Here is a 144179-nt window from a genome sequence, read left to right as displayed (position 1 = left end):
GCTAGTGAATATAGCAGACAAAAAGGGTTAATAAATGATTGCATCTCTTCTCTGCTTCTAGAACAAAAAGAACTAAGTTAGTCACATGACTGAGATGAAAGGTGTACCTCTTTTGAACTGAAGCATTTAATTCATAATATAGAATATTCCAGCCCTCTTTTCTTATGCTATGAAAATGCTAGCATTGTATATATCTATAGTTGAGACACAGAGCAATATACACATAAAGTATATACATGTATATATATATATATATATATATACTGTATATATCTACATAAACTGTACAATAAAAATATTTAACATGCAACAAATATTTTAATTTTTTTACATACACACACATCTGATATGTGCATCTATATGTCCTATGTTAAATTGAAATTTCCTGAGAAAGGTAGCATGAAGGTATTCTAAATCAAAGCTTTAAATCTTTAGACATTTTAGATTCTGTCAGTATTACACAGGTGGTACATAATGAGACTTAAGACTTGCTGCTCCAGCTTCTTCCAAGGGTGTCCAGATACCTTTCATGTCAGACTCGTGTGGATTCAAGCAGTGGACCTGATATAAGAATCACCATTATTCTAAAGGATACAAGTGTGGACAAATAAAGTTACAGCTCAAGCATCTTTTTGTGCTATTTTGCTTGCCTGTTTGTATGTTTGGTTCGTTGAAAGTCCCGTTGTAGAGAAAATGGAGCATCATTCAGGACTCCAGCCTGTCAGGTGATGCAGTGGGCGTGGCCCACAGGTCTCCGAGATCCAGAACCTTAAAGGGGGCTAGAAAACGAAGAGTAACTGGAAGACACATTTGGAACACAACAGAAGTTGTTTTTTTTTTTTTTTTTTTTTTTTTTTTTTTTTTTTAAAGAAATCTAAGAAATAAAGAGATTAGTAATTCTTTTTGTGAGACAATGAAGGGAATTGACTTTGATGGACAAACAGATTACTGAGATAAGAACAGTAAGCATCAGCAATGGAGGTTTGAGGTTCTGAAACTGGAAAAAAATTACGGAAATGACAAAAAGTGGTAAGAATCACTAATCTTCGAGATGATTCTTTAAAAATGATTTCAGGTATAGAAGCAGCAGAAAAATAGGGACAGTCAAGGAAGACTATATTAGTTTTAACAAGAAACACAACACAAGATAAGAATGCAAAGTTGAAAGCTAAGGAGCTGATTTCCAATGTAATTCCTGTTGAAGTGAGGCTTGCTGTAACAGCAGGCAGCTCAGGAGTTAAAGAAGGGCATAGAACCAAAAGCTCTCTGATGTTGAATATTCTAAAATAGGAATAGAGGCTGCAGTAAACCTAGGGTGTTTAAAGAATCTGTTAAACTGAGCTTAGCAACAGTTCTTTTCTGTTTTTTTGCATTTTTATTGGATATTTTATGTATTTACATTTGAAATGTTATCCCCTTTCTTGGTTCCCCCTCTCACATCCCCCTGCTTCTATGAGGATGCGCCCCTTCTCATCCACCTACCCTTACCTCATCACCCTGGCATTCCCCTACACTGGGAAAGCTACTCAGCTATTAAAAACAATGACTATTTGAAATTCTTAGGGAAATGGTTATAACTGGAAAATATTATCCTGAATGAGGTAACCCATTCATAAAAGAACACACATGGTATTTACTGAAAGAAACATTTCTTTTTTAAAATTTTTATTTAATCCTTTTTTTAAAGTCCAGATATTATCCTCCTCCTGGTTCACCCTCTGACTTTTCCATATTCCCTACCTCCCCTCTTTCCACTCCCCCCATACATCTTCAGGAGGATGTTCCCAGCCTCTTATCCCCCTTCCCCACCAAACCTTCTTACTCCCTGGGGCTTTCAGTCTCTTCAGGGTTAGGTGCATCTTCTCTGACTGACTCAGACCCTGCAGTTCTCTGCTGTATATGTGTTGGGGGCCTCATATCAGCTTGTGTATGCTGGCTTGTTTGTGACCCAGTGTCTGAGGTGGTCTAGGTTAGGTGAGACTGCAGGTCTTCCTGTAAGGTCATCTTCATCCTCAGCTTCTTCCAGCTTTTCCCTAATTCAACCACAGGGGTCTGAAGCTTCTGTCCATTGGTTGGGTGTAAATATTTGCAACTGACTCTTTCAGCTGCTTGTTGTGTCATTTTGAAGGTATGAAAGTCATTCCATAGCCTTGGTCATAGGGTCTAGAAAATTGTGCATTTATCCAGATTTTCCAGTTTCATTGACTATAGGCTGTTGTAGTAGTATCTAGTGATTTTCTGAATTTTCTTGGTTTCCATTTTCATATCCTCCTTTTCATTTCTAATTTTGTTAATTTGTATACTGTCTCTGTTCCCTCTGGCTAGTCTGCATTAATGGTTTATCTATGATTTTGATTGTTTCAAAGAGCTAGCTTCTGGTTTTGTTGATTTTTTGTACACTTCTTTTTGTTTCAACTTGATTGATTTCAGAGCTGAGTTTGATTATTTTCTGTTATCTACTCCTTTTGGGTATATTTGCTTCATTTTGTTCTAGAGATTTTTCTGTACCTTAAGTACCAACTATTACTTGCTGTTATTATTATTTTCTACCCAGATCACTCAATTTCTAATTTCTTTGGGAGCTTCAATTCAATTATAATGACTATTTCTACTCTTTAACCGTTTATATCAGCTTTTAGTGTTAGGATCAAGACTATAGTTTTATACCGGTACATTAAAATGACATTCCCAGTGAGAGCCACATTCTAAGATCGTCATTTATTGCTCAGATCCTGGCACTAACTATTACTTTGCACCTATTGCGTTAACTTTTTCGGTCACTGAGAAAGAAAATCATTGAACTTTTCACAATATTGCTCAATTAAAAATATCAAATAATTTTCATCACGTAAAATAAGGCTTTGAAACCATGTATGCAAGTAAGGTGAAAATGTATTTGAAATAGATAATGAAAAAAATATGGCTTTCAAAAAACTACTGGCTGCCTTGGAAGAAACATTGCATAAATAAAATGGAATTGCTAAAACACTATTTACTATTTCACATGTCAGTGTGTTAAATATGGCACAGACAACTGTACCCAGCAAAACTATCCATCACTATTGACAGACACAGAAAAGTACTAACTAGTAAAAAATAAATTTAACCAAATTTTATTTATAAAATTCCTCCGTAATTAGGGTACAAAAAAAAAATTCAGTCCGAAGAGCAGGTTAATTATACCTAAGCAGCCACAGAGACTAATCATCTCAAAATAGTAATCAAAAGAGCAAGAAGGTAAAAAGCACAACATCAAAACAAAATAATAAGAACTATAACATTGATTATTAATAACTCTGAAAATTAATGGTCTTAAAAGCACACAAAAAGTTATTATAAAGACTAGTAGACTGGATTAGAAAACAGAATTTATATTTCCGCTACATCCCAGAAATACATATGGCTATCAAGGACAGAGAGTTCCTTAGGATAAAAAAAAAATTGAAAAGGTGATTTCAAATGAATGGTATCAAGGGACAAGCAAATTTCAATATTTCAATAATAGAAAAAAATATTTCAAAAGAGAATCTAATCAGAGAAGATAAGGAAGAACAACATACTAATTAAAAGAAAATTATACCAAAATGGTATTGAAGTTCTAAACATTTGTGCATCAAACAAAAGGGCACTAAAATTAATAAAAAATGCAACTATAGCTCAAATTACATATTAACACTTACCCAGTCACAGTGGGTATTCCATTTTTGCCAATAAAGTGTTCATTTAAAGACTAAACTATTTAACTCAAATTATATAGTGCCATAGTCAAATAAACATAGTAGACATCAATAAAATATTGTAGACATTATAATTTCATCTAAAAAATATACAAGATGTACTGTGTGGCTCAGAGCAGCCAACCAGTGAATGGTCTAACCTGACACCCACAACACAAAAGGGAGCCCATGACCAGTACTGACTAGATGGCTAGGATCCTGAAGTTTGATGGTTCACAGACAGATGGTAGAACCAAACAAAAATGACAAAAAGAAAAAAAAAAGTAAATGAATTGATTCCAAACAATATTTTGCTCTACTCATAGGATAGATGTAGAGCCTGATTGTCATATAGGTTTACTCAAGTAGCTGGTGGGGGAAGACACAGAGTCCCATAACCAAACATTTGGCAGAGCTAGGAAAGTGCCGAGGAGGATGTAGGATTATAGAAGCCAGAGGGGTCAAGAATACCAGGAAAACATGATCCACAGAACTAACCCAACTGGCTATAAGGGCTCAAAAAGGTGAAAGTAGAGACTGCAAAGACTATATAGTCTGCTCTAGGCCCTCTGCACACATGCTGTAGTATTTTTGCTTGAGTTTTTTTGTTGAACTACAAACAACCAGAGTCAGAGTATCTGACTCCATTGCTTGTTCTTGGTACCGTTTTCATCATATTGGATTGCTTCATTCAGGCTCGATATGAGGGTTTATGCAAAGTCGTATTGTATCTTGTTATGCCAAGTTCAGTTGATATCCCTGGGAGCCATGCTCTTTTATGAAAGGAAACTGAGGAGGAATACATCTGGGGGAGAAAGAAGAAGAGGGAGACACTGAGAGTAGGGAAGGAAGGGGAGGGAGGGAAGACTGTGTTTGGGATGTATTTTATGAATAAAAAAAATAAGAAAACAAGACCAGAGAAATCTCACATTAATAACTTAGTTGCACACTTGAAATCTTTAGAAAAACAGGAAAAAGAAATACCTCCAACAGACACAGGAAGCAGTCGAACATCTGGCAGGAGCCAATAAAATAGAAGCAAAAAAACAAAACAAAAGTCAGTTCAAAGAATCAAGCAAATAAAGAGATGATTCTTTAAGAGAATCAGTGTGATGGATAAAACATTAGAAACAATAAATTGTCAACATCCATAGACATCAGGAATATGCAATATAGACTACTTGGAGCTTTCATTTTATCCCAGTCAGAATGTCCACGATCACCCAAACAAATGATAGTACATGCTAGATCACTGCATGGGAAGGGAAAGACTTATTCATTGCTTGTAGGGGTATAGACTCGTAAAAACTCTGTGTAACTCAGTGTGATTGTTACTTAAAAAGTCGAAACTTCTTTACATTAAAACACAGCTATAAAACTTTGGGGCCATATATCTAAAGGACTCTCTGTTTTATGATAGGGGTTGCTCCTCTATGTTCAATGCCACTTGATTTGTATTGGCCAGAAATTAAAAATGGCTTTCATGTCTACATGGATAGATAATGCAAATGTGGTAGATTTACACAATGCAATTTAATTAGCTGTTAAGAGACTGAAATCACCATGTCTGTAGGTAAATGGATAGCTCGAGAAATAACTATTGTGTGGGAGGTATCTTAGACACCAACAGACAAATATTGCATGGTTTGTCTTGTGTGTGTCTGTGTGTGTGTGTGTGTGTGTGTGTGTGTGTGTGTGTGTGTGTGTGTGTTTCACCCAGAAAACTACAACAGCTACAAACAAAAGAAACACTTTAGGTAGCTAATAAGTAACCATGGGGTTAGGGTATTTCAAGTAAGGAGGACATTTTTCATCTTCTAAGGAAGGGGAAACTAAAAGTAGCATTTTAAAGAATGGAAACCAGAATAGGATAGTTGTAAGAAGGAAGAGGTATGGAAGGGGAAGATGAGGAAGGGAAACAAACTCTAAAGCCACTAGAAGAGACGTATGAAAATACACTACCATAGACATTTCCTAAAATATAAACATATGGGATGATAATTTAAACTGAGCCACCGTATAATGGCCCAAATAGACATTTTATGTCATCAAATAAAACTTCCAGTGGTAGGAATAAGATACGTCATGATGAAACATTAGCCATGGTACTCCCACAAACCTCAAAAATCACAGGCTATTGACTAGTACTATTGATTGTCTGCCAAAACCTATTACTGAAGACACTACTTACTTATGCTGTTAAGCAGGGAAAAATGGAACTGGTTCCCAACCAGAAGCTTTGCCCCTGCTGATTAGTATACATGGTGCTGGAAGGTACTCTACATGCTAGTGGGAGAAAAATTTAATCATCAATATGACCCAACTACAAAACCTGTGACACACAAGAGCAACTCTCAGGCATAGATATCGTACTGAAATTGTGGCAATGAAATTTTTGGAATAACCAGTCACCTTCTCTGATTGGATTTAAAGCGTGCTTCATCAGATGGAACCTATACCCGACATTGCTAGAATGGCCAAGAAATTGAGACTAGGTAGGTCATAGTCCTAGGAAAAACCTTCTTAGTAGTTTCCTTGTGTTCAAAAACAAACAATAAAATGACTTGATTATATTGAGATGTTCATACACCAGTGTATCTATCAACCCTCATTAGAGACACACATTGTTTAGCAATAGATGGGAATTAAAACAGAGATCTGCAACTCGACAGTTTGCAGAGAGTAAGAGACATGGAACAGGCAGACCTAGATGAGAAGTCTTGATTAAATCCCTCCCTTCACTGCACAAGGAAGAGGAACAGGAAAAACTGTAAGAAGCCGAGATGGTCAATGACTTAAAAGGAAAACATCTTCCAAACACGAGAGGACTGATGTGCATATAAACCCATAGATACCTTGACAGCATGCACAAGAGCTGCACAAAATCCTAGCATGGAAATGGAGAAATGAAAGTGAATTGCTGCTCCCTATCTGAGAGTATGTGTGCAATTGATATGTGTTGGTAAGGAAAAATCAGTTTTCTTCAAGGGGTTGTCTCTGTGTATTTCAATCACACTCCAGGGCAGTCCCCAAGCACAAAATAAATTGAGCCTTTCTCTTCGCTTCTTTTTTTGTTTGTTTGTTTGTTTTGTTTGGATATTTTGTATCTTATTGTTTTGTGTTTGCTTTGAACATTTTTATGGTTTGGAAGAGCCAAACTGCTGCAGAGAGAAGATGAGATATGAAATTGGATGGTTGGGAGGATCTGGGAGGATGTGGAGGAGAGGAAATATATGACACAATTATATTGAATGTAACTTTTTTTTTTCCAAATAAAAAATACACTACCATGTCTCAGGAGGGTTTTCGGTAAAGAACAAAGTCATGCATTTTTCTTTTTTCTTGCTCAAGAAGGAATTCTTATCAATCATCTACATAGGAATGCTGTTTTCTTTAAAGTCATCTATTTCATAGACATTAGTTAATATTTTAATATTACAGTGGCTACCAAAAATGTTAGCTAGCACAGTGGTACCTTTGGAAACTATCCACTTTCATCCTTAAGAGAGGTACCACCACCCCATCTCAACTTTGAGAGTGTCCACAGCATCCTGTACCAAATTCTGCTTCTTTGTGCTCTGCATGTCTCATCTGAATCATTTGTCAGAGCTCACAAGACCATGGAGTCTTTACCAGAGTAGCTAAAATGAAACCTTAGCAACACTCATAGTGTTTTATTTATAGATGTGTAATTGTCACCCTTATTATTGGATATAAAGATCTCTTATATGCTAGACATCATCTCCAGCACATGTATCACCCATCAGCATCACCTATTTCTGACAGTTTGATTGGATTGTGGTTCAAGGGTTGAGATTATTATTGCTATCTTGTTTTCAAGTGAATATACTGAGCTGCTGAGGTGTCAGATTTCTTGTCACGATGTAACACAATGTACATGTAACAGGGAGCAGTAATTATTAAAACCTAGTGACACTGGCACCAGTGTTGATATATTTGATTATGTTTTGTTAACAACAGTAAACAAAGATTGGGGCAATTAGGATTATTATTTGAAACAGATAAATCAGGAGCAGCTCTATGTGCATCTGAGATATCTTGAAAAGCTCTAGCCCAGTAAATATTTCCTCTGACCTGTATATTACTACAGAAGTAAAATAGTTTGCTTTTAAGTGCCATAAGATATCTTGTAAATTCACTTTTAGTTTTGGCTTACTTTGGAGCAGTGTGATCCTGACTAGTCTGCACAACAGGCTCTGTAGACCAAACTGGCATTGAAATCACAGACACCTACTTTTCTCCGCAAGAGATCCACTTCTCCCCATCGCTGGGGTTAAGGGTGTACACTACTGTAGCAGGCTGGAATGTGACATAAACAAATAATTCATGAACGAAATATAAATGGATACTTTCTCAATGAACATATTCTTATATTCTGAGAGAATGATACATTTGAAAGATTATGGTCTTGCTAAAACAAAACAAAAGAGAACAACAACCAACCTACTAGTATAAGGACCATGAGTAGAGGCTAGAGTGCTGAGTGCTGTGGGGTGGTCCAGTGTGCTACAAGGATTTCCCATTCCACCCTGTATGCTATTCAATATCTTCTGTATTTGGTGTGAGCAAAACATCCCATACAAACATACGATGTAATCTTTAAATGGTAAGGGAGGAGGTAAATATATGGCACCCTACTATTCTAATATTTAGGGAGAGTTATTTTGAAATTCAGTATTTGTTCCAGTCAGTATTAATTCAGAGCCACAGGTATGCCACACACAGAATTTTGTGTTCTCTGTGGGAGAAATGTTGTAATGTGTAGCTTGATTTCTCCAGCCTCCATGGAAATTCTAATATCCTGTCCATGAAATCACATTAAAATATTATTGGATATCATACCTCAGGGTTACTTTCTTCAAGAGATTATTTTTCACAGTCACCTAACTTGTGGTCCCCAGGGACTGTCAAACAAGCTGCTGTATTTCCATAATGAGACATGAGCAACAACTTTGAATTCTCCCTAAAGGATGGGCAGGGGCTGATGTTCGGGTCAGTAGGCCACTGGGACAGTAGCTGGTGAGGAAAATGCCTGTCGCATTCATTATGGAAAGAGAGGAGGTCTGTCAAGTATAAACAGCATGTTTTTCAATCTTGCCTAGGGCTAGCCCTGGAGAAGATGAAGAACAAATCTTCAGGATTTAAAGCTATGCTGTAGCTAATGCACAATTTGAAGGCATTATTAGAAACATTGACCAAGGCATAGCTTATCATCTGTATCTAAAAGGATTTAGACATTTTCAACCAGCTCAGGACTTTTGGTAAGCCTTCTGGGTGAGATTGAATCAGAGTTGTCTTCTGAAGCTGCCTGATTTTCAGCACCAGGTATCTAAATCCAATTCCAATTCCAAACAAAGTAGGTCGGGGGAGGCCACATATGTGGCATAACATAGGAGGTCAAAAGGAAGGCTGAGCTCCAAATTTTTGCTCTGATAATACGCAATCAAAGATTGTTTTTAATTAAATTTATTTATTTATTTATTTATTCATTTATTTATTTGCTTTTTAACCTAATATCAACACTTTCTCTCCTCCCAGTACACCCTCACGTAAGTCCTTAGAAGGACCTTCCACCCCCACCACCATCCTCTAACCCCCATATTGAAAATAGATTTTTCTCTTATAAAATACACCCTGACCACATTCCCGTTCCTCCTCTCCTCCCAGACTCCCAGATTCCCTACCTCATCTCTTCCCCATATCCACTCCCCTTCAATTTCATCTTCAGAAAACAGCAGACCCTCAGGAGACAGCAACAAACCTATACATAATAAGATACAGCAACACAAGGCAAAATCCCTTGTCACGAGACTGGACAAGGAAACCCAAGAGGAGAAAACGTGTACCAGGACCTGGTACAAATCTTATAGGCTCCAGTACTTGCTGCTTCTCTCTGTGAGCCTGTTAGAGCCCTGCTTAGTTGATTCAGTGTTTCATGTTCTCCTGGTGTTCTTCATCTCCTCTGACTTCCAGAATATTTCCTTCCCCTCTTTCTTGGGGTTCCTCAGCTCCAAGGAAAAGGAGTTGATGGAGACCTCCAACTTAGGCTCTCTCTCTGCATGAAGTCTGGCTGTGGGTCTCCGCACCTGCTCCTGTCTGCAGCAGGGGGGAGTCTCTGACAAAGATTAGACAAGGCATTGGTCTATGAGTATAGCAGAATATCATTTGAAATTATTTCACTACTTATATACTGTTTATGTATGCCTGTGTGTATGTGTATGTGTCTGTGGTACCCACCAAAGAGGGTGTTGGATCCTTTGGAACTGGAGTTACAAGGGGTTGTGAGATGTCTTGACTTGGGAACTGAACTTGGTTTGTCTGAAAGAGCCTCATGGGCTGTTAACTACTAAACTGTCTTTTCAGCCCCTGTTTTTTCAATGAGAAGGAAAGATATGACGCCACCCGTTATGCTAGTATTTGAAGACAGCTGTTTGAAAGTCAGCATTTCTTCCAGTCAGTGCTAATTTATAGCTGCAGATATACCACAGACAGCATTTTGTGTCCCTTGCTATTAAATAACCTCCCCAAAGACACACATAGAGCAGAATCTGTTATCTTTTTGCAAGCAAGCACAAATGCCAGCTCCCTACCTGAAAAATGCCCCAGAGTTCCCCACCCAGGGTCTAAACACCTCTTCTCTGTGTTTTGTTGGAGAAAGAATGGGATGTTTCATGAGGCCTTGCCATGTAATATTAGTAAACCCTGGCTAAAAATAATTTGCAAATTAATAATAGTAAGCTCTGGCTTAAATTAAATATATTTATGTGAGATTTTTTTTTCAAGTGAATTTTAAGTGGAAACAGCCTTTAAATTCAGTAGCATCCAGGAGACATAACCAAATTGGTTAGATTACTACAGGAGGTATGGTATTATTTTCTCAATAAATGGACTTCATGATATGTCTAAAATGAATGTACAATTTAGTTTTTTAAACTGAGTCTCATGTATTGAATGAATCATATCGATATTATATTGGCTTCCCTTGGAGCACCAAGTTGACTTCAATATTTAACACGTTAGAGCATTTCCAGACTCGAAGGCTAAACACATCTGATATGAGTCTTTGTGTATAAATCCAGCTTTCTCTGTAGCATAATTGTTTTTATTCAACATAAAACTAAAATCAACATTGAAAAAAAATTAAAAATCACACATTATTTTCAAGAAGCTCGGCTCTGTGCCTGATATATTCACATCTAAACTTAACTTGCTATCTTTTCGGTGCATGGATTTCCAGCTTTAATGTATTTTGTTTCTTTGGACCAACAAGGGATGTCTAAGAATGAAGGACAGGGCCAGTGCTTCTATTTGATGTAACAGGCTTTTGACAGGGAGGTGTGTGCACCTGCCAAATCCACAGCCTATATACTGGCTGATGAAAGAACTCCCAGTAATGTATTCTCTCTGGGGACTCACTCTCGGTTTTCAGTAATAGATGTCTTTAAAAACTACATTGACATGCTTGAATGAATGATGCCAGGACTGCTATTCCATTCCCTAGACAGGCACATGTTAATTTACAGCCTAGATATCCTGGGAACTAAATAAACAAGGCTATGCGGGCCTCAGAGGAGAGCATTTTGAATGGTTTCATATAAAATAATCTGCACAGAACATGTTCCTCATTAAATGTGCAGTTTCTTTAATAAACTGGTATAGATCATGGGACTCCAATTATCAATTTTTGATCAGCTTCTTCATCCCTTTCCAAAAGAATTGCTTCAAATGAAATACCAGCATTAAAATACCAGCATGCTCTGAGTGGAACATATAAGGAAACATTATATTCCTTTCGGTGACACCTGTGTCCCACTGGATAAGATGACCCACCGTCAGTGAGTACTCATAAATAATAGCAATGGGAGGATTTGATTGGCTCTACCTGATAAAAACTCTCAGTTGATAAGGAAAAGTAAGCATTAAGATCACACCAAATTCAAAGTAAGGGAATATTCATCTTCTATTGCTGCCTGCTGTTGTCATGGAAGCACTGAACCAAGTAAGATTTCCTATGAGGAAGGGAAGGGTGTTGGTGTGCTAGCAATTACATTATAGCAAGGTCATTTCAACGTATGAGTATTTTTCTTGGAAAATATCTTTGAGGAGGTGGTCAATGTACGCTTTGAAAGAAAGTACGACTTGAAAGAAAGTACGACACCTGTGATTTTGACTAACAATGAAAACTAGCCATATTGTGAATCATTGAAAGGAAATCTTTTTCATAAGAGCCTTGCCAAGATATGATTAACTGCAAGGTGAACTCCTCTTCTGTAAGGAGAAGGGGAGGGGGGATGGGAGGGAGGCATTTTTAGGATAGGACTGGGAAGAGAAGGGGGAGGGAAGCTGTGATAAGTGTGTAACACGAATTAAAGAAGAAAAAGAAAAGAAACACATAATAAAGAAATACCTGAAAAAATATTCAAAGTGATTTTGAAGTAAATCAACATAAAGGCCTAAGGAAGAGGGGACCAATTTGCTCTTTATAGCTGATGTGAGCCCCTCATAGAAGTCATTATATGTTGGCTGGCGGTTCTAAGATCTTGACATTGTTCCAAGTTTTCTGCATTTTATTGTAATTTCTAGATCTATTTTCAGGAAGATGGTTTACAACCTATATTACTATGAATATTTTATTTCCTTTTATCTGGTTTTCTTTTCTTTTTTCTTTTCTTTTCTTTTCTTTTTTTCTTTTTTTTATTATTGGATATTTTATGTATTTACTTTTCAAATGTTATCCCCTTTCCTGGATTCCCCTCCGGAACTCCCCTCTCCCTCCCCCTACTTTTACGAGGGTGCTCCCCCTCCCATCTCTCCACCCTGGAAGTTTACTACAGTGGAGGAATTGAGCCTTCACAGGACCATGGGCTTCTTCTATTGATGCCAGACAATGCCATCTTTTGCTACATATGCAGCTAGAGACAAGGGTCCTTCCATGTGTACTCTTTGGTTGGTGGTTTAGTCCCTGGTAGCTCTGGGAGTCAGGTTGGTTAATGTTGTTGTTCTTATGGGGTTTGCATACCCCTTCAGCTCCTTCAGTCCTTTCTCTAACTCCTCCATAGGGGTTTCTTATGGTTGGTAGTGAGCCTCCAGTTCTGTATTTTTCAGGCTCTGGCAGAACCTCTCCAGAGACAAGAGCTATAGCAGGCTACTGTCTGCAAGTACTTCTTGGCATTTGCAATAGTGTCAGGGTTTGGTGTTTGTATTTGGGATGAATCCTTAGGTGGGACAGTCTCTGGGTGGCCTTTTCTTTAGTCTCTGCTCCACACTTTGTCCCTGTATTTCCTTTAGACAGGAACTTTTCTGTGTTAAGAATTTACAGATGAATGGGTAGTCTCATCCCCCAACCAGTGGCCTAGCCTAACCTCTGGATAGAGTCTCTACAGTTTTTCCCCTCCCCCTTGTTGGGAATTTCAGCTAATATCATCTCTGTTAGGTCTTGGGAGCCTCTTGCTTTCCTGGCATCTGGGACTTGCTGGATACACCCAGTTCCCCTTCCCCCATTGCTACCATACCTCTGTTCAAATTCCTGACCCTCTGTGTATCATTCCTATCTTCTCCCATACCTGATCCTGCCCCTTCTTTTCCTCCTACCCCTCCTCTTTTCCTCCCAATTCCCTCCAACCCTATACCTCCCATGAGTATTTTGTTCCCCCTTCTAAGAAGAACTGAAGCATCCACATTTGGTCTTCCTTCTTCATGAGCTTCATGTGGTTTGTGAATTGTATCTTGGTTATTCTGAGCTTAGGGAACCCACTTATCACTGAGTGAAAACCATGCTTGTTCTTTTCTATCTTGTTAAACTTTGCATATTTCAGCTTACATGAATTTCCAGAAAGTGTTGCTCAAAGTTTGTATACAAAGTTTTTCTTAAATTTGAGCTTCTCCTGGTCTATATGCATACAGATTTCAGCCCCAATGAGGAGAAATCTGCCTGTGTAAACTGTTGTTCCTTCTCCCATATAAAGGGAAGGAGAAAGAACTAGTTAGGAAAGGACCTTCCATTGAGATCATTCAATATTCATGTACATCACATCTCCTTAAAATAAGAAAGCAAGAAACATTTTTTCCAAATGCATCAAAGTTGATTTTATTAAATATATGATTTCTTTCATTCTCAATAGCTAATAGGCTCTGCACAAAACCCAACCCCTTTCATGACATGCCTATATCATTAGTCCAGGGAGGAAAATAGACATGCTAGGCATCACAGGAGCTTCCCTTCAATCTCCTCTTGCATACTAATTGTCAGGAACCCAGAGAATCTCCAGTATGGTGCCCTTGTTGCCTAGACAAACAGACTCTCATACTTGGGCATTTTTTCATTGCTCATCTAAAACCATATAAAGAAGATAATTTCTCTCTTAATGAATGCATACTAGTTTGGAACTGGGAGTCAGAATTCACATATAGGAAGGTGAAGTTCAATGAGTCTAGTGGAAGTTATCCTGGGTAATGGAGCCCCATGGTCAATTTCAGAGGGTGAGCCTAGCAGCAATCTGGGTTGTTTAGGGACCACCACAGCCAACCAATCAACCTAAGGTAATCCAGTTCTTCTACGGGAAGACTTGCCTGGCTACGAAAGATGCCCAGTCAGTCACTATCCTGCATTACTAGGAGTCCTCACTAGGCTCGCCCTCAGAATCCAGAAAGTTGGCATAGAGGCTGAGCAACTGGTGGGTGGGATACCTGGGCTGCAGGGGAGCAGAGAGATCTCTTCGGAGTGCACACGGAAAGTGAACACCCTACCTTGCCCAGCCCTGCCTTGCCCGATCCAGCGATTGGGAACAGAAAATTAGAACTTCTGTTTCCACCCGGAGGCGACTTCAGGACGCAGAGCGGAGCCTGGCCCATCTGCCACCCGGAACGGCGACTCATAGAGGCTGAGCAGCTGGTGGGTGGGAGACCTGGGCTGCAGGGGAGCAGAGAGATCTCTGCGGAGTGCACACGGAAAGTGCACCCCCTGCCTTGCCCTGCCCTGCCGTGCCTGATCCAGCAAACAGAAACAAAACGTTGGAACTTCTGCTCACACCCGACAACTCTGAGGCATAAAACAGGGCTTGGCCCATCTGACACCTTGACCAGTGGAGAACCAGGAACACAGACCAGATACAAGGGAAAGGCAAGACATATCACTGACAACAAAATGGCAAGAGGAAAGAGAAAGAGTATATCCCAAGGAAACCAAGACAATCTAGCAACACCAGAACCCAACTCTCCCATAACAGCAAACATGGGAATTCCAAACACTCCAGAAAAAGAAGACACAGACCTGAAATCATATCTCAAGACGCTGATAGAGATACTTAAATACTGGAATTCCTGGCTGGAGCAATTAGACAGCAAAAGGAGATCAAGGGGATACAAATCGGAAAGGAAGAGATAAAAATATCACTCTTTGCCGATGACATGAGAGTGTACTTGAGTGACCCCAAAAATTCCACCAGAGAACTCCTACAGCTGATAAACAAGTTCAGCAAAGTGGCTGGATACAAAATTAACTCAAACAAATCAGTAGCCTTCCTATACTGAAAGGACAAACATGTGGAGAAAGAAATTAGGGAAAAGGTACCCTTCACAATCGTTACAAAAACTATGAAATACCTTGGTGTGACTCTAACTAAGGAAGTGAAGGACCTGTATGACAAGAACTTCAAACCTCTAAAGAAAGAAATTGAGGAGGATCTCAGAAAATGGAAAGATCTCCCATGCTCATGGATTGGAAAGATCAACATCTTAAAAATGGCCATCCTACCAAAAGCAATCTACAGATTCAATGTAATCCCCATCAAAATTCCAACCCAGTTCTTCATGGAATTGGAAAGATCAATGTGCAATTTCATATGGAATAACAAAAGACCTAGAATAGCGAAATCCATCCTCAACAACAAGAAAACATCTGCGGGAATCACTATCCCTGACCTCAGGCTATATTACAAGGCAATTGTGCTGAAAACTGCATGGTACTGGTACAGAAATAGGCATGTCGATCAATGGAATAGAATAGAAGATCCAGAAGTGAGCCCTCATGTATATGGTCACCTGATTTTTGACAAAGGAGCAGTAAACATTCAATGGAAAAAGGACAGCCTATTCAACAAATGGTGCTGGTCCAACTGGCACTCAGCATGCAAAAGAATGAAAATAGACTCTTTCTTATCTCCTTGTACAAAGCTCAAGTGTAAGTGGATCAAAGATCTCCACATTAAACCAGATACACTGAAACTATTAGATGAGAAAGTAGGGAAAACCTTAGATCACATAGGCACAGGAGAAAATTTCCTGAACAAAACACCAATGGCTCAAGCTCTAAGGTCAAAGATTAACAAATGGGACTTAATGAGATTGCAAAGTTTCTGTAAGGCTAAGGACATTGTCAAGAAAACAAAACGGCAACCAACAGAATGGGAAAAGATCTTTACCAACACCACATCAGATAGAGGCCTAATATCCAAGGTGTACAAGGAACTCAAAAAGCTAGACACCAGAGAATCAAATAACCCTATTAAAAAATGGGGTACAGAGCTAAACAAAACGTTTTCAGTTGAGGAACACCGAATGGCCGAGAAACATCTGAGGAAGTTCTGGACATCCTTAGCCATCAGGGAAATGCAAATCAAAACAACCCTGAGATTCCACCTCACACCTGTCAGATTGGCCAAGATCCAAAACTCAGATGACAGCAGATGCTGGCGAGGCTGTGGAGAAAGGGGAACACTTCTCCACTGTTGGTGGGGTTGCAAGCTCATACAACCACTCTGGAAATCTGTCTGGCGATACCTCAGAAAATAGGACATAGTACTTTCTGAAGACCCAGCTATTCCACTTCTGAGCATATACCCCAGAGACACTTTAATACACAACAAAGTTATATGCACCACAATGTTCATAGAGGCTCTATTTATAATAGCCAGAAACTGGAAGGAACCCAGATGTCCCTCAGAAGATGAATGGATACAAAAATTGTGTTACATATACACAATGTAATACTACTCAGCCACCAGAAACAATGACTTAACCAAATTCTTAAGAAAATGGCTGCATCTAGAGAATATCATCCTGAGTGAGATAACCCAGTCACAAAAGAACAGACATAATATGCAGTCACTGATATTGGGATGCTAACCCCATATGCTTGCATTCTCCCAGAAACAACTCACAGACTGTATGAAGTCCAAGAAATAAAGAAAACAAAACAAAACAAAAAAATATTTACAAAACAAGAAAACTTTAACTATTTCCATGTTACATTTTGTTTTACATGTACTTTAGCTTATTGTAACTATTAAGTTTTCAAGGCATACAATCAAACCTTGAAAAAAATCAAGTACTGACTAAAAATATATTCATATAGTTTTATGTAAAAATTATGTTAAAAACCTGAAAAAAAAGTACTAACTAAATGTATAATTTTAAGCAAAAAATGTTTAAAATCTTTACATTTATCCTTGTTTCGTAAAATAAAGTTGTTTTATAAAAAAAAAAGAATCCAGAAAGTTTTCATAGACTCTCAAATGCCTCCAGTTCTGGCTATCTCTCTCTCCAAACCCCTTCTTGATTCATAAAGTTTTTTTCTGACTTCCATATGCAGACTGTGGCTTGAATTTCCATGCATAACCATATTAAATACATACATATATATATATATACATTCATAAATGACTTTAACAAGAAAAAGAATTTAGGTTGAAGAGAGGAGAGTAAAACCATTCTAATAGAGGGGAAAATTTCTTACCCAGTGTAAAGTTATCTGTAGTAAGAATACTCAAGTAAACTTATGAGTCTAAAAAATGAATATTAAGATAATATTACAAAATGCTTTATAATACCACTTTATCCCCTTTTATTTTTGAAGTTTCAAAGTTTTATTAGTTTTTATATTTGTACAGTTTCATTTAAAATTGTTACTTCTTTATCTTTATAAATAGATTTTTTATGTTTTCCTCAAACCCAAGGCTTCAAAACTCCATACTAAAATAGAAGATTAAATCTCTTTTCAATGTTTTGATGTTTTCTTACAATCTGGAGACATTTTTGTTCTCTTTCCAATTTATTGGTATAATTTTTTCTTTTCTTTAAATAGAATATGTATTGTTCCAACTAATACATGCCTTTCAGTTTAGTAAAGTGGTTTACAACCTTCCCAATGCTGCAATCCATTACTATAGTTCCTCATGTTGTGGTGACCTTTAGCTACAAAATTATTTCAGTTGCTACCTCATAACTGTAGTTTTGCTACTGTTATAATTTTTAATCTAAATATGTTTTTTTTTTGATACAAGTCTTAGGTGATTTCTGTGTAAATGTCATTCCACTATCAAAAGTGTCATGACCCACAGGTTGAGGAGAATTCATCTAATGTGTAATGAATTCAGTTGCATGGCAAGATTTTTTAGGAAAAAAAAAAAGAAATAGTAGCTATCCAAGTATTATATGAAAATATCCAAGTATTATATTGTGCTTATCATATTTAATGATTGCTCACTACACTGATATTTTCCTTAGCTACTCAAGCTAATCTATTAGGCTTTTGCTTTTACCTTTGCTCTTACATCCGGCACTGTAGAAAATGGACAGTCAGAAAGCCTTGGGATGTGGGAAGGTACGTTTCTAGCTGGGAACTCATTCTACCTTTTTGTGAGAAACAAAATGTCTACCAGAAGCCGGGAAATGGGACGAGCAAGGCAGAGAGGAAACACCTGTTCTGGGAGGGATCCCTGTGCTTCTCTGTAAGATGCTCTTGCATCAGGAAACCATGTTGTTTGCAAACACAGGGAAGGAGGTTTTTAACTTGGGAAAGGCAATGAGTGTTCTTTTCGAGTGATGCTCCTTAGATGATCTTTCCATGTATCAGAAAACAGAATCTTAATCCCTAACAGTGTTCTGGATATGGCTGTAAGCAAATATGTAGGCATCCTGACTAAAGTTAAGTCACCCTAGAAACCACATATATCCTTCTCTTGGTCTGTTTATTGCTAAAGGGTAATCTCGAGTTCATTTTCCTTAGCATAGGCATGAGCCTTCTCAGTGTTTATTATAAGAAAATTTATTAATGCAATATGTACAGATTTCTTGAAAAATACATTCATCTTGCCATTTGTATTTGTTTCTGCTTATCTCTCAGAATAGTGTATTCACACTTACTTAGAAAGACGTTTAAGTGTGGAACTTAGTTGAGGGTTTTATTGCTGTGAAGAGACACCATGACCATGACAGATCTTATAAAGGAAAACCTTTCATTGAGTCTGACTTATAGGCTCAGAGGTTTCGTCCATTTTCTTCATGATGTGAAGCATAACATCGTGCAGACAGATGTAGTGCTGGAGAAGGAGCCAAATCTGCAAATAGGAGACAATGGGCCTAATTTGAGCCTTTGAAAACTCAAAGCCCAACCCTATGGACATACTTCCTTCAAGAAGGGCACTCCTACTCTGACAAGGCCACATCTCCTAATGGTGCTACTCTCTTGGAGACTTTAGGGCCATTTTTATTCAAAGCACCACAGTATGTAATTGAAAAAAAAAATCCACACACACAGCTTTTGTTGATGTTGTTAAAAACTAGTTTTTTTTTAATACAATTTTTTCCTGATTATGGTTTCCCCTCCCCCAGCTTCTTCCAGACTCCTAACCCCACCCCTATTTTACACTCTTCTCTAACTTTAGTGGTAAAAAGGTAAACAAAATGGCAAATGGTTCTTACTATGTAGTCCTGGCCAGCCTGGATCAGGCTATACAGATGAGGCAGGCAGCAAACACAGAGTTCTACCTGTTTCTGTCTCCCACGTTTGGAATTTGTGGCCTGTGCCACCACACCTAGCAATTATTTAAGAAACAGATATATTTTTGCGTTCTACTACAGTTTATAAGTCAGGTAACTGTACTAACTTTTCACCAATCCCGCCTCAACGTCTTTGTTTTAGGTAGATGAGAAGGTTTCCTTGTGGTAGTGAACCAGTCAAACTGTGGCAGATTTCCATGTTCTTTAATACATTAAAGATTATTCTGTACTGGTATGGATTGGACTGAGCAGTGTACTGAGATTTCTACTCAAGACCTCAGTTCATAAATACAACTGAAACGACTCTACATTGGACGAGTTGAATGAGCTGTTAAATGTTGAAGTTAGTTGGCTGTATTTGAGCAGAGGAATTAACTCCATTCAATGGCGATTTCTTAGACTATTTGACTTCTAATGTAATAGATATTTTTTTCAATCACTTCTCTTCTGATATGTGAAATGAGTCTTTAGGACTATTGTAAATTCTGGAAAATAATTATACAAACTTATAATTAGAGGTGAATTAGGTTAGAGAGTCATATAATTATTAAATCTACTATAGATCTTAAAAATGAATTAGGTGCTTGAGCAATAGCTCAGTGGTTAAGAACTTGCTGCTTGCATGGGGACCCTAATGGAGGAGCTAGATAAAGGACTGAAGGAGCTAAAAGGGTTTGCAACCTCATTGGAAGAACAACTATTTCAATTAACCAACCCCAGAGCTCCCAGGGACTAAAACACCAAGCAATGAGTACATATGGAGAGACACATGGCTCCAGCTACACATGTAGTAGAGGATGGCATTGTCTGGCATCAATGGGAATTGAGGTCTTTAGTCCAGTGAAACAAGGGGAGGGGGAGGAGGGAAAAAGGATAACATTTGAAATATAAATAAAGAGAATATATCCAATAAATATGATTTAAAAAAACATGCTGCTTTTCGAGATGATCTACATTCAGTTCACAGCAGCCATATGGCAGCTCATAACTGTATATAACTTCAGTTCTAGAGAGTCTGACCCTCTTTTGTCCCACTCAGGCATTGAATGAATATGCTACACACATACATACAGAAAAACACTCAGACACAAACACTTAACAAAACAATAAAATATCCAACAAAGGAAGCAAACTGACCCTGAAATTTTCCTTTGGTCTCCACATTGCTCACACTTGTGTACATACACAAAAAAAATACATATTTTAAAAAACTCCTAAAAGCAGAATATTGATTTGGAAAGAACTTTTTGCTGTAGTCTGGAACACTGTCATGGCCGATGGAAATGACGGTAGTACTCTATATCTACTCTATCAAGTAAAACTGAGCAGGGCTGCATTTAATTGATGCATTAAGTAACAGCAATAAAACTGTATTACAATCAAAAGCAGTAATATAAAATATATTTATTTAAATATAAATACTATCAAACCTCTAAAAGAATCAGGTACTGACAAAAATATAGTCCTATAGTTTTATGCCAAAATGCTTTGAAAAATCTGTACACGTATCTCTCTTTGTTAAATAAAGTAGTAAAAAATTTTGATTAAAAATAAAAATAAAAAAATAAAAAATAAATATAAGTATGTAAACATGGAAATATATAGATAAAGATATACAAATGAATGTGTTGATTTAGTGAAAGTAAATTTCTTGATATAATTTTTAAATGTATGTCACAATTTGAAAAATATTTGGATTTCATTACTATATCAGACACCAATAAATTTCCCATGACATGAATTATGATTACTTCATTCTTTTATTGGCTACATTTTTGTTTGAATAACTATCTTCCTGAGACATATGTGTATGGGCTAGGTTTACTTCTGACACTAGGTCCTATACTTTAACTCCTTTAAGTTTTCTATTACAATGGTTCTGTCAAACTGAGCGATGGAATTCATGTGAGGATTTTGTCAAATTCTATTAGTTATTTAAACCTATCCAAGTTGTTTTATTTGATTATCTGAATTGTGTGGGTTTTAGACAACTAAAGTGATATTTATTCAGCAAAATTGCTGTCATGGCATATACATGTTCTTACATTTTAAAGGAGAAAATAGCAGAGGTAACAAATACTGAACCACTGTAGTGTGCAAGACATCTTCCTATCAAGCTCTCTGTGGTTCCTCCTGGATCTCCTCACAGTGATCATTCAGTCCTGTATCCGAATTATTTCAAAGCCAGTTTTGCCAGCCTGGGTGATCATGCTCAGTCTTTCTTGGCATCCCTGTGTTGGAAAGTAGGTATAATTATCATATATATATCCTTGTCCTAAAATTCTTTATAGAAAACTTTTGTCTTTGGAATGTTAATAATAAGTAGTTAAAAAGGCACAGATTTTTAAGAGATGGATGCACTGTATATTGTGTCACTACTTAATTGCAAGGGAATAACAATTATCCACTTAAAACTTTTATGAAGTCACTGCCATCCATGTGGTCTTGGGTTGCAGTTCTATTGTTACATTAACCCAGCTGTTTCAGGGAAGTGCTCCAAGCCTGCAGGATTAGGTTTAAGTGATTTGCTAAGGTTTTCACTAACAGGAAAAAAATGTCTATGTCGCTTGCAACATTTAAACATTTAATCTAATACAGCTCATAAATCATTGTTACAACCTTCAAATTTCAATCAATAGGGTGTTTTATAGCCTATTGCAAGATCGACTAAGAGAAGTTCGAGAAATGCAGGAAGTGTGTAGCTGGGACCTGGCCAAAACTAGATTCTGCATTCTGTCATCTTGAAGAGATTAAGGCAACTGCAACTGATGCTTAACAATAAGAGATCTTTCCAGAGCAGCTGTATGCAGGCCAGGGCAGATCTGTGCTAATGAAGCATGCTGGGAAGACAGGATCAATAACACAAAAGCAAAAATTGTTCCTGTTCTTGCATTCAAGTTTAGAGTAAATTATAAAGATTCACTGGGGAATGAATCTAGTAACTGTAACTGTCTCCATTCTGTTACATAAAATCAGTCCTCAATGACAATGTATCTTAAAAATCTCATCCTCATCTAATATTTTACATTAATATGTTGACATTTTCTGGACACAATGTGCTATTATTTTCAACTCACAATGTCACAAAATTTTTACTAATGTAGAATTACATTTTATAAAATAACAGAAAACTTAATTCATGTTCATCACCACGTGAAAACTAATAGATTATAATTTTCTTAAATTATATGAGCAGTTGATATCCTGCCAATTGATTTAAAGTAGTTTAATAAGAGAAATGAGAATTATTTCATTTAGATATTCTAAATGTTCTATACTTTTAGCTACAGGTCATGCAAATTTTGTAGCAAGTTTTGATTATAAATAAGAAAACCATGAACTAAGGAAAGATTATTATAGACTTACTGTCTTAGTTAGGGTTTCTATTCCTGCACAAACATCATGATCAAGAAGCAAGTAGGGGAGGAAAGTGTTTATTCAGCTTACACTTCCATATCACTGTTCATCACCAGAGGAAGTCAGGACTGGCTCAAGCAGGTCAGGAAGCAGGAGCTGATGCAGAGGCCATGGTGTGATGTCACTTACTGGCTTGCTTCCCATGGCTTGCTCAGTTTTCTTTCTTATAGAACCGAAGTCTACCAGCCCAGGGTTGGCACCATCCACAATGGGCTGGACCATTCCCCATTGATCACTAGTTGAGAAAATGCCTTAGAGCTGGATCTCATGGAGGCATTTCCTCAACTGAAGCTCCTTTCTCTGTGATAACTCCAGCTTGTGTCTAATTGACACAAAATCAGGCAGTACACTTACTTAGGTGATCCTTGTTTGAGAAATTAAACCATAGGGCAATAGAGAATAGGATGGAGCTTTTTATATACAGTATTACTGTGAAACAATAAAGATTGCATTATAGCCATGAGGGGTAATTGAATATAATGCCAAAGATCACATTTTGGCAATGTGAGTGTGGCAATTATAGTGCCTAACAGTTGCCACAAGTTGATTTTTTTTCATAAATTTATTTTATAGGTTTACTTAGTCTTGGAGGCCATTTTGAGTCAGATGAAATTGCAAAGTGCTAATAGTATGCCACAGAATATCATACAGGAAAGACAAAGAATGTAGAAAGATGTAAAGCTTAATAGCAATGTACAAAATCCAAGGGGCATGAACTTATGTGTCATTTACATATGCACTATATGTTTATAAGTAAATGCAAACATGTGACTAATGACATAAAAATGGAACTATATTAAAATAAAATGTAAGGGAGAACCAGGGAGCCATATTTATAAACATTGATATTGTGTAACTAGAATGTATAAAGGCACTGAAAAGAACAGTGAGATGTTACAAATAAAAATAAGGAAAATATTTTCATAAAGGAAATACAGAGTTGGATAATTAATACCTGGAAAGATGCCAGAGTCGTTTCTGGTTAGAGATACATGTATTAGAATGAGTCATGTTATTAAAAAAGCAATGCACGGCACTAAATATACAGGTCTGGGAAAACTCAAAAGATCGTGTGATGGCTAGTGTTAACTGTCAACTTTACAAAATGGAAAGGCAGGAGAAGGGCCTATCAACATGCTTGTGGGAGACCCATCCTGATTGGTGGACCATTTCTTGAACCTATATAGCATCCTGAACTGTATAATTGGCATAAAAGGAGCAAGTCCTTTTCCTTTTTGTACTGTGCACATTGTGCGATCAGCTGCTTTTAGCTTATGCTGTTTGGACTTCTCCACCATCATGAACTGTGCCTTTACCTTTGGCTTATAATAAATATTTTCTCTTAAGTTCCTTTAGCCAGAGCGTTTTATCATAGAAAAAAGAAAAGTAAGTAGCAAACATTGGTTATTGCATTGTCAAATGGTTCAGTAATTTTAGACACAGTTGGATAGATTCTCAATAATTTAATCTCAGTTTACCTTAAAACGTTAAAGTTTCTAGTTATTCATGTCTACCAATATTAAATAAAACCATGTGTTTATTCTCTCTGACATGTTTTTGCTTTGAGGTTGGAGAAAGTCTGCAAAGTTAATGGATTTCAAAAGATTTCTATATATTATTCAAAAGATGATAGTTCTGACAAAGAAGTGCCAAAGAATGGGTTTTCTAGAGGGCTGAAATTAGTCCACGATACAATAATTAATTTTGGATTGGAAACATCCTAATCTACTTACAAGAGAGTCATTCTCATTAGCTAGTCTCTGCGGACATAAACTCTTTTATTAAAAATTATTATTATTACTACTATTACTTGTTTACTTTCAATTTTCTATCAAAAACTAATAAACAAGCAATCTATAAATTGACATGTACTTCGTTCCTGGGATATACTAATAATATATGTGCAAGTTACTCATATTGATGCTTTTGGTTAATATTGTCTTTGAATCAATTTATGCAATAAAAACCATTTCATAACCATCTCAACTAATGATCTTCAGTAAACAAGTCTCAGGTTAAAAAAGAAATAGTGTTTTCTCCTATCCTACTCCCAACAGAGTATCTTCTCTCAGCTCAAATAAGGGAAAAAGATTGAAGAAGAAAAGGGAGGAAAAGGATATATATATATATATCCAATATAGATATGTCTAACATTTATGTCAAGGACAAAGTATTTTACAGCATTGTCTTTGGAGTCATGTTTAACTGATCATTTCTTCAGACACTATGATGGAAAAATTATTTATTCACTGTTTTGTCCATAGAAGGAGATGGATTTTCCATATTTCTGGCCTGTACTTTCAAGGCCATGGAAAACGTTCATCCTTGGCTTACTGTTTTAGGGGTGTGGAGGGGAAGGTAGGTAAGAGGTTGTTTTGGTTTGCACATGGTTGGCTCAGGGAGTTGCACTATTAGAAGGTGTGGCCTTGTTGAAAAAAGTGTGTTATTCTCGGGCTAGGCTTGGAGACACTTTTCCTAGCTGGCTGAGGATGCTCAGTCTTTTCCTGGTTCCTTTGGATGAAGATGTAGAAGTCTCAGCTCCTCCTGCACCATGACTGCCCGAATGCTCCTGCCTTGATGATAATGGACTGAACCTCTGAACCTGTAAGCCAACCCCAATTATATGTCTTCATTTGTAAGACTTGCATTGGTCATGGTGTCAGTTCACAGTAATAAAATTCTAACTAAGACAGAAGTATAGCCAATAGCCCTAGGGAAATAGTTGTACATTTTGTCAGGAAAACTTGCTCGTGCTGACAGAAACTGTGACTCGACCCAGGAAACATTACCATGAGTACAACATGAGAGATCTTAAAGATGACCAAATGTGTCTAATGTTTTCACTTGGCAACATGGTGTTATCAGTAAAGTTTATGCTCAAGAGCCCTGCAATTTAGAATGAAGTTTCAAAAAATTGGTTCAAAATTTACACTACAGCTCCATATAAATTTTACACAAGTCTATGATATTGTGTTAAACAGTGTTCATTAATACCTTGGTCACATAAAGCACCATGAAGCAGTGGACTGCAGGTTAGACATGCCTTGCAGAGAAGTTTATCAGGGAACAAAATATATCCCACTGACTTATTGGGCTTTTCATTCTAGTTTCTATGGTAAATGGAGAAAGACAGTGGAGAAAAGTATAATGCATAATTAATCTCTGTTAATTTTTCTTTATTTTTTGGACTTCATACAGTCTGTGAGTTGTTTCTGGGGCAGTCCGAGCCTCTGGGGTTAGAATTATAGTCTTTGAATCTGGTGAATTTAAGCATGTGATGCATTTTACTGATTAAGAATATAATAGTATTTCTTTCTTTAAGATCATATTCTCTAATAACAGCCACTTTGTTTCTGATGAGTAATTTGTGATTGAGTTTTTAGACTTTGTAAAGGAGTTTAAAGTTTTATGCTAGATATGCATAAAAATAAAATATTAGGGAAAATTTTATTATATTTTTTTAACTTTATTTTAAAAAGCAAAGATAAAAGAAAAATATTAAAATTTTTGCATAAATGTATACAAATACAATTGTGTCAGAGCTTGGCTTTTTTTTTTCTTTTTTTTTAAGTATTGATACTCTGCATTAAGGTCTTACTAGTTACAATGAGCAAAAAGTACATGTAAAACAAGGTGTAACCCAGAATTAGTCAACGTTTTATTGATGTGTATGGATTAAGCATGACTTTTTTTTGTTGTTGTTTTGTTTTATTTTCTTTTTTTCTTGAACTTCACACAGTCTGTGAGTTGTTTCTGGGGCAGTCCCAGCCTCTGGGGTTAGCATCCCACTATCAGTGACTGAATATTATGTCTGTTCTTTTGTGACTGGATTGTCTCACTCAGAATGATATTCTCTAGAGAAAACCACTTTCTTAAGAATTTGGTTAAGTCATTGTTTCTGATGGCTGAGTAGTACCCCATTGTTTAAATGTACCACAATTTTTGTATCCATTCATCTACTGAAGGACATCTGGGTTCTTTCCAGCTTCTGGCTATTATAAATAGGGCTGCTATGAACATTGTGGTACATGTATCTTTGTTGTGTATTGGAGTGTCTCTGGGGTATATGCCCAGAAGTGGAATAGCTGGGTATTCAGGTAGTATTATGTCCAATTTTCTGAGGAATCACTAGACTGATTTCAAGAGTGGTTGTACCAGTTTACCACCCCACCAACAGTGGAGAAGTGTTCCTCTTTCTCAGCAACCTCGCCAGCATCTGCTGTCATCTGAGTTTTAGATCTTGGCCAATCTGACTGGTGTGAGGTGGAATCTCAGGGTTGTTTTGATTTGCATTTCCCTGATGGCTAAGGATGTCAAGCACTTCCTTAGACGTTTCTCAGCCATTCAATATTCCTCAATTGAGAATGATTTGTTTAGCTCTGTACACAATTTTTAAATAGGGTTGTTTGATTCTCTGGTGTCTAGCTTTTTGAGTTCTTTGTAAAACCTTTGATATTAGGCCTCTATCTGATGTGGAGTTGGTAAGTATCTTTTCCCATTCTGTTGGCCGCCCTTTTGTTTTCTTGACAATGTCCTTAGCCTTACAGAAACTTTGCAATCTCATTAAGTCCCATTTGTTAATCTTTGACCTTAGAGCTTGAGCCATTGGTGTTTTGTTCAGAAAATTTTCTCCTGTGCCTATGTGTTCTAAGGTTTTCCCTACTTTCTCATCCAATAGTTTCAGTGTATCTGGTTTAATGTACAGATCTTTGATCCACTTACACTTGAGCTTTGTACAAGGTAATAAGAAAGGGTCTATTTTCATTCTTTCGCATGCTGAGTGACAGTTGGACCAGCACCATTTGTTGAATAGGCTGTCCTTTTTCCATTGGATGTTTATGGCTCTGTTGACAAAAATCAGGTGACCATATACATGAGTGCTCATGTCTGGATCTTCTATTCTATTCCATTGATCCACATGCCTTTTTCTGTACCAGTACCATGTAGTTTTCAGCACAATTGCCCTGAAATATAGTTTGAAGTCACGGATAGTGATTCCCGCAGATGTTTTCTTGTTGTTGAGGATGGATTTTGCTATTCTAGGTCTGTTGTTATTCCAGATGAAAATGCATATCGATCTTTCCAACTCAATGAAGAACTGGGTTGGAATTTTGATGGGGATTGCATTGAATCTGTAGATTGCTTTTGGTAAGATGGCCATTTTTAAAATGTTGATCTTTCCAATCCATGAGCATGGGAGATCTTTCCATTTTCTGAGATCTTCCTCAATTTCCTTCTTTAGAGGTTTGAAGTTCTTGTCAAACAGGTCATTCTCTTGCTTAGTTAGAGTCACACCAAGGTTTTTCGTAGTTTTTTTGACTATTGTGAAGGGTATCTTTTTCCTAATTTCTTTCTACACATGTTTGTCCATTGAATATAGAAAGTTCTCTGGTGGAATTTTTGGGGTCACTTAAGTACAGTATCATGTCATCTGCAAAGAGTGAAGTTTTTATTTCTTCCTTTCTGATTTTTATCCCCTTGATCTCCTTTTGATGTCTAATTGTTCCAGCCAGGACTTCCAGTACTATGTTGAATAGGTAGGGGGAGAGAGAGCAGACTTGTTGAGTCCCAGATTTTATTGGGATTGCTTCAAGTTTCCCACCGTTAAGTTTGTTGTTGGCTGTTGGTTTGCTGTATATTGCTTTTATTATGTTTAAGTATGGACCTTTGATTCCTGTTCTTTCCAGGACTTTAACATGAAGGGATGCTGAATTTTGTCAAATGCTTTCTCAGCATCTAGTGAGATGACCATGTGATTTTGTTCTTTGAGTTTGTTTATATGGTGGATTACATTGATGGATTTCCTTATATTAATGTGTCCCTGCATCCCAGGGATGAAGCCTAGTTGGTCATGGTGAATGAACATTTTGATGTCTTCTTGGATTTGGTTTTAAAGGATTTTGTTGAGTATTTTTGCATCAATGATTATAAGTGAGATTGGTCTGAAGTTCTCTTTCCTTGTAGGGTCTTTGTGTGGTTTAGGTACTAGGGTTATTGTAGCCTCAAAAATGAGTTAGGTAGTATTCCATCTGATTCTATCTTGTGGAATAATTTGGATAGTATTCATGTTATGTCCACAATAAATGTCTAATAATATTCTGCACTGAACCAGTCTGGACCTGGGCTTTTTTTGGTTGAGAGGCTTTTGATGACTTCTTCTATTTCTTTAGGTGTTATGGGATTATTTAGATGGTTTTCCTGGTCCTGGTTTAACTTTTGGATCTTGTATCTGCCTAGGAATTCATCCATTTCCTCCAGATTTTCCAACTTTGTGGAGTATAGGCTTTTGTAGTAGTATCTGATGATTTTTTGAACTTCCTCAGTTTCAGTTGTTATGTCTCCACTTTCCTTTCTGATTTTGTTAATTTGGATACTCTCTCTTCACACTCTAGTTAGTCTGACTAGGGGTTTATCCACCTTGTTGATTTTCTCAGAGAACCAGCTCTTGGTTTTTTTTGATTATTTTGATGGTTCTTTTTGTTTATATTTGGTATATTTCTACCCTAATTTTGATTATTTCTTGCCCTCTACTCCTCTTGGGTGTATCTACTTCCTTTTGTTCTAGAGCTTTTAGCTGTGCTGTCAAGTTTCAGATGTATGCTCTCTTCAGTTTCTTTTTTGGAAGCGCTCAGGGCTTTGAGTTTTCCTCTTTGTACTGCTTTCATTGCACCCAATAGGTTTGTGTATGTTTTGTTTTCATTTTCATTGAATTCTAGAAAATCCTTAATTTCTTTCATTATTTCTTCTTTGATCCTGCTATCTTTTAACAGAGCATTATTTAGTTTTCATGTGTATGTGAGCTTTTTGTTGTCTTTGTTGTTGTTAAATGCCTACTTTAGACCATGGTGATCTGAGAGGATGCATGTGAGTTTTTCAATCTTCATATATTGATTGAGGCTCATTCTATGTCCAATTATGTGGTCAATTTTCGAGAAGGTGGCATGGGGTGGTGAGAAGAATGTGTATACTTTTACTTTAGGATGATATGTTCTGTAGATATCTATTAATTCCAGTTGGTTCATAGTCTCTGGTAGTTTTGCAGTATCCTTGTTCAGTTTCTGTTACCATGATCTGTCCATTTGTGAGAGTGGAGTAATATAGTCTCCCACTATTATTGTGTGGGGTGAAATGTATTTTTTTAGCTTTTTTAGGGTTTCTTTTATGAATGTGGGTGCTTTTTTATTTGGAGCATATATGTTAAGGATTGAGAGTTCCTCCTGACAGATTTCCCCGGTAATGAGTAAAAAGTGTCCTTCCTTATTTTTTTTTGATAACTTTTGGTTGGAAATTTACTTTATTTGATATTAGAATAGCCACTCCAGCTTGCTTTTTGGGGCTGTTTGCTTGGAAGTTTTTTCCCCAACCTTTTACTCTGAGGTAATATCTGTCTTTGTCTCTGAGATGAGTTTCCTGTATGCAGCAAAAGGCTGGATTTTGTTTATGTATCCAGTCTAATAGCCTATGTCTCTTTATTGGGGAGTTGAATCCATTTATCTTAATAGATATCAAGGAATAGTGGTTGCTGTTTTCTGCTATTATTGCTTTTGTAGGTTGAGCTGTGTCTCTGTCTCTTTCTTCTTTTGGTTTTCTTGCTTAGGAGTTTTCTTGTTTTTACTAGGATGTAGTTCCCCTCATTGTATTGGATTTTCCACATATAATTTGTTGTAGTGCTGGGTTTGTGGTCAGATATTCTGTAAATTTAGATTTGTTTTGAAATATCTTCATCTCTCCATTAATGGTGATTGATAGTTTTGCTGGGTATAGCAGTTTGGGCTGGCACTTGTGCTCTCTTAGCGTCTGCATGATGTCTGTCCAGGATCTTCTAGCTTTCATAGACTCTGGTGAGAAATTGGGTGTGATTCTGATTGGTCTGTCTTTATATGTTACCTATCCTTTTTCCCTTATTGCTTTTAGTATTCCTTCTTTGCTTTGGGCAATTAGTGTCTTGACTATTATGTGTCGGGATGAATTTCTTTTCTGGTCCATCCCATTTGGAGTTCTGTAGGCTTCTTTTATGCTCATAGTCATCTCATTCTTATGGATAGGGAAGTTTTCTTCTACAATTTTGTTGAAGATATTTACTGTGCCTCTTAATTGATATTCTTTTCCTTCTTCTATTCCTATTATCCTTAGGTTTGGTATTCTCATTGTGTCCTTGATCTCCTGGTCATTTTGGGTTAGGAGCTTTTTGGTTTTTGCATCTTCTCTGGCTGTTTTGTCTATGTTTACAATGTTGTCTTCAACCCCTGAGATTCTCTTTTCCATCTCTTGTAGTTTATTGGAAATGCTTGCTTCTGTGATTACTGATTTCTTTTTTAGTTGTTCTACCAATAGGGTTATCTCCTTTAGTGTTTTCTTCATTGTGTCAATTTCTGTTTTAAATTCCTTCTTCCATTCCTTCATCTCTTTGGTTCTGTTTTCCTCTAGTTCTTTGAGTTCTTGAGTGTTTTTCTTGTTTCTTGTTTAAAAGCTTCTGATTTTTTTTCTTTTCCTCCCATTCTTTTTTAAAGATCTCTATTAGCGTCTTGAGGTATGATTTTAGGTCTGTGTGTTCTTTTTCTAGAGTGTTTGGCATTCCAATATTTGCTATGATTTGAGATCTGGGTACTGGTGTTGCCAGGTTGTCTTGGTTTCCTTGGGATATGTTCTTTTGCTTTCCTCTTACCATCTTTTTGTCAGTGATATGTTCTTGCATTTCCCTTGTACCTGGTTTGTGTCCCTGGATCTCCACTGGTCCAGGTGGCAGATGGTCTGAGCCTTGTTTTGTGCCCCAAAGCTGCCTGGTGGGAGAAGATGTCCCAATGCTGGGTTCCTGGTCCCTGGATCAGGCAGCGCAGGGGTGTGCTTTCCATGCGCACTCGGCAGAGATCTCCCTGCTGGCTGGCTGCTCAGATCCCTTTCTCACCAGTCTTTAAACCTTTGGGAACTCAGGGATAATTTTAAAGTGATTAAAAATATGAACCTGAGATTTTGATATAGATCAATTTATAAGAGGGCTAGCCTACAATGCACAGGAGCTTCGGTTTGACCTTGCCTTAACAATAAAATAATGCTATCTTATTTTATTATTTTATATTATTTAGTATAATATTTATTACTCTGATGAAGATGAGATAAAAAGAAAATCTTTATAATTTGGTAAAATGAAAAATATTATATCAATTTGTTAACCCATTTATATCTATCTCTATTCCTAGTTATATTTATATCTATACCTATATCTAATCTATATCTATATCTGTTTCTATATCTATATCTATATCTATTCCTATATTTATATATAATACTATATCTAACATTATGTAATGTTATTAATATCCATGTTATTGATGACACCATGATGGCAAATATATAGTTATAGTAGGTGACATCTCATAATTTATGGGTAATTTTTTCCTTTGACAGAAAAACTATGATGTGCTTTTTGTCCATCCTCAGTGAGATTACACATGAATAGAAATTACTGAAAAGTTCTAAATATCCACATATATCTTTAATTTTTCTTCATTCTCCTTTGTTGTGTTTTAGTTTAGTTTCTCTTTCTCTGTTTTTCTTCTTTAGTTCACCTGGCTTTGAAATCATGCTAATCCTCCTACCATTTGATTTTAAAGCATTCATCAAATATAAGACAATCTCATGGCCTCCATTGTTCACTGTTTTGTTCAGCAATTTTCACTTTGACACATCCTGTTTCTCATTTCCATTCTCTAGTCTTGTTCTAAAATGTATTGTAACGTTAATCAGCATTAACGAGATTGTGTTTTCAATTATCCTTATAATTAGCTCCCCCTTTGAAATGTCATTAATCCCCTGTGTTATTTATTTTTGTATGAATATGCATGACATATTTTTATAGGAAGTCCATCTAATTTAGTTTGCTGATTATACTGCTAATCACCTAACTTCTGTTTTGTTATACTGATCAAATAATGTTTATTGAGGTTTATGTTCATGAAATACTATGATGACAGGTGCTATAAGAGGTTTCTGTGTTTTCTCTGCAATAAGGCTGTTGAATTTTTCAAACCCCAACATGTCTCTTAGCTATAATTTGATTCTCACATAATAGTCAAAACACAAAATGCACAAAACAAAGAAAGAATATAAGGAATTTAAGCAGTAAGGAAAAAGGTCAAGTAATATATAAGGGCAGACCTATCAGAATTACATCAGACTTCTCAACAGGTACCATGAAAGCTATAAAATCCTGCAGTAATGTCATTCTGACCCTAAGAGAATGCAAATGTCAGCCCAGGCTATTATATCCTGCAAAATTCTCAATTATCATAGATGAAGAAACCAATATATTCCCTGACAAAAATAAATTTACACGATTTTCTTAATACTTTAGAAGCAAGAGACTAGTCTTCACAGGTCAGAGGCTTCACTTAATAATTATTTTTCTGTTAATCTATGTTTTATCAATCCAGAAGCTTTTCTTCTTCTAGCCTATGTGTCCCATGATGCTGGATGTTTGCTTTTTGACCTGTCTATTGTATGTTCTTTGACAATTATACACACAAGGTTGTTGTTTGTCTGGTTAAGACTGCATGCAAGGATCATGACCTCTACACTGAATATCTCCTTCAATCTCAGATTGAGATCCCAGATCCTGTCTCACAGGTACATTATAGCCCAACAAAATGACTTGAAGACAGAGGGAATTCCTTTTTTTTTTTTTTCTTAATCTGTTTCTCTGTTAGATACTCTGTATTTACATTTGAGATGTTATCCCTTTATCCCACCCTGCTTCGCCAGTTGCATTCACAAATGTGCACTCCCTTCTGGTCCGCAAAGGCAATCCTTAATAGCTGCTCTCCATTCTGATTGCCTGATGAATGTTATTCAGAGATCAAGACTTTCTTTCAGGTCCTTCTCTTTTCTTTTTTGACACATCATCTCACAGATCATTCCACACATGGGACCTTCTGCACATGGTACAGAGACACAAGACTTTCTAGATGCCCATAAAGTTCAGTAGAGACTAATATCTCCTCCAATTTCTTTCCTTAGTTTTGATTCTCACAAATTCTCAGGCTAATATTTGCAAGGGACTCTTTAACTGAAACATATGTGATCAGAGATCAATGCCATTCTTCTCCTTTCTTTAAGACTTATCTTCCAGTTGCCTTATTAGCCTAATTCAGTCCCAGGACTAGTAAAGACTGCCAAAGGATATTTGTTCTGTCATTGATTAGCCATTGGAGACACTGAACTGTAGCTCACAATCAAAAAAATTCAGAGTAGATGTTGAAAATCCAAATACCAGACAAACAGAAAATCAAATGCCATACCAGTAATGAAGTAGCTATTTCTTGAACATTATAAATACTCTGCTGAAAGAAGTAAGGTTCCTTGAGCCATAAAAGAAATATCTAACTCCAGGTGTACAATTCCAAAATGCAAGCCTTAAAATAAAATAAAAAAATATGAGTCTTTGAAAAAGAACAAATCCCATAATAAGAACCCATATCCCATTAAAATCGGGGACTAGACAAGGATGCCCACTATGTCCCTACTTATTCAATATAGTAATAGAAGTGCTAAACAGAGCAATTAGGCAACGAAAGGAGGTAAAATGATACAAATTAGAAAGGAAGAAATCAAAATATCACTATTTGCTGAAGATACGATAGTTTAATTATGTGACCCTAAAAAGTCCACCAAAGAACTGCTTCAGCTGATAAACAACTTCAGCAAACTACTTGGATATAAAATTAGCTCAAACAAATAAATAGCCTTTATTAAATGATAAACAGGCAGAGAAAGAAATTAGAGAAATGACATGCTTCACAATAGTCTCAAATAATATGAAATAACTTGGTGTGACCCTAAACAATCAGGTGAATGATCTGTATGATAAGATCTTCAAGTCTCTGAAGAAAGATATTGAATATCTCAGATATGTAGAGAATGCCCATGCCCGTGATTGGCAGGATTAATATAGTAAAAATGCCCATCTTGCCAAAAGCAATCTAGAGGTTCAATGCAACTCCCATCAAAATTCCAACTCAATTCTTCATAGAGGTAGTAAGAGCAATTAGTAAATTTATTTAGAATAACAGAAAAACACAGGATATCAAAAGCTATTCTCAACAATAAAAGAAATTCTAGGCAAATCTCCCATCTGGACCTCAAGCTGTATTACAGATCAATAGTGATAAAAACTACATGGAACTGTACAGAGACAGGAAGATTTATCCATAGAATAGAATTGAGGATCCAGAAATGAACCCACACCCTTTTGGTCACTTGATCTTTGACAACAAAGCTAAAATTATCCAGTAAATAAAATGATAGCATTTTCAACAAAAGGTGCTGATCCAACTGACAGTCAATATGTAGAAAAAGACAAATAGAACCATTCTTATCACCCTGCACAAAGCTCAAGTCCAAGTGGATCAAGGACCTCCAGAAAAAAAAAAACAGATATGCTAAAACTAATAAAACAGAAAGTAGGAAAGAGCCTCGATCACATGGCAATGGAGAAAACTTCCAGAACAGAACACCAATGGCTTATGTTCTAAGATCAAGAACAGTCAATGGGAACTCATAAAACTGCAAGGATTCTGTAAGGCAAAGGACACTCTCATTAGGAAAAAAAAAAAAAACAGAAAACAGCAGAATGGGAAAAGATCTTTGTCAATCCTATATCAGATAGAGGGCTAATATTCCAATATATAAAATAAATCAAGAACTTAGACTCTAGAGAATCAAATAACCCTATTAAAAACCCAACACAAAGACTTTTCTCTCTTTTTTTCTTACCACATTATATTTTTAAAAAAGAGGAATACATATACAGGTTTTAAAGGCATTTTGTTATAATTAATATGAATATTTTTGTTAGTTCTTAATTCCTTTAGAGTTTTGATAGCATACATTAAAACCTCATTACTTACCATAATCATAAAGTACATGTAGGACAGAATATAACATGGAAATAGATTTCTTGTTGAGTATAGATTAAGCATAATGACTTGTGAATACCAAAAATTGCCTCAAGGATTATTAGGTCATGGATTGTTAATGATTTAGGGTCCAGGTGTACCAAATTCTGAGAGTGTGCTATACATTTATTTTCTTTTTCTAAAAAGTAATGAGGCTTTCTCTCTCTCTCTCTCTCTCTCTCTCTCTCTCTCTCTCTCTCTCTCTCTTTGGCCTTTGTTTTTTCTTGAGCTTTATATAGCCTGTGAGTTGTTTCTGGAGTGTTCAGAGCTTTCTGGGGTCAGTATCCCATTATCAGTGAATGCATATTATCTCTGTTCTTTTGTGACTGGGTTATCTCACTCAGGATGATATTCTCTAGATGCATCCATTTTCTTAAGAATTTCATAAAGTCATTGTTTCTGATAGCTGAGTAGTACTCCATTGTGTACTACCCATCTGGACCTGGGCTTTTTTTGGTTGGGAGGCTATTGATGACTGCTTCTATTTCTGTAGGTGATATGGGATTATTTAGATGGTTTACCTGGTCCTGGTTTAACTTTAGTATCAGGTATCTGTGTAGGAATTCATCCATTGCCTCCATATTTTCCATCTTTGGTGAGTATAGGCTTTTGTAGTAGGATGTGATGATTTCTTTAATATCCTCAGTTTCAGTTGTTATGTCTCCACTTTCCTTTCCGATTTTGTTCGTTTGGATACTCTCTCTTTGCCCTCTAGTTAGTCTGGCTAAGGGTTTATCAATCTTGTTAATTTTCTCAAAGAACCAGCTCTTGGTTTTGTGATTCTTTGAATTTTTTTTTTTTTTTTTTTTTTTTTTTTGGTCATTATCTGCTCTGAGTTTGATTATCTTTTGCCATCTATTCATCTTGGGTGTATCTGCTTCCTTTTGTTCTAGAGCTTTCAACTGTTCTGTCAGGTTGCTAGTGTATGTTCTCTACAGTTTCTTTTTGGAAGCACTCAGAGCTGTGATTTTCCTCTCAGTACTGCTTTCATTGCATCCCATAGGTTTGGGTATGTCCTGTTTTCATTTTCATTGAATTCTAGAAAAATCTCTAATTTCTTTCTTTATTTCTTCTTTGACCCTGCTATCATTTAATATTGTTTAGTTTCCAAGTATATATGGGCTTTTTGTTGTCTTTGTTGTTATTAAAGACCAGTCTTAGACCATGGTGATCTGAAAGGATGTATGGGAGTATTTCAATCTTCTTATAGCGATTGAGGCTCCTTTTGTGACCAATTATGTGGTCAATATTCAAGAATTTGCCTTGAGGTGCCGAGATGTATTCTTTTGTTTTAGGATGATATGTTCTGTAGATATCTATTAATTTCAGTTGGTTCATAACCTCTGCTAGTTTTACAATGTCCTTGTTCAGTTTTTGTTTCCATGATCTGTTCATTGGTAAGAGTGGTATATTGAGGTCTCCCATTATTATTGTGTGAGGTGAAATATATTTTTTGAACTTTACTAGGGTTTCTTTTATGAATATCAGTGTTTTTGTATTTGGAGCATATATGTTAAGGATTGAGAGTTCCTCCTGTCAGATTTCCCCTGTAATGAGTAAAAAGTGTCCTTCCTTATCTTTTTTGATTACTTTTGGTTGAAAATCTACTTTATCTGATATTAGAATGCCCACTTCAGCTTGCTTCTTAGGGCCATTGGCTTGGAAGGTTTTTTCCCAACCTTTTACTCTGAGATCGTGTTTGTCTTTGTCTCTGAGATGAGTTTCCTGTATGCAGCAAAATGCTAGGTTTTGTTTATGTATCCAGTCTGATAGCCTTTATCTTTTTATTGGGGAATTGAGTCCATTTATGTTAACAGATATCAAGGAATAATGGTTGCTATTTCCTGCTATTTTTGTTTTGTAGGTTGAATTGTGCCTATGTGTCTTTCTTCTTTTGGTTTTCTTGCTTAGGAGTTTTCTTGTTTTTATTAGGATGTACTTAACCTCCTTATATTGGGTTTTCCACCTATAATTCATTGTAGTGCTGGGTTTGTGGTCAGATATTGTATAAATTTATTTTTGTCTTGGAATATATTAGTCTCTCCATCTATGGTGATTGAGAGTTTTGCTGGGTATAGCAGCTTGGGCTGGCACTTGTGCTCTCTTAGAGTTTGCATGATCTCTATCCAGGCTCTTCTAGCTTTCAAAGTCTCTGTTGAGAAGTCAGGAATGATTCTGATTGTTCTGCCTTTATATTTTACAAGGCCTTTTCCCTTACTGCTTTTAGTATTTTTTCTTTGCTTTGGGCACTTGGCGTTTTGACTATTATGTGTCAGGAGGAATTTATTTTCCGGTCCAACCTATTTGGAGTTCTGAAGGTTTCTTTTATGCTCGTGGTCATCTCATTTTTAAGGATAGGGAAGTTTTCTTCTACAATTTTTTTTGAAGATATTTACTGTGCCTCTTAGTTGATATTCTTCTCCCTCTTCTATTCCTATTATCCTTAGGTTTGTTCTTCTCATTGTGTCCTGGATCTCCTGGACATTTTGGGTTAGGAGCTTTTTGGTTTTTGCATCTTCTCTGACTATTTTGTCTATGTTTTCAATGTTGTCTTAGGCCCCTGAGATTTTCTCTTCCATCTCTTCTAGTCTGTTGGAAATTTTTGCATCTCTGACTCCTGATTTCTTTTTTAGGTTTTCTACCTCTATGTTTATTCTTTTAGTGTTTTCTTTATTGTGTCCATTCCCGTTTTAAATTCCTTCTTTCATTCCTTCATCTCTTTAGTTCTGTTTTCCTCTAGTTCTTTGAGTTCTTTGAGTGTTTTTTTTTTTTTTTGATTCCTCTTTAAAAACTTTTAATTCTTTTATGCTTTTCCTCCCGTTCTTATTTAAGGATCTCTATCATCATCTTGTGGTATGATTACAGATCTGAGTTTTCTTTTTCTGGATTGTTTGGCCTTCTTATTTTGCTGTGATCAGAGACCTGGGTTCTGGTGTTGCTGGGTTGTCTTGGTTTCCCTGGGGTACATTCTTTCCCTTTACTCTATCCATCTTTTTGTCCGTGTTTATATGTGATCTTGTTCTCAGTGATTGTTTCTTGTCTCTCCATTGTGCCTGGTTTGTGTTCCTGGTGGCAGCGGGACACATTTTGACATACCAGAAAAAGACCTCATCTCCATGTTTTGGGCTTCGAATGAGAGTAACATCATAATAAAAACACAGAGTTTGTCTTTAGTAAAATCACCAGGGAAACACCTCAAGCCTTGAACTATAGATCTCCTTGCTTTTATACAAAATGACTACAGAACACCAACGAGACAAGGGCAGAAAACAAATTTCTAGGTAACATTATGGTTTACTCATTAAAAACACAGAATAAAGAGAAGGTGTTTGAAAGCTGTCAGAGAGAAAGGTCAAGTCAATTACAAAACCATGGCTATTAGCATAACACTGGCTTACTCAACAGAAACCTTTATAGTCAGAAAGCTTGGGAAAATGTGCTCCAAGTGCAGAAAAACATGCAACTCAGTCCAAATTATTAGACGCAGAGAAATGATATACTAAAATTGAGAACGGAACATTGAGAAAGAAAAATTACTTATGATAAAAATAGGTTAATGAATGTATAATTACTAATCCTTCTTTTCAGTAACACTAGAAGAAACACTTCAATCTGAAGAGATAACTAAACACAACCAAAAGATCAAAGGAACAAGAAAAACAAACAGGATAAGTCATCAAAGAGACTGGAAAAACCACTACAAATCAGCCAAATGTTCAAAAACTATAAGAAAATCTTTTAAGATTAATTTAATAGTTATGGCTTAAGTTCTCAAATAAAAAGGCAAAACCTAACAGATTGGATTAGAAACAAAATTCATCTTCTTGATGACTCCAAGAAATATACCTCACAATTAATGATAGACATTATTGTAAAATGATGCAAAAAGGTTATTTCCACCAAATGAAAATAAAATACAAGCAAGGTTATGCATTTCAGTATCAAATAAGATAGACTTTAAAGTGCAATCAGAAGAGATAATGAGGCATACTATAAACATTAAAGGAGAAATCCACCAAAGGATAATACAATCTTATACACACATATAACTAATATAGGAGCACAGAATTTCATAAAAGAAATACTCTTGAACCTAAAACTATTAATTGGCAAGACACATGGTAGTGGGTGATCAATATTCTACTCTCACTAGTAGAGTCGTGATCTGAACAAAACAAAACAATACATAACAGAATGCAGAAGCTCTATAGTAAAGAGGTATTATAAAACAAATGAACCAAACTGATATCTACAGAACATTCTACCACTCAAGCATTATAATGTATATATATATATATATATATATATATATATATATATATATGCATTCAACCCAATACACATTCTTTCTAGTAGCCCTTAGAACTTTCTCCAAAATTGAACTTATATTAGAAAAAAAAAAAGAAAACTTAAACAAGTATAGAAAACATTGAAATAGTATCTCCCATGTTTTGTACAATTGAACTGGAATAAAGATAGATATCAGCAGCAGTAAAAACTATGGAAAACATAAAACCATGGAAAGTAAGCAACATATTATTAAATGATAACTATGTCAAAGAAGAAATCAAGATGGAAATTTGAAAATTATCTAAAACTAAACAAAGAAGTAACACAATTTACCAAAACCTGTATGATACAGTGAAAGCAGGTCAAAGAGAATATTTTGTAGCACTAAGTCTTTGCATAACATGTTACAGACATTTAAAATTACAATGTTAATGATTTTCAAAAGCCTTGGAAAATCAAAGGGGGCGGGGAAGAGCCAAAAGAGAAGGCAAGAAGAGTTAATCAAAATCAGGGCTGAAACTACTGAAATATCATTGAAGGAAAATAAAATGAATCAGTGAATACTGGGTGGTTTTGTGTCATCTTCAAGCCTTAGTTATCACAGAGAAAGAATCTCAGTAAAGAAATGCCTCCATGGGATCCAGCTGTGTTGCGCCCAACCTCGACCAGCAAGGAAGACAGGACCTGGGGAAGATCTTATTCAAGCAGTTTATTCAGGAACCTTGTACAAGCTTCTTCTGTCCTTGGGAGAGGGAAGGGAGCAAGCTATATACTCTAGACTGGCAAGCCATAAGCTGCCACGTGGGCAATGCAGATAGGATGTAACCATGTGGAAGTCAAGGAGCCAGGCAAATGCATCCAAATAAGGAGCTGTTCATCACAGGAAGCAGTCGCCATCAGGAAGGTTGAAGGCAGAGGTCGGCACCATCTTTGGGGCATGGCACAGCGCAGCTCCCTACACAGCTGTAGGGCATTTTCTTAACTAGTGATCAGGGGGCAGGGCCCAGTCCATTGTGGGTGGTGCCATTTCTGGGCTGGTAGATCTGGGTTCAATAAGAAAGCAAGCTGGGCAAACCAGTGGAAGTAAGCCAGGAAGTACCATCCCTCCATGGCCTCTGCATCAGCTCCAGCTTTCTGACCTGCATTAGTTCCAGTCCTGACTTCCTTTGGTGATGAACAGCAATGTGAAAGTGTAAGCTGAATAAGCCCTTTCCTCCCCAACTTGATTCCTGGTCATAATGTTTTGTGCAGGAATAGAAACCCTGATTAAGACACAGTGAAATGAAGAGTTGGTTCTTTGGGAAAATAAAATTAACAGGATTAATAAAATTGAACAAAACCATCCAAGATCTAAAAATTTAAAAAAAGAAAACAATAAAGAAATCACAAAAGGAGACAACCCTGGAGATAGAAAAGCTAGGAAAGAGATCAGAAGTCATAAATGAAAGCATCACCAAGAGAATATAAGAGATAGAAGAGAGAATCTCAGGATCAGAAGATACCATAGAAAACTGACACAACAGTCAAAGAAAATGAAAAAAAAAAAAAAAATGAAAGAAAGAATGAAGGAAAAAATAAAGAATGTTAAAAGCAGTAAGGGAAAAAAGGTCAAGTAATAGAAAAAGGCAGATCTAACAGAATCACACCAGACTTTTCAACAGAGACCATGAAAGCTAGAAGATCCTGGGCAGATGTCATTCAGATCTTAGAGAGCACAAATGCCAGCATAGGTTACTATATCCACCAAAACTCTCAATTAACATAGATGGAGAAACCAAGACACTCCAGAACAAAACAAAATTTACACAGTATCTTTCCACAAATCCAGCCCTACAAAGGCTCATAGATGGAAAATGCCAATACAAGCAGAGAAAATACACCTGAGAAAAAGCAGGAAACTAATCTTATTTCAACTAACCAAAAGGAAGACAGGCAAACAAACACAATTACACTTATAACAACAAAAATACCAGGAAACAACAATCATTGGTCCTTAATATCTCTCCCCATCAGTGGAATCAGTTTTCAAATAAAAGGATGCAAACTAACAGACTGCATACTTAAAGAGAACCCAACATTTTGCTGCATACAGAAAACACACCTCAGTGAAAAAGACAGATACTAACTCAAAGTAAAAGGCTGGAAAACAATTTTCCAAGCAAATGGTCCCAAGAAACAAGCTGGAGTATCCATTCTAATATCGAATAAAATCATCTTTCAACCAATAGTCACCAAAAAAAAAAAAAAAAAAAAAAAAATAAGGAAGGACACTTCATACTAAAAGAAAAAAATCTACCAAGGAGAAATCTCAATTCTGAATATGTATGTTCCAAATGTAGAAGCACATACATTCATAAAAGAAACCTTTCTAAAGCTCAACATACAGTTTGCACCTCACACAATAATAATAGAAGGCTTCAACAACTCACTCTCATCAATGGACATATAATGAAAGCAGAAATTAAACAGAGACACTAACAGAAGTTATGAACCAACTGGATTTAACACACATCTATACAACATTTCATCCTAAACAAAAGAATATACCTTCTTCTCAGTACCTCATGGTACCTTCTTCAAAACTGACCATGTAATTGGTCACAAAACAGGCCTCAACAGATACAAAATGTTTGAAATAATTCCATGCATCCTATCTGATTACTATGAACTAAGACTGATCTTCAATAACAAAAGAAACAAAACACACAAACAGAAACAAACAAACAAACAAACAAAAACCAAGGACAGAAACCCAGGTATATATGGCAGCTAAACAATGTTCTAAGCAATAATAACTTAGTTATGAAAGAAATATAACAAAAAATTAAATAAATTTTAGAATTTAACAAAAATGAAGGCCTAACATACCCACTGAACTGAGAACAGACTCCCCAATGGAGGCGTTAGAGTAAGGACCGAAGGAGCTGAAAGGGCTGGTTGTAACCACATAAGAACAATACCAAACAATCATGTCTTCCAGGGACTAAATGTCTATCTAAAGAGTACACATGTAGGGAGCCGTGGCTCCAGCTGCATGTGTAGTAGAGGGTGGCCTTGTTGGGCATCAATATGAAGAGTACCCTTTGGCTTTCTCAAGGCTCAATACCCCAGTGTAGGCTAATGTTAGGAGGCTTTGGGTTGGTAGGAGGTACCTCATAGAATAATGGGAAGGGTGGATGTGAAAGGGGGTTTATGGAGGGAAAATCAGGAAAGGGAATGATATTTTAAATGTAAATAAAATAATCCAAAAATGGGGAGGGAATGTTGTACTTTTTCCTATCACCATAGACTTATTTAAGAAAAAAATAACACATTGAATCTGATAGAGGAGAAAATAGAGAACATGTTTAAACTCAGTGGCACAATAAAGGAAGTTTTAAACAAAACTCTGACAGAGCATTTTGATCAATAATTAATCAATGATACCTTTTGCCTAAAATGATTCTGAATAGTAAAGGATGCCATGATTTGAATGAAGGTCAACTCAGAATAGGGATAAGTATGGTTATACATCTGACAGAGAATTAGTATTTAGATCATACAAAGTACGTAGAAAAGTAATTATTGAAGAAACAACTAATCAATTTTTGAAAATGCATCATAAAACTAAAAATGAAATATAAATGCCTATGAAACCTAAAAGAATATAGCTATTTTAAAAAAACAACTATTCGGGAAATAAAAATTACAGCTGTATTAAAATATATCATTTTATCAAAACCAGAATGGTTTAGAGTTTAAAAGATACATAAAGGGTAAAGACTGCTGGTGAGCATGTAGAGAAATGGTAACATATTTACTGTTGGGGGGAGCACAGATTGGGGCTGTAACTATGAAAATCAGTGTAGAAGTTCATCAAAAATCTATAGAGAGATCTATCATACAATCTAGTTAATCACTTTTAGATATATACCCAAGGACTCTGTATCCTACTAAAAAGATACCTGCTCTCCAGTGCTCATCAATGCTGTATTTATGATAACCAGAAAATGGAAAGAATGTAGATGACGACCAACCAATTCTTGATAAAAAAAAATAATTGGTAAATTTATACAATGGAATCATTTTCAGCGATGAAAAAGAACAAAACTGTGAAAATCGTCGGTAAAGAGATGGAACTAGGAAAAAAATCACTCTGAAGGAGGTAATCCAGATGAAAAAAATTCACTGAGTTTTCTTTCATTCAGATATGTAGTTTTCATTTGGGATACTATAAAAGTTAGCACATTAGTAAGGGCTATGATGGAAGGGCTTCCAAAAAAGGAAAAACAGAACACAAGGATACTAAGGACTAAAAAGAAAAAATAAAAAAAGTGTGGGAAATCTGAGGGCAGCAGTGACCTCTTTATAAAAGTCACATGGCACCTTCTTACTATTGTATATGTTTCATATATATATGTATATATATATGTATATACACACATATGTATATATATGTATGTATATGTATATATATTATACACATATGTATTATTGCATGTGTATATATATGTGTGTGTGTGTGTGTGTGTGTGTGTGTGTGTGTGTGTGTGTGTGTGTTAGAACATAATGGGGTAAAACTGTCCCTACTAAATACCTCATACTAACAATAGAAACCAATTTTCAGAAATTGTTTCTTTTGAAGTTGTTGGTCAAATAAGGTATTACAAACCTCAATCATTACATGTTATTTCACATGCTCTTGGTTATCATGCAGAACATGGGTATAACATTGGTGAGCAAAGTATATATTTGAGTCATAGATGTGAACACATAAAACTGGTCCTCATCTGGAAGCTTCCTCCACCCTGGCTGGATTTCTAGGTTCTGGAAGAGTCTATGCAAACTAGCAGAAGAGAAATATAATTATTAATTGTACCCAGTTCTTAATCTCATGAGGCACAAAAATGAATGGCTTGGCAATTCATGGCCACTGGTTCAATAATGGTAAAATCATCATGGGAAAATTCAACAACTGTCTGGTTAGAATTCAGAACTGCTTCCCAGAATGACATCCATATCTGGGCCCATTAACAGAGCCTTACTGACATAGATCAAGATGCATGGACCTCACCATCAGGCTGAGCACCAGGGACCCCAGTGGAGGTGTTGGGGAAAGAATTTAAGGAGCTGAAGGTGTTTGTAACCCCATAAAAAGATCAACAATATCAACAAACCAGAAACCTTAGAGCTCCTAGGGAATAAACCACCAACAAAAGTGTACACATGGGTGAAGCCATGGCTCTAACTGCATATGTAGCAGAGGATGGCATTGTCTGGCATCAATAAGAGAAGCTTTTGGTTATGTGAAGGCTCCTTTCCTCGGTGTGGGGGAATGCCAGGGTGGTGATATGGGAGTAGGTGGGTAAGAGAGGGAGCATCCTCATAGAAGCAGGAGGAAAGGGGGTGGGAGAGGGAAGAACTGGTAAAGGTGATAACATTTGAAATGTAAATAAATAAACAATCCAATAACAGTAAAAAACTTGAGGGTAGAAAGGTCATAGACCATACAGAAAAATAAATTACTACAGTTATTCTAGTAAATGTAGACTTCTTTAAACAAACACCGAATAGCCTATTGTTATACAAGTTTGTGTCTCTTAGAATTCATCAGAGAATCTATTTACAGTAGGTGGTTATGAACAAGAAAACTCAGAACTTGACAAGGACTCTTCTCAAATGGTTTAGAAATCATTGTACAAAAGGGATGGAAGTATATAAGAACTGGAGGTAGTATATACCTATTTCTGGACACAACAGGATAGCTGTATATGAGAAGCATTTGTGATCTGTGCAAGCTCAAACAAGGTCAATTTTAGACATGAAAACCACTGGTCCTATCCACCATCAAGCCACCTCCTAACCTTTAGATGTAGGAGAGTCAGTTTTCTTTGAGTGTATGCTCAGAAAAAGTTGACCTTGCTCCAGAGAAAGTACATACTTTTTAATAAGAGTACATGGGAAGCAAATTTAGATTTTATGGTTAAACACACACACACACACACACACACACACACACACACAAGCCACAGGGCTGGGTGTATAAGGAAAGGATGGACCTAATAAATATTGAAAGAAGGGTCTACATGATTAAATAGAATTATACAAAAATTTCAAAGAACTGATAGAAATGCAGATAGGGAAGAATAATCCTTGCTCTGAGAAGAGGCACAGGTAATTTGACTTCCTACCTGATTTTATGTGTGTGTGTGTGTGTGTGTGTGTGTGTGTGTGTGTGTGTGTGTGTGTGTGTGTGAATTGAGTATGTAGAGTATGAATGTGGATGCAACATAATTCTTGAGTATGATTCTAAATTTGTTTTCTGTTTTTCAAAAATGCCCATTCAGGGAAAGGAAAATAATTAACAGACAGGAACAGAATTAGAACAGTTGAGTAGAAATTTACTTTGATGTTTTCAATTTGGGGACTAGTCTTCCCTGAACACAACCACAACAAGATTCATTTTTGTTTTGGTAAATGAGACAATAGACAATTTGCCTAACTTGTCTAAGTTGTTGCTGATTCTGTTATCTTACACTTAATTGGAATTAGTTTATTTGTTTGGGTGCATGCCAACTAACCAACACATAGCAAGTTATATCACCTGTTTATCAACAACATGGCTACAGATTTCATGCTTCCTTCAAAAATGGGAGTGGGGGGATTCATGATGGAGAGGTAAATTGTTTAATCATCCTCTTCAAGTTACAGAAATGGAATTATGGTTCCTGGAAAACTGTTTCTTCATTCTTGTCATCTGAAGGAAGGAACACATATATATGATATGTGATTTCATATAATAGAGATTTCAACATTGCTAAAAGCAGATTTTAAATGCACTTCATATAATGTAGAAAAAAGAATCGGCATTAAAAATAAAAATAAAAATAATATAAATAACACATAGAAGTTTAATCCTTACAGGGGCTGATTTTTGTTCATGTTTCTACAATAAATCACTATTACCAGGTGATCTAGATTTAAAGACAATATTTGGCTTCCAAAGAACTTTGTAATTGTCTTCCTAGGACAGAATGTTTTGCCCCAGCCTGTAGTTTTATGCTTGCTTTATAATTTGGAACTGTACTCACAGGGCAACAATAATGTTATGAGATCCAGCTAGACTTCTTCTTCACATTAAATAGAAATCCCACATAGGTGCATATCAGTTCATTTTAAAACCAACACAAATGTTTTTTAGAGCAGGAGCAGATGAAATATTACTTTATTTAAAACATAAACTACTTATATCCCAGTAGTTTCAGATCAAAATTGAGAGTTACACCATTGAGTATAGTTTCTTTTCTAGCCTTTCAGTTGTTTAGAGTAGGAAATAAAAGAATAAGTAGTAAAATATGAGAAGGATTCTACAATATGACACTTCTTATTGCTGTAAAACTACCTTGGGCTAATTCCACACAAAAACTGCTAGAGCATGGAACTCAAGAAATTGCATTTCTAAAAAGACTTAAAATGCTGATTTTAAATCATAGCATAAACCAGCAAACTAACTTTGGAGTTTTTGAAATGAGCTAAATATTAACCACATGATGATTTAAAAGTATGAACTTATTTTCTAATAAAATCTCAGATTGCTACCTACTATTGTATATACCAAGAACTTCTAAAAGATCAGACACTAAGCAGATATGATCAATTATTGAATTGATATTTGAATGAAAGACAGAAAATGCTCTTTCCAAAACCACGAAAATGCCAAGTGTATTAAAAAATTTAACACTCCACTACTCACTTACCACTCTTTGTTGTGCTCTTCTCTCTTTGAATTGTATTTTAGGCAAAAAAAAAAAAATGGGTTCAGGTGAAGAGTAATGATTCTTAAAACACAGAGGAAAGTATAGGGTGATAAAGCCTTTGTGAAAACAATAACATTTATTTATTTTTATTTTATTTAAATTGGGTAGTCTCTGTATTTACATTTCAGATGTTATCACTTTTCCCCAATCCCCTCTGCCTCCCCAGCCCATTGCATCCATGGAGATGCTTCCTCTCCCAACCATCCTCTCCCACCTCAGCAGCATGACATTCCCTTATACTGGGAAAATGAGCCTTCACTGGACCAAAGGCCTTTTTTCCCATTGATGTCAGAAAATGCTCTCCTCTGCTACATATGCACCTGGAATCATGGGTCTCTTCATGTGAACTCATTGGTTGGTGTTTTAGTCCCTGGGAGCTGTGGTAGGTTTGGTTCATTGATCATTTTGTTCTTCATTGGGTTGCAGATCATTTTAGCTCTCTCAGTTCTTTCTCTAACTCCTTTATTGGGGTCCTTGTGTTCAGTCTAATTGTTAGCTGCAAGCTTCCTCATCTATATAAGTAATACTCTGGCAGAACCTCTGAGGAGGCATCTATATCAGGTTCCTGCCAGTAAGCACTACTTGGCATCAGCAATAGTGTTTGGGTTTAGTGGCTGCATATTGCGTGAATCCTCAGGTGAAACAGTCTCTGGGTGATCTTTTCTCCAATCCCTGCTCCTCTATTTGTCCCTTTATTTCCTCTCATGAGTGTTTTGTTCTCCCTTCTAAGAAGGACTGAAGCATCCACCTTCTAGCCTTCCTTCTCTTTGAGATTCATAATTTCTGTGAATTGTTTCTTGGGTATTCTTAGCCTTTTGGTCTAGTATCTGCTTATCCATGAGTACATGAATGGTCTTTTATGACTGGATTACCTCACACAGGATGGTAGCTTCAAGTTCCATCCACTTGCTTTGGAATTTCATGAAGTCATTGTTTTTAATAGATGAGTAATGATTCCTTGTGTAAATGTACCACAATTTTTGTATTTGTTCTTCTGTTGAAGGACATCTGTGTTATTTCCAGCTTCTGGCTATTATAAATGAGGCTGCTATGAACATGGTGGAGCATGTGTCCTTGATATATGTTGGAGCTTCTTTTGGGTATATGCTCATGAGCAGTATAGCTGGGTCCTCTGGTAGCACTTTGTCCAATTTTCGGAGGAACTGCCAGACTTATTTCCAGAGTGGCAGACTTATTTCCGGTTTACAGTCCCACCAACAGTGGAGGAGTGTTCCTCTTTCTCTACATCCTTGCCAACATCTGCTGTCACTTGAGTTTTTAATCTTACTCATTCTGACTGGTTTGAGGTGAAATCTCAGGATTGTTTTGATTTGCATTTCTCTGATGACTAGGGATTCTGAGGATTTCTTTAGGTGCTTCTCAGCCATTTGCTATTCCTCAGTTGAGAATTCCTTGTTTAGCTCTGTACCCCAATTTTTAATAGTATTATTTGATTATCTAGAGTCTAACGTCTTGAGGTTTTTGTATATATTGGATATTAACCCTTTACCAGAAAAGCAGGTACAATGAGACTAATAGAACAGAAAGTGGGGAAGGGGTTAGAACACATAGGTACAGGAGAAAATTTCCTGAACAGAACACCAATTGCTTATGATCTAAGATCAAGAATCAACAAACTCGACCTCATAAAATTGCAAAGCTTCTGTAAAGCAAAGGACACCATCAAAAGGATAAATGGCAACCAACAGATTGGGAAAAGATCTTTACCATTTCTATATCTCTTTTTTTGTTTCCTCTTAAGACAATGTGGTAAGCATGCTCCAAATAAAGTGCACAGTGCATTTCCAGTAAATATATGAAAGGAGAAATGAGCAGAAATTTTTTTTTCAAGTTTCACACAGCTAATAGTGCATCAGCATATCAGGAAGATGTCTGGAAACCAGGAATTTGAGTTAAAACAATAGAAATAAAAAAACTTGTACCAATTAAGGCAATGAAACACTAATGAGAAAGAAAATGTGATTGGGAAGCTATAAAGTTATAAGTATGGAAATGTTATACTGGTCTCAATAGTATTGCAATCAATTTACAATAAACTAATACAATTTAAAAGCAGAAAAGAAAGCCGTCTATTTCAACAATATTACATTATTAAAACAAACAGTATACTATAACTTTGAAACCACCAAACAGGCAATATTGCAGATGTAAAGAATACATTGTAACAGGAGCCTGAGACAGCTGTCCCCTGAGAGGCTCTGCCAGACATGACAAATACAGAGGCAGATGCTCACAGACAACCATTGAACTGAAAACTGGGTCCCCAGTGGAGGACAGAGAGAACGGATTAAAGAAGCTGAAGGGGTTTGAAACCTATAAGAACAACAATACCGACCAACCAGAGCTCTCATAGACTAAACCCCTATTCAAACAATAAACATGGGCAGACCCATGTCTCCACCTGCACATGTAGCAGAAGATGGCCTTGTTGGGCTTCAATGGAAGCAGAAGCCCTCGGTCCTGCAAGGGTCAATACCCCATTGCAGCAGAATGTCAGGGCAGGGAGATGGGAGAATGTGGGTGAGGAGCACCTTCATAGAAACAGGGGATGATAGCATAGGAGATTATGGAGGGGAAACCGGGAAAGGGGATAACATTTGAAATGTAAATAAAATATTCCAAAAAAAAAATTTGAAAAGAAAAATGTTATAGTAATAGTTTTTGTTCAAAAATTAAAATTGACATTTTAACCTCTTTTTCTGATCATGTAAGGCAAAATGTCAGAGCTTCAAAATAGTTTGATACTTTGTGGGCAACTTTGTTAAGAATGCTATGTTTCTTTCATAAATAATATTCTTGTGGTTTTAAATGATCCGAGAAGAAAATTATTGTTTTACTTTAAAATTCTTATCATCATAACTCCAAACGTTGCATTAGAACCAAAATTGAATTGAAAAGTATTGGGATTAAATTTACTGGTGTAATAGCTTCTCCCACAAATATTATAAGAGTTAATATATGAAGTGGTAAATATTTACCACTTTAACATTTAGCTGACCATTGCAAATGCTAGGAGAAAGTCAAAGATAGGTATCTGCTGTAATGGACCATGCAACATTTTGAAGGAGATAAGCTGTGAAGACAGGAAGGGAAGAAGGCAGGAGTTACTTTTAAAATACAGAGTAATGTTTTATGGATGATAAATTGTCTCCGATCTAATAATGATTTATAATGTGAACATTATCCTTCATTAGGCATTAAAGATTTCAGATTGGAAGAAACAGTCTAGATTCATCAATTTTATTATTAAATCTTAGGTTAAAATAAAATTAGCTCAGTAAGAGTTCTTTTAATGTATTATTCAACAAATTTTAAAAGTAGATGAGGTTCTGTGTGATGCTTTAGTCATTGTTCAAAGAGTTTATGTCCTGAATGTATTTGTTAAATTCAAGGAAAATGTCCTTTAACAGGATAAAGGCCAGTGTTTATTCTTTTAATAAAACAGAGAAATTTCAATTATCGTGCATAAACACAGACTGAATTCTGATTAACTCTGCTTGCTTTGTAATATTTCTGGTAGAGGCATGCAAGTGAATTACCTTTGAGAAGAAGATCCACACTACCTTTGCACAGAGCCCGAGGAGACCCATAACATTTCACTAGATTACCTAATTATCAGGAAATTACCAGCAACAGAATAAATGGTAGAATTTCACTTTTACTAACAAAGATGCGTTTTTCTCTCCAAAATGCCAGAGATTGGTTTTTAAAAAGTAATTACTTGTCATTTCTACTGCACAGGTTGTTACATTCACGTTCCTTTAAATGACAAGAGTTTTCTAAGGGTTAGAAAATTAGTTGCTAAATAGATCACAGCTTTTGCAAACAATTCTTTTTTTTTTGTCACCAATATTCTCAATTAGTGGAAAACAGAAACGGACTTTCATGGCTTAAACTCCAATTTGTTGGAGTTTAGATTTTGCCTGCCTGAGTCTATTTATAATTCTAATAACCGTATAGTGCCAACAGTCTCTAACTGAGCAGAGGACACATTCCTTTCTGGAATATCCCAGTACACCAAATTTTAGAAAACCATGCATATTTGTAGTAAAACAAGGACAACAAAACCATATTAAACAACAACAACAACAACAAAACCCCAGTCCTTTTCCTTGTCTTCAAAAAGCTCCTAATTTTATTTCAGATTCTTCAAGCATAGAAACATTTTCAGGTGAATTGAAACATTCTTTTAAATAGCGGTTATTTCTGTGACATTAGAATATGAAGTAAATGCTGGCATCACACTGCCTCTGGAATTCATTCAAACACTGTCTGTCTGTCCTGTCAGTCTGTCGGCTAGCCACAGTTTGTACAACTTCACGGTTGTGCCACTTGCGTTTGTTGTGAGTATAGTGGAGACGAAAGGTCCCTTGGAGGAAGAGTTTGCAAACTAAGGGCAACACGGGATGGACCCAACACCTCCAGAATGCCATTTACCATCTTGTCTTTCCTCTGTTCATTACATTTTTTTAAAAGTGTTTGTTTCAGCTGAACCCTTACTACCAGATTAAAACACTTAGTTGTTTTGACCATCTTGAAACAAAAGTAAATATTCTTTCTGCTTCAACATCATCAGTAATTTCACTGTTTTTTCTCGGTATCAGCTGATGTGTTTTATAAAAAGGCAGGAAGGAAGGAAGGAATGCTTGGTGGAGGTGTAGTGTGGTGTGGCAAAACGGGGTGCCTCTGGGTACCCATGCTGAAGCATCTCATCATTCCTTGAGGTACCAACAAGTATTCTATACTGTAGAACAGAGTTTATTCAGGCACAGGGAGGAGAGATGAGAAAACAGGCAGAGAGAAAGAGAGAGGGAGAGGGAGGGAGGGATAGAAAGAGTAGAAATGTAGAGGCTGATCATGAGCACTTGGAGGGGGGAGGGGAATGAGAGGAGGAACAAGAAGAGAGAGCAAGAGAGACAGAAGGGGCACATGCCTGGCTGTTGCCAGGTAACTGTGGGGTGGAGCTTAAACTAAATGTCAACAGCAGCCCCTTCACCCTCTCCTCAGAACAGAAGCCTCAGTGGGGCTGCTGCCAACTACACATGCCTTGCCTCAATTCTTCAATCTTGCATTCAGTCCTGTGACAAATTGTGCTCCTGACTGCCTCATGCCTTTCTGGGCTGTTTCTCCAACATAGCTCTTTGCTCCCCTCACTGTCGCTGGGTTGCCTGCATCTGTATTTCAGCCTTTGGGTTACAAACTAACTCTGTGTGAAACTGACTTCTGGCCTGGCAAGAATCCTGCCTGTGTGTGTACCTTGCAACATCCTGTCTCAAGAGATTCAAAACCTGCAAGAGGAGGAGACAATCTTTTTTCCTTACTGTTATTCTAGTGTATAACACAGGACATGTCCAGTTGCAAAAGTTGAAGAAATAGTAGTAGTAATTTAGTAGTAGTATTTGAATGAATAAATGGAGAACAGAACTCTCTCTCTCTCTGTCTCTGTCTCTCTGTTTCTCTCTGTCTCTGTCTCTGTCTCTGTCTCTCTCTCTCTCTCTCTCTCTCTCTCTCTTTCACACACACACACACACACACACACACACACACACACAAACTGATAGTTAGATAGATAGATAGATAGATAGATAGATAGATAATTACCAAATAAAGAAACCAATTTGAGATAACACAACTTCAATTTGCTCTATTCTTGAGTTGTATTGACTGTATAATTTTGAATATTTTTTTCTGTATAAATATTAAAATGTCACTGCAAAACATTTACTATAAGCAAAAGGAAATTCAATGTTGTTTTCTCATTTTGTATAATTAATTAAATTAATTAAAACCACCACCAGGAACAGCAGAGATCCAAGAACATAGGTGTGGTGAGACTGTGCCGCCAGTAGCCAGGGTGCAGAAAGGTCTGGGCCAAGCATGCTGAAAGCATGCCCCACCCTCCAGTGGTTAAGGGGAGCAGGAAATATTTTATAGGGACTCAGTTTCAACCCAGAAGGCCCATTCATGCAGAACAAATGCTCAGGCCATCTGCCATCAGGAATAGCAGAGATCCAGAGACACAGGACAGGTACACAGGAGACAGGAACCAATCACTGATAACAAGACCAGGTATAATCACAGACAACAAGATGGCAAGAAGAAAGCAAAAGAACTTACTCAAGGGAAACCAAGACAACCTGGCAACACTAGAACCCAGCTCTCCCATCATAGCAAACAGTGGAATGCCAAACACTCCAGATAAAGAAGACTCAGACCAAAAAGCATACCTCAATATGATCATAGAGATGCTTAAACAAGAAAGGGAGGAAAACATAAAGAATTAGAAGCTTTTAAAGAGGAAACAAGCAAAACACTCAAAGAAATTAAAGAAGTAGAAGAAAAGAGAAACAAATAGATGAAGGAATTGAAGGAATTTAAAATGGAAATTGAAACAATAAAGAAAACACTAAAAGAGACAACACTAGAGGTAGAAAACCTAAGAAGGAAATTAGTAGTCACAGATGCAAGCATCTCCAACAGACTACAAGAGATGGAAGAGAGAATCTCAGGGCCGAAGACAACACGGAAAACATGGACGGAACAGTCAGAGAAGATGCAAAAGCCAAAAAACTCCTAACTCAAAATATCCAGAAGACCCAGGACACAATGACTAAGGATAATAGGAATAGAAGAGGGCGAAGAATATCAACAAAATCTTAGACAAAAACTTCCCTACCCTTAACAATGAGATGACCATGAGCATAAAAGAAGCCTACAGAACACAAAATAGAGTGGACCAGAAAAGAAATTCCTCCTGACACATAATAGTCAAAACGCCAAGTACCCAAAGCAAAGAAAGAATACTAAAAGCAGTAAGAGAAAAAGGTTATGTAACATATGAAGGCAGATCAATCGGAATCACACCCGACTTCTCAACAGAGACTATGAAAGCTAGAAAATCCTGGACAGACATCATGCATACCCTAAAAGAACACAAGTGTCAGCCCAATCTACTATACCCAGCAAAACCCTCAATCACCGTAGATGGAGAGAGGAAGATATTCCAGAACAAAACTAAATTTATATAACATCTGACCACAAACCCAGAATTACAACGAATTATAGGTGGAAAACCCAATACAAGAATGGAAACTACATCCTAGTAAAAACAAGAAAATACCTAAACAAGAAAACCAAAAGAAGAAAGATACACAGGCACAATTCTATCTCTAAAAGCAAAAAGAGCAGGGAACAGCAATCACTACTACTTAATATTTGTTAACATACAAGAACTCAATTCCCCATTAAAAAGATATAGGCTATCAGACTGGATACATAAACAAAATCCAGTATTTTGCAGAATACAGGAACCCCATCTCACAGACAAAGACAGATACTATCTCAGAGAAAAAGGTTAAGAAAAAACTTTCCAAGCAAACAGCCCCAAGATTCAAGCTGGAGTGTACATTCTAATATCAAATACAGTAGATTTTCAACCAAAAGTTATCAAAAATGACAAGGAGGGAAATTTTTTATTCATTACATAGATAATTTGTCAGGAGGAACTCTCAATCTTTAACATATATGCTCCAAACAGAAGTGCACCTATACTCATAAAATAAACCCTACTAAAGCTCAAAAAATACACTGTACCCACCACAATAATAGTGGGAGACCTCAACACCTGACTCTCATCAATGGACAGATCATGGAAACAGAAATTAACAAGGACACAGTTAAACTAGTAGAGGATATGAACCAATTGGAATTAATATCATCCACAGAACATGCCATCCTAAAACAAAAGAATACACCTTCTTCTCAGTACCTCATTACACCATCTCCAAAACTGACCATATATTCAGTCACCAAACAAGCCTCAATAGATATAAGAAGATTGAATTACTCTCATGCATCCTATCAGATCACCATGGTCTATGGCTGGTCTTTAAAAACAATAAAAACAACAAAAGTCTTATATATACACGGAAACTAAACAATCCTCTGTTACACAATAGCATGGTCAAAGAAGAAATAAAGAAAGAAATTAAGGATTTTCTAGAATTTAATGAAAATGAAAATGCAACATACCCAAACCTATGGAATGCAATAAAAGAAGTACTGAGAGGAAAACTATTAGCTCTGAGTGTTTCCAAAAAGAAACTGTAGAGAGCATACACTAGCAACTTGACAGCAAAGTTGAAAGCTCTAGAACAAAAGGAAGCAGATACACCCATGAGGAGTAGACTGCAAAAAAAAAAAAAAAAAAAAAAAAAAAAAAAAAAAAAAAAAAAAAAAGAAAGAAACTCAGAGCAGAAATTGACAAAATAGAAACAAAAAGAACCATTGAAAGAATCAACAAAACCAAGAGCTTGTTCTTTGAGAAAATTAACAAGATTGATAAACCTTTAGAAAGACTAACTAGAGGGCAAATAGGGAATACCTAAATTAACAAAATCAGAAAGGAAAATGGAGAAATAACAACTGAAACTGAGGAAATTCAAGAAATCATCAGGTCCTACATCAAAAAGCTGGAAAATCTGGAAGAAATGGATGAATTCCTAGTCAGATAAGAAAGACTAAAGTTAAACCAGCATCAGGTAAAACATCTAAATAATCCCATAACACTTAAAGAAATAGAAGCAGTCATCAAATCCCCCCAACCAAAAAAAGCCCAGGCCCAGATGGGTTCAGTGCAGAATTCTATCAGACATTTATTGACAACCTAATGCCAATACTCTCCAAACTATTCCACAAAATAAAATCAGATGGAACACCACCTAACTCATTTTTTAGAGGCCACAATAACCCTTGTTCCTAAACCACAGAAAGACCCTACAAGGAAAGAGAACTTCAGAACTCTTACAAACACTGATGCAAAAATAGTCAACAAAATCCTTGCAAACAGAATCCAAAAACACATCAAAATGATCATTCAACATGATCAAGTAAGCTTCATCCCTGGGATGCAGAGATGGTTTAATATATGGAAATCCATCAGTGTAATTCACCATATAAACAAACTCAAATCAAAAAAACCACATGGTCATCTCACTAGATGCTGAAAAAGCATTTGACAAAATTCAACACCACTTCATGTTAAAAGTCTTGGAAAGAACAGAAATCCAAGTCACATACCTAAACTTAATAAAAGCAATATACAGCAAACCAACAGCCAACATCAAACTTAAGTATGGGAAACTTGAAGAAGTCCACTAAAATCAGGGACTCTACAAGGCTGCCCACTCTCCCCCTACCTATTCAACATACTACTGGAAGTCCTGGCCAGAGCAATTAGACAACAACAGGAAATCAAAGGGATACAAATTGGAAAGAAAGAAGTAAAAACATCACTATTTGCAGATGATATGATAGTGTACATAAATGACCCCAAAAATTCCAACTGAGAACTTCTGCATCTGATAATCAAGTTCAGCAAAGTGGCTGGATATATAATTAACTCAAACAAATCAGTAGCCTTCCTCTACTCAAAGGACAAACATGCAGAGAAAGAAATTAGGGAAAAGATAACCTTCACAATAGTCACAAACAATATGAAATACCATGGAGTGGCTCTAACTAAGCAAGTGAAGGACCTGTATGACAAGAACTTCAAATCTCTAAAGAAAGAAATTGAGGAAGATCTCAGAAATTGGAAAGATCTCCCATGCTCAGGGATTGGAAGGATCAACATAGTAAAAATGGCCATCCTACCAAAAGTAATCTACAGATTCAATGCAATTCCCATCAAAATTCCATCACAATTCTTTATAGAGTTGGAAAGAGGAATGTGCCCATTCATCTGGAATAACAAAAGACCTGAAATAACAAAATCTATCCTCAACAACAAGAAAACATCTGCGGGAAACACCATCCCTGACCTCAAGCTATATTACAAGGCATTTGTGCTAAAAACTGCATGTTACTGGTACAGAGACAGGCAAGTGGATCAATGGAATAGAATAGAAGATACAGACATGAGCCCTCACATATATGGTCACTTGATTTTTGACAAAGGTTCTTTAAACATTCAATGGAAAAAGGACACCCTCAACATTAAAGACAATCTACCCATGTCTTCAAACCAACTGACTTCCAAACCCTTTCTCTTACTTTTGGTCAGTTTTCTCTCCAGATAATTTTTTATATCATAAAGCTGAAGTGCACAAAGTTATTTCCCTGTCCTTTGTGCGAAGAGAATCATTCTCAAGTCAGATTAAATATCTGAAAAGAACAGTATGTGCTCACCTCATTGCAGTCATTAGAAAACTAGCATTCCTTGTTCCCATTTCACTTCTGTAAGAAAAAAAAATCTACATTTCTCTATCAAGTGACTCAGCACTCCTGAAAAGTCACCATGTCACACAAAATCCTTTATACCACACAAATTCTGTCTATCTCTTTTCTTTCTGGGAGGTGAGCAACATTTAAATCTAGATGCTGTTATCAAAATATACTAAACATGCATAGAAATGGAAATGTCACCCTTTGTCCCTTGTTCATAATGTCCAAGTCTTGATGGATCTCACAGGATAATTTGAAACCAAAAATGATTTTCCAAAATCAGTTGAAGAGTATAGTAATAATTTTGCTAAGCCTCAGAAGTAAAGGTCTTTCTTGTTCCCAAGCAAATTCTCTTCTTATTATATCTTGCTTTGTTCTATTTGGCTGCTGTCTCTTGGAGGTCTGCACTTTTCTGAAGAGGAGAATGAGGGAGAGTGAATCTAGGGGAGTGTGAAGAGCCAGCAGGAATGGAAAAGGGATGTTATTTATGATATGAGAGAATATATTTTCATCTTCTGAGAGAAAATAACGGGCAACAGCAATAGCCTATAAAGACTTGGGGGAATTCCATCAGACTCTCATGACCAACAGACTATAAAAGGCTTCCTCGTTTCTGGCATCGGTGTCTTAAAATATTATGCGTGTTTGCATGGGGTATGCATGCATCTATGCACAGGGTATCTGTGCACATGAGTGCAGTGCCTACATCGGCCAGAAGATGGCAACAGATACCCCGGAGCTGGAGGTACAGACTGAACTGGGAAACAAATTTGAGTTCTCTATAAGAGTTCTTTTCCCTTTTCATTAATTAATTTGCTTATTCACTTTACATCCTAATTGCAGCCCCTCCTCCTCTCCTTCCGTATTCCTCTTTCCATTCTCCTCTGGGAACGGGGAGGCACATCCTGAGTACAAACGCACCCTGGCACATCAAGTCATTCATTGATTGTCTAGGTGTATCCTCTCTCAATGAAGCCAAACAAAATAACCCAGGTGGGGAACCGGGGTCCACAAGCAGGCAACACAGTCAGCTATAGCGACTCTACCCAAAGACCCAGCTGCACGTCTGTTACATAGGAGTGTGTGTCTGTGAGGGTAAGGGGACTTTAACTGCTCTCTAATATCTATCTTCTTGGATGTTTGTTGTTTTGTTTATTATTATTTTGCAACCAGCGAGTCACTAATTATATATCTATACTGAAATTTATCTCAAGGTCTGGAAGAGCCAACACCTTCCACTTTAAAATTAATGTAAAGACTCAGAGGTTTCATTTTGAAGATATCTGAAATTAAAAAAAAAAAGGTTCTGCATGCCAGATTTTATTCCTTAATAAGTGTTTCATCTAACCCTTAATACACTGTATTCATACTTTCCTTCTTTGTGGGGATCTGGCCCAAACAAGCTTTCTATCACCCCAAGTTAAAGAACAGCTGCTGGGAAGGTTTGTAATTCTCCCAGGCTAACACATTTGCATGCTTAGAGGAGCTTGCCTGCATGAAGGAAGGCAGCCTACATCAGGGTGAAGGGAGCCTACCAAATCTTTTGAAGTACTAGTAGTTAAAAGATGCTATGTGTGTCTGTATCAAAGCCTGTGGGTTTTCTCACTTTAGGAAGGAAACATGACTACCTCTGGGTGCTCATGAACTTGTGAGTATATCATGAAAATTTCCAGGACTATAACTGTGGATTAAAGGAAAATTACAGTTTAAAAAGAAGCAGGGTAGAAAAACATATCTTATTAAGGGAATGTGGCAATTCCCCCCCCCCTCTATGTGCAATAGTGCGGGTGAGTTCTTGATATGTTGTGCTAGAATCTCACCTACCTGAATGTAGTTTTTTTTTTTTTTTCTGGTAAAATTCTCCCGAGTTTTGAAGGCAGCAAAATTCATGTTTATTTTTCACTTTGTATTCTCTTTTGTTTGTTTAATACAGGGTCTTACTGTGCACCCAAAGCAAGTCTTTGCATTCAGAATTGTCCTGAGTCAGCAACTTGCAGGGTAGCAATAAATACGCATTGGTATATTTGATGTCAAATACACTTTTATGTGTAGAAATTTTCTTATTGAATTCTAAATGCTTTGGAGTTTCAGTTGTGGTTTCATATCAGAAGTGAATTTTAAATTGCTTTAACATACCTCATTGTGGTATTTACTTTTGAGATAATTTTCATTTTGGGCAAAGAAAATGATGTATATAAAGCAAGGCTGACATAATATTGTTTTTAATTAATGTAATTTATGGTTAGTGATAATGTATATCCTATAGTTGCTTTGATCTGCATTGTTCTCTCCTCTCCTTTCTATACACACACACACACACACACACACACACACACATATATATATACATATATACACATATACACATATAAACACCATGACCAAAAGACAAGTTGGGGAGGAAAGAGTTTATTTCACATAGAGTTTCATATAATACATCATCTTCAAAAGCAGTGAGGGCAGAGTCTCCAGCAGGGCAGAAACCCGGAGGCAGGGGCTGATGCACAGGCCATGGGCAGGTGTTACATGCTGACTTGCTCCTCATGGCTTGCTCAGCCTGCCTTCTTATAGAACTCAGGACCATTCAACCAAAGATTGCCTCATCCACAATGGGCTCAGCCCTCCTCTACCAATCAAAAATTAGAAAATGTCCTACAGACTTGTCTATATCCTGATCTTATGGAGACGTTTGTTTAATTAAGGTTCCCACAGTCAGATGACAAGTGTCAAGTTGACATAAAACTAGCTAACACAGCTGACCCCTTTAGAAGTTGACACACTAACATCCCTGATTAATCCACAACTTTTCCTGTCGCATTTAGACCTTACATTAAAAGCATAAATAACATTAAAAATCCCACAGCCCTTACAAATTGAAACACATTAAAAGTGCAGTCTTTTTAAAATAGCCAATCTCCTTTAAAACCCAGAGACTTAAAATTCAAAGTCCCTTAACTGTGGGCAACTGTAAAATCAAAAGCAAATAAAATACTTTCTTACTTCCAGAGGTAAAAATCAGATCACAGACAAGATCAAATCAAAGCAAAATCAAATTCCCAAATAACATAATGTCCAATTTCTGGGATCCATTGTTGCCCCTCTGAGCTCATCCAGAGTGTTGAAGTCCTGTCCCCAGTTCCATCCTCTACAGCACACACACACCTTGCCTTCTTGGCTGAGTGTCTCTGTTCCACAGCTACTCCTGTTCTTTGTGGCCATCCTGTGCTACTGATATTTCTAAAATTCCAGGGCCTTTTGTTGTCACAGGGCCAAACTTCTCCACTAGCATTTCATAGGCTGTCTTCATGATACCAAGCCTCAACTTCTTTACATGACCCCTCTTTGGTCCTGGGCCTTCAACTACCACTGCGGTTACAGCTTCACCAAAGGCTTCTCTTGGCATCTTATATCACCTTAGCTGCTCCCTGAAGCACCTAGTCTTCAAAAGCAGTACCACCTGTGTGACTCCTGCTGTTCAGTTCCCAGAAGGAGGTACAACCTTGGCTACTTCTGGAACACAGTTTCTGAGTTCTGATCCTCAATCTTTAGAAAACACTTACTAGAAGGTTTTACCTTAGCAATGCTAGTCTTTTTTAAAATCACTGCTAATGCCTCAGCTCCAACTAACCAGCCTCTGTTGTCCCAGTAAAACAGATGCTTATCTTCAAAGCTCTGGGTAAACAGTCTACTAGACTCTTAACTCTCAATGGCTCTTCTCGGCCAAAGTTCTAAAATCTTTCTACAATCCACTGAAAGGGAAGGTCAGGTCTATCAATCCACTATTCTGCTACCAACTTGTCTTAGGGTTTTGATTGCTCTGATGAAACATTACCAAAGCAAGTTGGGGTTGGGGTGGGTGTTTAGTTTATACTTCTATAGCACACTGTTCATCATTGAAACAAGTCAGGACAGGAACTCAAACCAGGCAGGAACCCGAAAGCAGGATATGGTGTAGAGGTTATGGAGGAATCACTCTTACTGCCTTGCTCCTCATGACTTGCTTACCTGCTTTCTTATAGAACTCAACCCAGGGATTGTACTACCCATAATCTGGTAGGTCATCCTCCAACAACCACTAAATAAGACAATCCTCTGGAGGCTTGTTTACATTCTGATTTTGTGGAGGCATTTCTTTGTTTCTTTGTTTCTTTGTTTCTTTGTTTCTTTGTTTCTTTGTTTCTTTGTTTCTTTGTTTCTTTGTTTCTTTGTTTCTTTGTTTCTTTCTTTCTTTCTTTCTTTCTTTCTTTCTTTTCTCTTACAAATTAATTTTTTTTAAAGAGTGATAATCTACAGATTTTTAAAGGCATTTTGGCATGACACTATATGAATATTTTTTGTCAGTACTTAATTCTTTTAGAGATTTGATAGCAGGCATTAAAATCCCACTAGTTACCATAAGCATAAAGTATACATGTAACATGGAAACAGTCAGTTTTCTTGGTGAGTATAGATTAAGCATAATGATCTTTGAATACCAAAAATTGCCACAAGGCTATATTCTTAGCTCTTGGATTATTAATGATTTAAGGTCCAGGTATACACTCTACTTTCAAGTTGACATACACTAGCCAAGACAAATTCACACACATTTTTTTAATGTTTTAAACTTTAAAACTTATATTTAAAAATTACAGTAAGAGCTAAAAAGATAGCCTTGTGGCAATTTTTGGCATTTAAAAATGATTATGTTTAATATATACACACCAAGAAAACTTTGACTACTTCAGTATTATGTTTTGTTTTATATGTACTTTATGTTTATGGTAACTAGTAAGATTTCAGTGCATACTATCAAACCTGTAAAAAAATCAAGTACTGTCAAGAATATACTCATATAGTTTTATGCCAAAATGCTTTTAAAAATCTGTACATGTATCTCTCTCTCTTTTTAAATAAAGTTGTGAGGGAAAAAAGATGTTGGTAGTGAAGTACTTTGGTTTCTTGATTAATAATGAAATTCACTGATTTATATTTTTTCTTAAAAAGCTGAATGTTTTTCAAAAACATAAAAAATAATTACTTTTTGATACAATTATATACCACCCTGTTTTTTTTTTTTTAACCAAGATGTCTTTATATTCTCTAAGAGATACTTATAAGTCTATGATGATTATAGATGTTGTTCCAAGGTCTAGGAAACAGAATCAGCCTCGATGTCCATCAATTGGTGAATAGATAATGAAAATGTTAAGTATGTTCACAATATAAATTTATCCAGCTGCAAAGAAAATGAGACCGATTTTTAAAGAAATGGATGGGACTTGACAAGAGAATAATTCTTGGAGTAGAATAAGGTCCAGAAAGACAAGTGCTGCTTATTCTTTCTCTTATGCAAAAATTAGCTGATAGTTTTCAGACTTGTATGTTGAGTTTGGAGTATGCTCAGATCAGGAAGCTAGAGAGAAAGTATGAATGCATCAAGTGAACTGAGGTTTAAGTAAATTAGCAGTAGAAACTGTGATGTAACAGAAGAGAGGAATGTTGGAGAATACAGGGCTAAATAAAAGTTGGAGTGGGAAGATGAGGGAGATAATGATGATTTTGTGTGTGTGTGTGTAAGGGGAGGGGCTATCAAAAACCAGAGATGTATAAAACAGTGTTAGGGAAGATTATTTAAAAGCATATATATTTAAAAGTAGTTTGTATGGAGGAATCCTGCATGGGAGAATATATATTTCTTAGAAGATATGATTCTCAGTAACAATCATGGCTGACTTCCCTATTACTTTCTGGGCAGGATGATCCTGCAACCTTCAACCACAAAGAAACCCTAGTATTGTCTTTCATTTTGTTTGTCCACCACACCTAACTGAAATCCTACTGTTGAAGTTACAACATATCTTTTCTATAGAACATCAAGAATTCAAGCTGGAACTGACTTGTCATGAGAGATCAGATCTCTGGGCTTTAGACTTGAGTTACTGACAGGACCTAACATCACTTCCAGGGTTACTTCCCAGCAATTCTTTCTTTTAAGTCTTTTTTGTTAGATATATTATGTATTTACATTTCAAATGTTATCCCCCCTCCCATTCCCCTCACCCCTCTCCTTACTTCCATGAATATGCTCCCAAGACCAACCACCCACTCCCACCTCATTTCCCTGGCATTCTGCTACCCTGGGTAATGAGCCTTCACAGGACCAAAACCTCTTCTCCTGCTGATGCCAGATAATGCTATCCTCTGCTACATATGCAACTCGAGCCATGGGTCTCTCCATGTATACTCTTTGGCTAGTGTTTTAGTCCCTGGGAGCTCCACTGGGGGTGGGGATGGGGAGGGGGCTGGTTGGTTGATATTGTTGTTCTTCCCATGGGATTGTAAACCCTTCGGCTCCTTCAGTCCTTTTCTAGCTTCTCCATTGGGGTCCCTGTGCTCAGTCCAGTGGTTAGTTGCAAGCATCCTCATCTGTATCAGTATAGCTCTGGCAGATCCTCTGAGGAGCCATCTATATCAGGCTCCTGTCAGCATGCACTTCTTTGCATCAGCAAAAGTGACTGGGTTTTGTGGCTGTGTATGGGATGGATCCCCAGGTGAGGCAGTCTCTGGATGACCTTTCCTTCATTCCCTGCTCCACTCTTCGTGTGTGTATTTCCTCCTGTGAGTGTTTTGTTCTCCCCAACAATTCTACACCTCTAGGTTACAAACCTGCCCTGGCATTTCACTCCCTCACAACCACCGCTCAGGAAAAAAAAGCAGAAGTTAAGTATATGGTTAACACCAGTCAATTATGTTAAAGGACAATAAAGTTCTGTAATGCTCCCACCTCAATCAAATGTGTGTCAGACTAGATACCTCCTTCTATAAATACCTGCTTAAAATTAGACTGAGAGCTCCACCTTCCTCTCCTGCTATATTAGGGTTGGCAGGAAGTCTAAGCTTGATCTTGAATAAGAGACCCTAGTGGGATTGCATTGCTGTCAGCTCCTTAGTGGTCCTTTGGGGCACAACAGTAATATTACTCCTTGTGGACTACCCAGACAGCTATTTTGTCAGAATGTGCTAGGCATCCTATTAGAGGAGAAAAAGTATCCATCAATAAACCCAGTGGTTGACCTTGTATACCATGAAACCTACATGGTAGGAAATATGTGTCTACTGGCATAATAGTACTATCGCTCTTTGAGGCCTCATGTAGCCAATTACATTGTTTGGATTTTAGACCAAGTGTAATGGAGGAAATTAATGACCGATACTTTAAACCTGGCTAGGATATGAGGGATGGAGAGATTATGTGCCCTAGGTAAAAATGGACTAAGTAGATATCCTATCAAATGTCCTTCTTTAGTATTTAAATCCCATACGTTAGTTTTTGTCAACTTTACTGAGAGAAGTTTCTTTATGCAGTAACACTTTACACAGAGACTCATAATTAGTCAAAGTGCTTAGAATAAATGACTTTTAGTGTTAAGACCCAAAGTGGTCATTCTTATCAATGCCCCATGCCCAGGTTCAGGAAATGTCATGGAAAAGGGGACAAAACGAATGCAAAAGTTGGAGAATGCAGAAATAATTTTGGAAAATATTTTACTCTGGATGTGACAAGGTTATTGTACTCATGAACTCAAAACAACCGTGGTTACTCGAAGGGAATTTGCACCGGATTTAGCCAGTTAGTATTCTACAATGTATTGGAGAGAAGTTCATGTAGTTCTGTCCTATCTTAGGAGCTATTAGCAATCAATGCCTGCTAGAATAGTCACTTTTACTTAAAAGTATGGCCACTGGAAGTTGCCCATGTTTGAGTGAATGGCCTTACATATGTATGCATTAGTTAGAATCTGTGCCTCATAATCTTTTTTAAAAATAGGAAGACATGAAGGCAGAAGAGAAAAGCATTTAGGAGATATGGTCAGTTGGAATGCAAAGGAAATCTGAGTAGGAAATGCTCAAGATATACTGTGTACACACATAAAATTATTGAAGAATAAATGAGATGCTTTAATAAAATTGTTCTGAAGCTTTGTAATTAGGCTATAATGTATATGCTCATTACTGTGATACAGGAACATCTCTTCATGTGTGTATGCATATATAAATAAATTGTTATCTAAATCACTTCATTGGTTGTTTTCAGATTTAATCAATCACATTAAGTCTCTGTCTTGGTTTTCTCATTATTGTTGTAATAAGAACCATAATCAAAAGCAACTTGGGAAGGAGAGAGTTACATTCAGTCACTGAGGGAAGTCAGGGTAGAACCTTGGGATTAGGAACCAAAGAAGAGATTATAGAGGGATTTTTCTTAATGGGCTTCTCCTGGTTGCTTACTCTGCTCCTTTTTTTATACCACACAAGCTCACCAACCAGAGTAAGGTGAGTTCTCTCTTATCAATCTTTAATGAGGAAAGTGTCCTATAGCCATGGTTTCTTAAGCCAATGTGGGAATCATTTTCTCATTCTGGTTTTAAAATTGCTCAAGCTCATGTCAAGTTTACCAAAACAAGCAAACTAACTACCAAACTCAACCTAACCAATCCAGTTTCTTTGCTTTATATTAATTTTCTTCACTCTATGTGACATTTTTTATAAACTTAATTAGCCACATTATTTTATGGGTTTAATAACATCTGAAATCACTAAGAACATTATTACATCTTTTATAGTTTATCTTGTCTTCTCTATTGGATTTTCTTTTCATTTCTTTGTTTTTTTGCAAATGCTAGGGGCTTATTGCTATAATTGTTGTTTCAATCTTTTTATGTTTTTCTTCATTAAAATAATTTTGAAAAATAATATGACTTCTGTCACTAGAGACTCAGAGCATTTACAATTTGCAAACATGCTGCAGGAATTTCTTGATTTGAAATTCCCTAAGTACCATGCAGGTAGTGTTAGTTTGAAAGTCCATAACAATGGGTAGATGGTTCAGAACTGTGGAATATTTTAATTTTTGTTCAACATATAATGTTTAGAAAGGCAGTTTGTAGGCTCTCCTCTCTTTCTATGTCTGTCTGTCTGTCTTCTTCTTTCAGTTTGTTTATGTGATGGATTGATTACATTGGGTGATTTTCATATGTCAGACAATTCCTGCTTCTCTGCTATGAAGCAAACTTGATCATGGTGGATAATCATTTTGTTATGTTCTTGGATTCTAGCTGTTGGTTTCTTGTCTCTTGACTGGCCTTGTTTAGATATTCACAGTTCCAACAAACTCATTGTATAAAATATGTAAGAAAGATATATTTAAAAGTAGAGAGTTGGGCAACCTTCTTCACGCAACTGATTTCTTAGAAATCTTTCCTGTGCAGGCTATAGCAGAAAAGTTTAAAACAAATCACAGTGGTGATAACATGAGCTTCACTTTTCCAGCATGCATTTAAAGCCTAATGCAACCAGTAATCAGATATTGGAAGGTAAAAGAGGAAGAACAAAGAATGGTGGAGAAAAGGCAAAGCACTTTAATGGTCATATTTCCTTATGAACTCTTTTTCTGCTTGAACTGAATAGATGAACATTAAAACCATACATCAAAACATACAGTACAATTATCTTCAGGGTTCCAGGCTTGCATTTTTATCCTAAAACCTCAATCTTTCCTCTGACTGGATTTAGAAGTGGGGGGTCTTTAAAGGTAATTACAGTTAAAGTTGTATAATGGAAGCTCTAATCCAATAGTATTCTGTCATCAGCAAGGACATAGTAAGAGGATTGCTACTAGTAAGGCAATAAGGGAGCCTTCACTGGAAACCACACCCCAATCAGAAAGTGGATCTTAGATAAATTATTTCAGAGATCCTCACAAAATAAATATTCCCGTTGTTTAAGCTACTAGGTCTCTGCTATTTCATTATGGAAGTATAAACAGAGTAAAACAAAGAGCTTATCCCTTACACACACACACACACACAGAGAGAGAGAGAGAGAGACACATACACACATACAACGTATGCATACATACACACATGAGCACACACACATATATATATAAACACACACAGAAAAATACAGAAACACACACAGATATATATATATATATATATATATATATATATATATATATATATATATATATAGAGAGAGAGAGAGAGAGAGAGAGAGAGATCAGCATAAAATGGCTGATAGATCTAATTGTAGAATATAAATGGTCATTTTCTAGAAGATAACATCAGATAAACTTAGATGACTCTGCATTCAGTAATAACATTTTAATGAATAACGAGGATGTACAATCACTAAAATAAATATTAGTAATTTGGACTTAGTTAAAATTAAAACCTCTGTTTGGTATAAAATTTTAAGTGACTAAATAGTACATGAGGGAGAAAATATTTGTAGAGCACAAATTTGAAAATTTTAATTACATCTGAAATAGATGAAGACCAGCTAAAACAAAGCAAAAGTTAAAACAGAAACTCAGTTAAAAAGTCCCAAAAGATCTGAAGACATAGATGTCTTTCTAAGACTGTACATATACAGATTGTAGGACAGCACACAAAAGAGATTCTGTACTATATATTGATAAGAAATGACAAGAGATCCAAAGCATGCTAATTTTGGTTACAATCAAAAACATGAAACTCTCCATGCAACCTATATTATTGGTTGGAATAAAAAGTGGTGTTAATCATGCTGTATTAGCCTCTAATAGTAGATTCATGACATTGTGAATTTTTCAAAATCTATAAAACTATATAATGCAAAATGTCAATATGAAGTCTATTTCATCTAATAATAATTTATCAGTTTTAGTCCATCACTTATAGTAAATTTACTATATTAATGTAAGAACTAATAAAGTTAAAAACTGTCTAAATAAGGTTGTCTTAGGGTTTCCATAGCTGTGAGGAAATACCATGACCAAGACAACTTTTATAAAGGACAACATGTAATTGGGTCTGGCTTACAGATTCAGAGGTTCGTTCCATTATCATCATGGGAGGAAGCATGTCAGAGTCTAAATAGGCATGGCCCTGGAGGAGCTGAGAGTTGAACATCTTGTTCCAACTTCAGCCAGGAGAGGACTGTAGATCACAGTGGCCAGACTTAAGCATATATATAAGATCTCAAAGCCCAGCCTCCACAGTGATATACTTTTGATAAAGATATACCTCATCCAGTTAGGCCACACCTCCTAATAGTACAACTTCCCATGGGCCAAACATATTTAAATATGTTATTATATGAGAATTCTTTGGCAAGCATTTCCAAAAATTCATCTTAAAAAAGGAAATAGGAAAGTGAAGAACACCAGTATATCAACCCATCCCACCACTTCCTTGGATCTGTTGAAGACCTGTGTCAGGCTAAAAATACACTGAGGTTTAGACAGTCTGATGAAGCTTCAGTATAGAAAGGAAGAGAAGCAGGGAGGAAAAGATGATGAAGACAGTGGGGTACCCTTGGCGGCCAGGAAGCTGAAGGCAGAGCTCCTCCTTTTCAAAAACCTACTTCATGATTATCAGTACAAATCATCTTGGCTAATTTTATGAATTTTTAAAAGTGCATATTTTCCTTATAAGGATATATAAGCATTGGTCCACAAGAAGACCAGAAAGAGCATGTATGTAAACACTGTACCAAAAGGGAGGCCCTGTGAGGGTGTAGTTTATACTCTGCTCTTGTCATGTTTTCAAGTGTCCTGGAGAGAACCTGCCCAAATTAAGTTATTCTCCTGAGAAATCACCCAATTTCAGAATATCTTAGGATCTCAAAAATTCAAAATTAGTGGGGCTCATGTTTTAATAAGATTATTTAAGTGTTTGAGATGTTATGAAGAGGTTTTTTTATTTTCCTTTTTGTCATGTCTTTGCCAAATGAATACAGTTGAAATGCCTGCAGTTAGGTAGCTTTCTGGTTCTACCTGAAATGAAAAATATGCCATTGTTTCACAAATTTTCCTGCTTCCTTTTTATTCCAGTTCAATTAGAAACTATTCTTATTATTGTATTTCAGGGTCAGATGGTCAATCAATACATTTTAGAAGCTTTTATTTCCCTGAATGGATTATATGTAGAGCAAAATGAAGAATTATTATTCCATATACATTCAGGGTAATTGATCCTTAATGAAAATAGTAAGAGAACCTTAGAATCTAAATAATTCTGAATTCAAAGGAATGGTTTGGGTATTAATAATTTTAGTTTCTTTAAAATTTCTAGTTAAGTTCTGTGAATATGTTTTTGTTTTCAATTGTTTATTCCAGGTGTAGGATGTGTTGTTGACTTCATTTGTTCACAGCCATTAACTATGATTGTCTCATGATCTAGGAAGGGTGTGATTTTTGTCAACTGCAAATACTTTAATCCTGGGGACTCAGAAGAGGGTGAAAATGGAAGAGTCCTGAGAAGGCCTGTGGTGTCTGCTACCCATGCTGCTGCCTCTGTTTCTGCTTGTCCCTGTGGCTGAGGTTTGTTAAGTGATCATGAGCAAAGAGACAATGAGAAGAAGTTGGAGAACTCATGCAGATAAAGGTTGGTCTTGCCTCAGGGAACTCTATGTTTCTAACCACTAAGAACACATCATAGTTGTCCCTAAAATTGTTTGGAACTACTTCTAAAACCTTGATGTAGAAAAATGAATAAAAGCTCATTCTCTTTCCTCAATTTTCCACCTAGTGGTTGTGACCACTAAGTCAAAGACTTTTATGTTATATAAAAATGTGTTCTTTAGAAATAACTACCAATAATTTTTAATACTTCAATGACATTATCTAAAATATACCAGAAAGTAAGTTGCATGAAACTTGGGGAATATTCTTTATTTAATATGAAAATACATGAGGACATTAATAAATAGAATAGATTTTAGCAGAATGTTGGCAGAGCTTGTAGTGGAGTCAATTATGGTCCGTATAAAATATATATACCAGTCGGCAGAATATTACACACCTGCATTCCTTCCCTGCAGTTGGGAGGCTGAAGAAGGAGAAATATGAATTTGAGTTCAGTGTGGCTTATATGTCTTCCAAAAATGCATGCACACACACATTCCTGAAAACGTAATCTTATTTAAAAAAGGACTTTGGCAGATGCAAAATGATAGTAAACTTTGAGAAAAGATCATCTAATATGATAGTTGGGTCTTGACACAGTGATAAGAGAGGAAAGAGAAAGGACACAGGACCAGGAATGTGATGTTAGGATGGGGGAAAACATTAGAGTCATAACTTCAAATCAAGGCGTGGCTTAGCAGAGACTGAGGGGAGTTTGTATCCCCAAGCTCAGCACATTGAACTGATTGTAAGACAAGGTGGTCCATGTTTGGTTGGCCAAGCATCATGCAAAAATAGATGCCTTTGATGGGGTTTGTGTTTTTTTGTATTTTTTTGAAGGTTTCAATGAAATTCCTCAGAGAATACGATGCTCCAATGGATTTTGCCCGGCTGAGAGTTTTTATGACTCTGCCCTTTTCCTTCCCCTTTCTTTCCATTTTTTTGGCCATGGTAAAGTTTTTCTGAACTGATATTTTGGGTTGAATATGTTATAACCACAAATGAGCAAAAACAACAAAATCAAGGAAAAGGACATTAAAAAGAACAAAGAATGTACATTAAAGTTTTTGAATAATATGATGGATGAATAATAAAATTATACATAAATTTTACTATGCTTATATTCACCTTATTCTAGATATAGAAAAATACTCGGGTCATAGTAACTGCTCCACACATTAATTAGAACAAATAGATTTATGCATGAATGCATAAGTTCTTTGGGAAGAAAATATAGAACAAAACTGTTACCTTTACTTTTACTTTAAGTAATGAATTGCAGTGTGACACTATAGTATAATAATTATAATTATAATTATATTATCTTATACTTCAATATCCTATATATGCTTTAGGAATTTAGAATTTATTTTACTATTTTTTACATTAGAAATGTAAATTGCATTAAAAATTAAATTACATATTTACACATAAAAATGACTTGAGGCAAAATAACGTAATACTGTTTTATTACATTTTAATAAGCCCTGGCATATGACCACAAAAAATGTGAGTAACGTGTTTGTTTTGATTTAGTTGCATGTGTATGTAGGTACGGATGTATGTGTGCATTCATGCCTGACTGTACTGGTTATACTTAAGATTTTCATATTACTACTGAAGTTTGTACTTGAAACCAATGCTTTTCAAACATTTGCTTTTTATTTATTTATTTTTTATCTTTAATCTAGTTTAAAGTCCAGTTGTTATTCCCCACCTCCCCATCCAGACAGTTCCTCATCCCATTCTTTTGCACCCCCCACCAAGAGAATGTCCCCACATCCCACATTCACTAATATCCTGCCAGGACTCCCCATTCCCTGGGGCCTTAAGTCTCTCAAGGGTTAGGTGTGTCTTCCCTCATTAAGGCCAATCCAGGCTGCCTTCTGCTGTATATGTGGGGGGTCCTTATATCAGCTGGTATATGCTTCTTGGTTGGTGGCTCAGAGCCTGAGAGATCTCAGAGGTCCAGGTTTGTTGAGATTGCCGGGTTCTCCATCCTCCTTAACTTATTCTAGCCTAACCCACCACATGATTCCCCAATTTCTGTCCACTGGTTGGGTTTAAGTATTGGCTTCTGCCTAAGCTGCCTGTTGAACCTCTCGAAAGGCAGCCATGCTAGGCTTCTGTCTGTAAGTACAGCACAGCATCAGAAATAGTGTCAGGCCTTGGGGTCTATTATTTCTGTAAAAGTATCATATGATATGTTTTGATTACATTCACTTTCTCCTGCAACTCTTAATTCATTCGCCCTTTCCTACCCACTCAATTTTATGTTTTGTAAAATCTGTCAAGACCATTTCTTGGTTCCTAAATATTCTTGGATATATGATCTTCCACACTGGATGAAGAAAATAACAACCAATCCTATCCAGCCATGAACTCTGTGTGGTGTGATAGTGACTGGCACAGAAAGCTATGACATTGCTGAAACAAAGGCATGGACATCAGAGGAACACCCAACCATTTGCAGATATGTGCTTTTCTCTTAAATGCAAAAGCATGACATGTGGCCTTGCTAGAAAAGATGCATCACTAAGGGTAGGTTTGGAGGTTTCAATAGCCTGTGTCATTCCCAATCTATCCCTCTGTCCTGTGTGTGTGTGTCAAGATGTGAGCTCTAAGCTACTTCTCCAGAGCCATGGCTATCTGCTTGCTGCCATGCTCCCTACCATGATAGTGAAGGACTCTATCTGAAAACGTAAGCTCCTAATCAATGCTTCCTTTCAGAAGTTGCCTTGGACTTGTTGTCTTATCACAGCAATAAAAAAAAGTATTGCTGATATTTTCCAAAGTATTTTTTTTCAAAAAACAATTCAGCAGATTTTTTTTTTAGGATAGCAAAGTATTTTCCATTGATAAGGTGTAGGCACAGAGACTAAGACATTTTTCAGGAAAAAAAAAACAATCAATTACTTAATCATTAGAATATTGATGAATCGCAAAGAATGCTGAGAGAGGGAAGAACACATGCCAGTGCACATAAGATGTATGGATCCATCTATCTGAATTTCAAAGACAAGGACAACTAATCCTCTAAAAGCTTGGTTGTTTCTATAAAAGCATTGATTAAGGGGTTTCTTATATTTTTGGTTGTGAGACTAGCCTTTAACGGCTAAGCTATCTCTCCAGCCTGATTGAGAAGTTTCTATGAATACATATAGAATGGAGTTTCTGGAACCATCGTAATGTTTGATGGAGTATTGTGTAAAACAGGTGCATGCATTTTAGTATTAAAATGATAGAACTAAGAGTTGACTTTGTGATATTTATCTCAACAAAATTAAATATGTGCACGTATGGAAACCTGAAATAATTATAGTGTTTGTAGTATAGTGTATGTTTGAATATTTTTTATTGCTCTGACAAAATCCCATGAACAAGATAACTTTTAAAACACAGAGTTTATGTTTCCAAAAGATTAGAGGTCATAATGGTGGATTAAGGCACTGAGGCAGGAGCTTGAAGTTGAGGTTCTTATTTTAAGCTGCAGAAAAGGGAAATTCAAAATGGCTAATATCTTTGAACTCTCAAAGATGTCCTCTGTGACATGCTTTCTTCATCATGGCTATGCTTTTTATACCTCCCCAAATTCCTATCTACTGAGACCAAGTGTTTAAATGCCTGAGATTATGAGGAAAATATGATGCAAACCACTAGGGTGTATAGGTGCAAATTTGAAATGAATTAGTAAACAGGTTGATGGATTAACAGAGAGTAAAGAATATGTATACTAAACATACATTGTGGAGTCATAACTCTGTGTAAAAGCAATTATATCATACCACGAAGGCCTGTGCTAGATGCATTGTATCTAAAGGAAACAGTTGGTAAGATGCTCACAATAGAAGTTAGGTTGTGATAATGCCAGTGTTAAAAATGATTTTGTCTCCTTGATAGCTTAAGATTTTCACAATAAAATGATATAAACAAAATTAAAGTCACTCTTCATAGCTCAGCCTTCAATTTCTAGCTAATAATAACAGCAGGATTTCTTTGACACTATTTAAAAATATTTTATTTCCATAGAAACCAAAAAGATTTGCATAATTTTATTTCATTACAGATTTAATTTAATTTAGTTTGTTTATTAAGATTGGTTCAATTTTTAATATCTATTTGCGTTTTCAAGTTATTAAATTATAATGGAGTAATATATTTTGATTTTTCGTGATCAGTTCAGTTTATCCAAAAAAGCTATGTCACATATATTTTTCATATAAAGAGTTGATTCATTAGCTAGATGATGATAACTTGATGAGTTTCAAATTATTCACATCATATCCACTGAACAAAACTTACATCATGCAAGAGTTAGATGATAAATTTGCTCTGAAAATACTATCTTTTGACATTTCACTAATGAGCTATAAAGAGTTAAGATGTGAAGACTGATTAACCCCATTTTTATGGTAGCATTTTTGTGCAAAAAATGTGTGTTCAGGATATTTCTAGTCTATCAGATTCTGATGCATGATGGACTGATACTCTAATGTATAGCAGAAGGCAGTGCTGAATCAGCAGCCACATGTCACTATGTAACTGTGCCTCAGTATTTTGTAGGTTGTTTAGGAAGTATATTAACTTAGAAATGTAAGTCCAAATCTTTATGTCCCTAAGAATAACCAAAACAAGTCCCCACCACCAGAAGTTAGAGTCCCACAGTGCAGTCAGTCCCTGACAAAAGCAAGTTAGATGGCACAAGTTAATGTTTTCTATGCAATGATAATAGACTTCAGCAAAAAATGTGAAGAGGATATTAAAACAATACCAGAACAAAGGCCATACAAATAGAAAGGTTATTTAATAACATGATGGAAACATTTCAAAATATGAAAATGTAATTTAATCTATAAATAAAATGTTTGAAAAATACCAAAATGAAATAACATTTGACATGGAAACTTTAAAACTGTAAACAAAGATTTCAGAGGAAAGCCTCACCTTAGATGAGAAAATATGGATGGGAGATTTTCAAGGTAGAGGAACCAGACCACTCAATTAGATAAAATGACACCCACATACCCTGAAAAGACTTATATAAGAATAAAACACAGAGGAACTCTGGGACTCTTTATAAAAACACCTATCTCAGGAATCAGAGCTATATTATAGTTGAAAAAGATGAGGTCGAGGTCAAAGGCACAGAAAAAATTTTCATCAAAATTATAGAAACAATGTTTATTAATCTAAAACAATAGATGCCTATCAAAACAGAAAAACTTTCCCTGCCATATAATAGTCAAAACACTAAATATAAAGACCAAAGAAAAGAGACTGAAAGCATCAACAGAGAAAGATCAAGTCACATATAAAAGTAGACACATAAGAGTAATAAGACATTTTCAATAGAAACAATGAATTCATTAGATTAGAATGATATTTGACAAGTTATGAAATCCTACAGATGCCAACTCAGCCTGTTATACTGAGCAAACCTATCAGTCATAACTGGATGAGAAAGATATATTTTTCATATTAAAAACAGATTTAAAATTTGCCATTTCTATAGGAGATAACATAAGGAGTATTTAGGTCTGAAAAGAAGTTTAAACATACTAAAGAAGGCTCAAGTGATAAATTAACAATTTGAGAGCACTGAATCAAAAGGACGCAAAACAGGATAACAGAATAACACACATTGTTCACACACACACACACATATATATACATATACATACACACACATGCATACACACACACAGACACACACGCACACACACACACACACACACACACACATATATATATATATATATACTAAACTTCCAATAAAGAAATCAATTGTTTTTGTCTATCAGAAAGATAACCTCATAACTAGTGATATATACCAGGTGAGAGGGTGTTCCAAGCAAATGGGATTAAGAAAAAAAAGGGTTGTAGCTATTCTAATTTCTGAAAAATATCAAATCGACATTCATCAGAAATGAGAAGGAATGATATTTCATATTAAGAAAAAAATCCAACAATAGGATGTTATAATCTGAGACATATTTATACCAAACATAAGGGTTCCAGGTTTATATAAGCATCACTACTACAGCCAAAGGTACATATTTACACACATATAATGATACTGTTTGATTTTAGTGTTCTACTCTCTCCAATAAATAGGTCATCAGAAGAAAAAAATACATAGAGGAACCGTGGAGCTGCATGAATTCATAAACCTAACAGACTTAACAGATATCTTCAGAATATTCTACCTAAACATTGCAAAATAAATATTCTGATCAGGAGCCCATGGAATTTCTCCAACATTGATAATTTATTAGGGCACACACCTAGTCTCAAGAAATGTAGCAAAATTAAAAGCAAATCATACATTCCAGTTGATTACCATGAATTAGAATTAGATATCACCATTACCACCACCACCATCATTGTTGACATTGTCATCATCATCCTCATCATCTTCATCATCATCAAAAACAAAACAAAAAGCTGCACAAATTCATAAAAAGTAAACAAAAATTTTCAGAACCATAGTTGAACGAATAAAAAGTTAGACAGGAAATTAATGTGCACAAGAAATATCTCAGTGGTAAAACCATGATTGCTTTTGTAGAGAACCCGGGTTGCATTCCCAGCAACTGCATTATATCTTATAACTGTACCTCCAGTCTCAGGGGTTCTAATTTCTCCGTTTAACTTTCATGGTAACCAGGCACACACTTGGCACACAGACATAGAGGCATACAAAATATCTATACACATAATAACACATAATAAAATTTGTTTAAAAAAGAATGAAATTTAAATTTTCTAGAATTAAAGAAAAATGCAAAACATGACACACCAAAATCTATGGGACACAATGAAATCTGTTGTAAGGGAAAAGTTTATCTCACTACATGCCTGGAGCCTATGCACTGAAAACCTGAGAGATATCAAATTAATAATGTGGCAATGTACCTGAAGACTATGGAGGGGTTGGGTATGTCTCTTCAACCTAGTCATTACTGTAGCTCAGAGGGCTCATATTATAATTGATAATATTGATATTGAAATTGCTTTTCTCCTGTAATGGTGTGCATACCATTCACCAGCACTATGAAAAATAGCTAGTATGAACTTTCCAGGCTAGTACCAACTTTCTTTCAGCATGATTTATGGCTGAATTTCATGGTGCCTTCAGTGTTATAATATTACCCCTACATTTGGGAAAAATAAACAAAATCATGGGCAATAGCCTGCAATGTTTTGGAGTCTATTGAACTTCACTGGAAACAAACTCCCTAATGAATACCTTCTCTAGCACTGGCTTTTTCTTTGTTAGCTTCTAGTATCTAGTAAAGACACCTTGTTATAGAGTAACTCAATTTTAACATTCACATACACTCTACACAAACACACACACACACACACACACACACACACACACACACACACACACACACAGGGGAGGGAAGGCTATTCTTGTCTCCTCTCTCTCTGTTTTCCACCCCACTCCTTTCTTTCTGTTTATTTTTAGTTTCGTTTGAACCCATTGTAGAATACTAATGTATCCTGTCCCTTTTTCATTGAAAGCCCATTCCCATCACCATGATGGCTTAGTAATTCCCTGAGCTTTATGAATATAATACTTGAAACTAAACACACAAACATAACTAAATACACAAGGTCAGCATCCACATGTAGAACAAAAAACAAAACGTGTTTTTTTTTTTTCTTGTTGTTATTTTATTTATTTTTTTTATTCTGGGTCTAGATTACCTCCCTCAGAGTGGTTGTCTCCAGAATTCTATTTACCTGCGAAATTTATAACATGCTTTTCCTTAGTCACTGAATAATATTCAGCAAATATATAACATTGTCAGTGTTTGCTCATAAGATGGTACCCATGCTGCTTTCATGTCCTGGATATTGGGAATGGAGCAGCAATAAAGATGGATGAATGTGCGGGTAGAAAATATCTGCAGAGTTGACTATCTGACCCTTTCTTTATGTGCCCAAGTGTAGTATAGCTAGATCTTATAGTAGCTCTACTTCTACTTATGAGGAACTTCCAAATATTCCAATAATGACTGCACCAGTTTTCCCTCCATCCAGCACTGAATAAATGTTCTTTTCCCCCACATCCAGCAACTGTCATCATTTGATACTTTTCTTGGACTTTTGGCATTCTTACTTGGATGAGTTGAAATCTCTAAATAGTTTTAATTTTTGTTTCCTCATGAGTAAGGATGTTGAAGATATTAATGTGTCTCTCAGTTATTTGCATGTTTTATTTTGAGAATTCTTTAGTGAAGTGATGCTTGGTTTAAAACTGAGCTCTTTGATTTGTTTGTACTATTTCAATTTTTTTAAAAATTTTTGTTATATGTTAGCTACTAACCCTCTGTTAGATGGCAAATATTTTCCTGTTCTGGAGGATGTCTCTTAAACTCTATTAATAGTGGACTATTTTAGTTTCATAGGGGTCAATTAGTTAATTGTTTGTATTAGTCACTATGCTGTTTATGTTCTGATAAGAACATTATTTTCTGTACCAATGAGTTCAAACGTATTACTTACTTTTTTATTTAGCTACATTAAAAACACCAAATAAATTGGGCTGGAAAAGAATATCCTCTTGCCACATAATAATCAGAACACTAAATGTACAGGACAAAAAAGAATATTAAAAGCTATAAGGGAAAAAGTACAGGTAACATATAAAGGCAGACCTAGCAGAATTGCGCCTGACTTCTTAGCAGATACTCCAAAACTCAGAAGATGCAGAACGTATGTTGTGCAGATCCTAAAAGACCAGAGATGCCAGTTCAGACTACTATACTCTGCAAAACTCTCAGTTACCATAAACGGAGAAACCAAGATATTCCACGAAAATTCAAATTTTAACAGCATCTTTTTACTAATTCAGCCCTACATAGGATTGCAGAAGAAATATCCCAACACGAAGAGGGTAACAACACCTAAGAAAATACAAGAAATTTATCATTTTACAACAAATCCAAAGGAAGAGAATTATATAAACATAATACTGCTTCTACCAACAAAATAACAGGAACTAAATAATTATTGGGCATCAATATTTCTCAAAATTAATATACTCAATTGCCTGATAAAAAGACACAGGGTAAAGACTGGATGTGTAAACAGGATCCATTCTTTTGCTTCCTACAAGAAACACACATTAGAAAAAGACAGATACCACCTCAGAGTAATGGGCTTGAACAAAAGACTTCCAAGCATATAAGCCAGGAAACAAGATGGAATAGCTAATCTAATATCCAATAAAATAAACTTTCAACAAAAGTTTTTAAGAGAGATGTGGAGAACACTTCATACTCATCAAAGCTAAAATCTACCAAGATGATGTATCAATTCTGAGCATATATGCCCCCAAAGTAAGGGCAACCACATTTGTAAAAGAAAGCTTACTAAAGCTGAAAACACACATTTAACCTCACATAATGACAATAAAGTCTTCAATACTCGACTTTCAACAATGAACAAGTGGTGGAAACAGAAACTAAACAGAGACACATTGAAACTAACAAAAGTTTTGAACCAAATATCTAAAAGATATCTACGGAACATTTTACCCTAAAACGACAACAAAAAATATGCTTTCTTCTCAACACCTCATGGAACCTTCTCCAAAATTAACCAAATAACCACACAAAGCAGGCCTGAACAGATATAAGAAGATTGAAATAATTCCATGCATTCTATTGGGCCACCATGGACTAAGGCTAGGCTTCAGCAACAATGAAAACAACATACTCATAAAATGAAAGCCCACATACTCATGGAAACTAAACAACTTCCTACTCATTGATAACTGGTCAAGAAAAAAAAAAAAGAAACAAATTAAAGGCTTTCTAGAATTCAATGAAAATGAAGGCCCAACATACCCAAACATAGGGACACAGTGAAAGCAGGGTTCAGAGGAAAATTCAAAGCAATAACTGCCCTCTTAAAGAAATTGGTCAGATCCCACAATAACAACTTAATAGCAAACCTGAAAGCTCTACAATAAAGAGAAACAAACACACACAGGTGGTGTGGATGGCAGGAAATAAACTCAGCTGAAATCAACCAAGTAGAAAGAAAGAGAATACAAAGAATCAACACAATCAAGATCTAGTTCTTTGAGTAAATCAAGATAGAAAGACCCTTAGCCAAACTGAAAGGCACAGAGACAGAAATGAAAATGGAGATGTAACAACAGAAATGGAGGAAATTAAAAACAAAACATCAGATCTTTCTACAAAGGCCTGCACTTGACCAAACTGGAAAATATAAATGAAATGGGTGATTTTCTGGATAGATATCACATAGTACTACACACCATCATTAAATCAGGATCAGACAGGAGCCTAGCGTGTGTGTCCTCAGAGAAGCTCGACCAGCAGCTGAAAGAGGGAGATACAAATACTTCCAGCCAAGCCTTGGACTAAGGTTGGTGACTCCTATGCAAGACTGAGAGAAAGAGTTAAAGGAACTGACGGAATGGCAACCCCACAGGAAAACAACAGTGTCAACTAACCTGGATCCCTGGGGACTGCCAAGGAGAAAGGCACCAACCAAAGAACATACAGGGGGTGGTCCTTGGCTCCTGGCACATATGTAGGAGGAAACTGACCACATTTTACGGCCCCAGTGAGAGAGTATGTACCTAATTCCATAGAGACTTGATGCCTCATACAAGTAGGATGACTGTGTGTGTGTTTGTGTGTGTGTGTGTGTGTGTGTGTGTGTTGAGGGGGCATCCTCTCAGAGACAAAGGGGAGGGAGGATAGGTGAAGAACTCTGGGAAGGGAGACATGGAGGGAGCAAAATTTGGAATATAAATAAATAAATAAAAGAATTAAAATAGAAAAATATAAAGTGAATTATCTTTTTTCCTCATTAATTAATGTATTTATTACCTTTACATCCCCACTGCTACTCCCATCTTCCTGGTCTACCACTTACACAGTCCTTCTGCAGTCCCTTTCCCATTTTCCCCTTCCTTTTTCTCTAAGAGAGTAGAATGCCCCCTCCTCAGTTTCCCCCACCCCCAACCACACTGTAGAACAGCAAATCTTTGCAGGGCTAGGCTCATCATCACTCAGTGAGGTCAAACAAGACAACCCAGAAAGGGAACTGGATCAACAGACAGGCAATTGATTTAGAGACAGACCTCCATTACAGTTGTTGGGAGAACCACATGAAGATCTAACTGCACAGCTACTTCATGTCCATGTTAAGATACAATGACTTTATAAATTCATAAGCAAAAGGATGGAACTAGAGAATATCATCTTGAGTGAGGTAATCCAGTCACAAAGGAACACATATGATATGCAGTCACTGATAATTGGATACTAGTCCCAGAACACTCTGAATATCCAAGAAAACATTCACAGACCTTATGAGGCTCAAAAAGAAGAAAGGCCAAAATGTGGAAGCCTCAGTCCTTCTTAGAAAAAAGAAAAAAAAAAAAAAAACGTGGATTCATCATATATTATTATGTAACAAATTTTGTGAGCTACAATGTTTTATAAAATACAGAGAGAGAGAGAGAGAGAGAGAGAGAGAGAGAGAGAGAGAGAAGAGAGAGAGAGAGAGAGAGAGAGAGAGAGAGAGAGAGAGAGAAACCACATGAAGAATTACCTGCACATTTACTACATGTGTGGGGACCCTAGGTCCAGCCTGTGCATTCACTTTGGTAGGTGGTTTTGTTTCTGAGAGCCCCTATGTGTCTTGGTTAGTTGAGTCTATCGGTATTCATGTAGAGTTCCTATTCCCTTTTGTACTCTCTATTCTTGCCTTATCTCTTCCACAAAAGAGATCCATCCACTGTTTTCTTTTTAATTGGATATTCTCTGTATTTACAATTCAGATGTTATCCCATTTCCATTAATCTCATCTCCTGTTGCCTCTATGAAGGTGCTCCCTCTGCTACCTCTGAAATTGGACATTCCCCTACAGTGTGAAAACAAATCTTCACTGGATCAAAATCCTCTCTTCTTACTGATGCCAGAGAATACTATTTTCTGCTGCATATGGACCTGGAGCCATGGGTCTCTCCATAACAACTCATTGCTTGGTGTTTTAGTCCCTGGGTGATGTGAAAGGTTTGGTTGGTTGATAATATTCTTCCCATGGGGTTGCAGATCCTGTCAGCTCCTTCAGTCCTTTCTCTAGCTCTTTCATTAGGATTACTGTGTTCAGTCCAATGGTTAGCTGCAAGCATCCTCCTCTGTGTCAGTATGGCTCTGGCACAGCCTCTGAGGAGGCACCCATATCAGGCTCCTGCCATTAAGCACTACTTGACATCAGCAATAGTGCTTGGGTTTAGTGGCTGAATATGGGATGGATCCCCAGGTGACACAGTCTCTGGGTGATCTCTTCTCCAATAACTGTTCCCCTATCTTGTCCCTTTATTTTTTCCAATTAGAGTTTTGTTCTCCTTTCCTAGAAGGACTGAGACTTCTACCTTCTAGCCTTCCTTCTCTTTGAGCTTTAGAAATTCTGTGAATTGTTTCTTGAGTATTCTGAGTTTTTTGGCTAGTATGTACTTATCAGTGAGTACATACCATGAGTGTTCTTTTGTGACTAGGTTACCTCACTCAGGATAATAGTTTCAAGTTCTATCCATTTGCCTAGGAGTTCATGGAGTCGTTGCTTTTAATAACTGAATAGTACTCCATTGTGTAAATGTGCCACAATTTCTGCATCCATTCCTCTGCTGAAGAACATCCATCCACTGTTTGGCTTTGGGTTTCTGTATCTGTTTCCATCAGTTGCTGGGTGGAGCCTCTCAGAGGACAATTATGCTAGGCAATTGTCTGCAAGTATAACAGAGTAACATTGATAGTGTCAGGGATTGGTGCTTATTTGTGGAACTGGTCTCACATTAAGCTGCTTATTTGTTGGCTGTTCCATTGGTTTCGGCTCCATATTTGTCCCTGCATTTCTTGTAGATGGGACAAATTTTGGCTGGAAAGTTTTGTGGGTGGGATGGTGTTCTTGTTTCTCTGCTAAGGATTTTACCTGGTTACAGGATGTATCTACCTCAGGTTTACTATTTCTACTGTTAGGAGTCTCAGCCAAACTCACCCTTTAGGCTCCCTGGAGCCTCCCCAATCTCAGATTTCTGACATGTCCTAAAGATGCTCCCAGCTCCCACCCCCACCAGCCAGACAATACCCTTCTTCTAGCCCTGTCCTCTGACTTTCCTTAAGCCTAATCCTGAATACCCCCAATTTCTCTCCTCACCCAATTTCCAATTATTTTATTCCCCCTTCTAAGTGAGATTTAAGCATTTTTGCTCATGGCATGCTTCTTGTTGAGCTTTTTTCGGTCGGTAGAGTGGAGCATGGGTATACTATATTTTATGGTTAATATCCACTTATAAGTGAGTACATAGCATATCTATCTCTACCTATCTACCTACCTACCTATCTATCTATCTATCTATCTATCTATCTATCTATCTATCTATCTATCTAGTCATTTTGGGTCTGGGTTACTTCACTCCGTATGATATTTTCTAGTACCATCTATTTGCCTGCAAAATTCATGATGTCCTTATTTTTAAAGGCTGATTAGCATCCCATTGTATAAATGAACCACATTTTTATATTAATTTTTTTTGGTAGAGGGGCATCGGGGTTGTTTTTAGTTTCTGGCAATTATGAATAAAACTGCTCTGAACATAGTTGAGCATGTGTCCTTATGAAATAGTGGAGCAAATTTTGGACATATTCATATAAGCAGTATAGTTCTTCAGGTAGAACTATTCTGAGAAAGTGCTAAATTGATTTCCAGAGTTGTTGTACCAGTTTGCACTCCCAGCAACGATGGAGGAGAGTCCTCCTTGCTCCACATCCTTGCTAGCATACATTATCCCTCCACATCCTTGCTAGCATACATTATTCCTCCACATCCTTGCTAGCATACATTATTCCTTGAGTTTTACATCTTAGCCCTTCTGACAGGTGTATTGTAGAATGTCAGGGTGGTTTTGATTTGCATTTCCCTGATGACTAAAGGACTTTGAACATTTCATTAAGTGCTATTCCAGTATTTGAGATTCCTCTGTTGAGAATGCCCTGTTTAGCTCTGTACCCAATTTTATGTTTTTATTTTTTTCCTAACTTTATTAAAAAAACAGATACATGCATAGATTTTAAAAGCATTTTGGCGTAAAAGTGTATGAATATGTTTTTGTCAGTACTTGATTTTTTTCAAAGGTTTGAGAGTATGCATTGAAATCTTACTAGTTACAATGAGCACAAAGTAGACGTAAACAAAACATAACATGGAAACAGAGTTTTTCTTGGTGTGTAAAGATTATACGTAATGATTTTTAAATAGTAAAAATTGCCACAAGGTTATATTCTTAGCTCTTGAACGATTTAAGGTCTAGGTGTACCCCACTCTGAGATGGTGCTATATACTAATTGTTCCCCCCCTCAAGGACTGAGGCTTCCACTTTTCAGCCTTTCTCTCTCTTTCTCTCTCTCTCTCTCTCTCTTTTTTTGAGCATTATATGATCTGTGAATTTTTTCTTGAGTATTCAGAGCTTTCTGGGGCTAGTATCCAATTATCAGTGACTACATATTTTGTATGCTCTTTTGTGATTGTGTTACCTCACTCAGCATAATATTCTCTAGATACATCCATTTTCCTAGGAATTTCATACAGTCATTATTTCTAATAGCTGAGTAGTACTTCATTGTGTAAATATACCACAATTTCTGTATCCATTCATCTACTGAAGGACATCAGGTTTCTTTCCAGCTTCTGGCTATTATAAAAGGCTGCTTTGAACATGGTGGAGCATGTGTCTGTATTGCATGTTGGAACATCTTTGTGGTATATGCCCAGAAGTGGAATAACTGGGTCTTTAGGTAGTATTATGTCCAATTTTCTGAGAAACCGCCAGACTAATTTCCAGAGTGGTTGTACCATCTTACAACCCCACCAACAGTGGCGTCTTTCTTTTCATCCGCACCAGCATCTACTGTCATCTACATTTTTGATCTAAGCCATTCTGACTGGTGTGAGGTGGAATCTCAGGGTTGTTTTGATTTGCATTTCCCTGTTGACTAGGGATGTTTAGTATTTCTTTAGGTGCTTCTCAGCCAGATGTCCAGGCTTTTTTCCACTTGGACCAGCAGAGAACCTGGGGAACAGGCCTGGTGAAGTTGCACTGTGAGTACCCAGAGTGCAGAGAATGCATGGTGGTGGGCCTCTATCTTTTTTTTTAAAGATTTAATTATTTTATGTATATGACACACATGTCTGCACTGTCCTTGACCCATGAGAAGAGAGAATCATATCCAATTACAGATGGTTGTAAGCTACCATGCAGTTGCTAGGAATTGAACTCATGACCTTTGGAAGATCAACCAAAGGATTGATCTTTTAACCATTGAGCCATCTCTCCAGCCCTGTAGCCCATTTTAAAATTGGGTTATTTGACTTGCTATTGTCTAAATTGTTGAGTTCATTATAAATTTTGTATATTAGCCCTCTGTCAAGGTTGGTGAAGATCTTTTTCTAATCTGTAGGCTGCCCTTTTGCCCTATTGACTATGTCTTATGCCTTATAGAAGCTTTTCAGTTTCATGAAGTCCTATTTATCAGTTGTTCATCTTAGAGCCTGAGACATTGGTGTTCTCATCAGGAATTTTTTTTTTTTTTACCAATAAGTTCAAGGCTGCTCCCATTCATTTTCCAATAGGATTAGTATATATGATTTTATGTATAGGTCTTTGATCAACTTAGACTATTCTTGTGCAGGGTTATAAATATTGGACTATTTGCATTCTTCTAAATCCAGTTAGTCCAGCATCATGTTAAAGATTATTTGTTGTCCATTGCATACTTCTTTTTCTTTTTTGTCCAAAACAAGTGTCTATAGGTGTGTGGTATAACTCTGACAATCCAATAAAAGACCTGTATAACAAAAACTTTAAGTCACTGAAGAAAGACTTGAAGATATCAGAAGACAGAAAGATCTTCCACGCTCATGGATCAGTAGGATTAATTTAGTAAAAATGGCAAGCTTACCAAAAACAATATACAGATCCAATGCAATTCCCTTTGGAATTCCAACACAATTCTTTTTAGACATTGAAAAGGAATTATCTTCTATAGATGCAGACACAATTCATAAAGAATTCACATGCTAGAATTCTTCCAACTTTTAACTATATTTTTTGTCATTCTGTTGTGAAAATATTTGGGCAATAGAATGATGCCAGTAAAGATGCTTTATTGGAATAATTTCTTACCATTCTCCACTTCTATCATTGAGAATACCAATTTCACCCCAGTGCTATTGTTTATGTGGTCTCAGAATCATCTGTGAGACTCCACTGCTATGCTGTGGGGAATATGTTGCCAGTGTTCCCAGTAGGTGTCTTTTCTTTCTGATTCCTTCCACTATTGCCTGTAATAATATTCAGATATTTAGAGCCAATTATGTGTCTTTGATTACTATAAGGCTATTTACAGGATATTAAATGCGTATTTTATTACATTATTACGCTGCTAAAAGAACACATTATACTATAGAGGAGTAAGTATTAGGGCATGAATTCAAACTGTCTCTAGACTATATTCTCTTATTTATTAATATATCTGGCTTTCTCTAGTTTCTTTCTGGAAGACATAGACACAGAAAGGGAACAAATAGGAGTTACTTACAGTGTCTTCAAATACAAAAAAAATTCAAAGGTTCTAAGCTAGTCCATGGAGATAGTTTCAAGTAAAAAATTCTTTAAAAGTTACACACTTCTCTAAAATAGACATATAAAAGTCAGATAATATGGAGTGTGCTAATACCTTTGTATTACTTTACTTAGCCTTTCTCCATAGGAGTTCATGGTCTGCAATTTAAGAAATCACCAGTACAATATGCTGTGAATTGAGTAGAACTGTCATATCTAAGAGCATAATAAGAAGAAAACCAAGGCTGGTAGTAGTATGTGGGTAAAATTCACATCACGACTGAAAACTATTCTGGTCTCCTTTTGTTAATACCTCATTGTAGTTATTATTATGAGACATTCTATATGTAGTTTTGAAGAGTCAGGACACAGCCGACAGGAATAGAGATGTTAGTACTTTCTTGCAGAGTAGTAGTCTACTCTCTTTTGCATCATCATTTTCTATTTCTGTCTTACCACTCTAAATAGCAACATCTATTTTCTGTTTTAGTTTCATGTTAAGTTTTTTTTTCTAAGATGAATGAACTAGAAATGTATAATAGTACCAAGGAATTTAAATTCTACTTAACAGTTCAAATAAAAATTTACTCTTATAGCCACCTTTAAAATTTTAAAAAACATTAAAATTTTTTTTTTACACTCCAGGTTTATCTCCCTTCCCATCCACACTCTCTGACTATTCTACATCCCATGCCTCCTATTCTCTTCCTGTCTTTATGAGGATGTCCCTACCCCTCAATCTCCCACCCCACCTCATAAGTCCTCCTCATTCCCTGATGCCTCCAGTATCTTGAGGGTTAGGTGCATCTTCTCTGACTGAACCCAGACCCTGCAGTCCTCTGCTGCGTATGTGTTGGGGGCCTCATATCAGCTGGTGTATGCTGCCTGGTTGGTGGGCCAGTATCTGAGAGATCTCGGGGGCCCAGGTTAATTGAGATTGCTGGTCCTACTACAGGATCTCCCTCCTCATCATCTTCTTCCATCTTTTTCCCAATTCAACCACAGGTATCAGCATCTTCTGTCCATTTGGTTGGGTGTAAATATCTGAATCTGACTCTTTCAGCTGGTTGTTAGGTCTTTGGCAGGACAGTCATGATCGGTCTTTTTTTTTTTTTGTGATCTTTCCATAACTTCAGTAACAGTGTAAAAACCACTTCTTGAGGCCAAGTTTCTTAAAAATTTAAGATGGTAACTCAAACTATGAAACTAATGCACTATTCACATTGTTAATGGAGAAGCAAATCTCTTTAGGGAGGGCAAATAGAACAGATAATTATGAATGGATGGAATGGGGTCTGGAACGGGAGAGACCATTGAGATGGATAGGGAGAAAAGGTTGAGGGATTGAATGCAGTGAGAGACAGTTAAAATTAAGGGCCATTTGAGTAGTGTGAAAAATTAATGCAAAAAATTAACCATATGTATATGTATATATATACATATATATATATATATATATATATATATATATATATATATATATAACCATATGTGTGTATTTGTGTGTGTGGGTGTGTGTGTGTGTGTTAAGTTTATCTAAATAAAATTGAGAAATACTAGGAAAGAACCCACATAAACATCTCTCACAAAATGACACTTCAATATCAGGAATGGAATATATCTAATTGAGCTGTTGCCCAAAGGGGTCCCACATAAATCCTCCATATTTTTGTAGACTATAAGCTGTTCTCCACAAACTTATGGCAAGGCTTTATGTTAAAAAACACCCACAAAACTTTTTCAGATGGATGAATGGAGAAGTTCATCCATTTGGTGCCTAAAAAGGACCTTTCCTCCTAACTTTTGAGTGTTCTTGGTACCAGAATCCACTGTGCACATTACCAAAGGAGAGAGGTAAACACCACACCAGCTATAAACCCTTATATCTACAATGTCCTGCCTGCAAGATAAATTATTAAAATATTGGCACAAAGCTGAGGGTAGGTAACCAACCAACGTTTGTTGACTTAAGATTCACTCCATGAGATGAAACTCTTATCTGATGGTACTTGGGTAACAAAGAACTTGAGATTAGAGAAGCCACAGACTAGAGTTAAACCAGCTATTGCTTACCTATAAAGGAGCATAGCAATAAAATACCTCCTAATGACTTTATGTTACACTCATAGATCAGTGCCTTGCTTAACCATTGTCAGAGGAGTTTTCTCCTGTAGAAGATGGGAAGAGATACAGAGACCCATCGTCATTCCTAAATGAGATATTTCCACCAAATCCCTTGCATCAGGGCTCAGGGAAGCCTATGGAAGTGGAGGCAAAAAGAATGTAAAAGCCAGAATAGATGGAGGACTCCAAGAAAACAAGACCCTATAAGTCACCAGGACTCATCTGTTTTCATATGAGGTCATAGAGACTGAGGCAGCATGCACAAAGCCTGCTTGAATCTCCATCAGACAGAAGGCCTAGAGCTGAAAGGAGACTGGGATACATACCTGCAGGCATCCCTAACCCTGAAGCTATTTGCCATAGATGACAACTTGCAAATGAAAGATTGTTTTTCTCCAAGAAAGTCTCAATGGAGAACAAGCTACTTTTAAGGGTATACTGGATGCCCAGCAGATGGCCAACAGAAAATGAACTCAATGGCACAGTCCTTGGAGGTCCTTTGTCTCATAATGTTTTAACAGGAATTTTAAAAATTTGATATTTAGTTTCCTTTTATTGCATTTGATTATTTGTATTTGTTTATTTTTACCCTACAAGATGTATGTATGTATGTATGTATGTATGTATGTATATATGTATGGCATCTCTTTTATTGTTTTAATAAGTTTGATGAGCAGGTGGATGATTTCTTTGTATCTATATTTGTTTCTTCTGCTTTTCTTGGGCCTTTGCACTGATATATATGTATATATATATATATATATATATATATATATATATATATATATATATATATATATATATATAATATCACAATCTCTTCAATGTCTGTTTTTTCCCCTAGGGAGAGACAGAAAAGGGGAGGAATCAGAAGAGAGTAGAAATGAGAAAAAGAGAGGAACAGAGAGAGGAAAACAAAATTAGAATATATTGCATGAAAAATATTTTTAATAAGAGAAAAGAAATATTGTTTAGGAAAATGTAGGATCGATAGACAGACAGATAACTAGAGCTCTCTGCCATGTCTGCTCAGCCAGCTGTACTTACGGAACTCATAAATTGTATTTAGCAGAGAATTTTACTACCTAGAAAGCTTGCCATTTTATATATAGGTACATGCTTGGTGATTGTCTTAGTTAGGGTTTGTAATCCTGCACAAAATACCATGATCAAGAAGCAAGTAGGGAAGGAAAGGGTTTATTCTGCTTACACTTCCTGCATTGCTGTTCATCACCAAAGAAGTCAGGACTGAATCCTAAGCAATAGCCTGTCATAGGCACTGTTCACGGTGCCAAGGCTCAACTTCTTTGCATGACTCTTAGTCTCGGGGCATTAATTGCAACTGAGGCTGCAACTTCACCACTGGCCTTCCATTGCCTCTCACAGTGCTGAGCCTCAACTGTTCTTCATGACCCCATTATGCTTTCCAAACCAGTACCACGTGGGTGACTCTTACACATTGCAGTCTAGCCACAGCACAAAGTACAACCTTTGGTATCTCTGGAACACAGACTCTTTGTGCTCTCAGCAAACAGTTCCCAGAAGATTTCATCTCAATGATGCTGGTCTCTTCTTAATCACCACTAATTTCTTAGCTCCAACAGATTGGCCTCAATAGTCCCAGTAATGCAAAAGTTTTGCTTTAGTAATTTTGGTATCTTATTAATCACAGCTGGTTTTTCAGCCCCAGATATCTGAAACCACAAAGCTTCACAATCAAAACTGGAACAACCCTGATCAAAGTCTTTAGTATTCTCTGTGAAATTTCACAAGCCACGCCTCCATCTTCTGTATTGTTCTTAACATTATCTTCCAGGCTTCCGCAGAACATCCCACAGAGCTCTTAATATTCCAATAGCTCTTCTAGCTCAAAGTTTCAAATTCCTTCCACAGTCCTCCCCTAAACATGGTCAGGTTGTTACAGTAATACCACACTCCTGGTACCAATTTGTAGTAGTCAGGGTTTCTATTCCTGCACAAAACACCAGGACCAAGAAGCAAGTTGGGGAGGAAAGGGTTTATTCAGCTAACATTTCCTCCACTGCTGTTTATCACCAAAGAAGTCAGGACTGGAACTCAAGAAGGTCAGCAAGCAGGAGCTGATGCAGAGGCCATGGAGGGATGTTACTCACTGGCTTGCTTCCCCTGGCTTGCTCAGCCTGCTTTCTTATAGAACTCAGGTCTACCAGTCCAGGGATGTCACCGCCCACAATGGACTGGTCCTCCCCACTTGATCACTAGTTGAGAAAATGCCTTGCAGCTGGATCTCATGGAGGCATTTCCTTAAGGAGGGCTCCTTTCTCTGTGATTACCTCCAGTTTGTGTGAAGTTGACACAAAAACAGCCAGTACAGTGAGATTTTTTTTTATTTATAGCCTCATTTGAATATTTTTTTTTTTTTTAAATAATGATGGCCAACAACATAATGCTGTTTGGGAACACTATAGCTTCTTTTTTGTGGACTCTTTAATGTTTATTATTTAGCTTATTAGAAATTACTGAAATGGGTAGAAAACTTTTGTTCTATAAGGCACATGATAGGAGATATAAATCTATGGAGAAGGATCAACTGGATTATCTTAAACTCTAGAAGAGCAACATGTGGCACTTGGTCTGAAAGACAAGAGATGCTGGCAGAGATAATGATTTAACAAAAATTGAGTGGTATCTGGGTTTGGGGTCATACTTTTCTTCCTCAAAGTGAGGGCCACAAGCTTGTAGAAAATTATTATTTTTCTATATATATTTAGCAGAAAGCAATGCCTTATGAAGAATCCTTTATAAAGTTGAGATTTCTTGGGAACTTGGAAAGAGTCAGGAATAGATTTAGCTGTTTTATGCAAAGTTAGAGAAGAAATTGGAAAGATGAAAAGAAATGTACTCACTCAGCAGCATCAAGGGGTTCTGGAAGCACACACAATGCCCAAATATAGTTAATATGTTGATGTGGAGTCATACAAATACGAATAGAAATGGCAGCATGATGTCCACAAGACTTGAGAGACATTAATTTTGGGAATTATTTTTGTGAATTAGTAGAAACAAAATAGGTATTCATTATAAAAGATAAAACCTATATGTACATTTATATATGTACATATACACAGAGAATATACACACAAACATCTATCTATCTATCTATCTATCATCTATCTATCTATTTATCTATCTATCTATCTATCTATCATCTATCTATCTGTTATCTGTCTAAATGACTAGAGTTTGAGGTATGTCACAAATTTTATTATTGGTTTTCAGTTTAAGAAAATGAAATAATACACTAATCCAGAGAGTTATGAAGCATTAACATTGGTGTTATGTTACATTAACAGTAAAACACTCGGGGTCTTTTAAAAGACAAAAATTCAAATAAGCAAATGTAAATCAACATGATATATTTTTATAATACAAATGGGTTTAAGATGAAGGGAACACCATTTTACAGCAGGAAGACATTCTGCATAGCTATGCTGTGGGGTTTCAAACATATGTTCAAACATCTGAACAATGAAATGCTTGATTTCACAAACTCTAATTGTGTCCAGAGTCCAACATTCATCATTTTTAGCAATTCTCAATGCTGGCTCTTTTCAAGTGCTTACACAGTAACGCATTTGGATATTCATACATAATGCTTTTTTATCACCTCCACAAAAACGGAATTGTAAATCAACTCAACATGAAAATGTGTACTGTTTCTTAAGTTTTACCTTAAAAAGACAAGAAGAAATATAAATAAACTCATTGTGAATAAAAAAATTCACTCTGGCTTTTTGCCTTCATGTTAGTTTGAGTCTGCTACATTTTCCACAATGCTAGCAGTTCCTCCTAGAACACAGTTTGTCTTACTGCATGTATTAAGTTTCTGAAGATGGAAACTTATTTCAATTGGTTACTTGGCATTTTATCAGCAATATATGGGATATACACATAGAACCTGTAAGGGACAGTGCTCTTGGGTTCTTTCTTATGACAGACAAGGCAAATCAACAAAAATGACATTGTAATTAAGATGCTTAAAATACTTATATCTTAGCAGGTTTTTTTTCTGGTGTCATTAAAGTAATGGTTGGTGTACTTTTCATTTTTCAATTCTCCTTTTACAACAGTGGAAAAGTCCACAATTATGTGTTGTTCATGAAGATGAATAACCTACAAGATATATTTACACAGGTGCCAGTATCATAAGCATAATAGAATATTGTAGAAAAATCACATCACTTAAATGCCATAAAGTTTGTGAACCAACACATTAAATATAGCCACTAATTAGCATAGCAGAATGGAGTGAATATGTTCGAATACTTGGTCCTCAGTTGGAGGAACTGTTTGAGAAGGATTAGGTGGTGTGGGCTTGTTGTAAGTGTTGTTTTATTAGAGGTAAGTATTGAGGTTTTAAAGACTACCTTGACATTCTCGGTTAGTTCCTGAGTGCTTTAGAATAATATGCAAGTATTCCAATATTGTGATAGCTCCATGCCTCCTTGCTTAATTTGAAACTGTAAGTCACAAATAAAACTACTTTTATAAGTTGCCTTGGTACTCATGTATCGTATAAAAGTAGAAATGTCACCAAAAAAATGGAGTACACCTAGGCGGAACTTATCAATGGAGATTGCATCACATCAAGAAATGTATTATTTGACCAATGAGAGTGTGTTAATAACAAAGTCAATAGTAAATCTTATAGTCAGGAGTAGTACTCTATGTTATTTTGTATGCATTCAGTGTGTGTGTGTGTGTGTGTGTGTGTGTGTGTGTGTGTGTTTGTGTGTGTGTTGAATTAATGAAACAAAGTTTAACTTTTTTTTAAAATTCCCCATAGCTTCAAAATAACACTGCAGATTAGCAGATTGTTGAAATACATTTTGAGAAAATCTTTATTACTCATGAGATATAGAGGGATGGCAGAAGGAGCTATGTGATCTCTGTCCCATAATCTTGCTGCTTTCCCACAATGTGTGTGTCTTGAGGCCCTGCTTAGTATACTTCCCACAGGAAAATCTTTGCCTCAGTTCCTGCTTCTATGGGAAGTCAGCATACATATCATGGATAGAAAAATAAGAAGCCAACTGAATGACTACTTTCATGCCAAGGTAAAGAGAGAGGCATGTCTGCTGGGGTTGAACAATTTTAGAAGCTACACTTAGTTCACATTCCAGAGAAATGGCTGAATAGAACCCAAGAGACTTTATGTTAGCTATTCATCTTAAATGTCAATATATTTCAGATCTAAAAAATCTCAAATTGATTTCAGCTCTGCCACTTCAAAGACAGAGAAACTGAAGGTCAAAAGATGCAAACACTCCCTAAGGCCACACCCCTAATAATGGCAATGTTGAGGATACTATATTTTGTCTTCTTACCTGGCTTCCCGATGTCAATTTGCGCTTTGCAAACAAGTGTCCAAAGGAATCTGCACCAGTATTGAAGACTTTCCTAAAGTCCTGGGAAATACATACAATTCATCAAACAATGATTTCACCTTTAAACTCACAAATCTTTTATTGTGGAATCAAAGCACACGTTTAAATGAAACAGGAGACTCCAGACCTTCTGAATTCAGTTATGCACGAGGACCCTGTTCTGCTATTAAAAGGAAATTTAAATGGGGGCTTGAAAAGAAATTTAGCAAAATTAAGCATTTGTACTTCAGTTCTGTCTTCATAAAAGTGTATTGCACCTTTATGTTTTTCAATAATATATGCAATGTTTCCTATTTTCTCGAAAACTCTTATTGAACTCCCCAAACTCCAAATCATGGGTGATAATTCCCTCCTCCTCTTCTAAGGAGAGCTATCAAACATACGCAGAACACACCTAATAATGGGCACGAACAGTTTGCTTCAAAACTGTGTGAGGGAAATTTAGAGATTTATGATAAAGGAAAACTTATCAAAAGGATTTCTGAGGACATAAATCATGGCAGCATGCCCTATCTCCACCTGAAACCATGTAAAGAAGTCTCCAGAAATACCACTCAGAACTCTGATTAGCAGGATTCATTCTACTCTAGGGGAAATGGTTTCATAGAGAGGGGCCCTGGGTGAGTATAACACATTGTTGAGCACCATAGGACTTTATAGTGTGTCTATCTTAGTCTATGTACTATGAAAGGAGCACAGTCCAGCAGAGTCTCAAATAGCTCAAGGCTGTGTGCTCAGGGCTACTTCGTCTGCCCCATTATTCTTTCCATGAAGAAGCCCGTCTTACTGAGAAAGAGCAAGGTTGCTAGGGAAATTTACTCTTTGCTCTGGCCAACAGCCAAATACAGGCTTGTGACCTTCCTTCGAGCATTTGCTAAAATCAGCTTATGGTCATCAATCCTGTTCTTGTCCCTTTGAGATTGTGTGTGTATCTCCCATAACTCAGAAGTGTCTTTTTCAAGACCTTGAGAGCCCTTCCTCTGAAATGTAATAATCAAGTAGCACAGGGTCTTTATCTCTTGGTTTCTTAGGGAGAATGGAGTCCTGACTTCCTTAATTGCCAGCATGCAGACACAGCTGCCTAATCTCATTTACAGAGACTGATCCTTTGTAATTTTTCACTTCTCTGACCATATTTGAGTTCTCTCTCATCCTTCTGTCTCATGTCTCCTTTAAAGTGTCAATCACAAGCTATTCCTCTGATCATGTCTGAATGGAGTGGAGCTATTTCACTTGGTGTACTTGTTGCTAAATAAAGTCTTTTTTTTTCCTCTGCCTTCATATGCAGCTGTGTTTGCCCTTGACATTCTGTAGTGTGAAGACAGAAGCAAAGAAAATGGTGCCTGTTTTTTGCTCAGTAAATACTGAGTGCGACTGAAGAATTAGAGCAAGGGAGTTTGTGGAGTATATAACCTATAGTAGGGAGTACAAGCCATGGGTTCTATATCAAAACACTGAGTAGCATGCAATCATGAAATGAATGACTATGAACTTCCTAGGAAATATGGTTTTGGATATTTTCTGATCTTTACTATCGAAATATAACTCTGGATCTTGGGAAGAAGTGGTTCATAGTCAAGTAGAGGAAGCTGTAAGTACATACTGGTGAGTGTGAATCAACGGAAGCATTGTTTTCTAACATGCAAAAACGTCCTGAAGGCTACAAGATCCATGTGCCATTACCTGGGCAGATGAAAAGAATTAAGCTTTGTTTCATTGCTAGGAGAAATTATCCTAGAGATAAGCCACCAATTTAGTTCTTGCTTTAGTAAATTGTTAGTTATCAATGCAGAAGACATGGTCTAAATGTTTATAAGCTTGCTATTAGTTGTGGCTTATACATTTTTAGAAATTAACTTTTGAAACTAGATATTACATAGATCTCAGGTTATCCTTGAACTTGACATTTTTTATTGTTTCAGCCTGAGTGGGAGGATTCAACACACAGGTGAGAATTCAAACACCTTTTGTCTGTCTTTTTACCTCAGACTTTAACAGAAATGTACACTATCGGAAAAAGCAACTATTAGCAGGCAACAATGTTTGGTATGCATTGCAGTTTTATAAAAATATCTGTGCACATTACTTGCTTTCTTTAATAAAATGGGTCTGTTGTGTGTGCTTGAGTCATCTTTGTGGTATTTCAAGCACATGTTGTCTTTCTTGGACATAACATTTTGATCTGTAATGGTTAGGGTCAGCGAACCAGTCAGACCAGCATTATGGACTTTTGACTAGTGGGAAATGGACATCTCTTCATTCATTCCAGACAATCTGTATCTCTAATGCAGAACCCACGCAAGCATGACTCAGCTCTTCCCCAGAATGTGATCTATAGTACCAGTTCAGAAATGATTGTCAAACTGTATAAGGAAGGAAAAAGAAAATGGGATTAAAAGAAAGTATCAAGAATGTCTTGGCTTCAATGCCTATGATCCCAGACTGAAAGCCCATAGTGGTCAGAGAGGCATGGCCTCAGACACGAGGAATGGGAACATGGAGAGATCATTTTATCAGTCAGTCACACACTGAGAGAAGAGATGGAACTGGAAATGGGGTAAGGGTATAAACCATCTCCCATGACCTAATGTGCCCATCAAAGCTGTACTTCCTTGGGGTTCTAAAACCTGCCAAACAATAGCATTGAAACTGGAAATTACATGTTCAAATACCTTGGCCAACTTAGAACATTTCTCATTCAAAAGACCATAGGGGCAGCACTTTCTTTCATTCTGTACTTCTGTGAGGTACCTCCTGTATATTTTATAATATATTAGGCTTTCTTTATATTAATTTGAATTAAAAATGTAGAATACTTCAAGGAGTCTGGACTTTAATCTTAACTCCAAAACTTTCTGTTGAGTAATCATTGTCAATTACCTTAAAATCTGCCTCCAGATGTGGAAAAAAAAAAAGAACCAAAGAAAGGAAAAGAAAAAGGAATAAATGTGTATTCATATATTATTATATAACAAACATTTTGTGCTATATTTTATATTTATATTTTATATTTATGTTTTATATTTATATTTTGTTTTATAAAATAAATAAATTAATAAAAATTAAAATATTAAAAAATCTGCCTTCAGTTACTCTTCTAAACTTTAAATGCAGTACAGAATTTTACTTAAAAACAATAATTGTGAGGATTCAATGATTAACCACAGGTTAAGACATAAATCCACCACAAGAAATGTACCTAAAAACCCTGCTTGCTGTTTGTTACTTAGTAGTTTCCGATATTTGGAGACAAACGATATTTACAAAAATAAGAAACAAAACACGAAAATCTTTGACTAATAAAACAGTAGCTGATTCACAGAATTGTTGAGTGGGTTAAAAAAAATCAGCTGTTTATCGGTGTGTACCAAGTATGAACTACAACACGTTACACATTCACATTACCTATTGCCTATTTTCTGGTTACCACTTCTAGGCTATGATTTGAACATATCTCTTAGAAGACATGTGCTTATGAATTTAATATCCAACATTACAGTGTCGAGAGCATTTTTGACAGGTGAGTGTTAATAAGAGGAGAGGATGAATTTCACACAAAACATATTGCTTATAGATGGGTCTCTGTCTCTCTCTTTTTCTGTCTTTGTCTCTGTATATCTATCTGTCTGTCTGTCTGACCCCCCCTTTTCTCTCTCTCTCTAGGCCCTCATCAATTATAATCTTCAACCTGACTTCACTGCTTTTCAATAGCCAGTACATTTTAAATTGAAAATCTCTAGTGTACAGTTATGGCATGTTCAGAATAGATGAGGAGGTATGGTAGCAATCTACAGAAATACTGAGATTACACAGTGCCTATGAACCCACCAAGAGCTGGAGGACCTGCAAGCCAAAGGTTGACATACACATGCTTCAAGATCATGTCAAATTTATATCACTCCTGACATCTATTTATTTTTGTTCGTATTCATCCACATAATATCCTAGAGTCACCTTAGCAAAGTAGATAAAAGCAACTGACATTAACTTAGTATTTCAAGAATAGGTAATTTGGATAACGATCACCTCTGGTAAACTCCAGTTTCATTAAAGAAATATTATGAGTGGGAACATGATGTCACTTTCTAGCACCAGTTCTGGTAACTAGCCACAGAATGCCAGTCACATATTAAAGGAAATATTTTCTGAAAAACCAGCTTCTCAAAGGTCACATGTTCCTAATTAGCTCTGGTCATGACAGAGTTCTTGTTCTTCTATGATGTAACTGTATTTTACTCAGGTTATTATTGACTATTGGTCAGTTCTCTTAACATCCATCTTTGCCTTTTGTTCTATATACTGGTGTTTCTAGCTAACCAAGGAAGAGTATCCTTCAGATAATTGTTATTTTAAAGTTGGATAATACAAAAGTGTTACTATGATTTTGGTACAGTTATGTAAAATACACAACTGTATTAGTATATACTTCAATGAAATGTAATAAGTTAATGTAATTATATGACACTCTGATCTTCAGGGGGAAAAACATTAGTGCTTCCCTTGAATGAGTACAGAATGCAGTGACTAAGAAGAATAGCTCTTCTACATAGCATTTGGACAGAAAACTACTAAATATTCAAAGACCAAGAACATTGGGTCATTAAAATTTTGAGATAAATAAACAATTAAATTATAAGGGTTTATTCTTTGCTAGTTTGGTTTGGCCTATACTTATTTTTCTTTGTTAAAACATGCTATTAAGTGTGTTTTTCAGTAGAACATCATTCATGTATATTCATGTTAGCACACTGCTCACTTTCTTAAGAACAACCTTTGCTTTTGGAAAATATAACAATGTACATACATGTCTTGATTTAATATCAACAACATTGTCTTCAGACTTGTATAAGTAGGTCTTTCTCTCAGGACACCTGAACGTTTTATTTCTTTTTACAGCACTCTAACTAAGGGTTTGTATGTTAGTTGTATAATGTTTTAGTCACTATTTTTATTGATTTAATCTCTTAAAATAATTCAGAAGCAGAAAAGTAGGTGTGTGTGTGTGTGTGTGTGTGTGTGTGTGTGTGTTTGTGTATGTGAATGCTTTCAGTATTAACTGTGCAACTTAGAATATAATAAATATAAAATGCAGTTAACTATGGATTAATGCATCCTTCTATCTTAACCAACAAATTAATTAACACATCAATGATAGGATAAGTCATTATTCACAGAAAATGCTCACAGTCCATTTTTTTTTTCGGTAAAAAACTTGAAAATATAAATCTAAAAACATTCTGTGCATGCAATAAAAGGACAGGATTCTGGCACCAGGAGCACAGAAACATGTAATGCAGATTACAGTTCAGCTTTTGACTTTGTGGTGCACATGTAATAAGCAGCTACCACGGAGAGATCAAAATGGAGGTCTGCAAATTTTACAAAGAGGTTTAATGTTTACTGTTCTGATGAGTAATGAGAATCAGTGTCTTAGAGTCTATAAGGTCAACTGTTCTCCTTTCTCACATCCAACTGTAAATTATTATGTGGAAGGGTTTCTTGACCTTCCTATGTTAATACCTGGGTGGCAATACCTTATTATTGTTATGTTTTTTTCTTTTTTCCTTTCATTTTTGAGACATTGCAGTCTGCTGTAACAACTAGAGTGTATGTAGCAGAAATGAGTATATCTCTACCATTATAACTGTGTTCTATTGTATATATGGTAAGCTATGGAGTTCACTTTCATGAGTGGGGCTGTTTTCCTTAGGGAAATTTAGGCTAGTCCTCGACTTAAGCCTTTTTCTTCCTACTTTCTTCTGTAGGAGGATTCAGGAAGGCCCTTGTCTGATGGGAGAAACTGGACATTCAACTAACAGCTTGGAGAATTGTGGATCTATATCTTTTTATTCATGACAAGTTATTACATATATGGTATGTTGTTATAGCAGCACAAAAAGTGATTAAGGCAAACAGAAGCATAGTTATTGGACACTTGGCACATGATTAGTTTGAATTATGGCATAACATAGAAAATGCATTCCAAAGATTGTCTGTAAAATAGTCATAAAATTCTTCCATTAATAGTTTTAGTCTTACGATACATTTAAAATTACTAAGCTAAATTAAATATTGTATTAAAGTTTGTTTCTTCTGTTCACCCTTCCCCTCCTTTGGTAAGACAATTGATAAGATTTTTAAATTATCTGTGGGTCTATAACTTTATTGATCATTTCTTCTACATACCCATTAAAATAACTGTAGGATATCAACTTTTTCCTCCTCAAATATAACACTTTAAAGTAATTTTTATAGGTACTGGTACAAAGTATTCTAAGTGATTTTTTTCTTTAAAACTTTCTTTTGAAAGACACTTTAAGAGATACTGGTTATTTACTAGACACAGTGATAAGTTGAAAGTATATTTCTATGAGTGTAGTCAAATAAAACTCTACTTGTCAACCGGTAATTTGGGAGAATTGGGCTCATGGCTATTTATTTAAATTTATGGTACTGTTTCAAGCATTTTCAATTGAACATAATTTTCTTGAGTACATAAAGTTGACAAAGCTTTGAGTGAAGTATTGCAATTGTGTGCTGTTGATGTGGGCTGGGCCATATAACAGACCCCAGGGCCCCAAAGTCTCTTTATTCACAGAGAGACTCTAAATGAAATGGTACAGCCTACCTTTAGTCCTGGGTAGATATTGATAATATATGTCAATAATGTTCACAGTAGCTGTGCCCTATCACAATGTTTAAGGCATGAAGATTCTTCTCCAGTAGAGATTGCTCCATGATAATCTCAACCTATCTCATAGATCCTTCTGTACACCATAAACTCAACTTTTTGATTATTTATGTATAACAACTCTACACCTTTGTTCATCTCTATTCAATAGTTCCGACTCCTTGTTTAATTCTATATTCTTTCAGATTGAGAAACCACAGCTTCCTGGTTGATGAGGTTTCTTCATTAAAGTACTCAGACAACCCGACCCCAGAATGTCTATCCATGTCACTACCTTTCTGCTGCCCTCAGTCATATCAAGTCAGTGGAAGTCTTGGATGTGCGTGGACATGGTACCTCATGTCCAATTTAAGATATTAAAAGACTAGGAAATGCACAGTGTAGTATTCATTCAAAGATTTGAGGTATAAATAATAAATTCCATTTCTCTATTTACCCTGAACTGAGGAGACTATTTTCATCCCTATATTATTTTGGATATTGTTTTTGTGCCTATAATATGTTATCAGTAATGAGAATGTGTATTCTAGTTTTACTTAAATAGATCCACAAGGTGTTAAAATTATTTTCAAGTTTGTCTATGATGTATAATCAGTATTTTGGAAGTATATATACATGTATGGAGTGAAATATATACAGGAGAAATTTAGTGTGGAAGCAGATAAAGACATAAATTATACTTCCCATTGTGCACATTCTTAGGCATTAGCAAGTGATCAGCTAGTTTTCCATTCTTCGGAGAGTACCCATTTGTAAAACAAATCATCCTTCTATTTGTTTATACATACTGATTGTGAACAGGAGAAGGTTATTGTATTTGGTTTGAGTTTTCTGTGGCTATAAGTGATAGAAAATGATTCAACAGATGAGAGAGAAAGGTACATTCAGAGTGACTTGTTATTTTAATCACACCTTTTTTCAATTTTTTTTAAATTAAAGAATATGTTAAAGGATAATGACATGAGTCAGACTGGAAAATCCTTTAAATATGCATTGCAAACACAGAACATTCTGTAGTCACAACACAAAATTCTGCTGTATTTTGTAATTCCTAGGAGCCGTTAGGGTTAAAAGTATTTTTATTCCTCTGTTCTTTCCTGTTGTAATCACTCCCTACTTATTTTAGCATCACCTTCCCTTCCCAACTCTAATCCTTTCTATATTCTACTTTCAGAATCATCATTCGGAAGCTTAACTTTGGTCCTGAAATCCTTCCCCTGTTGAATGTCTTTGCTAGTAAGTTTCATGTTTTAATTAGTTACCTATAGTTTTCAGAAGTATGATCCACTCTTGAATTTCCAGTTTTCTCTTCAGCCTCTGTCTATATCCTCCATTGTCAAGACAAAGGAGACCATTTTAAGTATTCCAAGTTACCTAATATACATTTAAGACACTACCTTAGTTATATAGTATTTTTGTTAATGCTTAAATTGAATGCTGTAAATTTTGCTTCCATTTTCTCAGATGAAGTTATGAGAAAGGAGCTATACTGACAATATGGGAATACCTTTAGCTGAGCCCAGAACATTTCCTTCTCTGTTCTAACTATCCCTAAGCCTACGGCTAGCATCTTCTAGCATCTATACAATCTAATATTCTAAGATGACTAATCCAGTATGGCTTCTCTCTCCACTTTTGTCTTAATTGCTCTGCTTTGAGTCACACTAGTTTTGGCAATATGTTCTAATCTTCTGGCTCCGTCTGGCTCTCTGGCTAGTTCTCTCTTCCTATATCCAGATTGTTCTCTCTGTAATCTGTCCTTGTAAAATTTCTATACATCTACCACACAGTACATGCTATATACCCCATCTTTTTCTCTTCTGATGCTCTTAAGTTACCTCTTTTCAGTGCCATTCTTTTTTATTTTTTATTGAAAAACTTTATTTTAAAAAACAAAGATAAATGTACAAATTGTCAGCATTTTTGCATAAAAGTATACGAATACTTTTTTAAGGTTGTAATTAAGTATTTGTGGGTACATATACATACAAATATGTATACATTTAACAATAACATAGGAAAAGAGGCTATTAATTTGAGGGGATAGGAAAGAAACTGGGAGGGGCTGTAGGGAAGAAAGGGGGGATGTAATACAGTTCTATTTTAATTAAAATATATTCTTTTTTTTTCTTGAACTTCACACAGTCTGTGAGTTGTTTCTGCGGTGTTCAGAACTTTCTGGGGTTAGCATCCCACTCTAAGTGACTTCATATTATGTCTGTTCTTTTGTGACTGGGTTATCTCACTCAGGATGATATTCTCTAGATGCAACCATTTTCTTAAGAATTTGGTTAAGTCATTGTTTCTGATAGCTGAGTAGTACTCCATTGTGTAAATGTACCACAATTTTGTATCCATTCATCTACTGAAGGACATCTGGGTTCTTTCCAGCTTCTGTCTATTATAAATAGAGCTGCAATGCAGATTGGGGTGCATATATCTTTGTTGTATGTTGGAGCATCTCTGGCAGCGCCATTCTTTTATCACTAGGGTATACCCTGTCTCTGACTATTTGGTCAAATCTTTCTCTGATTTGTTACTTTATCTGCCCTCAATTATACACCATTTTAAAACATGGCTGATATTAAAAAAGGAAAGGCCAAAAAGTGGAAGCCTCAGTCTGTAGGGAAAAAAGAACTGAACAATAACAAGTTTATAGTACCCACTCAGCGTGGGGTACATCTAGACATTAAATCATTAATAACACAAGAGTTAAGAAGATAGCCTTGTGGCAATTTTTGGTATTTAAAAATTATTATGTCTAATCTATACACACCAAGAAAACTGACTCTTTCCATGTTGCATTTTGTTTTACATGTACTTTATGCTTATGGTAACTAATAAAATTTTCATTCTATCAAACCTTTAAAAAATCAAGTACTGACAAAAATATGTTTATATAGTTTTATGCCAAAATGCCTTTAAAATCTGTACATGTATCTTTTTCTTTTTAAAATAATGTTGTACGAAAAAGTGAAATGTAAATAAAATATATCTAATAAAATCATTCAAAAGTTGAAAATAACATGGTTGATTCTATCTACCAATAACATTACCTTCATTGGTTGGGATTAAAGGTTTGAACTAAGGGTGTGTCTTATTTTAGTCAGATCCTACTATAATCCATGTTTGTCTGCATTCTGGCAAGATCCTATCTTTAGATGTGATCCCTTGTTAGGGAAACCATGTTGCTAGACTAAAATTCCTCTACAGAATGCAAAACAGCAAAAAAATATCTTTATGAAATACTTTATGGTGTGCATAAAAGTCAACAAAAACTTTGCTTAACAATACTGCTACATAAAGACATTTAACCAAGTGATTCAGGGAGAAATCAGAATAGGAGACTCATGAGAAGGGGAAGCTAAGTGCTTGAGGAAGAAAGTATAATGCCCCTATGTGTATGTGTGTGACTTATGAATATATTTCATAAATGCCTCTGTGTATGGTTAAATTGTTGAGTAGAAATGACTTAGATTAATTGTGGATCTCTTGCTGCTGTGTATCATTTAGTTGCAATATTAGAAACCCCAAGAAAGGGACTTTCATTCTATTCATTGTATCTCCTGCAAAGGGGGTTGGTTGAGGTTTTGCCTTGGAACTCAGAATTGTATCCTTTGGATATATTAACAATATGACTCCTATTCTAAATAATGAAGGGTATTCATGCCTGTTTCGAAAAGAAACAGCAGGTACTTATCGTGGAGTCCTTTTGATGATAAGGATCATCAGTTCCAGGCATGTAGATGATTCACTTGTATAAAAATCTTGCACATGCTCTCTCTTTCCTTATGCCATCTTAGCTCTAAAAAAGGTCTGATATTCTTTCACCTAGCTTAAAATTAATCAATAAATTCATAGTGTCAAAACATTCCTGTTAAGCATATTGTAGCTAGGTTTAGTAAAATAAATGTATCATGGCTGTTTTTTTTTTCCAAATCAAATCTCACAGTAAAGCCTCTCATTTTTATTTCTAGCTTTGCAATTTACTCAGCAGAGTTAATCATAAGCCACATAAAGAATGTAGAAAGACAGGGTTTCAAAAATGAAAGATTTCTTGCTTTTAATGTATGGCATTTAAGCACTCCTTTATGACACTATTTATAAAATTGTTTTATAGAACACTAAAAAGTATGGGCTGTTTAAAAATGTTAATCTCATAATTAATAGGCATAGGCATACACTTTCCTCAGCATAAGCACTAATATTCTAAAACTGTCACTCTGAACTTTACAGTAGGAGACAGCCATATGCCTTATACTCAGCCACATTAAAACAAAGCAAGGCTAGCTGCTCTTATGTTTCCCCTGGTGAGATGAGGATCATTATGACAAAGCAGGCAACAAGATGTAAGTATAAGACTTAGAATAGCATATGTTGAGAGGAAGAGATTCATAATAAATCAAATTAATTCTATCAGTCAATGTTATGGGGTGATTGGATATGAATGATTTGGAAGAGTAGTCTATGAGGTAATGCCTCAGAGGGAAGATGTGTGTACATGACTCATCACTAAGCTCCGTATCCCAGCCCTTTCCTCCTTTTCCTTACTGTAGCTAGTGTTATCATAATTAGAGCATAATCTTTTCATTTTCACTGCCGTTTTGAAACTCAGTGTTGTTAAAGCATCTTATTCTTTCACATTCAAAGTATGTTAACGGAATGCTCAAAGGAGCAACACTTGTAAAGGAAAATCAGTTCCCAGCATGTTATTTCTTATAGCAGAATATCTGGCTATATTTTATTCAGAGATTCCTTGTCTTTCATTTTGTACATTTTTCTACAATTCAAAAACTGTTGAATCCACTTTTCATGTTTAAAACTACAGACATAAAGGAAAGATCACCCTTCAGACACAATTTTATATTTGCTATTTCTTCTGTTCTTTACGTTAATTTTATGGTGCAAATATAACAGAGCAGCATTAACTATATTTCTGATGCAGAATTTTTTAAAAATAAAACCTCCCTTCCTGGGGTGAAGACATTATTTATAACACATGACAGGGTAACGCAATTAAAAGATTTGGTGTCCTTCCATCACATTAGACTCAACTTTTAAGCATGCATAAATGTAGCCTAGGTGTTAAATCTGAAAGCAGGAGTCAGCCAAGATGATTTCTAGTTCTGTCACCACTATGTGCAGGTTGTGTGATTAGGGATAAGCAACGCACCAACTGCAGGCTTTGTACTTTTCCTTTGAAAGTAAGTTTTATTTAGCTGAAGAGATGAGTTATGCTCAGTGTTCCATAATATAAGACGCACAAAAGGCTCAGCAGAGACTTATGAATCAGAACCGTTCACCATGATCTTATGCAGAGTTGATCCCCAGAGGAGAAGTTCCTATACAACAGATCTCTCTTATTCTCTGGGGGAGAGGTACATTCCAAGACACCTGGCAGAACCCTGAGATCTCTGACAGTACTCATCTCTAGAGGGGCTGTCTTTCCTATCCACACATATATTTGGTAGAATTCCCTTGAATAGTTAGGGGCAGCAGAGAACCACATTAACTAAGGAACTATTAAAGCAACTTTGTGCAGTAAAAGTTATCCAATCATGATCTATCTCCTGGTCTCAAAATATCATATTCTACTTTGATCTTTTCACCTGAACATTATTCCTTATCTTTAGCAGGATACAACGCCCATCATTATTTGGGAGTAATTATTTTGTATAATAGGGCTACTGAAGCACAAATATTATGACCTGGCAAACCTTGAGTTCATAATGGAAAAAGTGGGCGAGGGAGCAGCCAATGGGCAGAGCATGGTGTCTGGATGTGTTACTCTCTGGGTGACTCATGTCCTGAGAAGGATGCAGTAGGCAAATGTAAGTTCACGGAGTTTCATAGAATCATGGGTCACCAAGGTTTTTGAATTATTTATTTTTAAAAACTGTATTTAGAAATTGAGATCATGATTGATGACTTGTGACTGACAAGACACAAAATGAAATGAGAGATGAGGGGAAACAGCTATATTGGAGATTTTGATGGCACTCAGTAAGAAAGAGACACAATGAGGAAATATTTTCATGGCAATGCATTCATAAATTCCAATTTATTTTAAATGATAGTCATTTTATCTTGAGAAAAGTTAAATACATATGTTATATATATGTATTTATCCATGGATACATATAAATAAAAAGATACAAAATTTGCAGACTTTTTTCATAAGACAAAGGTTTTTATTAAAGTATTTTAATCTTCCTTTCTCTCTCCTTTCCTCTCTCTCTCTGTCCCTTTCCTTCTGCACTGACTTTTCTCTTTCCATAGTAGTAATGAGAGACACAAAGTCCATGAGGAATTATAACATTATTTAGTTAAACTACTTATATTACATATAAGTCTATGCATATTCATATTTAATTCACTAAAGCCAAAGACTATTTTTTAAAACTCTATACCAGGCATGAGACATCTCTTTTTCTGTTGTTGATTAGGGGAGTCCAAGAGACCCCCCCCCAAAATATAGACAATTGCTGTTGTTCTTTCTTGCCTTCCTAAGTTGAGGGAATATTGCTAAGGATACTATGCACTTCTGATACAACACCTAGTGTTTCTGAGGTGACTCTAACCTGACATCCTCTTGTATGAGGATTAACTTTCTCAGTGCCAAAAGTGATACGTAAGCTTACAAGATATGAAAAAAAATAGTTCCACAAGCTACCATGTTTGTGAACCATAATGACCAGCCTGACACAATAATGTCGCGCTCATGTCTTGGTGGTAACCAAGAGCTATATCATTGGGTTTAAGGCCTGGTCAAGATTAGAAATGTCATTCCAGGTACTAGAAAGTTTTCCAAGAACTCAATGATAGTGAGGTCATGAATCTTAGAAGAATAGAAAAAAAAAAAACCCTTTGAACTAGTAACTGCAGGGACTGCAGGTTAAGCAGCAACAACTGATACATCATCAGAAGTGTGAATATGATGCATTTGGAAGAGGATTCATAACATTCCAATAGTAAGGGAACAGAAAAGAAGCTGTTATATTGTTTTCTAGAAGGGACAGGAAAGCTTCACTAAGATCACAACAATGTAGAAACAAAGCAGAGCTGAATAATGACAAGCCCAACGGACATGCTCACATGGAAGGGGAAATCGCATGCGGATACCACCACAGATAACTACAGGCAACTAAGCAATATGGAGAGTAAAGAAAATACTGTTCCCTTGGAAGGGCCCAATAAATTGTTATCCAGTAACAAGTGGTCAGTCATTTTTTTTTGGAAAATCTTTTTATTAATTTATTTTATAAAATATTATAGCTCACAAAATTTGTTGCATAATAATATATGATGAATACACAATTTTTTTTCTATTTTTCTACAAAGGGCTGAGGCTTCCACATTTTGGTCTTTTTTCTTTTTGAGCTTCATATACCCTGAGAGTTGTTTCTTGCATATTCAGAGCTTCCTAGGGCTAGTGTCCAATTATTAGTGACTGCATACTAAGTTTGTTCCTTTGTGACTTGGTTACCTCACTCAGAATGATAGTCTCTAGTTACATCCATTTGCCTAGGAATTTTGTAAAGTCATTATTTCTAATAGAGAATACTATTCTATTATGTAAATGTACCACAAATTCTGTACCCATTCCTCTACTGAAGGACATCTGGGTTCTTTCCAGCTTCTGGCTATTATAAGTACGGCTGCTGTGAACATGGTGGAGCATGTGTCATTATTATATGTTGTTACATCTCTGTGGTATATGCCCAGAAGTGGAATAGCTGGGTCTTCAGATAGTACAATGTCCAATTTTCTGAGAAACTGCCAGACTGATTTCCAGAGTGGTTGTACCAGCTTACAAATACACCAACAGTGGAGGAGTATTCCTTCTTTTTCTGCATTCTTGCCAGCATCTGCTGTAATTTGAGTTTTTGATCTTAGCCACTCTGACCGGTCTGATGTGGAATCTCAGAGTTGTTTTGATTTGCATTTCCCTGATGACTAGGAATGTTGAGCATTTCATTAGGTGCTTTTCAACAATTTGGTATTCCTCAGTTGATAATTCTTTTTTTAGCTCTCTACCCCAATTTTAATAGGATGATTTGATTCTGTGAAGTGTAATTACTGGAATTCTTTATATATATTGGATATTAGACCTCTATCAGATGTAAAATTGGTAAAGTTTCTTTCCCAATCTGTTGGCTGCAATTTTATTTTCTTGACAGTTTTCTTAGCCTTACAGAAATTTAGTAATCTCATTAAGTTCCATTTCTTGATTCTTGGTCTTAGAGCACAAGCCATTGGTGTTCTGTTCAGGAAAAATTTTCCTGTGCCTATGTGTTCTAAGGTTTTCCCCACTTTATCTTCTAATAGTTTCAATGTACCTGGTTTTATGTGGAGATCTTTAATTGACTTGCACTTGAACTTTGTACAAAGAGATAAGAAAGGATGAATTTTCATTCTTCGGCATGCTGACAGCCAGTTGAACTAACACCATTTGTTGGAGAGGATGTCCTTTTTTCATTGCATGTTTTTAGCTTCACTGTCAAAGATCAAGTGACCATGGGTGTGTGGTCTTCAATTCTGTTCCATTGATTTACCTGCCTATCTCTGTACCAATAACATATGGTTTTTAACACAATTGCTTTGTAATATATTTTCAGGTCAGGGATAGTGATTCCTAGAGAAGTTTTCTTGTAGTTGAGAAGAGATTTCACTATCCTTTTTTTTTTTTTTTTTGTTATTCTAGATGCATTTGAAAATTGCTCTTTTTTCCAACTCTGAAAAGAATTGAGTTGAAATTTTCATGAGGATTGCATTGATGGCCATTTTTACAATGTTGATCCTGCCAATTCATGAGCAAGGAAGATCTTTCCATCTTAAGATATTTTCTTTAATTTTCTTCTTCAGAGATTCATAGTTCTTGTCAAACAAATCTTTCACTTGCTTAGTTAGGGTCACACCAAGGTATTTTATAGTCTTTGTCACTATTGTGATGGGTGTCTATTTCCTAATGTCTTTCTCAGTCTGTCTATCCATTGCATAAAGGAAGGCAGTTGATTTGTTTGAGTAACAGCCAGCCACTTTGCTGAAGTTGTTTATTAGTTGTAAATGTTCTCTGGTGGAATTTTTGGGATCACTTAAGTAAACTATCATATCATCTGCAAATAGTGATATTTTGACTTCTTCCTTTCCAGTGTGAATCCCTTTGATTTCTTTCTTTTACTTTTTCTTTTTTTTTTTTTTTTTTTTTTTTTTTGTCTAATTACTCTGACCAAGACTTCCAGTACTATATTGAAAGACATTAGGCATCCTTGTCTAGTCCCTGATTTTAATGGGATTGCTTCAAGTTTCTCTCCATTTAATTTGATGTTGGCTACTTTTTTTTTCTGTATATTTCTTTTACTATTTTTAGGCATGGTCCTTGGATTCCTAATTTTTCCAACACAATATTTAGGTATGGACCTTTGATTCCTGATTTTTCCACCATGATGTTTAGGTATGGGCCTTGGATTCTAGATTTTTCCAATCACAAAGGAATGTTGAATTTTGTTGAATGCTTCTTCAGCATCTAATGAGAAAATCATTTGATTTTTTTGCTTTGAGTTGGTTTATAAGTTTGATTACATTGATGGATTTCTGTATGTTGAACCATCCCTACATTCCTGGGATAAAGCATACTTAGTCATGGTAGGTGATTGTTTTGATGTGTTCTTGGATTTGGTTTGCAAGAATTTTTTTGAATATTTTTGCCTCAATGTTCATGACAGAAATTGGTCTGAAGTTCTCTTTCTTTGTAGTGTCTTTGTGTGGTTTAGGTAATAGTGTAATTGTGGCCTCAAAGAATGAGTCTTCTAATTAGATTTAAAGCTCAGTAAATAAAAACACATTCATGCCTAGAGCTATCAATATATCCAAGTACCTATGGCTGGTAATGACATGGAACTTGAAAGAGAAACCATTACTTCAATTTTTCTTAAACTAGTATAATTGATAACTGTTATCTAAGTACTTATCCTTATAGATAAGTGTAGCTCTCATTCTTATTTTTTTTTTTTTTTTTTTTTTTTTTTTTTTTTTTTTTTTTTTTGCAGACAGAGACCATTTAAAAGGCTACAGCTTGTCAAACTGTAGAAAACAAGTCAATATGGTATACCCAAGTCCGATGGATATATAAATAATACAACTTTTATACCTAAGTGTTAGGGAACATCTTTGAAGGAGGGGAGAAAATATTATAAGTGGTAGAGTATCAGAATATTCTGCTAAGAGAAAATATCTTTTATATATTGGCTGTACCAATGGAATCTTTACAATTTGGTCACCTAAATATCATCACATGATATGTTAATGTAGATGGGGGAAATGTCACAAGGCCTCATCCTTAAATGAAGACCTATAGGAAATTAATGACTGATAAGATAAAATGGTTCATTTTCTTAAAGGAAAAAATTACTTTCATTTTAGTAAAGTTATTTATAAAGGCATAATTACACTATATTAGCATATGAAGGGATAAAATAATTCAAATATTTTCTTTTCCTGTTTTTGCTTTTAAATAATCCACCTTGAATGAGAAAGAATTCTCAACTTTTGTAACTTGTACTGTAGCAGATTCAATTATATCTAAGAAGAGATTATGTCTCTAATTTTTCTGCCTTAGATCTTTATGTAGTCGAATGTCTGATAAAGAAAAAGGAATGAAAACATGAAAAAAAGAAGATTCCCCTGGTAGTTATGTTGCGCTATAGGTATGATTCCAAATAGTCAACTTTAAAATCCTTGAAAACACACACACACACACCCACACACACACACACACACAAACACACACACACTCACTCACTCATGACAAAACTACTAAATGAACACTAAAGGCTAAATTTATAAATATATTTATGCATGGATGTATCTTTGAAGCAGTGAGTGTTAAGAAGTAGAGGTCACAAACTAGAGAGTTGAGGTCACAAAAGGGTTAAGAAATGGAAGTGGAAGGTGTAGAAATGATGCAAATATAGAACCACTTTGATTTTTTTTTCAAATAGCATAAAAAGGACTACAAAGACATGTAGCATTGGATTTCAGGTCAAATAACATTTTTATATTAATACATTAATAAATTAATTTATTCATTGAATTATACAAAAATAATTCATTCACTACTTTCAAATCAACACAAAACTTTTAAGAAAGAAAACTCTTCAATTATTAACCAAGACTGAAATGTGTAAATTCTTTATTACCTGGACAGTTACATCTGAATTAGTGAAAGTTGAATTAATATTGAAAAATTACGTAATTGAAATCAATTTAATTAATCACAAGAACATATGCATTCATAAAGAAAATTGTAGGATTTTCTTTTGAATCTTTCAGGGGAAAGGAACTGTTGAGGTATAGATTTTTTTTTCTTAAGATATAACATTTCAATATATCCATCTTGAAATGGAGAGTACCTTAGATAGGTAGTTGTGGCAAGTGAGTTGGCAGAAAAACACATATGTAGCTAGATATATTATAATTGTATTTAACACACACGTTGCTATATCTATGACACTGCATATTTGTAGTTATATCTACGGTGTTGGCATTTCATGCATAAATATTTGTGGTAATGGTCATAGAGCTGAAAGAGATGTCATACCAAAAACAAGTAAGGGAGGGTCAAAGGATCCTCGTTTGGAGTTACAGGCATTATTTATTTCTTTTTGCCTTCTCACAGATAAAAAATTCTTGGAAAGGCCTAGAGTATATACAGAGTGGAGCATTAAGTGGATGTTATTCTCAGTTGTGGATATTACATGAGTTCCTAGTCCATGATAGGATGAGACCTGGTGGTGAGGTAGCTGCTTTCATTCACCTGTAAATAACCCACTCCCATACTCTGCAAGTAAGTTAAAAAAACTCGTTGCTTAGCAGCATGAGACCTTGGAGGAATCCTCACTTTGGTTTGTCATGGGTCCTCTATCTAGGGTGTGATAGAAAACAACTACTCTGAAAATATCATTGGAATAAATAATTTTTTGAACTGGACAAAGAAGATAATTATGGGTCAGTAGAAATAGGGCCCCCCCTTTAGGAGACAAGGTACCTGAAATTGCATAATTTGTTGCCTGGAAACCTAGAACTTCTCTAAGTGCCTCATATATACTAAAATAGTGAAAATTTCCTAAAAACAAAAATACATAACTATCTCTTACTAGCCTAAATTTACAGATGATTGAATAGACCCATGATATATTTGCTCAAGATCTTCAATAAAAAACAGTAGAAATACATTTGAAATCATACAATTGAAAGGTGAACTGGAAATCCAAAATTGTTATTCTTATAGCAGAAAAAAAGTTATTCTGATAGCATTAAAGATAAAATAATAGCAGTCTGTCTGTCCATCTGTCCTTCTAGCCCTCCTTCTTTCTTTTTTCTCTCTCAAACTACCTCATATCTTACCTCTTTCTCCTCGTTCCTTGCCACAATTTTTTTCTACCACTTTCCTTACCTCCCTCTTTACCCTCCTTTTCTTCCTCCTACGTTTTGATTCTTTTATTCTTCTTTTATTTCTGACACTGTCAGGAACAACTCTCTTCAGGGGTTTAAGATAAGGCCTAAAAGGATAGAAATAGGTGGTAAGGAAGACAGGCAGAGGAGACTTGTTTATTGACTTGTACTCAGAGTCCTATTTGAAGACAGGAAGTTAAAAGTGCTGTGGCATTATATGGATGACTTTCCTTGTTGCTGTGACCAAATTCTTATCAAAAGCAAACTTTTAAAGCAGGTAGAGTTTAGCCTGTCTTACAGGTCAAAAAAAAAAAAAAAGTCCAGTCCAATCACAGAAGGGACATGTGACGGTCATGCCTCACTGGGTGCATTTAGCAGCTAGTTACAGCACATTGACAGCAAACAGTGAGAGATGGGTAGTGATGCTCAGGTGCCCCTGTGTTTTCTCTTTTTTCTTTTTCATCAGGTTCCCAATTATATTCAGGACAAAATTTTTGAAACAAAATGCTCTCAGTGAAAGTTTAAGCTTAGAAAACACAATGATGATGTGGTTATCAGGTACAACTCAGCTAAAACAAGGTTGTCATTGGACATCCAAGGGGATATGAGTCAGCACAAAAATGGCTGATCTTGGATGCCTGAGGGAATTCCAAAAATAAACAGTTACATAATCTGTTATGTAACCATTCCTGGCAGAATCCCACTTTAACATGCTTTCTATAATAATATGGCCTTGAGATGAGAGACTTGAACATTTACTGAAACCCTAGCCAGTGTGACTGTATGACTTTGCCTATATGAATGTGTGGCTACTTCTTTCAGTCAATGTACATATGTACAGATAGATCTTTATGTGTCTGTGTCTACCTGTGTACAGTCAATGTATGCCTGCGTGTCTTGTAGCTCTCACTTCGAAAGAATAAAACATATCCTCAGAGTCTATGACTCTTCACAATCTCTTCAACTTCCTATATCTCCTATGACCTTCTTCCCTTTCCAGCTTTGGAATGTGGGCCACACAGATTTTCCTCCCAAGTAATCCGCTCTGATGTCTTCAGACAAGCAAGCCTAGTGATGAGAGACATTAATGACCTAAGTGTGTCTTAATCCAATTAAATTGACAATTGCCTTTAATCTCTATAGCCTTAGAGGCTGCTAGAGTAGTGTGTATAAGGTCTCTCTCTCTGTTTCTCTGTCTCTCTTTCTGTGTGTGTTTGTGTATATGTGTGTGTGTATGTGTGTGTGTGTGTTTATGTGTGTGTGTGTGTGTGTGTGTGTGTGTGTGTATACAGAAGAGTTCTAGGGAATAAGAAGGACTTGTACTGATGGTTATTAATCACCTTTGGAGCACAGTCAAGGTTGTCAGTGGCTTAAAGGAGGGAATTAATTTGGGAATCAATAATCGATGTTTGTTTCTGAATTAGCACTCTAGTTTTAAATGGGAAGAATCATTTTAAAAGCATAAATAGCTAGGGGCACTTAAAGCATACTAGGAAAATTGAACTATAACTTGAACTAAGAGAATCTTTTGTACAATATTCTCTTATGTACAGAATATGCAAAGATGAAATGACTCATATGAAATTTGATTTGTCCCCCAAAGGAATTTGTGATTGGTTTCAGGTATAAAGAGTCTATCAGTCAGAAACTGTCAAGAAACAGATGGTATATCCAGAAAGGGTAATTAAAGTGAGTTTAATGAACAGAGTGTTTTAAGTTTAAAAAGTTTTAAAGAATCAACAAGAGACAGAGTTTCTTAGGATTAGAATTTGTGACTATTAGTGGACCTGAAAAGGCAAGAAATTGGAATGGTTGTAAGCAGATATAGGTATAAAAAAAGGGCCACTAGATAAAACCTATGACTTTGAAGATAGGAACTCAGTCTCCATAAAACTGTTTCTAAAGGTTTGTAAACAGAGGATGAATTCTGGAAATGAGCAGCCAAAACCTGCAATTTTTTTTTAGGTCATATAGATACCTCAAATGCAGAATGGTGACTCTTCCCTTAGGTGGCAACTGGATCAGGGCTTTCTAGATTTGGGAGATATTACATGCAAGAGCTCCTGGGAGGGAGCCCTTGAGGTGTAAGTACTTGAGGTAGAGGGTCAAGCCAAGCAGGAGGATCAGCATGGGCTGAGGAAGTCCATGAAACTTCCCAAAAGCTACGTGAGGGGATAATGTCAGACCTATTTTAATGCATAGTAGAAAATCTAAACTTGTACACAATCATGTACTTTTTATGAACATTTTTGTTTGGTGGTTACTAAGCGAGGCTTTCACCTTGTAGCCTTGGCTGGCCTTGAACTCACAGAGTTCTTTCTGCTGAGATTAAAGGTGTGATTATTGTGCCTAAAAACAAAAAAAATGAAGCAAGAAGTAGAGAGAGTGCATCCCATGGGAGATGTGTAAACACATTAGTGAGTTTGAGGAATTGAACAATATCATTTACTGATGAGAAAGCTAGAAATAGCATGCTGTGAAAAAATTCTTTCCATCTGGTTCTATCAGGATTGTATCTCATCTCACTGAAATTCTTAATAAGATTCTTTAAAAAGATTTTTTTGACCTTTTAAAAACTGTTTTTGTCAACTTGAGAGAGTTGAAAGTTGAGTTTATAAACCCATATCACTCTTTTGCATAAGATGTCAGTAGAATATGAATGCCAGAAATAAACAGTCATACATTTAACATCCCTGCTCAGCTGGGTCATGAAATGACAGCCCCAAGTCCCATCACTCAAAAAAGGACAGATAGCAGAGTTGCAGACTACTCTTGAGGAAAGAATCATTCCTTTGGAAGGAGAGAAAACAGTCTTTTTACTGTATGATTTTAATGCTTTATTTCAATACAGTAGCTTTAATAAAATTGAGTAAAATGACTTAATGATGTAAATATTCATTCTAAATTTCCAAGGTTAGAGAGATGCATAGGCACAATAATTTTGTATTCAGAATGTATGAATTCCATCTCTAAGAGTGAGGAATTAGATAATAAATTTGCACAAAATATTTGGAAAAGTATGAGCACAAAAATTAAGGCATAAACTTATGTGACAATCTAAATGGGAAATGGTTGCTTGAAACTTCATTGTGTTACAGGAACAAACTCAGACATTTAGTGCTCTAGCTCAAATGGCATGTAAGTTCCAAGGAAAGAGGCAAACTAAGATGTCTTCATCAATTGTAGGAATGCTTCGTGGACTATTTTCGCTTTATACAATCCTTGGAATAGAATGCGATTTTAAGTTAGTTGTGCAGATTAAGGGTTTGTAGAAGTGAATATAAGAGAGAAAGAAAACAATGTTGATCAAAAGCTAGGGAGACAAAGATGTCATGAACATTGAAGTAACCCTGCTTGTCTCACCTCGATTTTAAACGCTCCCTATTACTGAGACAATAGATTTTGCACTGGTAAGAACACCTATTAAAGGCTTGTCTGTGAGAAGGTGGGTAATTAGCTTTGACTAGCAGTATCCAGAGAACAGTGGAACACAGTTCATGTACCCTTTGTTTCTATGGAGTCAGAGGTGATACTTTGAAAGAGTGCTGATAATTTTCCTTTCAGCACAGTAAATTCTGATTTACTTTCAATGGCCAAATGAATAATCTCAATAAATTAGCACATTATGTTCTGAATAGCTATCAGTACTTTTTGGGTAAGGAAAACAATTAACTCAAGAGAGAATTGTTGCCTAGCCATCTTCAATAATGAAGGTTCCCCTGTAGTGGCTGTTTAGCCTGTCTTCTTTATCTTAGTGTATTCAGGCAACTCTAAGAATGACAAGAGTGATTGATTCATTTTGAGGGAAATAGTCTTACACCAAAGTTGTGGTACAATGTTAGAGAGAATGTAGTACCAATTCTTCCTAGTTGTTCTTTCCAGGTAAGAAAATAAGCAGAAAATTTTAACATAAGATTGTAGAATGTATCATTTGGTACCAGCTGTTTTGAGTTTTCTAATTGCTAGGGTTAAAGGTATGAACTCCCAATTTCCTTCTAGCTTTATTATAAAATTTCTATTATGAGTACTTGGAAGGTAGAGTGTGTGGACACATTCATCTTTTGCATTTATTCTATAGATGTAGATAATGCTTCTGATATGTGCCAGGTATTTAGTTATACAAAGAAGCCTGAGTCTGATATGATATAGAAGCTTTTTGGCATGGATGACACCAGTTGGTAAATTTCTGATATAGACAGGATGCTTTTATGACATATTGAGGATGAAATTTAGTCTGAATCAAGACATTAAAAAGTCTTCACAGCAATGCCTTTTGATCTGAGTCCTTAAATGCAGCGGACTTACCAGAAGGCAGAGGTCATTCTGAGCTGAAGAAATAAACAGTCCCTGGTAAAGTGTAAAGTAAAATACCACTCATATTGGTGGTCATAAATTCTGAACGTTTAAAGCTCAAATATATGTTAGTATAAACCATGAGAAATTGTGCCTTGGGTGTTCTTAGATATTAGCTTTAGAGTATTTCATCTTGTAGATGCTGAGAAGTCCCAATGTCTTCTCAATGTTTTTCAAATCAGCTGTACCATGGAGTTCTGTGACACTGCTGAAGCTTAATGGGTCCTCAAGGATTCACCCCATCATTCTCCAAACAGATTCATTCCTGGGTAACTCCGACCCTGTTATCTACAACCAAGGTAGTTGACTGGAGAACAATTCCAGTCTCAGTCCTGTCAATCATGCTCACGCTACCACAGGAGTGTGTTTGAAAATTTTCTTTCTCAGAACATTCTGAACCTCTCTATTGGTCTCAGCATCAGGCTTGGCTTCTTAATGACAGCTTTCAAAGGGATGGTTCTGCCTCCTAAGGACTTTCCTATTCAATCACTCAGACACCACAAAAGTTATTATCCTTTGCTTTGTTCTAATTTCCCTGCCCGTTTCCTGTTTGTATTTCACTTCTTACTTTAGAGAATCTTACTTTAGGGATCTTTGCTTGACATTTCTTAAGCATTAGTTTTGACACACAGCATGTGCATCCATCTGCCCTTCTATTATAAACCCTAACTAATATCTTGTATTTCAACAACTTATTTATTTGTATATTTTCTCTTGAGTCTGTAATATACATTCAGGTATTTTATCATTTTTCTATTTTCACTGCATCTTGAGTGTCCAACAGGGTCCTGGGAACAATGATGTCATTCAGCACCTTCGGAGAAGCTGGATAGATAAATAGACAAATATCAAAGGCTCTTGAGTAGAAAGACCATTATGAAGCAAGCTGAACCTTGGACCCTACTAGATCTTTCATTGTAGTTTGCAAACTACATTGACATTTGCCCACTGGCATGAAATAATCTGGGAAGCACCAGTAGTTCATGAAATCAATTTATAATTTAAGTAGGTTAAGTGAATATTTAGTACATATATATTCTGAACTGAAGTGATATATGAATAAAATAATCTTTATGTTTTCTGTCAAAGGTACACTGATACGTCTTATTTCAAGGAAATGAGACTGAAAAAGCAGGATGCACATTATCCTCCTTTATCCTTCCACAGGGGCTGCTACAAAATAACCATACACATATATGCACATATACTGTGTTCCCTCCTGTCAAGACTATATTTGTGAACAACTGTATGTACAAGTATATGATGCCTGGGTAGTGAAAAAGTGGCAGAATAGCCATTGACCTCTAACTCTATGTCTCCTGTTTTAAGCGCTTCCCAACGTTACTTTCTAGCTCACACTGCCATGTCCAGGAGCCAGACCTACTCAGTTTAATCAGTAATGTTCATATGTTTCCTAGCTCTTAGATTATTTATTAAAATAGAAATTTCTGGTTCCTTTGGACACTCAATTAGATTATAATGATGTTTTGCTAGTGCAGACAGGTAAAGAATGTTTTCCTGATGGAGACCTGTGAAAGAATGTTTTCCTGAAGCACACACAGGTTAAAGAATGTTTTACTATAGCAAACACATGAAAGGATGCATGATATTTGGAAGAAATATAAATATACTCCGTGGACAGTGGGAAGATTGGTTTCCCTTTTTCCACCTTGCTAGTCTTTCCTGCTGATACACAGGTATTCATTCATTCACCTTACAATACATTGCTGAGCTTAACTTGCAGTAACTTAATAGAGAGGACATCACCAAAGAACTTCTTGTGAGGTCTCCACTTCTTCTTGCAGCTTCCGAGAACACAGGCTGATTGTGAGCCAGAGGATTTTTCTGGATGGAACTGCCCTTGCTTGTTGTTGTGTAGAGTCTGATGAATGGACTGGACTGCCTTTGCTGATGTTCACTAGTGGACTGAACTGAGCACAAAAAAGATCAGAATTGCCCCAAAGAACAATACCAAAAACAGGTCCACTTCTCCCTGTATCCTAGTAACCTTTTCTTGTCCACTACCTCTGATGGGTGATAGATTAGTGGTTGAACCCTTATTAAAGTAGGTTGTGAAATATACATGCCTAAAATGTATTCCATTAGAGAGGAGCTTCATCAAGATTTATCAAAAGGGAAATCATGAGGCTAATCCTTGTTTTTGTGAACTTCCCTCTTTTAAGGGCTTATGTCGAGATGGCTGCATGTCTTGTAGAAGACACTTGTATTTACTTCTCACTTCCTGTGCCCTTTGGTTACAGATATCCTGCCAAGTACTGGCCTGGGATTCATGTACCTTGTGTTGAGATTTCACCACTCTCCTACCTAATCAAGAAATATGACTTATATAGTTGGAATATATTATAGACCTCTATCACATTTGCATTTTAAGATATCCTTGCGTTTACCTGTTCTGTTGGTGTACACGTACCTGGGAACGTGAGAAATACAGGCTTCACAGTAAGTGTAAGGTTAGTAGAACTACATATAAAAACAACCCAGGAAGGGTAAATGACCAAGTGAGGAGGGCAACAGATTTCTTTGTCTGTTCTGAAAGTATTGTACTAATGAAGCTCGAGCTGGCCGCGAACTCAGGGAAATTCTGCTTCAAGCTCCTATCAGAGCTTGTTTGGAAATATCATAGTTAGGGGATATTGTGTGTTAAATATAATTTTCAAGGAAATGAAAGAGTTTAACTCAGGAGTCAGAGTAGAAGAGTGTTGCATACACAAATAGGTATGTATCTCCAAGATCATTACCTGTAGATGTTTAACTAGATTGAACGAACTGAAGTTTCCAACATGTTGGCTTATTTTCAACCTTTTAGTTTTCACACTGTTGGCCATGATACTTGTCATTTCAAGAAAGGCTGAGGCAAGAAAAAAAAACAAAACAAAACAACAACAACATCAACAACAAAGAGCAGATAATGAACTATTTTGTGAGAAGAAGGTGCAAGAGTGAAGAGAAAATGTGACAACTACACTTGCAAAACCTAAACACCTATGTGATTAGGATTCTCAGATTCTCACTAGGAACTTCCTCAGGTCAAATACATTAGTGCTTTATCTACTAGTCTCATCTTATTGATCCTTCTCATTTTTTACTAACATTTTTGCTACAGACATATGTAAAATTTATTGTAAATGCCATGAGTTATTGATCAGCAAACTATGATTTACTGAAACAAAATTAATATTCAAAACTCTTGATTGATACATAATTCTAAATTATGTATCTTTAAAATATCTATGTTATCTTGATTCTTTCTTTATTAAATACTAAACACATCATCATTTATGTAGTAAAAGAATTCACTGTTGTTTTAATGAAGCTGTTTAACCTGTAAGAATATTATCTAAGAGTTCATTCCATTTTCCTACTTACACAGCCACAGCTGTACCTGAGTGCACATAGCTGCCTAATAACACATTGCAGCAAGTGACTCACTTTAGCAGCATGTGTGCACGTTTTGTGTGTGTGCTGTGAAAATAATTATGCTTGGGGACTTCATTTCTTGCTCCTACTACTGGCAACATTACTTTAGCTAACTGGTCTACTAGATAGAGAAATTCATGTCTGTTTTCTTACATCTGACTATTCACACATTTGACTGATTCAATAATGAGTATTATAATCTTATCATATAAGTGAGAATTACTTATAAGTTATGTGGCGTAAAGTGGTTTGGAAAGGCTCAGAATTTTCATCATTTCACTATTAGTCTTAATAATATTGATGTACATTTAGCATCTGAAATGATATTTATTGATATATTGCCTACTTAGCTTTTGTAAACAGATTCAATTTTATTATTGTCTGCTACATGCCTCATTGGCCCTTCACACACTGAAGATGTGTGGGATTTAAATATTACATTATAATAAAAAGCAATGATGAGGGGAGAATCCACTGATGCTTATGTGTGTTTGCATTCAGGATCTTTCCCCTGAGACTGACTTAAATGTAGGACTAGCATGTCTAATTCATTTGGGCACTTTGCTATAGCTTCATAGGGGCTAACAGTGAATGGCTGTGTGGAAACCACTTATACCATGGTGATCCTGCTTGATATTTCATTTAAGAGGCTCCTGTGGATTTTGCTCCAATTTCCTTTCAGCTTCACCAGCTTCCTCTTTATTACTAAGTTACAAAGAAAAAAAGACAAAAGGGCAGAAGCAAAAGAAGCCCACTTCACTGTACAGAGAAGACGCTGGGGTTCATCTTTCGTGTGGTAAAGTTATTAAGGAGACTGTGTGATGCTGATCTGCACAGGAGCACAGGGGGCTATCAATAGCCAGAGTCGTAATTAGACTCACCACCAAGAAGCACCACGTAAGAAGGGATGTAATATAAGTAAGAATTGGAGCCTAATGTGAGTAGTAAGTGTTATTTCTGAAGCCTGGGCAGCTAGAGGCAGGGGTGTTAGAGAAATCAGGGCTATGCAAATAGGTTCATCACATAAAGAAAAAATGTATGGACCTCTCAACTGGAAACTTCCAAACCTATTTCTCTTTTGTTGGCTTTCAATAGCTTCAGTTCCAAAATTTGTCTCTTTTGAAGGTCATGTCTTTTCTGGGTGTTGGTCATTCATTCAAATCGCAGAAACACAGAAATATCTTGAGCACATCTATTCTTTGTTTCATTTGTTTCCTAATTTTTATTGTCTCTGCTATATAGAATGGGAATACTCTAAATTTGGACAATTAACTTCCTAATATTTAAAAATCGTTTGTTTCTATTTCAACTAACTCAATTAGGCTCAAGAAATATAAAAAAAACATATATTTATTTAACAATTGATACATGGGCATGAGTTTTGCTATAACAAATGAGTATCTTGCTATGAGAGGCCAGAAGTGGGTACCAAATCCTCGTGGAGTATAGGCAGTTGTGACCTGCCATTCATAGGTGCTGAGAACTGACCTTGCATCCACTGGAAGAATGTCTTAGCAAATCTTAACCACAAAGTCATATATCTAGTCCCCCAAATACTAATTTTTTAAGGCAGTGGAAGAACCTATTGTTCAAGCATCCTATGTGGTCAACAAAATGCAGTCCCTTCTTTTGGAACTAGAGGCAGGAAGGTTAGGCTACCTTCCAGAATATTGTAGTATTCAAGGCCAGCCTCAGCTACCTGAGAAGCTGTCTCTATAAATCACCTTTCTTGCCACAGAAACATTCTGTGAATATCCATACTTTTCCCAGGAAAATGAAATATCTGACTTGAATGGACAAAGTAGAATGCAAAATGTTCTGTGTATAGGATTTCCAGACTTCAAAACTGAATGAAAGTTTTGACCTCATAGAAGAGATAGTGACATACACATTTAAGTTGTGTTGGGTATTTACTAACATCAGCTGTGAGACACGAGCAAAGGTAATTGAAACTGACAAGACATCTCCTCTTTTACTTTGCTGTAGAAAAGCTTTTCAATCCATCATTTCATGAAGCTTCCCACACTTCCAGGTACATGATACACTGCTCTCTGGCTTCTGCTTTTCAATCTCTTCTTTGCCATTTATCATCTGTCTATTCTGAGAGTTCATGATCTACCTTGTGCCTTTTACTTTTCAAGTGTTACGATCTAAAGAATTTTTTCATTTTGCTATTTAATAACTTGATAGGTGCATTATATTCATGCTTATTCAATGTCAGCTTTTGCTCAATTCTCAAGATGACCTGGAATCCACCCACCATTGGTGTCCCAAAGGGTATTTTTACTCTATATTTGAATTTTCTTCATGTTTATTCTCCAAAATATAAATCTAAAGTGGAGCTCAGGACTTACATGCTTTGGTGACTCCAGTATTGAGCAGGATGTCACACAGTATCAGGTGAAGGTAAATTTACACAGCACCTTTAAGTCACTATAAAGAAGTATGCATACAGTTTTATTTCCTCAACTTTAAATATAAAGTAGATAATACAAATCATGCTGGGGCAATGTTGTCATTAAACTCAGGGTCATATAGTTCAAAGCCAAAACAGATTTATAACAATGGTTGTATGTCTAAAGACCACAGAAAACATTAGTCTAACAGTACTTCTGTTTACATATCAACTCATCATTCCAAGGTGTGTGGAGTTCCAGTTACAGAGAAATCTTGAAACATGTCAGTAATTACAGCTTAATCATATTACAGAACATTTTAAATTGACTTGCTGAGATTCTTATTAAGGATATAAGGTTCCATACATGTACCAACTATTCTTCTTGATATGGCACTTTATAGGTGTCTAGCTCAGAAGCAGAAGCCCAAGGCAGGACCATAGTAATCTGCCACATCAATATTTCATCAGGCAAACAGCTAGATGTAATTCAATTAGTTTCATACTGGGAGTCTTTTGGGTCTATGATATGCCTGCACCCATCTTAATGGCTTATTGTAAATAAATAAAAGGACCCTTCTGAGGACTTGTAGATTGTCCTGAAGCTGTTTATATTTTAAGGTTAATTCCACTTCTCCAAGAAAGGTTGCCTAGTAACTTACTCAAGAGGTGACTTCATTTGAACCTTCCCATTTTAATTAGTAAAATAAAAGAAAGCCAGAAACTTGGCAGGGTGAGGGAGGGGGAAGAGGGGAGGTCTGAGAGGTCAGAGGATGAGGGTGGAGGTCGTTGCTAGAGCCAGGTGGGATTTATGGCATTAAATAGCTATGAATATTACAGATTTTCTAGATCTAGTATCTCATATAGAAGGGTAGTTTGTATCTTTGTCTATTTGATGCAGTCTTGTTGTGTAGAGGGTTTGTGGATTGAGAGTTGAATATATAAAAAATATATGAAAAGCTATCAGGCTGTAGAGTTGTATTTATGTTGTAATTTTGGGGTAGAGAAACACCCTGGGACAGAGGCTGAGAACAGGTGGTAGAAAACTGCCAGCGAAGGGAGTTGCTCAAAATGAGTGAGATCTGGGTGACAGATTGGACCGGGTGATAAGGTACACTAACTAATACTGGGCCTGAGCAGAGAGACCTCCAAGCCCATAAAGAGATAGACCATTTATGTTTTTTAATATTTACTGCAACCAGGGCTTGCCGTTTGGTACAGAGTTTCCATATTTGTTTTGCTGGGGAACTAATGTTTCTAAGAGACTTGTCCAGGGTTATTTTTTCCTTCTAAAAGTTGTCCATGGGAGCAAACATTTTAACCAAAAGTTATAAATGTAAGTGTATGTTCCTATTCTAGCTGCTTATCCAATCCCTCCTATCTCTTCCCTTCAACATCATGTTCTCAGTCTTATGCACAGTCTAGCATGCTTGAAATAAGCACTGACAGTACTAATTTCCCCCCATCTTATTTAATGTTTCGATAGACTTCTATCAGCCCTTTATCTCCTTTATAAAACTAGAGTGCTTTCAAATGGAAATAGTGTAAATAATTTCTGTGCAGTGGGGATATTCTATGTTTCAGTAGTTTCCATAGCCAGGGAGTGCTTTTGTGTTATTCAAACTGCCCTTCATTGTGACAAATGACTGAGGGAAACAACACAAAAAGGAAACAATGGTTCTTAGGTTCAGAGGTCTCTGGAACAATGTTCATTTGCTTCATTGTTATGCTTTCCCATTGAGACAGAGTATGCTAATGGCCAAGTAGGACACAGAGTGCTATGGGAAAAGGGCAGGGACCAATTCACATCTTTCAAAGTTACACTATTTGAATGAACCTTCTTTCAACTAGGCCACAGTTTTCACAGGGCTAGAAGCCTTTTGTCCATTCAAATTGTAAACTTATCACTCCATCATAATGATTCTTAAAAAGGAGTCACATGACCCAGTGATCTCCAGAGAGCCTGAAAAGTCACACTAAAGAAAACCATAATTATGAACCTGGTAGACTTGTCTTACACCAAAGCTGATAATACTAACAGTCGTCATGTGTTACTGGAGGCATCCTTTTAATCAATAAAAAGGCATCATTTCCCAGTGCAAATCAATACTCCCAGTGAAGGGATAAGGACAGCAATCCATCCACAAAATCTTCAAGTGAAAATGTGTCCTGATTTCAAGATCTGAAGGGATAGATCAGAGGCAGAGGGAATGGCCAACTAATGACTCGCCCAAACTGAGAACCATCCCATGGGCAAGAACAATTCCCTGACACCATTAATGATACTCTGCTAAGTTTGCAACAGGATCCCAGTGTAACAGTACTCTGAGAGGCTCCACCCAGCAGCAGTGCAAACAGATGCAGAAACCTATAGCCAAACAGTAGATGGAGCTCAGGGAGTCTTGTTAAAGAGCTGGGGGAAGGATTGAGAGAGAAGGAGAGATTAGGGACTCCACAGAAAGACCAAGGGAGTCCACTAACTTGGGCCTTTGGGGTCCTCCAGAGACTGAATTATCAAAGAAAGAGCAAACATGGATGGGACTTAGGTCTCTCACACTGGATGCAGATGTGCAGACCAATGTTTTCACTGTTTTACCAACAACTGTAACAGGGGCTGTCTTTGAACTTGTTGTCTGCCTATGAATTCCATTACCCAAACTAGGTTACCTTGTCTATCCTCAGTTAAAGTGGATACCTTTAGTCCCGAGGTGATTTATCTGCAGAGGTAGCAGAGTGGGGCATTCTCCCTTCTCAGAGAAGAGGGGTAGGGGTGAATAGAAGGAGGAGCTGAGGGGTGGGGGTGGGATGGGTCCTTGATACTGAGATACAAAGTGAATAAATAAAGTAATTAAAAGATGATTCTTTTTCTCTTTCCTTTTCTCCTTTTCCACCCCCTCCCCTACACACTTTCCCTCCTCCCTCAGAAGAGGAGACAAAAATGGTGTAAGTTGGAGAAAACAAGACATGATACGGCTGCTGGACCTGTCTAGCTATGGCAGCTATAGTTACATTGCCAAGTCCAGCACAACTCTGGGATAATCACTGTTACATCACGGGTTGAGTGGGTCCCATTTCTCGTGGAGGGACTTTTAGAAGTCAGTGGTCACTCAGGGAAGAGTTATTATCAATGTTGCTTCATGGGAGATTTCCGATTGGCACAGATAATGTACTTATTGTATCATTCATATTTCCTAGTTATAGTTTTGCATTATTTTATTTATTAAAACTTCAATAATGGTGAGTAGTAATAGAAACAGAATTTCTCTCCTTATTTGTGTCTTAGCAGTATTTTTCTTCTTTCCTTGGGATTTTATTACTGCTTTTGATATTCTCTGTGAATTCAATAAGTAGTCTTGGTTTTTAAGTATTGTTTCATCCCCATCCCCTGCTTAGGATTTAATTGAAAGGATGTTAGTGATAAGATTTTGGCATCCATTCATATAATCTTCCCCTTTAAGTGTTCTTGTTCAGACTATTGTTATTAGGATATATTTAATTACTGGGCTAAATCTCATGCCAGTGAGATAAAATTTTCAATGGGACTGCATGCTTTTACAACTGTACTAGTCAGGCTCGGGCAGAGCCTCTCAGGAGACAGCTATACCAGGTTCCTGTCACCAAGAACTTTTTAGCATCAGCAATAGTGTCTAGATCTGGTGTCTGCAGATAGGATGAATTTTCCAAATGGGGCAATGTATGGATGAACTTTCCTTCAGTCTTTGCTCCACTCTTTGTCCCTGCATTTCCTTTTGAAAGGAGAAATTCTAGTTTAATATTTTTGAAATGGGTGAGTGGCCCCATTCCTCAACTGGGTGCCCTGCCCATTCACTGGATGGGTTCTCTACAGGTTCTATCTCCCTTTTGTTGGAAATTTTGGCTAATGTCTTCCTTGTTGTGTCCTGGAAACTTGTTGGATCCTTGGCATCTGGGATATTCTATTGGGCAAACCCTCATTTTACCTTTAAGTATCCAAATTTTGATCTTTGGAACTCCAGATGTTTTCTATTGATTTATGTAACATATATTCAGTTCTAGGTTGTTGTCCTTTACATGTTTTTGTTGGGATACTCTTACCCTGCAGAAAATCGAGTGGTTTTAACATGAGAACTCCTTTGAAATGAAACATTTTTCAACAAATTATGCTTTATTTTTGCTTTTAGAAGTTCAGTCATAGCCATGATAGGCTTAAAACTCATAGCCTGGAACCAATCGGCTTTGAAGTGCGCCCAAATCTCCTGTCTCAGTTTCTAGAGTACTGGCATTACATGGTTGGACTGCCATGTTGACTTTTATTGACTATGTAATGTAAGTGGCATACTTCTATGACTGAATATGTATCTGATTAATGACAGAATAAAAACTTGATCTTTTAACATATTGTCTTATGTTCTCACCACTTTTTATTTTGTTTTTATTTCTTTGCTAACTTTTCTTTAGCCTTGTTTATTAAATGTTGGAGAACATACACTATTTCTGCCATATTGAAGATACATTTTATTAAATTTTTGTTTCTTGAGCATTTAGTAATTGTATGCAATTAAATATGATCAGATTTATGCCTCATTTTCTTCAGCAAATCCTCACACACCATATCCTTCTCCATACTTCATGTTTTCTGAGCATGACATGCGTGTTGACAGATTGAGTTCAATATTTTGTTTCATTATTTTGTTTAAACATGACTCTAATAGTAATCCAAAACCATTCATCTTTCAGTAACTTTCCTTAACCTACTTACAGAGAGTTTTACTTTTCTCAGTTTTTGTCTAATGCATTTGAACACTTTGATGTTAATTTCAAATTCTCTCAAAGTAGCAGAACAAAGGTAGAGCACATCTGTACTGAAGATATGAGTTTCAGTGTCAGACCATCCTTTCTTTTGTTAAAGCTTGACCACTGATATTTCCATGTGCACAATGCAGTGTATGAGACTCCTTGACTTTTTAAAGTCCCGATAGTTTACACATCAGGAGTGGTATGGAGACAGATTGCAATCTGAGCTACATTTAATGGTCTGGGCATGAACTTAGAGTCCCACTGTGTTCCCTGTTAAGTTGTCTCCATTATCATCTCTCTTTTTACTTTCCCTCTCCATTCTTGGAAAACAATCTATAGGTTTTTATCTCCTAATTCCATGTTCTTATGAGTAATTCTCTTCAGTAAACCTTGTGTGTATTATACTCAACTTCTGCAGTCTTTGTTTTATTGCAATCTTCCTGATCTCACTTAGATGCTTTTCTTTTTCTTTCTTTTTTTTTTTCATAGACTGTCTTTTATTGGTAAAAGGGCACATAGAAACAATAAAAACCACAATGGGGTTTCCTAGAAAAAACAATAGTACACAAAACATCTAAAGGAGAAGCACAGTGTTTCTAATACACAGAATTTAACCAAACTCTTTCCACATGGTAAATAAGGCAGTGAAAAATTTGGAGGCAATAGTCCCCTGGTTGTCCAAGACTTTAGAAAAACATTTTAGAGAGTTTAACAGAAAGAAAAGAATGTTGTAGAAAATATCAATCAATACAAATTTTTTTTCAGTGCTTGGCTTTTTTTTTTCTTCTTCTTCTTCTTCTTTTTTTTTTTTTTTACAATGAGCAAAAAGTATATGTAATACAGGGTGTAACCCGGAATTTGTCAATGTGTTTTTGGTGTGTAAGGATTGAGCATGATTTTTTTTTGTTTTGTTTTGTTTTCTTTTCTTTTTTTCTTGTACTTCACACTGTCTGTGAGTTTTTTCTGGGGCAGTCCAACCTCTGGGGTTAGCATCCCACTATCAGTGACTGCATATTATGTCTGTTCTTTTGTGACTGGGTTATCTCACTCAGGATGATATTCTCTAGATGCAGCCATTTTCTTAAGAATTTGGTTAAGTCATTGTTTCTGGTGGCTGAGTAGTATTCCAATGTGTAAATGTACCACAATTTTTGTATCCATTCATCTATGAAGGACATCTGGGTTCTTTCCAGCTTCTGGTTATTATAAACAGAGCTGCTATGAACATTGTGGTACATGCATCTTTGTTGTATATTAGAGTGTCTCTGGGGTATATGCCCAGAAGTGGAATAGCTGGGTCTTCAGGTAGTACTATGTCCAATTTTCTGAGGTATTGCCAGACTGATTTCCAGAGTGGTTGTATCAGTTTACAACCCCACCAACAGTGGAGAAGTGTTCCTCTTTCTCTGCAACCTCACCAGCATCTGCTGTCATCTGAGTTTTGGATCTTGGCCAATCTGACTGGTGTGAGGTGGAATCTCAGGGTTGTTTTTATTTGCATTTTCCTGATAGCTAAGGATGTTGAGCACTTCCTCAGATGTTTCTCAGCCATTCGATATTCCTCAATTGATAACCTGTTTTTTTAGCTCCGTACCCCATTTTTAATAGGGTTGTTGGATTCTCTGGTGTCTAGCTTTTTGAGTTTTTTGTATACTTTGGATATTAGGCCTCTATCTGATGTGGAGGCGGTAAAGATCTTTTCCCATTCTGTTGGCTGCTGTTTTGTTTTCTTGACAATGTCCTTAGTCTTACAGAAACTTTGCAATCTCATTAAGTCCCATTTTTTAATCTTTGACCTTAGAGCTTGAGCCATTGGTGTTTTGTTTAGAAAATTTTCTCCTGTGCCTATGTGTTCTAAGGTTTTCCCTACTTTCTCGTCTAATAGTTTCAGTGTATCTGGTTTAATGTGGAGATCTTTGATCCACTTACACTTGAGGTTTGTACAAGGAGATAAGAAAGGGTCTATTTTTATTCTCTTGCATGCTGAGTGCCAGTTTGACCAGCACCATTTATTGAATAGGCTGTCCTTTTTCCATTGAATGTTTACGATTCCTTTGTCAAAAATCAGGTGACCATGTACGTGAGGGCTCTGAAATTTTATTATTCCTATGGTTGTCATTTATACTATTTGTGTCTTAATAGATAAAACTGTAACTATACCAAGTACTTACTAATCATTTGGCAGATGAACGTAGCCTTCAAGCAAAACCTCAGGATTCTGAGCTACCTAATTGTTGATTTTTTATTTACCTAGTGCCATGTCACAAAATACTCCAAAACGACAAGTGTTACCTAGCTTTCAGTTTTGTGGGTCACTATTTTGAACTGGGCTCACATAGAAAATTCTTACTTTACAGAGTTCAAAGAGACATGCTTCTGCTGACACTCACATGCTCTACTTGGATCTTCCTCACAGCAATTCTCTGCATCCTGTTCATTTTCTTATGGCATAGCAGCCTAGCCAATATTAATTTACTTGGTGGTTATAAGGGATTAAAGAAAGTAGTTTTTAGTCCCAAATGGACTAAACAAAGGGTATATAACAACCCCTTCCAGAGGGGGAACATCATCACCGTAAGAGGGACAGAAGTAGTTTAAGCATGAAAGAACAGAGAGAAGTAATGAAAAATACCTTTAGGACATGACATGGCTGTTTTTCCAATCCAGGCACTACATCTTTAGTTATGTTTCCAATTCCATTGCTAGACTGGGATGATAATTGTTTCATTGGTGGGTGGGGTGGGTCTCACTTTCCCCTGAGGGAAGGACTAGTACTGGTAACTAGGGCAAGAGGCATTACTTTTGCTGATGCTGTAATCACAAAAAGTTGTCCATATTTCAACATATAACCTCCTATTCATGCTCATGGGTGTGAGCCTAACTAATTTCAGTGGTTTCCAAACAAGGCAAAACAAATCAAAAACCAGAAACAATCTCAAAGATGAGATACTGTTAGAGAGGAGAGTGTGCTTATTCAGAACAAGAATTTCATCAAATAGAGAAGATGGTTGAAATGTCATACCATCCAAATTTCATTACACACATTACAAACTCTCAGAGACTAAGCAAGTTTTTAATATAAGTGAAAGCCTATAGTTCTCCTTGAGGCATGGCTTCCTATTGGTTTTGTCAGCTTTATTGTGTAGCAAAAGCAAAAGCAAGTTCAAAGGATAGCTCCCATCAAGGGGCAGGGTGATAGAATTCAATTCTTGACTTTGATTGACTTCATAGGGCTTAGCATATGAACAGATGACACAGACGAAAGGCACTTCAAAACTACCACTTCAATGTAGAAAAACTGGTAGAAATAATTTTATCTTCTCATTGTAGAGAAATAAACAAAACAAAAATACCTTGTATTTTTGTATCCTTTATGACGATCTTAATTGATGTCAAAGACTACAGCCCTACCTTTTTATAGTTATAAAATATCATTTTGAACCTTTTCAGTACCTACTTCTCATGCATGTGCAAACTACTGAAGAAGTCCATGTGTTCATAAAAATGGAAAGATTGGAACAAAAGGCCAATGGAATATTGACACACCCAATCTGAGTCAACCTTGATGCTATAGCCCTTGATCACTATAGTCTGCTTCTTTTCACACTTCTGAAATAAATTCCTTGAAGAGATGTTAACTAATCTTGACCTTAAATTGATTCTCTTGGCTTACTTCTGAACTTAACGTTTAAATGTTGAACATATCTAGAGAAATTCTAGAGCATGATCAGAGCTTTATATTCTTCAACAAACTTGCTTGGTCCAGTTGTTAGTCAGAAATTTATAAAGAAAGTCTGCATAAAACAATAAATAATCTATTTCACAGTCCTAAGGGAAATGACAAATATATTGAAATTATTCAAAATGGATTTTCTTCACCTTTGTTATAGCATTTGGATGTCAACAGACTTGTCTTACAATAGATTTTACATTCTAAAATGCCACATGGAAGATTTAAGGCATTTGTATACAATGTGTTTAGAACAGGGTTTGGCTCTTGAGGAGGTATTTACCAAAAACCTACTTATTATTCTCAGTGCAGCTTTGGTTCAGATTCCCTGTAGATAGCCCAGTCGATTTTAATTCAATTCTCTTTATTTTTCTTCCCCGTTGTTTTCCTTGTTAGTTGTTTTAAGCCACCTAGTTTTGAGTAGATATTGGTTTTACTCTCAGGTATTTATGAGGCTTTTGTAAAATGAAGTTGTGGCATGGAATTATCTGTTTCTCCCAGATACTATAAACATGCTATGTTTTCACGTGTTTACACCTTATTAATAGAAGAGCTACTATGGAAGAAATAAAATATGAAGATAATGAGCATATATTAGCTATTCCATTTTCTATTTTTTTGTATGAATATTATAAATTTATAGCACCTAGTTATGAAACACATAATTAATTCATTAGTGATTGGGTATACTAATTAAGAGATGAGCAGGTCCCAGCCAGTGTTTGTTCAAAAAACATCTAAACAATTTAGGTTAAGTGTGATGAGAAGTGGCAAATATTCTCTTTGAAGAATTAAACAATAAAGCAACCTTGGGTTACACAAACACAACCAGCAAAAAAGTCAGTGATGTTTTACTAGTCAGCAGACTTGTACCCAAATCATGTTCCTCAGAAGAATTGTTTTCAGCAGCACTACTGTTCTACGTGCCCATTACTTTTTGTTTGTTTGTTTAGTTTGCTTTTGGAGATTGTGTATCATGAAGGTCAGGCTGACCTTTGAATTCCCTGCACAGTTGAGGCTGGCTTTGTACTCCTAATCATATTGCTTCTAACTCTTGGGTGCAGGTATTAAATGTGAGTGTCATGACACCTACATGTAAAGAGTAGTTTGAGAGAGAATTATTGGATGGATCTTGAGTGAAAATATCGTATGCCGAGCCAGTCAAGGATAAGTTAATAAAAAGCCATTTTCTCACTTTACATATGTGGAGGTTAGCTTTTCAGAAGCTTTGTTATTCTGAGACACATTGGTACATCCCCTAACGACCTGTAAAAAGTTAACCATCTCCTTCTCTGAGGACATGTGATAATCCAAATTCTAGAACGTTAAATAAGAATCTACAAAATCAACTACAGTGTTGTGTAAAGAGAGCAGCAAATAAAGGCAAAGTGCTAAGGAGTAAACCATAACACAGTGGCCACTGAAGTTTATGGGTGAAATTCTCGAGATTCATTTTATATGAAAGTTTGTTAATGGTCTGGGAATTCTGTTGAAGAAAGAAAGAAATGATGGATGTTTTTACATGTTGCCTGACTTCAGCACTGTGTTTTCAAACTAATTATCTAGAATATGCTCTTGGGACTGATACAAATGAGGTGCTGTTTTATATATGTAGCACATTAAATATAGGAAAAATGAAGATACTTAGTCAGGGACACAGATTTTTTTTAAAAATTCTGATGAAATTATTTATTCTATATTTTATTTTTGAGAGGAAATGGTTCATGAAATTAACATCACCATCCAATACCCAGGGAGAGGGGAAATGTTCCATAATGATGGGACCACTCTTCCCTTGACCAGTGCCATATGAGAGAAGAAACTCAGAAATCTTCCCAATCCACTGAAAGCTGATCTCCAAATGGGCTCTGTGCCTCTTGCTTTTATTCTTCCATCATGCCTCCTCATGCTCACTAATTCAGTTCCTCTATCTCTTCACTTCTCATTGTATCCCAGTCTTCTGTCACCCATGGCACATTTCTCTTTAATTATTCTTTATCACCACTACCATGAAACCTCATGTTTTTGACCTTATATGTAGCTTAGATCACAGAAAAGTGCAATTTAAAATGAGAAATAAAACCTTCACAACACAGGGAGTTTATGTAGACAATAAATGAACTGGAACTGAAAACACCTAAAAAATGTATATTCAATATGAAGAAAGAATTAAGATATTTGACTGAAATCTTTGACATCTATTTCAAATATTTTTGACACAAACATGAAATCAGACAATAGAGAAAGAAAGCTTAAGCCAAAGAACACACACACACACACACACACACACACACACACACACACACAATTAAAATAGTCATAATCATGACATAGCTCTCATTCTTAGTTATAATTCAACATGTACATCTTTACATACCTGACAGTCAAAATTAGGCAGGAGATCACATTCATGGATGGAGAAGCTCATAAACCTCATGTTTTTCAGTTATGGACCATAAACAGACTTAAACTAATGACTGGTCTTTGCAATCTTGTTTTCTTTCCTTAATTGCTACTATATTGATTTTGCTTTTAAAAGCACATATCCTGGATTGTATACAAGTCTACTTTAAACACACACACACATGCATATGCAAACAGATATAACTTAACATTTATTTGAACAGTTGTGTTATATTTTTTAGTCAAAATGAACAAGTAGTTAACCAATTATCATGGGGGTAAAATGTGCGATAGATTGTATTTAAACACAATATTAGTTTGCCACTAAATATGATGGTTAAATAAGAGCAGAAAAAGACAGGATGATATTTATAGTGTAAAACTTATTGGGTAATATTCTATACACTATGCTATCCATAAACTGTTATCTTTAGGAATGACATATAAAATTCTGTCAAATTGTGGTCTATAGAGTTTTGTTGTACGAGAGAAAATAACTTAATGTATAGTTATTTAAATATTATATGTGTGTTATATTAATATAATAAAAATGTTGCTAAGTAAGTAACATTTGACAAAGTACCACAGAGGAAGAGTGAAGAATTAGGATGCTTCCACTGTGCTTGAAGAATAACATCAATACAGTAGACTAGAAACAGAAACTAAATGGTCAGTGTGGAAACATGCAATGGTGTTGTCCTTCTGTTTGTTGTTAAGTAGAATTTTTTGTGATGAGGCACAAAGAAACTACAAATCTGCCTGGCATTCTGACCCAGACCCAAGAATCAAAGTAAATAAAGAGATTGCATGCAACTAGTGCCAGCGAACATGGGACACTTCAGCTTCTTTAGGTGACATGCTCACATTCAGGGTTTCCATGATGTGAGCTTCTTGGCTTTGGATAAAAAGAAATTATGAAATATTGTCATTTCTAAAGCATGCGGTGCACTTCTGGAAAAAAATATGTTTTAAGAATAACAACAAGAAAAGCAAGTACATTTTGAACTACTAAAACATCTTCTTTTGGCTTAGAAAAATATGGTTTCCTTTGTGAAGAATCTCTGCTTCAGACTGATTAATGCTTTAAAACAAGAAAACAATTCTCAATTTAACACTCCACAAGGCCAAAAAGAGTTATGTGGTAAGACTCAGTTATAGCTGTTGTTGAAGCTGATACAAATTAAGATTGTGAGCAAGAAAAGTTACTGCATATGTGATGTTTAATGTTCATTGTTAACTTAAAAAAAATCTAGACTCACACGAGAGAAGAGACCCTGGACATGTGTGTAGGAAATTTCCTTGATTGCATTGATTGAAAGGAGAAGAGCATATATAGGAGATTGTAGTAAAAATTATTAAATAATATTCAGAATTTTGTGAAGGAGCTAGAGAAAGGACTGAAGGAGCTGAAAGGGTCTGCACCTCATGGGAAGAAAAAAATATTAATTAACCAAACCCACCATAGCTCCTAGGCATTAAAACAACCAATGAGTTTTATGGAGAGACCCATGGCTCCAGGTGCATATACAGCAGAGAATAACATTCTCTGGCATCAATGAGAGAAGACGACTTTGATCCAGTGAAGGCTGATTTTTCCCAGTGTAGGAGAACACCAAGGCACTGAGGTGAAAAAGGGAGGTTGGGAGGAATGGAAAGAGTGAAAATCACATTCAGGGAATCCATCTACATTTTTGCACTCTTTCCATTCCTCCCTGCTCTGTTATCAGAACTTTGAGTTCATAATGTATACACAGTGTTGAATATTCCCAAGCTGATTATTTTGAACCTCCTTCATCTTGAGATGTGTGATCAAGTGTTTGTATTCATAGGCTGTGCACAGATGTTACAACTGATCAGCTGCTCAGCACACATCAAGAAATGAATAGAGAAGAGCAAGACTGATGTTGGATCTCTGATGTCCACTGGTGCCGTGGACTATGACTGGAGTCCCAGAACGGATACCAGCCCAGTGATTCTGCAGTGGTCCTATGCTTCCTGATGAGCTTGCTGACTTTGTAATATAGAAACAATGACAGATGCCTTCCTCCGTGGTCAAACAGGTTCATGGTCCCTTCTATGTCAGCAGCATAGTCACAAACCATAGATACTTTGGCAGTGATATTCACATCCAAGAACACAGACTAATAAAGGCCAACTTCAGATCATTGGATGATTCCGACCTCATCCCAAGCTCTGAGGTCGCTCGCACTGATGGGTCACAGCTACAACAGGCACCCTTTGGACGAGGAGGTGGATAGAGTGTAAAAGCCAAACGGAATGCAAGGCAACGAGGAAGCCAGGCCTTCCAGACCCAAGAGGACCAATGTACCCACAAACTCCCCAAGACTGGGGCAGCATATACAGGACTTGTACAGGTCTAAGCCAGATGGGCTCTCAGCACTGAGAGGGGATCTGGACACAATTCTATACCGATAACCCGGAAGTTTTCTCCAGTTAATAAACTCTGTTAAAAGAAAAAAAAAATGTTTTTCTCCAAAGGAGTCTCACTGGACATATAAACCACCCTTAAGAGCAAGCTCCATGGCCCAGATGGCCAATATATGAGGAACTCAATGGCACTTATAGAGGATTGTAGTTCACAACGCTTTATCTGGGGTCTTCTTACTCTACTTTTTCTATATATTATGGTTTATAATTGTATTCTCTGACTTTTCTTTGGGTTGAAATGTATGGGTCTGCTTGTGTTTCTTGTAATTATTTTTTTCTTTCGCTGCTTTCCCCAATCTGCTTTGCTTGTTTTCCTTTCTTTTCTTTCTCCTCCTACTCTTCCATCTTAGATGCCTCTTTTTCTTCTAATGTGAAAGTGAATGAGTGTGTGTGGATTTGTGGTGGGCGGGAACATGGGGAAAATGGGAGGTGCGGTTGTCGTGAACATGCAATACCAATGTATATAGTACTTGTAAATAAACCCCATTGTCTGTCTCAAAAAAAAAAAAAAAAAGAAAGAAATAAAGAAAAAGAAAAAGAAAAAGGGAGGTTGGGAGAGAGAGTATCTTCATGAAGGCAATGGGAGGGGGAGGAGAATGGGATTGGTTGAAAATAGATAACACCTGAAATGCAAATACAGAGAATATCCAATAAAAAGAAAACAGGAACAAATGGGGTAAAGAGCTATATAAAGAACTCTCAACAGTGGAATACCTAATGGCAGAGAAGCATGTAAAAAAATGCTCAACATCCCTAGTCATCAGGGAGATGCAAAGAAAAAAAAAAAAAACAAAACAAAACTAAAAAAAACAAAAAACAAAGAAACAAACAACCTTGTTGCTGGCAAGGATGTGGAGAAAGAGGAAAACTCTTCCATTGATGGTGGAATTGCAAGCTGGGACAGCTACTCTGGAAATCAATTTGGAGTTTCCTCAGAAAATTGGACATAGTACTACCTGATGACCCACCTATTCCACTACTGGGCATATACCTAAAAGATACTTCAACATCTAACAAGGACACATGCTCCACCATGTTCAGTTCATAGCAGCCTTGTCTATAATAGCCAGAACCTGAAAAGAACCCAGATGTCCTTTAACAGAAATTGAATTGATACAGAAATTGTAGTACATTTATACAATGGAATACTAATGAACTACTATAAACAAAAACTTCATGAAATTCCTAGGCAAATGGATGGATCTTGAAGCTATCATCCTGAGTGAGGTAAGCCAGTCACAATAAAACACACATGGCATGCACTCACTGATAAGCAGATACTAGTCCAAACATCTCTGAACACCCAAGAAATAATTCACAGACCTTATGAAGCACAAAAAGAAGGAAGGCCAGAATGTGGATGCCTCAGTGCTTCTTAGAAGAGAGAACAAATCACACATGGTAGAAAATACAAAGTCAAATAGAGGAGGGTATCAAAGAAATGATCATTGAGAGACTGCCTCACCTATATTTGGCCACCAAACCCAAATACTATTTCTGATGCCAAGAAGTGCTTATTGCTAGGAACTGGATATGAATGCCTCATCAGAACCTCAATCAGAGTCATACAGATACGGGGACCCCATTGAAAGAGCTAGAAAAAGAACTGAAGGAGCTAAAAGGGTTTACTACCTCATGGGAAGAATAGCATTATCAACCCACCAAACCCTCCACAACTCCCAAGGACTAAAATACCAACCAGTGAGAGCACATGGAGAGACCCATGGCTTCAGTTGCATATATAGCAGAGCAGTGACTGGCATCAATGGGAGAAGAGGTGTTTGGTCCAGTGAAGGTGAGTTTTACCTGTATAGGGAAATGGCAAGGCACTGAGGTGGAGAGGGTGATTGAGAGAGGGAGCACCTTCATGGAAGCAAGTGAATGGGGACAGGAGATGGGAGTGGGGTCTGTGTGAAATGGGATAAACATTTGAAATGTAAATACAAAGAATTTCCAATAAAACTTAAAAAATACTCTTTGGATCACATTAATGTATATGTTTTGCGGTTGTTGTTGTTGGTTTTGTTTGTTTATTTCTGTGAAGAATTTTACTGGTTCTTAAAAGAAAATATATTTGCAGAGTTCTCTGGAAAACTGGCTGTATTTCCATGTAAAAATGTTAAACTGAAAGCTTAATGAATTTATCAGCTCATTGATGTGTTTGAATTTTTCAGCATCAAAACGTGTTATCTTCCATGAAAAATAATATGAGTCTTCTTTTCCTGTTGGATAACCGTTTAAAATATGGTCTTTCTTTTTTCTTCTCCTTTTATTCCTCTGGATATGACTTGGACCACTGTACTGAATATTTATTGCGAAAATGGACATTCAGGTTTTTTTCATATGATTTGATTATAACTTTTTATCATTTACTATGAGGTCATCTATGAGCATATCATTCAGTACTTCTGTCATGACTCTTGTTTCTTAGGTTTTTATGTCATGAATGTTTATTCAAACTTATTGAATAATTTCCTATACCTATTGTGATAAACATATTTATTGTTACTCATTTAGGTGATATAGTATTCTATAATTGTTTATTTTTCTGTCACACTAGCTACTGTGGTCTTATCATCCAAATTCACCTAATATGAATATTCACAGGCTTTTGAACATTTTTCTCAAATTTCATTATGGAATTCAGAAAGAATTCTTTGCTTTCAATTTGTTAGATTTTTGATCAAATTTTTATGACAAAGAAATATTTTTGCTATCATTTTACATAAAGTGATAAGCCACACTACTTTCAGTTATGTTCTGGAATTGTTACCTTGTCTTTAATGAATTTTCCTTTAGCTATCTATAGTGAAACGAGCAGGCTCAGTAGTATGGTGACCTGACTAGAATCATTGCTGTATCCTGGGGCTCAACATAGACCCCATTATCATACATACTCACCCTCTCTCTTTCTTACCTGGTGAAGCGATGGAATGATGGAATAAATATGTGTGTGTGTGTGTGTGTGTGTGTGTGTGTGTGTGTATGTATGATTTGATAATTAAGAATTGGAACAGAGACATCTTGCCATTGATTCTTTCCAGGACTTCATCTCCAAACCATCGATGATCTCTGGAAAATCTCATCACATATCTTTCATCATTTGCCAGGCAAATCTCTGCAGCCAAAGGTGTTGATTAATAATGGAATATTAAAATATTCTTTTTCTATTTCTTTCAATTTTACATTGTTTTCTTTGGAAAAGAATAGAAATATCTAAATTGGAAGCCTCTTCTTTAGTCTAAATGGACTTCTCTATATAACCCATGAAATAAAATAATAATGAACGCTAACTCATGTTTCAAGTTACACATTCATTGTCTTTGTTCTAAGCTTATTGCACTAATAGATATCTCAATTGTATTACTGCTAAGTTTTAATGAACTGTGGCTTCTTATCTTTTAATAAAATGTTGCCTTTGAAAATGTCTTTTCTGGGATAGTCAGGACAAGAACTATTTTTCTTCAGAATATTTAAGGTTAGCTTGCTTTGATTCCTTAGATACTCTTAAACTTGTTTTGTATTAACTGTCATTGATGCTTTGATTACTTGTCTCATCCTCTGTCCTTTGCTAAGTGCATAGTTTCCAATAATACCTAACTAAGCATTTTTATAAAGAAATTTGTACCCCTGAAAGATTTCCTGCAATCAGGTATAGGTCAAATGCATCTCCGAAAGATATATTTCTTTTATCATGTACCATGTTGTAAAACAAGTTACACCAAACAAACTATATAATTTTTATTTATTTATGTCTACTTATTACAATACTTTTACAAAATGATTTTAAATGTTTTAAAAATAAAACTTATATATTTATTTTAAATTATTATGGAAATATTGCTACTGTTAAATGAGTATCATAAAGAAGAACAAACTTATTAGGATTTTGGACTACTCAACTAAGTAGATAAAACCATTCTATAACCTCAATTAGAGGAGAAAAAAATTAATGTGAAACTTGTAATAAAGCAGAATTCAAATGTCAGCAATGGGTTAACATGCATGTTTGTTTATCCATATACCTTAGAGGGGAAAAATCAAAATTTATAAAAAATAATTCTTCATTGAAAATGAATGCAGGTAGTTAGAGAATATGACAGTAATCTGTGACCTTGCAAGTGCCTATAAACACCAGAAACATTTGCAGATGAAGCAGGAGGAGTGAGTTCAAGACCTGCCTGGGAAACCTAGTGAGATATTGTCTAATAAACATGTGTAACGAGTGTAGACTTGGTTCAAACACTATACATTATATTTTCTTTTTCTTGTAAGATTTAATTAATTTAAACTATTATCAAACTAGAATTATCTTTGAGTAGGATTGGGAATCAGAAACTTTGCTGCCACTGTGTGTCTCAGGGCACAAACCTCACACCACCAAATGAATTAAAAAAATAAAATAAAATAAATAAACCAAGCAACCAATACAGCAAGTGTATTTGAAGATAATATACCAAGTAGCTAAATAATTAATTTTTAAGGTATTGTTCAAAATTTAAAAAATTCCATTAGTCACATAAACAGTTTGTAAAATGAGTATTTTTTAATTTTTCTATTTTTGTACATCTTTTAATTTATTATACTAAAAAGTATTTTCACTATGACAGGTACATTATTGATGTACTTTTCTTGAGAAATATATCTTCTTAAATAATACAATTTGTAGTAACATCTTTGGTTATTTTCATGGCTATTTCACACCTAGGTATGTTTTCATTGAGGTAAAAAATGTATCCATCCTGAGTGTTGAAACTTATTAAACTAATTCAAATACTACAGAGGATGTGAATTTTTTCTTACTGCCAGTTCCTCATATAGGAATCACTGTGCTCTCAACTTGGCTTGAGGACCTACATTATCTTCATTATCATCTCCCATCATACATAAATATCACCCACACAGTCTAAAAACTAAGTCTTAAATAACCATCCATGGCTGGTAGATAAAACAATACCAATGGATTGCTATAAAAAATTCCCGAGTATTAAACTTTTACCTTACAAGAATAATTATTTACAGGATGGAATAACCTATAAACTGAACATGTCAAATGTACAACAAGGTACCAAAATTGTTGGGAATTGTAACTTTTCCCTTCTAAGCAATCAGGGAGAGTGGGGATTCAAACTGTGAATGGAATCTAGTTTAATCTCAGAATAAATTATGTTCTGCAAAAATATCCAATAAAAAACGAATCCCCAGTTATCAGATTATATATGAAATGGTTTATTCTAGTGGCACACTAAATTGCAGACTACTTTTTGTTTGCTTTAAACTGCTATAATAAAACACATAATCAAAGCAACTTGGGAGGAAATAGTTCAATCCATCTCATACTTCCAGGTAACAGCCCATTACAGAAGGAGGCCCAGGCGAGAAGTCAAGTAGAGCAGGAACTTACAGAGAATAAGGAAGCAGAGACCAGCGAGGAAACTGCTCACTGGTTCAATTCCCACAGCTTGTGCTGTTTGCTTTCTTTTATACCCCAGGACACTCTGCCTGGGAGAAGCATCCCTCACAGTGGGAAGGGCCCTTCCAAGTCAATCATCAATCAAGAAATTGTCTGCACAGGCTTGCCTGCAGGCCCATCTAATAGATACGTTTTATCAATTAATGTTGTTTCTCCTAAATAACTCTAGTTTACATTCTCACTGGCAAAACAGACACCCTGAACCAAACCAGAGCAAAAACTAAACAAAACACAAAGATGAAATAAAATTAACCCTTTAAAAATTGTCAAAAGTCATAATTATACTACAGATTTATCATTCTTAAATGTCCTCAAGATTCCATGTGTCTTAGGGTTTTATTGCTATGAGGAGACACCATGACTGAGGAAACTCATATGGAGGAAATTATTTAATTAGGTGTGGATTACAGTTTCAGTGGTTCAGTCCATTTTGGTCACATCAGAAAGCATAATAACATTCAAGCAGACATGATGCACGAGAATCCAATAGTTTAACATCATGATCCTCAGACAGCCAAGAATTGACTTTCTTCTTCCACACTAGGCAAAGCCGAAAAGCTAAAAGACCACAAAGCTCACCTACACAGTGACTTACTTCTTCCAAGAAGGCCACACCTATTCCAATAATGCTATACCTACTAATAGTGCCACTTCTCATGGGCCAAGCATATTCAAAATACCACAGAATGTTAATATTACTATCATAATATAGAATGAGATATATTTCTAAATGTCTTACAGTCTGTAAAATTTCTAACATTTTAAAAATTGAAATTGTCTTTGAAAACGTACAGAGACTAAAGTGGTAGTAGCAGTAATGCCAGCACCTGTAGTTAGTCACTCACTGCACAAGGCAGGGTCCCTCAGTAGTCCCAGTCCTGTGACCGAAGTCGAGAAATTCCCTATAATATAGCCGGTCCAAATCCATGATAAAAGCTTGGAAAGGTTCATTCTGACAGAAAGCTTAGATGCATGAACAGCAGCAGCAACACTAACCGACTCAGCAAGAAGGGGGAAAGACCCTAACCTTGTTTATAGCAATAACCTTCTGTCTACAACACGGAGTTTTATCTCCTCTGCTACGAGATGTGGTTCCCACTATGTTGTAGGTCTTCACATATCTATCAATGCAGTGAGGAGAATTCT

This window comes from Micromys minutus (genome assembly GCF_963924665.1).
Source record: "Micromys minutus genome assembly, chromosome: 5".
NCBI classification, from domain to species: domain Eukaryota; kingdom Metazoa; phylum Chordata; class Mammalia; order Rodentia; family Muridae; genus Micromys; species Micromys minutus.
The sequence above is the reverse complement of the archived record's forward strand: the minus strand, read 5'-3'. Positions refer to the sequence as shown.